The sequence below is a fragment of the Nannospalax galili genome, unplaced genomic scaffold (genome assembly GCF_000622305.1).
Source record: "Nannospalax galili isolate Female #2095 unplaced genomic scaffold, S.galili_v1.0 scaffold835, whole genome shotgun sequence".
Lineage (NCBI taxonomy): Eukaryota > Metazoa > Chordata > Mammalia > Rodentia > Spalacidae > Nannospalax > Nannospalax galili.
Window position 1 is genome coordinate 250,034 of NW_008336306.1, and position 115,998 is coordinate 366,031.

Sequence of the window (115,998 nt, forward strand, 5' to 3'; positions counted from 1 at the left end):
CATGTCATGCAATGCCCACAGAGGACAGAAGAGGACATCGGATACCCTGGAATTGGAGTTATGGACAGTTGTTAGCTGCTATGTGGGCGCTGGGATACAAACCCAGGTCTTCTGCAAGAACAGTCAGTGTTCTTAACTGCTGAGCCATCTCTCCAGCCCAACATTTTATTCTTTAAAGGATGCCTAGTGGTAGAGGTCCAGAGTCTAGTGTGGGATATGGCAGGGGTGGGACAGACAGGATCAGGATCACTCCACTGGATGCTGGATCTTCCTACAACTGCACCCCTAGGACAAGAATGCTCCAAAGAACGGGGCTAACCAACAGAAGTGTCCAAGATTGAGACAGCATGCCACCCTCTTGGAGGCCACAGGGTGGAGAGAATGAGGCTTCCTCATCACTGTCCTGACTTTCAGATGTTGAAGGGTAGACCAGATGCCCCTTAAATGTAGCTCTTCCCAGTTTGGCCCTTTGACCCATCCACCTCACACACCTACCTCGACAGTAACAGTTGTCTTTGTTGAACAGGGTAAAATGCATCACAACAGGTCCTGTTTCCCCTTCCAGGATGTAGCAGCTGGCAGGGGCTTGGGCCCATTCCTTCAGCTGTTTCTCTTCCACTTGGGGGAAGGGGATTTCATGGAGGCGGCAATAGTCGCCTGTGGCCCTGATGGTCTGAGAAGGGGAGATGGGGGCTGTCTCAAGGACTGTGCCTGGAAGCCCACTGGAACCTCAGCAAAGGGTCCAGGTACACAGTAGAACAAGGTATAATCTCAAATGCTGGGATTACATGTGTGTGTGGTGGCAAGGTATAACCTCGAATGCTGAGAATGCATGTGTGGGCCACCACACCCACACTGTTTACATGTTTTATCATCATCTCATGAGCATCATCGCTGAACAAAAGCTGTGGATCAGCCCCATGAGGAGTCTCTCTGTGGATTTTTATGAGGGAGATAATGCTATACTCATTTAGAGGATGAGAAAACAGATGCCCAGGGGTAGTGTCTAGAGCTCAGAGTTGCACAACTAAGACTCACTAGAAAGTGACTCTCAAGATTCTGATCTTCCCACCTTTATCACATTGCCTGTTCTGGGGAGGAATTTTTACCTCCCCAGAAATCTTAGAACCAGAACTTTGAGCATTCCAGGGCCAAAGACTCAGGAAATGGAGGACAGGCAGATTTTAGCCAATAAAAATAAGGGTGGATACCTCTGACCAAAGTGTGGCAATGTCAGTGGAATACATGTGAATGCAACCTACATTACACATAAATGTAAGACATATGTTTGATTATGACTGATATACCTACTATTATATACTGTGTGTATTTCATAATAGATACAATTGGATATTATACATGCCTGTGTCTTTTTAAGGAAAAAATAAATCCAATGCTAAGTGCATTTATTTATTTTGTATGTGTATGTATGCACGTGCATGCCACAGTGTGCATGTGGGGTCCGAGGACAAACAACAAACATCAGTTCTCTTAACTGAGGCCATCAGGCTTAGCATAAGCACCTTTACTCTCTGAGCCATCTCACTGGCCCACAGTATTTTAAAAATTATTTGTTTATTATCACTGTGTGTGCATGATGTGTGTGTCGGGCACACACACGTGTGAAGGTCAGAGAACAACTAAGAGGAGGTGGTTCTCTGTCCTCCTTGACATGAGTTCCAGGTCTCAAACTCAGCTTATCAGGCTCATACGCTTGCATGGCAAGTGCCTTTAGCCACTGAGCTCTCTTGCCAGCCCATGCTGCAAGTACTAACAAACACAGTTACATAGCACATCGTATGGTTTTGGTGCACAGTAGGCCACATAGACAAAACTGAGTCCCTAAAATCACAATGCAGTTGCAAAATTTCTACTGCTCAGTGACACTATTGTGATCATCATGTACCACAGCATGTGTGTGGTAATGCTGTTGTGAACAAACATACCTCTTTGCCAGTCATGTAGAACAGTAGTGCCTACCCACATGCTCTCTCAAATGTAGAATCTAGGTTGAAATATGTATGTGTATGCATGTGTGCATGCATATGCTTCTGTGCATGTGTTCATATGTATGTATGTATATGCATGTGTGTACACGTGTATGCATGTGTGTATGCATGCAGTGTATATATGTGCATGTGTGCATGTATGCATTTATGTATGTGCATGTGTGTATGTGTGTGCATGCATGAACCTGTGTTTGTGTGTATATATGTATGAACTGTATACATGTATGTGTGTGCATGTGCATGTATGTGCATGTGTGCATGTGTATATATGTGCATGTGTGTATGTGCAGGTGTGCCTGTGTGTAAATATGTGAATATGTGTGTCTGTACCTGTGTATTTATGCATATGCATGCATATGTGTATGTGCATTTGTGCTTGTGTGTAGGTATGTGAATATGTATGCAAGTGCATGCATGTGCACATCTGTGTCTGTACAGGTGTGTGCATGTGTGTATGTGTGTGCATATGTGTGCACATGCTGGTCATGAAAGTAGAAAAGAGAGCATGAAAGGGAAGGAGGCATGCTAGGGAGCAGAAAGGGTGATGGAGCACAGGGGACATGAAAACAGAAGGAAGACCATTTAGAGGGAGGAAAGGGACCAGAAAGAGTGGCAAAGGAGATCAGGGAGGACCTTTGAGGGAGATGATGAATAAGAACATTATGAAAATGCCATAGTGAAATTTACTGCTTTGCATACTGACCTTAAAAATCAACAAAAGGACTAGTGAGAGGCCTTGGCGGGTAAAGACACATGCCAACCAGCTGAAAAGTCAACCTCCACACAATGCACTGATTGCCACATGTACCATGGCACACTCACCTCCACCAAAAATTAAATGTAATAAAAAATTAGTGAAAAAAGAATACGGGGCTGGAGAGACGGCTTGATGGTCAAGAGCATCGGCTGCTCTTGCAGAGGACCTGAGTTTGGTTCCCAGCAGCACATGGTGGCTAACAACTGCCCATCACTCCAGTTCCAGAGGATCTGACACCCTATTCTGGCCAGTGAGGGCACTGCATTCACATGCACTTTGCACAGGCAGCTACACCACACATACATCCCATTAAAAAATCATACAAAATAGCCAGGCATGGTGGCCCATGCCTTTAATCCCAGCACTTGGGAGGCAGAGGCAGGCAGATCTTTGTGAGTTCGAGGCCACCTGGTCTACATAGTGAGTTCCAGGACAGCTGGGGCTACAAGGAGACCCTGTCTCAAAAAGACAAAAAAAATATTTTAAAAGAATAGCTCATATAGCTATGTTGGAGCTAATGACAGAAAGTAAATATAGTCACTGTTTATGATTTGCTATGTACAGTTTCCATCATTATTCTGAAGAGTAATCCTAGTCAGAGAATATTTACTGTAAAGCACTCTGCTGCATGGGTCCCTAGTAGTCTCATACTTCTTGTATTCACCAATCTCTTCACTGCCTAGGAGCCTAGGCACAGGGACTGATTTCTGCCATCCAGGTCCTTCGTGTTGGCTCAGTGATGAAACTGCCTAATGATAATTATGCATTTCTCAGATGTATCCTGTTCAGCGAAGCAGGATTATAGTTATACATTACATATGCATATATATACACATATATGTATCTGTTCATACACACATCTTTATATATATACACACATCTCTCTATGTGTCTCTATATACACATCTATGTGTCTATATACATATATCTTTATATGTGCATATATATACACACATCTTTCTCTATGTATATATGCATCTATATGTGTGATACATACACACACACACACACACACACATATATATATATGGAGAGTTGAACTTGCTATGTTGCTGAACATGACCTTGAAATCCTGATCCTCCTACCCCCACCTCTCAGGTGTTGCTACTGCAGGCTGGCACCGCCACACCTTGCTTATGCAGTGCTGGGGATCAAACCCAGGGCCTTGTGTATACTAGGCAAGCACTCTACCAACTGAGCAATAATCCCAGCTCTCTACCTTAAATTGAAAAAAAAAAAAAAAAAAAAAGCAGTTGAACTGCCACAGGTCAAACTGCTCTGGGTGGGGAGGTGGGACCCAGAACGTAGCAGAAATGCCTGTCAGAAAGGGGGTACAAGAAGGTCTAGGCTAGACTCAGAATGCCAGAGGTCTGCTGGCTACTGATAGACTGTGAACACTCCAGGACTGGGGTGGTGAGTGCATTTGCCTTCTGGAGTCCCCAGACAGCACCTGCCCTGTCCTGCTTCCCAATTGGATCCTGCGTGCCTTCCTGTAGAGCTCTGCCTGCATGCAGGACCATCTCCCTCCTCCCATATATGTAAGTTACTTTTCATTTACCTCTAAAGGATCCCCGGCACTGAAGTCAAAGGAGAGGATGAGGTGAACTTTCCGTGTAGGAGGCAGAACCAGCGGGTAGGGTGTGTTGATGGCTAAACCAGCGTCTATCAGGTGGAGAAACTCCCGGCTTTGCATGGCCTCATCTGCAAGGTTGCCTAAACCCAGGAAGAGAGCCAGTTGGTTCTGAACTGGTCTAGTCTAAGGCCAGAATGTACATATAGGAACAGTATTATATATAGACAGAGCTGTGTCCCCTTGCCCTGCACAGAACTCCATGGTGGCGGGGGGGGGGGCATGTTCAGCTCGGTTTCACCTCTGCTGTGGTCTGGACGTGGTTTGAGTGTGTTCCCCAGAGATTCATGCACTGGAAGCTTGGTCAGCAGTGTGAGGGTGATGAAGTGGTGGAAACTTTAAGAGGAGGGGCTTAGTGGAAGGTGGAGATACCACCCTTAGAAAGGATTCATGTTGGTCACAGGGAGTGGATGAGTACTTGAGAGAGAAAAGTACTTATGTGGTGGGGCCACTCCATGATGGAATCCCTTATCTACATGGCCCTACCATGTTATGATGCAACCAGAAACACCCTCACCAGAGGCTGAATAGATGGGGTCACCTAATACTGGACTTTCAGCTTCCAATGTTATGAGTTACATACGCTCTTTTTTTATAAAGTATCTAGCCTAGGATATTTTGTTATAGTCACAGAAAACAGACCAATACAACTACTCAAACCATGCAAAATGTTGAATAAGCTGGGCACATTGTGGAACTCACCTTCCTGGGGAAGCACATCTATTCGGGAACTGAAAAAAGCAATCAATCATAAAAAATGTCCATGTGAAATGGAGATCTTTTTTAAAGGTTAAAAACTCATACAATTTTATGTCTTAAAGGGCTTATACTGAGTTCAATATTGTATAACTGTATTAATTCAACTGTGAATCTAGAAACTTACAGCCACTTGTGAAAGAGATGTACTCTTGCTCTGGAGTGTGTTACTGAATATGTTAAAGCTGTAATGAAATGCTTCTCCTAATCATGTAGTTATTAAAATTTTTTTAAAATGTCCGTGGTAGTCTTATTACAAAGGAATGGTGGAACTTTCAAATGCACAGGGATGGGCATGGTCTTGGGAGGGGGCACTCATGCACGAAGAAGACAGAAGTTTGTGCAGGTTATAAAGTGGCCTTAGAGTTAATTCTGTCTGAATGTTCAAAGTAAGATCTTTTTAGATGCAGAGGAAACCATCAGCTTTTCAGGGACTGGACCTCACCCTGCCTGCCACTGACGTCAACAAGGCTCCAACATTCAGCCCAGAAGGTGCCATGCTGCCTCCACCCCACACTTCTGAGAAAAGGATGAGCTGAGGTTGCTTTTTGTCCCTCATTCTTCATACCCCACCGGGACCCAGGAGGATCAGGGAGGTGGAAGGAAGAGCTTTCTCACCGTGTTTATACAGGAAGTTGTGAACAGTTCCCCACTCCCACTTCCAATAGCAACTTCCAGTTTTATTCAGAAAAGTAAAAATGTCCCAGAGTTTATCTAGAGAGGAAAATGGAAAGGCACAAGGTGAGTACCATGGGATGGTGTTTGTTACTAATCCCAAAGTCCTATGGTGGATCTCTAACCTGCAGGATGGCTTGAGGTAGACAGGGTCTTTATGGAGGAACACTGAGACTAAATGCAGTCATCATGGGGGCTGGGCTAGTCCAAGAGGACTGGCCCTTATATTGGTGAGGGGTCTAACAAGGAGGCGCACCCAGAGGAAAGGTCATATGAGGGTGCAGAGTGTGATGGTTAGTTTTAATTGTCAACTTGACACAGTCTAGAATCACTTGGGAAGACAGCCTCCATTCCATTGAGGCCAGGTGCTGGCTCTGCCATTTCTCTCTGCAGCCCGTCTGTCCCCCTCCACTGCAGGCCTGTGTTGTGCTGTTATCTCAGGACATCCAGGATAGAAGAATGCAGCTAGGGCCAGTGGTCATATCCAACAGCTAGCTCCTGCAGGGTGGCTACAGGGTGGTATCACAGCTAATCTCCATTGTCAACTCAATGGAATCACCTAGAAGGCCCCTTTTGGAGCACATCTGTGAAGGCATTCCCAGAGTTTTCATTAAGGATGGAAGACCCACCTTGAGGGTAGGCAGCAGTCCCATGGGCTGGGGTGTCAGGCTGAATAAAAGGGGGAGAGTGAACTAAGCATCATCACTCATATCTCTGTTCTTTGTGGATATGATGTGACCAGCCATCTCCTGCCCCTTCAGCCGTGACAGACTATCCCCTCAAACCGTGAGCCCAAATAAGCCATTCCTTCCTTAAGCTGCTTTTGACAGGTATTTTGTCAAAGCACGAAGAAAAGTAACTAATACAGATGAGGACAAAGGAGGGGAAGAAGGAGACTGATGGCGTTGACACTCACGTCTGATCCAACTCACAGAGCTGTACTCGACAGTCTCTTCAGAGCTGTATATGGCGGTCTCTTTGGTCTTGTTTCTTGTTCTCATGAAGCAATGCACCAGGTATTCCAGGAACTGCTTCTGCTCATCAGGGGAGATCTTACTCCAGTTCTTACCCATCTCCACCAACCAGCTGTGTTCCAACTCACCAGACTCACCTGCCCCCAAGAAACCCAGGTGGTCACTCCCTTCAGGCTGGACACATGTCACCTGACAGGAGCCACTGCTTAGCCCTCTTTAGGTCATCTCCCCCGATGACCTGGCCAGTCAACCTACAACCTGTGCTGTATAGCAATTTCCTCTGAGATAAAAAGCACTCCCACTCTGCAAGGAAGCTTATTAAATCTTGGAAAGTGAACAACTTAAGGCTTCAGGAAAGTCCCTGAAACTGACCAGGCATAAGAGGTCCCACCCTCTTCAAGGTTATATAAGCAGTAAGGACTGCTGGGAGACACTCTCAAGCCAGCTGAGCTGCCTGGAACACACTCTCTAACCTGTTGAGCTGTCTGCAGGTTGTGTAGTGAGCTCCAAGGTTCCAGCTTTTGTAAGCTGCCACCCATTCTGGGGTGGGCTTTTGATGATGCAGCTGTTTGGAGTCATTTCTGCTCCTGTCAGCAACCTCAAAAATTACACTTCTTCACCAAGTTAGACTTTGGTGGTATACTTAACTTTGGTCCGTCGTTAGCTTCCTATAGGGATGAGTAGATGTTCGCTCACATCTCTCAGGGAATAGTGTCACACAACAGACTGCTACCACAGATGGTGCCTTCCCCAGGTGGCGCTCTCTCCTGTCTGTGGGTGATTCCAACACAGCCTCCATTTCTCCTACTTTACATGCTCTCCTTTTCTGTATTTTCTCCTGCTTCTCTGCCTCAAGACTCTGCATGTTGGAGTTCTCACAATTCAGATCTAAGCCCTCCATCTTCCAAGATTACCAACATTCACTAATCGGATGGTTCAGACTCTGTGACTATTCTGATCACAATTATTGAACACATAACACACATTCTATATTTAAACCTTCCTCACATTTGAGTACGAGATACCTGTACTACTCCGTTATATAGATGAAGAGTACAAGAACAGAGCGATCATCACTTGCTGGAGCTCACACAGCTGGGATGCAACCCGCTGCTCCCTCTTTTACAGACAACCTGCCTCAACTAGCAATTCCTGGGTGTAAGCCCAGTCCTAGATAGGATCATCTCATTCCATGTCCTAAAATAAGTATGAATTAGTTGTTAGAAGTTAAGAATGGAAATATTTCCCTGAAAACCTAGATGTTCTGGCTTCTAACCATTAGAGCAAAGTGCTTGGGTCTGAATGCCAGGAAGGCTGTTTAAGTACTGTGTGACCTTGCGCATTACTCAAATTCTCTGTGCTTCAGTTTCCCTGCCTGAAAAGCAGGACTTCTGCATGGACTGTGGTGATTGCTGGCTGCCTGCAGTGGGTTCGCTGGTTCGCTTCCATACCCCCTTGCCTCAGCCCCAGCTGGATTCCTTTTGAATATTGGTACTTCCTACCTGGACTCTGTAGGCCTGTGTAAGAAAGAGGAGGAAGGAGAAAAGGTCACAATTCTGCCTTCTTCCAACCCCTCAGCACCCACACAGCAGCCTGCAAGTGTGTCCTTGTGCACAAACCTCTCTCAGCATCAAGTGCCTGCTGCAGAGCCTGGAACTTCTCCTGGATGCTGGAGTCATCCTGGTCTTGAATATAAGCCATCACTAAATCTAAGAGCGCTTCATCCACCGCTGTCCCTACAGGTCCTTTATGTAGAACTCCTGCGTACGCTGCTAAGAGACAAAGCACCCACCCACAGAGAACATGTAGATCCCATCGTTGCCCCCCACCACACTCACACATATATACCAAATCCTCTGGGAACCCTTTTCCTGATGCTGTGTGTCTCCTACCCAGCTTCCATGTGCTTATGCATACAGTCTCCCACCTGTAATTCAAGGAACTAGATATTCCTCCCAGGTCCACCTAGCTGGTGATTGGCAGAGAAGCCCATCTCCCTTGCTCTAGGTGGGACAGTGGCAGGAGCCCTCAGGACCAGGCTTCTTTCTCTCCCCATTCACTCCCTTCCAGATTGCTTCTGGGGACCGTGACCTGGGAAGGTGAGGAACAGCACACACACACACACACACACACACACACACACACACACACACACACACACATACACACACACACACACACCCCACACGGCTCATTCATAGCAGTTCCCAGCCTAGCAGTTGAGGTAAGAATGGTATTTCAAAGGGGGATGGTGAGCACCAGATGAATGGCTGATTGTGACATTCCAAGGTCAGTAGCTGGTTTTCAAAGCTTCTTAGTCTATATCTTCATGAGTGACTCACAAAAATGCAGGGTGCTTACCTCCCTTGGGCTGATGTGTTGGTGTCAATTTTTCTGTTAGGCTTACTAAATAGTCTGAAAGAGAGTAGAGATACGAAAATACATGCTTAACTGTACAATGCAGCCACTGGCTATGGTGCTGAGTTGTTGTTTTTTGGTTTTTTTCTTTCTGGTTTTTCTCTCAAATTCCACCAGGCTGGCCTGGAACTCGTTATGTAGCTCAGTTTAACTTTGAAGTTCTGATCCCCTGCCTCTACATCTCAAGCGCTAGGATTACAAGCATGCAACCCTACTCCTGACTGGTTTTAAATGTTTTTAAGGCACATTTCTCTAGGACTATCCCTTTAATTGGTATAGCCACAATGGGTTGGAGCCTGCTGGCATCTACTGTCAACAGTTAATTTTGTGCCTCTCTTACAACTCTGCCTCTAGTAAAAGCTTATTGAGAACCTGAACTTGGAGGGAGAATTTACACCATAGAAATTGGTAACCACTACAAATCAACACTTCTTTTTCTAGAGCGTAAGCTTAGTATATCCACTAGAAAAATGAAATGTAGGCCCATCCTCCAACTTTAGCCACTGGAAAGCTAGAGAGAAACAGACTCTCCTTTGAAACTTGTCTTTTCTTAAAGGGCCTCAATTCCCCAGATCAGTTGAGTAACTGTCTTTATCAGGTTGTTCTGTGAACATGTGTGTGAGGGATTTTTCTTGAGTGTTAACTGATGCAGGAGGGCCAAGCCCACTGTGGGCAGCACCATGCCTAGGCAGGCGGCCGTGGGCTGTGTAAGAAAGCTAGCTGAGCCTGTGAGGGAGTCAATGAATGAGCCAGCAAGCAGCAATCCTCCATGCTTTCTGCGTCAAGTTCCTGCCCTTCCCTCCATCAATGAGGGGCTGTGACCTGGAAATGTAAGCCAAATAAACTATTTCCTCTTCTAAGTTGCTTTCAGTCAGAGTGTTCTATCACAGCAACAGAGAAGAAATTAGAGCAGCCTGGTCCACAGCATGGTCATTGTTGATATTAAATAAAGATCTAATATATAACTCCCCTTCAGAATGTCCACTTTGGCTGCATCTGAAACCTTCTCACAGAATGACATCCCCTTTTCTTTTATTTTCGTCCACAGCAGATGGATGTCTCCCAAAAAAGGCATCAACCAGGTATCCAGTACTGTGGCACTAGGTGAAGCCCACCATCTTTTTTTCTTTCTTTCTTTCTTTCTTTCTTTTTTTTTTTTTTTTTTGGTCTTTTTTGAGACAGGGTCTCCCTGTAGCCTGTAGCCCCAGATGGCCTGGAACTCACTATGTAGACCAGGCTGGCCTTGAACTCACAGAGACCTGCCTGCCTCTGCCTCCCAAGTGCTGGGATTAAAGGCATGTGGCACCATGCCTGGCTCTATTCTTATTTTTTAAAAATAATTTATTGAGAATTTCATACAAGTATATAAGCATATAAGGTGTTTTGATCAAATCCATGTCCACTCCCTCTCCTCCAACTCCTCCCATAACTCCCCATGACTTTTTTTCTGATAACTTCATGTACTCTTTCTTCTTTTTTTTTAATGGGGTTTTCTGCTACTCTAACATTCCCCCCTCTGAAGAGGTAACCCTAAAGTCTTTTAAGGATTAGATAAGAGCTCCCAAATAATTTCAACATTTTTGGCCTTTGGAACGGAGTATGTTGCTCATCATCTTTATGATACAAGTTAAATGCTCCCAGAGTTCATATGCATGCATGTATGTATGCATGGTTGTATGCATATGGGCACAGGTATGTATGTAGGTGCACATGCATGTGTGTGCATGCATGTGGAGGCTTGTGCTTGATACTGGGAATTATCCTCAACTACTCTTCTACCTTATTCATTAAGACAGGGTCTCTCAGTCAAACCCAGAGCTCATTCATACCCACAGTCTCTCTAGCTCAATTGCTCTGGAGATTCTGTCTCCACCTCCTGAGGCTGGAATTACGGGAAGGCAGCTGTGCCCATCTGGCATTTGCATGGGTTCTGGGGATCCAAACGCTGATCCTCACTCTTGCATGGTGGGCACTAAGCCACCCCTCCCCCCAGCCCTCCTTCCTAACTGAAGCATGCTCATAGGAATGTGCCCAGTCCTGAAATACCTTCCCAAAGATCCCTAACCTCCTCCTATAAAGTCCCTACACCTTTGTCTGGGGAGGGCAGCACTCTGGACCAATTCCCGAGCTCTCCTTACCTACACAGGTAATACTCTTTCTCTACTCTTTCACCTCTTGGCTTTGGTTATTTGGGTTTTTCACTCGCTGTGATGCAAACCCGTTCTATCAGGTTACATTATTACAATTTTAATATTTAGTGAGTCATTATGACTATGCGCCAGGCTCTGCTCTAAGTACCTTACACAAATTAGGTCACTTAAAACTCATGCCTAATAGATGAGACTGGAGGCACTGTTTTCTAATTTATAGGCAACCCTGGGTCACAGAGAGTTTGGTTGGTTGGTTAGTGAGGCATGTAAGGCAGATCTGAGATGTGGCTCCAGGCACAAACTTCGGCTCTAAAGCAGCACACTCCTCTGCCATTCACCTCTGAAGCTGTGCTCACTGGCCAGTAAGGGCAGGCAAGTCACTCAGCAAAATTCCTACAACTCTATGAGTCTCAGAAAAACGCAGGTGATAACTATAGCATCCACTCCTCAGGGTTCTGGAAAGAATATGGTGGAACAGATAACCACTGTTAAAACTTCCTAGTGCTTTTCTCTACTAGGCTCTGTCCTAGATGCTTTATAAGAATCAGCTCACTGAATCCTGATAACTATGGCCATCATGATGTAGCAACTGATGTATGGAGAGGTGACCCTACCATCCACAGGTCACAGAGGTCACCTATATCTAAGCAACATTGTTTCCAAGGCAACCTGAACTCTTGGCCACTCTGGAGCAGCCTAGCTGCCCCTGATGAAGTCTTGAGAGAAGTGAATAATGTTAGGAGATATAGTTGTCAGGGTAATGACATGCAATTCTCTTTTCTGCTAAGATGAATTTGTTTATACAAGGTATCGCTAGGCTTTCACTCCTGTGTTTTCCAAATACTCACCCAAAATAAATTTCTTAATTTCTTCAAAATCAGCTAGAACACTTCCCCATAAACCTGCAAAGAAAAGAGAAAGAAGACCAAGACATCCCATGGTGAAGTCACAGTGTATCTCACAATGACGTACTAGCTGAGCACGGTGCTACACTCCTGAATCCTAGCATTCGGGAGGTGGAGACAGGAGGATGAGGGGTTCAAGGCTAACCTGAGTGGGGTCACGAGCTCAAAGCCAAAGTGAGATAAAGGAGACCCAGTCTCAAACAACAACAAGGAATCATTTGCTGAACAAATGGAGATTCAACTATCCTTAAATTCCTGCTACATGCTGGGCACTGTGTTGAGTGTTTTATTTGTGGAATCTGGTATATCTTGCACATCTACATTACAGTTCTATTTATCAGGAGCTAGAGGCTTGGATTTGGGCCCCTCTATGAAATTGCCCCTCCTGAACCATTTGATAAGTTACCAGGTATCTCACAGGAAGGAAGCCCCTAAGAGATGCCGAAGGCCTGCTTCGGGAAGCCCCGAGGTCTCTTTCCTCCCAGCAATGCAGGAGCCAGGCAGCGCTAGACACTCAGGGAGAACACTTTTGTTTTGCCTCTACTTCCCAGCCCCACTGAATCCCATCTGACCCCAGTACTGACCTCTCAGGAAAGTCAGATCTCTCTCAGGCTTGGATTTAACCAGTTCTCCCTTCTCAAATCTGCTTCCAAACTCTGTGATGGGGACATAAGCCCCAAGTGCAGGGTAGCCAGCATGGTGAGGGGTGAACTCAAACCAGGACTCTGGGGAGGCAAAACAAGGGTGATCCACTAGCTCTGAGCCTTAAATGTAGCCAGTGCTCAGGAAAAAAGAATCTATTGAGTGAGGAATGCCAACCAAGAGACCATCATATTTGAGATGGGCTGGGTGGTCTCAGAAACAACTGGGAAAGCTTTTCCCAGGCCTTCGAGAGTCTATTCAACTGGAAGTGGTTTGTGACCTCCACAGAATGCTGTTTCCATACTTCTCCCAGTTTCTCCAAACTTGAGCCCTCTCACCCACCTTTTTCCTCTATCTCATCACAGTGGCAACCCCAGAATGTGGAAATTAAGAAGAGTCTAGACACGCTATTGCATGAGGATTATCTGGGAGCACTGAGGAGGGGATGGGTTATTGTAAGAAAGGGAACTCATATGACCATGCTTGTTCTAGAAAATTCCATTGGGTAGCTAGGGAAGGAGATGTTGGCAGGGAGACCAAGTAGAACTAATTGGGAGAGTCCTCCCATGAGAAGTTGATTCTTGGTCTAGGACATACTCAGGGTGGTGGAGAAGGCAATTGTTGCAATATGGAAGGCTGCCTTAGGGAGTAGTTGAGAAGGACTGAACTAGGGAAGGGGTTACCAGCCCTGAGAGGATTTTTGGAGAGAGTGCATACAGCCTTGACTGAATAATGGTCCTCCTTTATCAGAGAAGGTCATCCTCAACACAGTACATAGCTTCAGGAGGTCATATGGAGTGGTGAGGGAGGAAGGGGCCACCATTTTAACCATCAAAATCGGCCATATCTACTCTGATGATCAATGGAGTGATAGATGTTGCAGTCATATCAACTGCACCTCTAGACTGCTGGGGGAGGGCTTATGAAAACAAGGAGGTCGGTTCTACCCAATCTGGCAGAAAAGCAGTACAGGGACTGTGCTGGTTAGTTTTAACTGTCAACTTGACCCAACCTAGAATCTCCTACAAAAAGAGTCTTAATGATGTTGGCCTGTGGGCATGTCTGTGGAGGACTGTCTTGATTGATAATTGATGAGGGAAGACCCAGCCCATTGTAGGTCACACCATTCCCTAGGTAGGGAGTCCTGAAGAGTATGAGAGAGGAGAACGCTAGCTGCCTGATGGATGCTGAGAAATCAGGGCATTCATGTCAAACAGATGAATGCCTTCTATACATGGGAAGTGGGCCAGAAGGTCTTGATCCCAGGGAAGAGCCCGAGTATCAAGAGACAAACAGGGCATTAGAACAGTCACCAGCATTGGGGTAGTTAATAGAATCATGGAGAAAGGCAGATAAGTGAGGAAAGAGATCATCCCACTGTACCCTCAAGCTGGTTCCCTCAACCATAACATGTAACAACTAACTTTTGTCACCCAAAGCAAGTATGGGCCCTTTGGTGATGTCTGGGGCTCCACTTTGCTGTTCCTTGAGCTGAGCATCCTGTCCTGGCAGCCTTCTTCCATGAGCCCTTTGCTCCTGGGCTTCCCAAAGGGTCAGTCAGGAAAACATCCACACATTCCACCCAGAGCCTTTCTGGGGATGGAAACCAGGGCCCCACACACTCTAGGCAAGCACCATTCTGCCACTGAGCTCTATCTCCAGCCTTACGTCCCTCTCTACTGCCTTCTGCTTACTCTGGGTTTTTCTTTCCCTCCAGGCAGGCTGAAGATCCCCATCAATGGCTGCAAATATTGGGTAGGGCAGAGTTCCTTCTTCCACTGGCTTCTTTATGCTGGACAGATGAGAGTCCTGGAGCTTTGGAGAGAATGTGCTGAGACTGAGTCGGATGAGAGCACAGGGGTACCATGATGTCTCCCCCAACTGGGAGACCTTTGTACATGGCTCCTCCCCCAACCCCCTAGTGCTGGGGTATCATTTCCTTTCACTTCATCTTTGAAACCCATTTCAACAAGGGACTCATAGAGTGTAATATATGATCAAAAAGTGACTTCCCAACTGGGAAGTGCTAACTGTGGTCTCACCCCTGTGACTTCCTCTACCTCCTGCATCCTTTAGGAATGATGAAAGGCACAGGCTGTAGGAATGCTATATAGCAATTTCCTCCAAATTGAAACATTCCCTCCAGAAGGGAAGGGGAGGCTCATGGGACCCAGAAGGTAAACAAACTTCATGTGCCTGGAAAAGCTGAAACTTGCAAGGTTCTCCAGGGCCCTCCTCAAATTTATAGATGCAGTAAACTGCTGTTGGGGGCGGAAAGAACAGGACATGGGGGGACTCTGATCAACTAAGCTGCAGAGGGGAGATTCTCTATCTGGTTGAACTGCCTAACACTTCAGGATGCCCCAACATTTTGGACTTTCTTTAAAGTTCCCCTCCTCACTATGTAGCTGCAAGTTTGTCAAGTGCTTGATCTCCATAGCCAGCTCTAAGCAGGCATGGCCTTAAGGATTTTTTTTTCCCTTCTCCCCTCCAGGACAGCAGCTGAGATTTACAGCTTGCCTACCTTGAAGATTTTTCTTTTAAATACTAAATTGTCCTGAAGCTTCCGTCTGAGCCCATCTTTAAATCTATTTATTAATGAGTCTAAGAATCCTAAGAGGGGGATCGGGATCCTGCCACCCTCCTCCCATATCAGCAACTCTGGTGTATTTTAGTATTGAGACAAGCTCTAAGTGCCCAGATTTGGAAAAGCTAAAAAATAAGTTAGTCAAGGTCTTTGGGGTTGTTCCACCTGGGGCCCCACATCCTCTGCTGGGAGTGACTTACTTCTCTGATTTGCCTGGAAACAACCAAATAGGCCCAAAAGTCAGTCAGGGAATAATTCTCCATCCTGGCCGCCTGGATGGTTTTCTCTAGGCTCTCTTTAAGAGACCACTCACAATTCTCATATCGATGTTTCAGTTCTTCCTCCATGCCTTCCATCTTCCCATTATTGGCGTAGAACCAAGACAATGCCCTGGAGACAGCAAGAGGGGTGGGCTGAGGATAGAAAGATTGGCCCAAGAAGGCAGGGGAGAGGGAGTGTTAGGATGCTGTTAATCCGGACCCTCTCTCATGGAAGGATGACAAGCCAGAGAAATGATGATCAATGGACATAAAAGAAGTGTGGCAGATAAGGACTTGAACACATGGAGCATCCCCTGCAGTGACTTCCACTTAACAAGTAGGACGATAAGATGGAAGAAACACATCATGGTGTGAAGTCAGATTCCAGACCAGACTGCCGCTCAGACTGCCATACCTGTCGCAGCCCTCCCCTACTGTGATATCCACAGACCTACTGAGTCACTGTGAATCTCTAGCTGACAAAATGCCAGAGGCCAGGGGTTCTCACTGAGGGAAATGAGTTTACAACAATGGGGGTTATTAGTTGCCACACACCCTGCACCCCATCCCCTTTCTTGCCTTCTGCTGGGGAAATCAGAGGGTCTGGCTATAGGTTCCTGCTGAGAAGCACCCCCTTTCCTCAGGCACCTATAAATAGGGACCAACTCAACTAGGCCCCGATTCCTCTTCAGAGTCCCCCACCCCACTGTGCTGTTTGTCTCTGATGCTAGGGCATCAAAAGAGGCCCTGCCATACTGTTATCTTCCGTATGTCTGTCCATGGCATTAGTACCTATTTTAATAAACTTCTTAACCCCAACAGTTAGTGTCCGCTTGAGCCCCACATCCTAGACATTTCATATGATAGGCAAATAATATTTGGGGGGAATGAAGAATCTGACTGTTAACATCATCTTCATAACCAACCAGCAATGGGAATGGCAAGATCATCGTCAGTTTATAGACACGGAGGCACAGAGAGGCTCAGCAACTTCCTCATGGTCACACAGGCATATAAAGCAGAACTGAATTTGCTTCCAGATAATCTATCCTCACACTTTATTTTCTCTATTGTATCTTAGAGAAACAAACTGAGATCAAGCAGCCTGGGGAGAGGGGAGGCTCAAAAAAGGAACACCTTGCCAGTTCCTGTTAATGAAACTTGATACCCACTACTTCACTCAGTAAATATTTTTAAGACTTTTAAAAATTAACTCTTTTTTTTGTTGTTGTTTTGTTTTGGTCTTTTTGAGACATGGTCTCCCTATAGCCCCAGCTGGCCTGGAACTCACTAAGTAAGCCAGGCTGGCCTCGAACTCACAGAGCTCTGCCTCCCTCTGCTTCCTGAGTGCTGGGATTAATGTGTGCCACCATGCTCAGCAAGACTTTATTTTTTCATGTGTATGTCTGCGTGTCACTATGTATGTACACACATGTGTGCAAGTACTCACAGAGGCCAGAAGAGGCCATCGCAACCCCTTGGAGCTGGAGTTACAGGTGTTCGTGAGCTCCTGATATGGGAACCAAACTCCAATCCGCTGTATGAGCAGCAAGCTGTCTTAACTCTGAGCCACCTTTCTAGCCCCTCAGTAAATACTTCTGATGTTCACATTAACACTTAGTGCACAATGTCAACATCTGCACTGCGCAGTGTGATATAGCCATAGCCACACTGAGCAGTATGACACACCTTCATTCCACTGTGCAGTATAACAAACATTTGTCACATATAAGCTCTTCAGCCCTGTACATGGGTGGCAGGTGATCTTAACTGTCAACCCGACAAGATTCAGCATTACCTAGAAGATCTCTGAGCATGTCTTTGAGGACATTTTAAGAAAGATTAACTGAGGCAGTAAGACCCACCCTGAATGTGGATGTTACCATCCCAATGGGCTGGGGTCCCAGACTGAATAGAAGGGTGGGTAGGAGGAGAAGTGAGCTGAGCACCGGGATTCATCTCGCTCTGCTTCCTGACTGCAGATTCAGTATGTCCAGCCACTTTCACACCTCTGTTGCCAAGACAGACTGTACCTCAAACTGTGAGCCAAGACAAACCCATACTTTCTTACTTTTCTATAATTTCTTGGATTTTATCTCCCTCTTTCTGTCTCTGTCTCTCTGTCTCTGTCTCTCTCTCTGTCTCTCTCTGTCTCTATCTCTCTGTGTGTGTATGGAGCTGGAGTAACAGGTGTTTGTAACTCATCCCACGTGGATCCAAACCCTGGTCTTCATGACTGAGCAGCAAGTGCTCTTAACCACTGAGTCGCATCTCCAGCTTCATTTGTCAGGTAAGTTTTGTCCCAGCAATGAGGAAAGTACTTAATATATGTGATGAATGTGACTTAGAAACTAGATTCTCTAGCTTCAATTAGACCCTGCTATTCCATTCAGTTACTGCAAAGTGTTGAAACGTGTGAAACAAGTTTGGTAGCAGCGGCTCCTTTTCCAACTGCACATTCACTTTGACATGCAATGAGATGACTACTTCAAAATGGTAATGTGGTGTGGGTATAAAATGTGGTATCAGGGTTGGCAAGATAGCTTGGTCAGTAAAGCAGCTTGCTGCCAAGCCTGAGGACCTGAGTTCAATCCCCAGGTCCCATATAGTGAAAAGAGAGAACTGACTCCAACAAGTTGTCCTCTGCCTTCCATATTCATGCCATGGCACACACATGCACATATACATATACATGTGTGTAAAATAAATAAATAAATAAAATACTTAAATGTGCATCAGCTTTCAAAAACAGTTTAAGAAAAGGAACGTCAAATATTGGATTACTGACTGCTACTTTATGTGATTAAAATACTAATGTGGGAGGCTGGAGAGATGATTCAGCAGTTAAGAGCACTGACTGCTCTTGCAGGAGACCCAGGTTTGAAAACCCAGCACACACATGGTAGTTAACAACCATCTGTAACTCCAGTTCCACGGGATCCAACACCCTCTTCTGACCTCCTTGGGCACTGCATGACACAGGTGCATTTACATACATGCAGGCAATACACTCATACACATAAAATAAAACATTAAAAAATGAAAATAAAATACTAATATGTCTGACACTTAGGGGAGGGAGAGTCACTTTCCTTTGGGGGTATGGCCACTGGTAGGTTGCCCCATTTTGGAATGAATAGGTCCCACACCCATGCTTATATAAAAAGCACTAACTGGACTCAGTAGTTATAAAAGAAAAAGAACATGAAATTGGGAGAGAGCTGTGTTCAGGCAGGCTCAGAAGGAGTTGGAGGGGGAGAAGTGGGGTAGATATGATCAAATACAGTGCATATATGTTTAAAATTCTCAAATAAATACAAATGTTACTGGAAAATACACCATTAAAATTAGTGCCACTGTACTTATTTCCCCCCCCCCCCCCATAAGGCTTTTAAAAAGTCCGAAAGGGGGGGTTGGGGATTTAGCTGATAGAGCGCTTGCCTAGGAAGTAGTCCGGTCCTCAGCTCCGGGGGGGGGGGGGGGGGAGACGACAAAATAACAAAAAGCCCCAAAGGGCTGCGAGGTGGGGCGCCGGGCCAGCCTGCCAGCCTGGTCTTGCTCTGGGCCTAGGGTCCGGCCCTGCACAGGCCAGGGGGGAAGGGGACGCCCTGGGCCCGCTGGTCAGAGGGCAAGGGCGCAGCCCCGCTACAAGGGCCGGGCTGCAGGAGACCATGTTTGCCCTGCAGTCAAAGATCTATACATACGTGAGCCGGAACAAATGCTCTGGAATGCGTTCCCCCCTTCAGGAAGAGAACTCAGTGGCCCATCACGAAGTCAAATACCAGGGGAAGCTGTTAGCTGGAATCTACCGGAGGCGAGAAGAGAAAAGAAATGCTGGGAATACGATCCTAAGCACCATGACTCTGAGGAACAGATCAAAGACACCAGGAGTGGTCCCCTGGCACCTTTTCCAAACCAAAAATCAGAAGCAGCAGAACTTCCAAAGAGTCCACCCTGGTCCTGTGATTCTACCAATACAGTGGTCGCCAAGCAAGCCCTGAAAAAGCCCGGTAAGGGCAAGCAGGCTCCTCGGAAAAAAGCTCAAGGAAAAACGCAACAGAATCTCAAACTCACGGATTTCTACCTGGCCTGAAGGAGCTCCAGGAGGAGCAAAGCTGAGCTTCAGCCTGAAGAGAAGGAAAAAAAAAATAGAAGAATTGATCAAGAGCGGGAAGGAAGAAGGCGTGAAGTTTGACCTCATTGATGGCAAAGGCAGGGGTGTGATCGCCACTCAGCAGTTCTCCCGGGGAGACTTTGTGGTGGAATACCACGGGGACTTCATGGAGATCACCGATGCCAAGAAGTGGAAGGCTCTGTACGCACAGGACCTTCCACGGCTGCTACGTGTACAGTTTTCAGTATCTGAGCAAAACCTATTGCGTGGGTGCCACTCGAGAGACAAATCGCCTGGGGAGACTGATCAGTCACAGCAAGTGTGGGAACTGCCAGACCAAACTGCACGACGTGGATGGCGTCCCTCACCTCATCCTCATCGTGTCCCGAGACATCGCAGCGGGGAGCTCCGGTATGACTATGGGAACCGCAGCAAGGCCTCCATTACCCCTGGCTGAAGCATTGACCACCGCGCTGCCCCCCTTGTCAGCTCCCCTCCTTCAAAGGACAAAGTGCCCTCAAAGGGAAATGATTTTTTTTTACACACACTTAATCTTAGCAAAGTACTTAAAATGTTTTTATAAAGTATATTAAAGACGCCTTTTCACTTTAGTATTTAAATATCTGTTACAGGTTTCTAAGATGGACTTAGACTGCCTTATATTACCAAAACTTTTATATTCGAGTTGTTTTTGTACCTTTTTGCATAGAAGCTGAACGTTTGGGCTTCCCGTGCAGTCAGACTCCGCATAGGTTTTAGAGTAAGGAGCCAAGCATGAACTAGGAAGCCAGGTGAGGCTCTGCCCCAAGTTGAAAGCCAGGACTTCCCTGCACCCTACAGCCTAGGGCAGGTGGGTGTGAGGGCTCTGCTCCCCACCCCCTCCCATGCACAACTTGGACAGGAGGTCTCCAAGCTCTTGTTGTCCCTAACATCTCAACAGGCACATACACTGAAGTGTATGAATATTTTTTAAAAAAGATTTCGCAGTAAGCTAGTCTTCCCCTCTGCTTTCTCCAAAGCTTACTGAGCTCGGAGGTCCAGGCCAGAAGCAGACCTCTTCCACCGGCTTAGGGCTTTTCCAGGCACCTTGAAGCACTAGGGTACGCAATGAGATTGAGGCTGTAGGAAAAGCACTGTTGCCCTGCCCTAATGGGGCAGGTTTCCTGAAACTGCACTAATTCTTTATAGAAATGTGAACACTGAATTTATTTTTTAAAAAAATCAAAATCAAAAAACATTTTTAAAAAATCAGAAAAAGAAAGAAGAAACCACAGAAAACAACTTATATGTATAAAGGTCTTGAAGTGAGTGAAATGGCTGTGTTTTTCTTTTCTTTCAGAGTCTTTTGTTTTTCTTTTTGTTTGGTTGGTTTTTGTAGAGAAGATTTGAGATGGTACTCTATTCTAATCAAAAGCAAAGTTTTGTAGTGGAACCAGAAATCACTAAGCCCAATTATCCTCTACATTCCAATTCTACTGCGTGGAAAGTTCTGGACCTGTTATCAAGGCCTTCTGTTTGTCAGAACCCTTGGTGTCCTGGGACGATACAGCCGTGAAGTGTGAACCTGCCAGCCCAGGGTCTCAGCCACCACTGGTAGCATCAGGCATCTAATGGGTACGGCACCAGGGGTACCTGTCAGGCAGCAAGGCCAAGTAGCCAAGAAGCCAGGATGAGACTCAAGTTTTTCCCTGGAATATGAGCAGGAGTTGGTGGCTTCCTCTCTTCCTAGGAAGGGCTGGTCCTCACTGGTCACCTTCAGTCCAGGGGCTGGGGTTTAGGAGCCAAGGAAATGTGAATGGAGACCTACCCTTGTCCCCAACACCCCCACCCCACCCCCCTAGCCTCATGACGGTGCTGCCTAAGAAAGTCTTCCCCTGCACCCCTCACCAGCCTGGTCAGTTGTCTGAGACATAAAGGAGGATCCAACAGGATGGGGAACAGTGAGATGAAATGTCCTGATTGAACCTGTTTGTGGTTTAGCTTTGTATTTAAATAGCAAACAAACAAGGAAATAAACTTGAAAATTATTTGTCATCCTAAACAAAAATTAAAATATTTATTGCCAGGCAAGGCCAAGAAAAAAAAAAAAAAAGTCTGAAAGGACAAGTATGAGTATGGTGGCTCAAGTTATACTTCTACTGGACAGCTCCTGTCTGGATGCTCCTCCTGTGTTGGATCCTGTAATTCCAACAGCGGCAATGTAAGAGTAGTACTGGGTCCTCTTCAACAGCCAGAGACAGAGGTGCACTGAGGTGACATCTGGGCTTATACCAGCCCTCAAAGACATGCTGTGGGAGTTGAGCCAAAGTTGTTGGACTGGAAGGGCTGCCTCCTCAGTTACAGGCTGCAGCATTCTGCTTAAGCAACAGAAAGGAAATCTAAATCCTATTCCAGTAGCACCCCCTGGAGGTAGGATCAGGGAAGTACTGCGCAACCTTAAGCCGAGCCACTCAGATGTGAGCATAAGGATCATAGGTGGGATGGTTAATGTGTGTGTGTGTGCATGCGCGCAGGTGCATGTGTGGGGAGGAGTACACATGTACTTGTGTGCCCCTGCATGTGGAGACCAGAGGGCACTCTTTGGTGTCGTTTCTCAGGAACCATTCACCTTGTTTTTCGAGACAGTCTCTCAGTAACCTAGAGTTCACTATAAAGCTAGACTGACAGAAGAGTGAATTATAGGGATCCCCCTATCTCCGCCTCCCTGGTGCAAGGGTTGCAAGCAAGTGCCACCACACCCACCACGCCAAGCTTTTTAAAATATGGGTTCTAAAGCTGGGCGTGGTGGTACATGCCTATAGTCTGAGCACTTGGGAGGCAGAGGCAGGGGGATCTCTGTGAATTCAAGGCCAGCCTGGTCTACATAGTGAGTTCCAGGCCAGCTGGGGCTATAGGGAGACCCTGTCTCAAAAAGACTGAAAATAAATAAATAAATAAAGTTCTAGAGATCCAGCTCTGCTCCTTCTGCTTGTACTTTACCAAGTATTGAACTATTTTTCAGCTCCTGACACGTTAATTTTGATTGTCAATTTAATATGGCTTAGAATCACCTAGGAGACACATCTCTGGGTGTCTGTGAGGTCGTTTCAGAGAGCTTTAACTGAGGTAGGAAGACCCACCTAGAATATGGGAGGTACCATTCCATGGGCTGAGGTCTTGGACTGAATATAAGGATAATGTAAACTGACTACCAGAATTCCCATCTCCCTTCCTTTCCCTTCCCTTCCCTTCTTTCCCGCCCCATCTCTCTTTTTGGTTCTTTTTAAAAAACTTTTATTTTTATTTTATGTGTATAAGCGTTCTGCCTGCATGTAAGTGTACCTGTACATGCAATGCCCTCAGAGGCCAGAAAAGGTCTCAGATCAGATCCCGTGGAACTGAAGTTACAGAGTTGTTAGCCATCATGTGGGTGTTGGAAACCAAACCCAGGTCCTCTGAAAGAACAGCCAGTGCTCTTAACTGCTGAGCCATCTCTCTAGCCTCTTTTAAAAACTATTGTTTTAAGCTTTATTTTCATTTTAATCACATGCAAGCATGAGTGTCTGTGTGTGGGTATGTGTACTTGACTGCTGGTGACTGCAGATGCCTAAAAGGCAACCCCCTGGGGCTGGGGTTACAGGTGGTTGTGAACCACCTGAAATGGGTTCTGGGAACCAAACTCGGGTTCTCTTCAAGAGCAATACATGTTCTTAACCACTGAGTCATCTCTCCAGCCCCTCTGTCTTTTTTTTTTTTTCCTTTTTGAGACTCAGTCTCCCTGTGGCCCCAGCTGGCCTGGAACTCACTATGGAGACCAGGTTGACCTTGATCTCACAGAGATCCACTTGCTTCTGCCTCCCTCCTGAAGCTGGGACTAAAGGCATGTGCCACCAAGTCCAGCTCTCCCCCTGAAGATGCAGTAGACCAACTGCCTCATGTTCCTTCTGCTATGCCTACCACGATGGACTGTACCCCCACAAACCGAGTCAAAATAAACCTTTCCTGCCTTAAGTTGCTTTGGTTGGGTATTTTGTCATAGCAATGAGAAAAGTGACTCAGCATGTAGGGCAGAGCACACAGGGTTTGGTGGGGGGAGAGGGCAGAGGCATGGATGGAGGTGGGAGTCTGGATTTGAGTGGGAAATATTGTATGAAATTTAAAAAGCTCAATAAAAAAATTTTAAAAATAGGTGTGACCCTGCAGGAGCTGCCTTACCCCTAAGCTCTGCAGTTCTGCCTTCAAGCCACTATCTTCATCAACCATTGACCTCTCTCTCCACATTCAGCTAGTTCAAAAGCCTATGTGGCCTTATCTATGTAAGGAAAAGGTGCCAAGATTGATCAGGCATGTCTGTCCTGGGCTTGGAAGTATACTCACAGGCACGAGTCCTTCAGACCGGCCATAGGGGGGAGGCGGAGCTGAATTAGAGTTCTACATAGACTAAATGTAATATTCTATTATAAAACCTCAAAGATCCTAAGGGAATATACTGTATCCACCTAAAGTGGTAACACCACTCAGTATGTTAAAACACTACCAATGTGGAAGCAGGAGGGAAAAGAGGACAGGGAAAGGCATAATAGAGGGTCAGTCTGCTCAAAGCACATTATACACATTATGGAATTGTTGTAACAAAGCCCCCTCCCCAGCTTTATCGAACCTGGGTCCTCTGCAAGAGCAGCCAGTGCTCTTAACCGCTGAGCCAACTCTCCAGCCCCCTGGGGTAGATTTTTCAGTGATGCAGCTGATTTTGATTCATCCCTGTTCTTGTAAGTTAACCCTTGACAGACACTCCTGTTAGTAACTCCAGTAAAAACTCACTGGTTCAGCAAGTTGGACTTGGGTGTCCTGGTTAAACTTTGGTCTGCTGTGGGTTCCCTTTCTGGGTAGATGTATATGAGTTGCATCTCTGAAGGAAAAATCTCTCACACAACATCGTCATGTCAGAGACAACATGATGGTCCTGTCCTAGTTTGCTTTCTATTCTTTGATAAAACACTCTGACCAAAACCAACCTCAGGAGGAAAGGGTCTTTTTCACCTTAGAGCCACAGTCCATTATGGAGGGGAGCCAGGGCAGGAGCTCAAGGCAGAAACCTAGAGGCAGGAACTAAAGAAAGGACCACTGAGGAACACTGCTTACTGGTTTGCTCCTCTGGTCTGTGTAAGGTCTGCTATCTTATACAACCCAGGACCACCAGTCCAATGGCGGCTGGGCCCAGACGGAATAAAAAGGAGAGAGTTCTTGTGCTTCCCACTGTAACCTGCCATGTTATGTGCCCGCTGCCATCCCTTTAGTGCCGTGACAGACTGCCCTCACAGTGTGAGGCAAAGGAAGCCTTTCCTTCTCGAAGTTGCTTCTGTTAGGTATTTTGATACACCAACAAGAAAAGTAAAAATACAGTACACAGTGAAAGCACGTACTTAAATATCACACCATACAACATAAAATGTTCAATTATCACCTAAAAGCAGAAAGAAACCACCAGACAGCATGCATTTGGTGTCTTCAGGAACAGCTCTGATCTTGGTTTTGGAAAACATGGTGCACACTCCCATCCCCACAGGCGACACTTACCAAGTGGACCCAGAGACCCCTGCGAGGTACATAACAGCATCCAACAGGCCAAGTTCTTTCATCTCACTCAGGACCCCGAGACAGGCAATGTGGGCCCGCAGTCCCCCACCAGAGCCAAGCACAGCAACTACTGGAGCCTGGGCATCAGAGAAAGAACAATTGGAGGCTCAGAGCTGGTAGACAAGGCAGGAAATAAATGGGCATCTATGTTCCCCCTTGGCTAGGTGATACTGATCCCCTGGCACTGCTCTGGTAGGACAAGTCTCTATCTAATTTCCTCCATCCCCTGCTCTCCCTGGCTGAATCAGACCACAGACTCTGGGCATAATTGGGGAAATCCCACCAGTAGAGTCCTCTCTCTGACCTTTGCAGCCTGGATGCCAAGCTTTTGCAGGGCCCCCAACACCTTAGGGCCGCGCTGGTGCAGAGCTGCCTTCTCTTCTTCCTGGAGTCCAGGAATGATGCAAACTCCAGAGCTTCCCATGACAAAAGGAAAGACAACACGGGTCATGAATTTTGCAGTGAGAAAGAAAGCATAAAACATAAGAGGTGCAATCCAAAGGGGTACCGACCAGTTGCATGTGGATTTTTAAAAATCATTTTTAATTTTATGTGTATGAGTGTATTGCCTGCATGTATATAAGTGCACCCATGTCATGCAGTGCTGTGGAGGTCAGAAGAGGGCAGTGGATCCCCTGGAACTGGAGTTATGGACCCTTGTATATCCACCATGTGGGTGCCAGAAACTGAACCCAGGTCCTCTGCAAGAGCAGCAGGTCTGCTAAACCACTGAGCCATCTCTCCAGCCCTGCAAGTGACTTTTTAGCAAGTAAAGAGCTGTGAGTATGAGATGCATAACAGAGAGAGCCAGCTCTCACAAGTTGTCCTCTGATCTACACACATGCTCTGTGGCATGTATGTGCAAGTGCACACACACACACACACACACACACACAAATAAATAAATGGAATTTAAAATTTTTTTAGAGAGGGCTGGAACAATGGCCCAACACTTGAGAGTGCTTGCTGCTATTGAAGAGGACCCAAGTTAGGTTCCCAGCACCCATACTGGGCCGCTTACAACTGCCTGTAACTCCAGGTCCAGAGGCTCCAACACCCTCTTCTGGCCTCCTCAGGCACCTGTCCCCACACCTCTCTCTCTCTCTCTCTCTCTCTCTCTCTCTCTCTCTCTCTCTCTCTCTCCTCTCCCTCCATTTACAGGCTACTCTGAGCTTCATTAATGGTTAATTTTTGTCAATTTGACAGAAACTAGAGTCACCTGGGAAGGGGGACCCTCAACTGAGGAATGTTTCCATCAGACTGACCTGTAGCCATGTCTGTGGGGCTTTTTCTGGACTGTTACCTGATGTTGGAGGCCAAGTGCACTGTGAGCAGTGCCATCCCTGGGAAGGTGGGCCTGGGCCGTTAGGAGAAACCTAACTGAGCGAGCCAGGGGAGCAAGCCAGAAAGCAGAGTTCCTCTGTAATCTCTGCTTCAGCTCCTGCTCCAAGGATCCTGCCTTGGCTTCCTCTTCAACTTGGTTTTTGGTCAATGTTTTATCATAGCAACAGATCATTTTTGTCCTGACTTACTGAAATTACAGTTTTTGGCATATAATAAATATGAACACCCATTGGGTCCCAGGACCCAGAGGGTCTGCATGAAACACTGAGGAAGACATCGCCACTAAAGAGGTACAGATATCTTCTTGCCCCTATTCTCTAACCAACACAGTACAGCAACTTCTTCCACAGAACTGACACATACTAGGTATTAAAAATAATCTAGAGCTCATATAAAGTACCCCAGAAGATGTGTGGCTATATGCAAATACCAAGCCATTTACATATGAGACCAAAGCACCTGATGATCTGGGGATTTGCCAGAGGGCTAGCAGGGGTCCTGGAATCAATGCACATTATACTATTAAGATTGATAGCACTGTAGAAAACAGTTCGGTGGTTCTCAGAAATGTTGGGTAGAAACTGGGCATGATGGCTTATGCCTGTAATCTCCGTACTCAGGAGGCTGAGACAGGAAGATCTCCAGTTCTGAAGCCAGCCTGGGCTCCACAGTGAGGCCTTATCAAAAAGGCAAAAATAAGTAAGTAAATAAATAAATAGGGTGGGAAGATGGCTTAGTCAGTTCAGTGTTAGCTGGGCAAACATGAAGATCTGAGCTCAATCCCTATCATCCATGTAAGAAAACGTCAGGGATAGCAGTGTGCACCTGTAATCCAGCTCTGAGAAGGTGAGAAAGAAAGGGTCCCTGGGGCTCGCTGAGCTCCAGGTTCAGTGGGAGACCCTATCTCAAAAAAATAAGGTGGAGCTAGGTATGGCACACTCCTTTAATCCCAGCTCTCAGGAGGCAGATGCAAGCAGGTCTCTATGAGACCAAGGTCAACCTGGACTACATTGCAAGTTCCAGGCCAGCTAGGGCTATAGAGACCCTGTTTAAAAAAAATACAAAGGTGGAGAGCAATTTGATGCCAACCTCTGGCCTCCACACAGAAGTGTGTCCTCCCAAATATGTATACACACAGACATACACAGCAAAATAAATACATAAATAAAAAAAAATCTAACTACTTTATGACTCAGCGATTTCACTCCTAGGTATAGGATAGAAAGAATTCAAATAGGTGTTCAGACAAAACCTTGCATGCTGATCTTCCCTGCAATACTGTTCATAGTAGATAACAAGTAGAAACAAACCCAATGCCCCAAGTGACTGGCAGGTAAGCAAAATGTGGTCTACCTGAAGGATCAGTGATCTAAAGGTTCTGGTACGTGCTACAACATAAATGGACCTCACAATGGAAATACTAACTGACAGAGCCAGGAACAAAGTTGTATCTTGTATGACCACCCTTGGTAAGACACCCAGAATAGGTTACACCACAGAGGCAGGAAAGAGGTTACTAGCTGCCTGAGACTGGAGAGAGGGAGAAAATGGAGAGTTGTTATTGATAGGTAAGGGGTTTCCTTTGGGGGCCATAAGAAAATTCTGGAACTTGGTTGTGGTGGCAGTTGGCCCACATGCACTGTGGCTATGGTAAATGTCACTGAATTTGTTCAGTTCAAATGGCTAAGAGTAATTTTACATTATGTGTATTTTATACAATAAAAATAGTGAAAAAAATAAGTGGACAAAAAGTTAACTGCACCTGTTTCTTGGGACCAGCGAGATGGCTCAGTAAGTAAAGGTACTTGCCACCAAGCCTGATGACCTGAGTTGGACCCCTAGGCCCCAGCTGGAAGAAGGAGAGATCTGACTCTCAAAAGTTGTCCTCTGACTTCCACACACAGTCTGTGACCCAAGCACACACACCCAATGCACAAAATAAATAAATGTAATAAAAATATAGCCATAACATTTTAAATTAGGGTCTTGGTGAGATGGCTCAGTGGTTAAGAGCACTTCTTGCTCTTGCAGAGGACCTGGATTTGGTTCTCAGTACCCACAGAGTGGCTAACCCTCTTCTGGCCTTCATAAGCACTGCACACATGTGGCACACTTACATACATGCAAGCAAAACACTCATACACATAAAGTAAAAATAAATTGTAAAAAAAATTGAAATTAGATCTCTGACTCACCTTGTGTTTGTCCTGGACCACTGTGATTTGGGAAACTGCTCAGGGTTCATCTTCCCAGCTTCCTCAAATATTTTAAATCTTTCCTGTCCCCGTGGCACGGTCACTGCCAGTTCTGCAGTGGGTTAAACGAGTCCTGAGGTCAGTATTCGTTCTAGATATGGCTTCTGAGGGAATGAACTAGGTGAAGACTCCTTAAATCAGAATAGTTCATCGAGCCACCCTTCTTTTGCAATGGTTACTTGATAAATATAGATTGAATTCAAATATCCAGAAAAAATTGAGGTGGGGCACAAGGAGGAAGAGAGGGTAACTTCATCCCGTGGCGAGCTTGTTGAAAGTGTATTGGGGGAATTTCTGTGGTTCCCTGGCTTTGGGCCAGCTCTCATCTCCTTAATCAGTCCTCAGTCCTCAGCCCAATGGTTGTTTCCCTCAGATCCTGTGGACTGACCTTGCCCTGGCCTAATCCTGACGTTTTCCACTTGGGCAAGGTCTTGTAGTGTTATGGGAAAATTCTTCAAACAGCTACAAGACCAAGCATTCACCCAGGAGAGTCAGAAGACTCATTTATTCCTTACTCATGCATGAGGGTCCCAGAAGCAACAAAGGCTTTTTAGATTCTCTGGGGCCCCAAACCAAAGTACAGATGGGGATTATATAGTCAATTTTACATCATCATTTTATGGTTAGCACCCGGGCCTTATGTTTCTTTACATGATGGGCCATGTTATCTCAGGAAATATTTCTTTACATGATGGGCCATGCTATCTCAAGAAATTCCTTCCTGATTTCACTCGGTCAACATAGCTTACAAAGTAGGTAATTCCAGGTGTAGGTCAGGATATCTACCATCTTTTAATCTATAGCTAGGCCAGGCTAATTGGACTAGAACCCAGTCAAAAAGTCATTACAGTTTACAAAACCAGGTATTATCAGCCGAGGTTTAGATTTCTGACATATTTGATCTATACTTTTCTTGGACTAATTGGACCAGGTGTCTCATGAAACCATTTGGTGAATTTTCCATTCTTTAGTTCTACATCTTTAGCAACAGTCAGACACAGTGACTGGAAAGCATCACAGAGCTTCAAAAATTTACAGAATAACAAAACATCTCAGGGTAGGGAAAACACCACAGAGCAATAAAACATCTCTAAGCATCCCAGGGTTACATTTCAAGGTATCTACCCAGAAAGTAAAACAAAGGAAACTTCAAATGGCCTAAGCGTACAAGGACATTATATACAAACACAGTTAGTTATAAGAATATAACTTTTTCCTTATCAGTAGCTGTTTCAAGGCCTAATGGAGGTTGCTAGGCAATGGGCCCAGATGGCATGGCAGGGACCCGACAACGGGGCACCTCCAGCTTCCCCATGAGCTTCCATCCACTCTTTCCTCCTGTGGAAGAAACTGTTGAAGAGTCACATTTCGTTAGGCAAAATTAACTCTGAGAAATTTCCAGTTGCAAGTTATTACAGCGACCATGGTGGTGATGTGACACACCCAACACAAGAATTGGTTTTTGCTTCATATCCTGAGATTGCTTTTATCTTTTTATCAGTTGATCCATCCCTGTGCCTGTTTGAAATGAAAATCTTGATTTTTCTCTATCAACGTAGCTGGTAGATACTGTCCCCAGCAGGGATCTGCATCACCATCAGGGGTCAGACTGCAAACACCTTCAACGACACAAACACAGGGACCATAAGAGTACAGTTTGGTAAAAAGTTTTTGGTACTTACAGACCTTGGGGCTACCCAGCAGGCCTCCAACGCAGAGACAGAAGCAGCAGAAACTAGCGATATATACTGGGGGACTAGGATGTAGGTGGCAAGCAAAAGCCTGCATTTAAAAGAAGCCCAGCCTGTGGGAGAGGGAGGGTGTCTCTTCCGTTTTTATCTATGTTGCAGGCTGGCACCCTTGGGGTGTGGTAGAGAACTAACTGGAAATTGTATCAAAAGGAATTAAGTGGAAACCTGTTCCAAGGATTAGAGTCCAAGTTATATTAAAAATAGGTTGGAGTATAGGGACTCCTATGTTTTTAAAAAGTGAGTTTTGTAAGTCAGCTATCTTCCTGGGCACACTCTATGCCCCAGACTCCAACCCTGATTTCTCTGACTTTTCTAAACTTTACTGGAGATTCATTCATGTTTTGTTTAAAAGCTTTCCATTTTTCACACATTTTCTGACATAAAATAAAAACTTATATTTAAGGTAGAAATATGTATAGTTGTAACAGAATTGAGATTTTATTTTTTTCATTAAAAAAACTTTGTTCTTGGGCTGGCTGTAGAGATGGTTCAGCGGTTAAGAGCACTGGCTGCTCTTGCAGAGGACCCAGGTTCAATTCCCAGCATTCACATGGCAGCTAAGAACGGTCTGTAACTATAGTTCCAGGGAAATCCCACACCCTCTTCTGACCTCTGGGGGCATTGCACAACAGAGGCATACTTACATGCATGCAGGCAATATACTCATACACATAAAATAAAATAAATAATAAAAATAAAATATTTAAAATAATACTTAAAAAAAATCAAATATCAGAGGGGAAAAAAAGGTGTTCTTGGTGGGCATGACGGCATACCTCTTTAATCCCAGCACCTGGAAGGCAGAAGCAGGTGGATCTCTATGACTTTGATGCCAGCCTGGTCTACAAAGCAAGTACCAGGCCACCTGGGCTGCAGGGAGATCCTGTTTCTAAAATTCACTACCACCACCACCAACAACAACAAAACTTTGTTCTTTGGGCTGGAGAGATGGCTCAGCAATTAACCTGTGTATTTCTGTCACAGGAGCTGAGTTCAGTTCCCAGCACCTACATGGCAGCTCCCAATCATCTGTTAACTCCAGCTCCAGGGGACCCAATGCTCTCTTCCGGCCTCTAGGGACACTGACATTCACAGGCACATACCCACACTTAGATGCACAGATATACACACAATTAAAAAATGAATTGTTTTTAAAAAATCTCTGGGTGCTGGAGAGGCGGTTCAGTATTTAAGAGCTCTGGCTGCTCTTGCAGAGGACCTGGGTTCAGTTCCCAGCACCCACATGGGCGCTAACAACTGTCTCTAGTTCCAGTTCTAGGGGATCTGATGCCCTCTCTTGGCCTCTGCAGGCATTTCATGACATGGGTACATACATACAGGCAGGCAAAAATACTCATACATATAATATAAAAAATTTAAAAAAAACAAACAAACCATGCCAGGAGTGGTGGCACACCCCTTTAATCCCAGCACTTGGAAGGCAGAGGCAGGCGGATCTCTGTGACTTCAAGGCCAGCCTGGTCTACATAGTAAGTTCCAGAACAGCTGGGGCTACAGCTGTCTCAAAAAGACCAAAAAAAAAAAGCAAACCTTTGTTCTTTGATAATTTTATACATGTGTATAATATATTCTGGTCACTTTCCCCCTACACAGTCTCTCCTATTTACATCGACCAAATCAGCTCCGTTTCTTCCTTATACATCTCTTTCCCATACTTGCTAGTTTTTGCTTTGTTTACTATCAGCTCAGGAGGGCGAAGACACTGAGCCCTACCACATACGGCCAATCTACTGTCAGCTAACAGATTCTGGGAGAGGGGGAGGATGGCATCCAGTTGTATGTGCAAACTGGTGAGCCTGCCAGGCTCTAGTGGTAAGCTCCAAACTCAGGGCCAGACAGACTTACTTAAACTCGGGGGGATTCTATGTGACTTTGTTCTTCTTCCCCTCTTCTCTCTGCAGATCCCCCACTCCTCCACTATGTCTCATGCCCTCTCATTCTTTCCTTCCTCCTTCTCTATCCTTTTTGTTTTTTTAACACCTTGCTTCTCACTGACATTCTCTACGTACTCTGGCACCTGCTCTGGTCCCCCTTCCTCTCTCCAACCCCCCAGGCCTTGTCTCCTTTCCTCCCTGTTTCTCCCATCTCTATTCTGTACTCAATGGCTCCTGGAGTAAAAAGCAGGCCTGAGACTAAATTCTGGCTGCAATGACCCGTCAATGAACCAGGGAGTCCCTGCCTCTTATGGATTGCATGTAAAATGACCACAACAGGCTCATTCTTTGAACACTTGGTCCTCAGTTGATGTCCTTGTTATGGAATCTTTGAGACATGTGGAGGGTGGAGGGAGCTAGCTGAGGGATGAAGGGCCACAGGGGTGGGCCTTCCACATTTTAAGACTTCCTTGTGTCTGGGTCTAGCTTGATGTAACAGGCTGCATGGCAAGCTCCTGCTCCCTCTGATGGAGCCCAGTCCCAGGTCTCCTCCTCCATGATGGATCATATACCCTTAAGTCATGAGTCCAAATAAATTGTTTCCATCTTAAGTCGCTTCTGCTGGGCATTCTGTCACAGAAACAAGAAAAGTAACTAATATGGCCTTGAGTCCAGAGACTGTAGTGCTCCAATGGGAAATGTGGAGCCTGTCCCTGGGCACAGCAGCACAGGGACAAGAGGCCTCAGAAAATCCCTCCCCAAAGCTGATCCAATCTCTCCCATTCACTTTATTTCTCCTCTTCTCCTTGTTCTTGGCCAAATACAGCACTTGATTGGTGATTTGTAATGATTTGTGTTTGCAGGGAAAAGTACACTCTCTGTTAATTACTTTACTGGGGGGTGAAACTCAGGATCATTATCTGTAAAATGAGCGCATTACTTCCAGTTCATTTCTGCAGAAAAGTTACTTAACTGTCCGGGTCTCAGGGTTGTTGCCTGTAGAATGAGGGCAACTCCCATACCTCTTGGGTTTACATGTGACACCAGTGCAAACTACTTACGGCTTGCCTTGCACTCAGTAAGCAACATCTGCATGTTAATTAGCCTTATCAGCTACTACCAGGTCACAGAAATCCAATAGGACAAAGGGAGCCATGTGACACCTACCTCTTATCAGAAGACTCACAATTTCTCTGTTTTCAGGCAATTTGTTGTTTTTCTCACGTCCTTCCAGAATTAATATGTGCAAAAAGTTGTTGTACGGCAATTTCTCTCACCTTGGAGAGAAGCCTGCTAAGCTCAGAAAGCAAAAAATTCATTATTTTCCAGAAGACCTGAAATCACCAGGCTCAGTAAGGTTCCTCACTCCCTGGATGTACATAAGCACTAAGGACTGTTGATTCTCAGACAAGCCGAGCAGGTGACAGTCTCAAGACCAGCCTAGCTGCCCAAAAGAAGCTCAGACCAGCTGCGCAACCCCGAAAGAGACACACTCCAACCAGCGCAGCTGCTGAAGGCTGCCCAGTAGGTTGCCTGCTTTTAACAGCTGTCACCATGCTGGGGTAGGCTTTGGTGATCGGTGCAGCAGCTATCTTTGAGTCATTTCTGCTTCTGTAACCCCTCGCCCATATTCTTGTAAATAACCCCAATAAAACTCATTGGTTCACCAAGCTGAAATTGGCGGTGTCCTTACTTTTGTTTGCCATTAGTTCTCTATCTGGGGTGAGATGTTTGTTCATGTCCCCCTAGAAATAGTGTCACACAACAACAGTACATGTATATACATGTATATACAGACTATATATACACACAAGCATTATTTTCATATATGCACTATATACATAAATATGCATACTATATACATATGTACATATTATATACACATATACATATACTATATAATCACATATATGGACTATATACTTGCACTATACACATATATACTATATAGTTACATATATGTACTATATATACACAGATACACATATTTACAGATTTAAAACAGATACACATATACATGCATATATATTATATATGTGTATATACAGATATATACTATATATACAGACATACAAAAAGACATACATACACCATGTATTTATATACATATTATACATGTTATACACACACATACAGAATGTGACCCCAAGCTTATAACCAAAATCCTTGACTTGCAGCATCTGACAATTCCCACAATGTCAATATTCTCACAACAGTCAACTTCATGCTACCATCATGGTGTCACTGTATGTGGAACAAGGAAGAGCTAGTGGGGGGCGGGGAGAAGACAGGAACCAGCACGAAGAGGGGAGAGGAGAGTGGGGGAGAAGGTCAACAAAAGAATGCCCAGAAATGTCATAATAAAAGCATTATTTTGCAAGCTAACTCTCAAAACTAACTTAAAACAGAGGTAGGTAAGCAGCCCTTGACAGCTTGTATGGCTAGGTGTTAGCCCAGCACCCATGATGCACACACACCTGCAGACACAGGGTCATGCATGCAAATCCTTTAGGGTTTCTTTTAAGCCCTTTTATATGTAGCCAGGAGAAAGTGGGGGCTTAGGTTGAGAAATACTGAGGATTGTAGACATCTAGATGCTTCTCCGGTAATCCAGAATGTTACAAAACCTGCTGGCTGGTTGTCCATAGATCTGGAACACAATCACAAAGTCTTGATGGGCCTGATACCCATCAGTTATTCTTACTTTGGCACCATTAGTCATGAAGGGGAAGGAAAGAGACCAAAGGTGTCCAGGGATAACCAGTCTTGTGATGTTAGTTTCTGGTGAACAGTCTTTAAATAATCAACCACAGCTGTGAGCCAAGGGTGGCATGGGAATTTCCTAGAAATCACAGAGGCACTGCCCACAGCAAGGATGACAGAGACTGATTAACAGCTCTTGGCACAGTGGCCTCCAAAACTAGTGACCTGTAGAGTCCCTTGCATGCAAGAAACTCAACACAAGTGAAGCTACGGAGTTCATTTAGGTTGTCCCTTGGTCCTGGCATTTGAGGCTTTATTTTCACCAAGTCACTCCTGCCCCACCCCCCTCCTCCACCCCCCAACATCTCCAGCCACTCTCAAGATTACCAGCAAGAGTGGGACTCCCACATTCACCCAGTAACCAAATGATCAAAACGGGCTAAGTTCTCAGTGCTAATGTTGAGAAGCATCGTGCTGAGTACTTTATGTATTACTCGTTTAATATTCACAATCTTTTGTGGCTTTAAAAATTGATCTTTTATTAACATTTTACAGAACAGGAAACCAAGACTCAAAGAGATTAAATGACTTGTCAGAAAAAGGGAGAATCGATACAGCACGCAGCCACACAATCTACGTGGTCAACAATGGTACATGATTCACCCCGCTGAAATTTCATACTCACTTTTACTGTGGGTGCAATTATCCCCAATTTACAGGTAAGAAAACTGGGAGTTCAGTAAGATCCCAGGACTCACCCCAAACCTCTACTGGCAAATGGCAAAGTAACGTTTCATCAGAGTCAAAAGTTTCTGTCTCACCTAGTAACAAGCTTAAAACAGACTCCTGGACCAATGGAGCACAACAGATCCAGATATAAATCCCCAGCTACAGGGATGCCAAAAATATAGAGACACAGACAGCCTCTTCACACAAGGTGCTGGAAAAGTGGGTATTCATAAGTAAAAGAATGAAATTAGGTCCTTATCTTTCACCTTGTATAAAAATCTATTCCAAATGGATCAAACATCTTAATATAAGACTATGAAACTATGTTAGGGGAAAAATAAAGACTTCAAAACATAGGCTTAGGCAAAGACTTTCTGAAAAGGACCCCAATACCTCAGGAAATAATGCCAAATACTGACAAGTAGGACTGCAAAAAATTTTTTTTTTGTCTTTTTGAGACAGTCTTCCTGTAGCTCTAGCTGGCCTAGAACTCACTATGCAGACCAGGCTGGCCTTCAACTCACAGAAATCTGCCTGTTTCTACCTCCTGAGTACTGGGATTAAAGATGTGCACCACCATGCCTGGCTAGGATTGCAAAATTAAAACCTCTGCACGCCAAAGGAAACAATTGAGTGAAAAGCCAGCCTGTAAAATGAGGGAAAATCTTTACTAACTATACCTCTGACATAAGATTAATATAAATAATATATAAAGAACTCTAAAAACCCAAATACCAAGAAATCAAACAACCCAATCCATTTTATCGACTAATGAAATGAACAGTTCTTAAAAGTACAAATGGCCCAAAAATATGGAAAAAAATGTTTACCGACTCTGAGTTTCCTCCTCACCCTAGTCAGAATGGCAGTCATTAAGGAAACCTCTAACTGGTGAAGAGGCCAACACTTATTCACTGTGAGTAGGAACGTCAATTAGTCCAGTCACTACAGAAATCTGTGGAAGTTCCTAAAAAACCAAACCAAACCTAAATATAGCTCTACCACATGATCCAAGTGTACCAGTCCTGGGTATTTAGCTGAAGAGCTAACTTTGGGTGAACATCTGAGAGATACTCACATATCAATGATCACTGCAGCACTACTGACATCAGCTAAGTTATGGAACCAACCCAGATGTCTATCAACAGAGGAATGGGTAAAGAAAATGTGGTAAATGTGCACAATGGACTCTTATTCAGTCATAAAGAAGAACAGAAGTATGTCATTTACAGGAAAATGGATACAACGGCAGATTATATGAAACAAATTAATTCAGGCTCAGAAAGACAAGCATCACTTTTTTTCTCATTTGTGGATCCTGGATTTCATATAGACATAAAGCCATGTATGTATATGTGACGTGAAAGCCAAAGGGGGGGCAAAAGGGAGGGGGGAGGCAGAGAAGAGTAGGGGCATGGGGGAGATATGATCAAAGTGCACTATATAATGGTATGAAAATGTCTTTATGGGTTTCAGTACTATATACAGTGAATATATGCCAATAAACGTAAAATAAAGGGCTGGGTGTGGTGGTGTATGCCTTTAATCCCAGAAGAATTAAAAGAAGCAGAGGCAGGTGGATCTTTGGAGCTAGGGGCCGGCCTGCTCTTAGTGAGTTCCAGTCCAACTGGGGCTACAGGGAGACCTTGTTTCAAAAAGCCCCCAAAACAAGCACACAAAACACACAAACAAATAAAATAAAGGGCCAGCAAGATGGTTCAGTGGGTAGAGGTGCTTGCTGAGAATGATCCCCAGAACCACAGGGTGAAAGGAAAGAATGAATGCCTACAAATTGACCCCTGACCTTCACATGCATGCCATACTTACTTGCACACAAATAAAAAATAGGATGAAAACTTTAAAGTTCCTGCTCTCAGAGAGAAAAATAATCTAGACTTTGGCCATAATATTGAATTACTGCTTTGAAAGAACTGCTTCTAAAGCAGTCCCAACTCAGCTGAAGATGGCCTAGCAACAATGACTGTGCTTCTAAAAGCCAAAATTTGACAGTGTAGAGGCACATGCCTGACATCCTAGCACCTGGGAGGCTAAGGTGGCAGGATCAGGAGTTTGAGGCCAGCCTGGGCTACATAGCAAGGCTAACTTAAAAACCAACCAGACAATGGGTCAGCCTCATGTCAGTGATCACACACCTGAAAGTCAGTCAACTATCTAGTCACTCTAGGGAGCCCATTTCATAGCTGAACCTACCTGCACCTGACCATCAGTTCCTAACTGGTATGCTTCGCACACACAGCTACGATCATCACTGTGTTTCCTGTCTCTGGAGCTGTGTGTTCCCTTGCTAAGCACTCTGTTCTGATTTCAGGTCGTGGCTGTAAACTCTTCAGCTTCTGTACACAAATAGAGCAACTTCTGCCTTCAGAGGGCTCCTATTCCAGCCCTCAGACAGCATCTTACCTGGCTTGGGAGAAAGAGCCAGGGAAGACCTTCTAACCCACTCCACACTGGGTTTCCCTAGCAGTGACCTGAGTCACTGCCTTGATTTTGTTGCCAAAATGGCAGCGAATTTGCAGGCAAGTGGTTGGGCAGTATGCCAGGGCAGCTGCCACTTCATGATAAGCCAAGGTAAGGGACACGGGGCGGGGGGACAAGCTCCAGATAAGGAAATCGTACCTCCCCATGACTAGATTTCCAGGGAGCTGCAAACTCACTCACTTTTATCATTATCATGCTGGGAGGGGTGTGGACAAAGTACCTTAAGCTGAGCATGGAGAGAGCACTGTTCAAACCTCAGTCTACTACTGCTAGCTAGAGTTTGTAGCAAGCAACTGTATCCTGATGAAGGCAGGAGATAAGGTTTTGTTTACTGGAAAAGCACAGGTAGTAACTGTACCAATAGGACAGTTTCAAGGAGGGAGTTGAATGAGGTCATACAAGAAAATTTAAGACCATGTCTGGTTCATTTCATGTCCATATGGAAAAATGCAGGGAGCTCCATTCACAACTGGGTTGCTTGGAAACTGTACGAGACACTTCCCAGCAACCTTTGTGATGGTGTAGTCATGTGAGTGGGATTGAGTCACCGTAATTGTTTGAACTGGGAGCGCTGCTTCCAACTGTGTCTCCAGAAGCATCCCACCATGCCCTCTGGCAAATTCCTAGAACCCACAGCCTCATCTTTCCACCTATACAGGCCTGTCACAGCTTTGACAGGCTTTCACTCCCAGGGAAGACACATCATGCACTCATTCACTGCTCACCCAAGTCCAGGCTCATCTTAGTGTCCACATACTCCAGCCAGCAGCATGATACCTTCCCTTCCAGACCAGACCACAGCAGGTCCCTGCCTGAAGGTTTCACATTCTCACAGGTGCACACAAGGCTCTCATGGTGTAGGGACTGTGGACATGGAGCCTGTGGCAGACGGCCCAGAAAGATTCCGTTGTCCTGTCCATCCCCTCTTCCCACCCTCATTTCTCATATAGTAGAGCCCAGTACCTCAGTATCCCTACTTGCTAAATGTAGATCACCTCCTAGTGGGGCTCCCTGGTGAGATCACTGCACTGGCGAAACAAGGAGGGCAAAGATCCGCCAGCTCCTGTGACGATTCTGCTGGCCAGAGGCCACACTGAGGAGCCCCTCGTCTGTACCATATTTAACCCTCATACCAGGATGTCAACTGCAGCCAACAGATGAAATCTGCTTTGGTGTATATGGACATACATATTCATGTGGATATGATCACCTGTGTGCGGGTGCACGTGTGTACACACATGGATTCCAGAAGTTGATACTAGATTGCCCTCCGCTTTACTTTTTAGTACAGGGTCTCACTTGGTCTGGAGCTCAGTGATTTGACTAGACTTTCTGGCCAGCAAGCCCCAGAGATCCTGTTGTCACTACTGCGTCCCTGCATGTGTGCTGTCTCTACGGTCACACACCCCTGGGCCTGGCTTGTTCTTTTTCACTTGGGTTCTGGGGGAACTATCTTAGAACTTCATTTTTGCACAGCCAACACTTCACTCACAGCCATCGATCTCCCCAGCACAGGACAACTGCTCTGTGCTTTCACAGGGAACTCACTGTCACATGAGGCAGGCAGCAGGGTGGCTCCAGCTGTGCAGCCCCAGGCTCTCATCTGTTGTTTACCCTACTGGTCCATCCCTCCTGCAGCTGGTGTGCAGAGAGCTGTTGAAAGACCCTAGAAAGCTGTCTGGGCCGAGTTCTTTCTGGGATCATCTCAGGAAATCAGGCCTTTCTAGAAGATTCTTCCCTCATCCTAAACTTTCCATCAAGAGTACCAAAGTTCTGCAATTCTGTGTCTTCTCTAGGCTCACGTGACCGCATGGGGCCACGGACTGACTAGGGCTGTCCGTACCTGCAGTCAAGATCGGACTCCGTCCTGAAGCACATGGGAAAGGGAAGTGAATGGACACTGGGGAGGACTAGCAGTGATGCGCCTGGTCTCACTTCACAGGCCAGTGGAGGCCAATGCCGAGTCAGGACTCTGGAGCACCTACTGTGCCCTAGGCATCATGCTCAGGGCACAACCAATAGCAAACAGCCATGGTCACCACCTGATCTTGAGGAATGACAACTGGAACACTATGCTGAGGGTTCTGATGTAATGTCTGGTGACAAGATGTGGGGGTGGCATGGCACAGCTGGAAGACACAAACCTGTGACTACACTGACTCCCAACAGGATGGGGACCTTTCTAGAAGGGCCTAAGACTGTGGGCCAGGCTGCTGGCTTGGGGCTCTGGGTGCTGATGCCCCTGGTTAGGGCACTTGATAGGTTACTAACGGTTTCTGTGTCCCTGTCTGTATCTACAACACAGACCTCACAACTGTGTCAACCTGTCCAGAGTACTGGGAACTCAAAGATGTTAACACATGAAGGCTTTAGACTGCTGAATTTCAAATGGATAGCCCTGACCACATGTGAATGTTGAGATTAAAAATAATCCAAATAAATGCTGGGTATGGTGGCATACACCTTTAATCCCAACACTCAGGAGGCAGAGGCAGACAGATCTCTGTGAGATTAAGGTCAGCCTGGTCTACATAGCGAGTTCTAGTTAGGCTGGGGTTAAAACAGGAGACCCTGTCAATACAAAACAAACAAAATAATAAAGAAACAAACAAAAAACCCAAATTCAAAATAAAATTAAACAAAATGTTCCGTTCCTTAGTGGCAATGGTCATATGTTCAGTGTTCCACAGCAGATTGTGGCTGGAGGCTGCCAGGACAAGCTCTGAACAGACATAACCTGTCACCGAGGAGAAGTGGGTAGTGGGCCCGGCTCCAGTGCTATACAAGTGTGAACTCCCAGAGCTCTGCTCCCAGAGTACAGTGTGGACTTTGTCACAGAGGTGTTTGATAAGTTATTTATTGAAGGAAATAACCATATGAGTCCCAGACCCAGTATATCCCCTGCCTCCCGCCCTACACAAATACAACACCATCATGCGTACAGTATCCATGTTCCCGCTGCCCGAGGTCCAAGGGATCAGGGCTTTAGTAATCTTCAGGGTCGGAATCCGAGCCTGAGCTTTGCTGGTTCTGAATCTGACTTTGCTTCCGGTACAGGCAGGCCACCTGAGGAGAAGGGTAGGGGTATCAGCAGCTCCCCAGCTGCCCCCACCTCCAGGGCTCCAGCCCAGAGCCAATTCTGAGGTGCTAGCCAAGGCCCAGCCCTCTTCCCAGAGGCTCACCTGGGCACTGGTGGTGGCCTCCTCTGGCTTCTTGTCTTCACGGACACGAATGAACCGAGGGAAGCGAAGGGAGATCCCTTTGTCACTGTCCACCTGTGGGAGGGGTTGATAGTGCGGGCTCCAACTGCAGCGAGCCGGCTGAACAATTCCCTTTCCCTATCTAGTGTCTTCCTCCTTCCTCTACCTGGGTCTCAGTTCGATGGAGCTGAGCAATGGGCTGTGAGGACTACAGGTATCAAAATATTCAAAATCTTTGTACCTGGTACATTTAAGATGCTTAGGAAAAACCAGTGGCTATCACTGCTTTTAATGTTGTCACCATCCTGATGATGAAAGTGCTGAACAGTGTCAGGGCCCCAAGGCCAGCTGCCAGCTCTCAGGAGCCACGGGGCTGAGCCTTGACTCTCTGGGATGCTGCTATCTCCTCACCTACAAACAGGTGCTCTTGCTACCACATCCTGACATTTTTGTGAGGCTTACTTGGGTGACATGCTAGCTATTAACCTAATGTTACTTGTGTCATACTGAGTGTGGATTGAAGGCCAGATCTTTGCATGTGTGGACAGGGGCCCTGCCTCTCTATAGTATAGCAAGAGCTAGAAAGGTAAAAAGAATGAGATAAGAATGCATGCTGGAGCAGACTTGTGATCCCAGCTACTCAGGAGCATGAAGCAGAAGAATCTCGAGTCAAGGTCTGTGTGAGTTACTTAATGAGGACTTGTGTCAAAATAAGCAAGGACAAAACCCCTAAACCAAACAAGAACAAAAAGCAGAGGAAACGAGAAATAAAAAAGATGATGATAGTAGTGAATTTGCTTAGGCTCCACCAAGAGGCTGGAGGTGTGGCTAAGCCAGAGTGCCTGACAAGTGAGGGTGTGATCAGCAGGCTTGTCTAGCACCAAAACAAACAACCCAGGAGTTCCACTTTTAAAAATACAAGTCTGCTTCTAACCAGAAAGCACACACTAGCAGGGCTTCAGGATAGGCAGAAAGCTCAGAGGAAGGGCACTTGAAATCTGGACTGCACTCATCCCCCTAGTGCAGGCTGCAGGCTCTTCCCCGCCACCAACTCCCCCACCCCCTCACCATGCTGTATACTGACTGCCTCAGTGTACAGCTCAGTGATGCTGAACTGAGCTTTCATGTAAAGTCTGCCTTCTCAAGTTACTTTGGAGTGGAAGGTGAGATGACAATTAGGGAACAGTACCAATGTCTTCTTTCTACAGCTGTGCAGTTTTTGTGGTTTTTTTTAAAGAAAATAGTTTACAATCTCATTCTTTGACATCCAAATACACTGGGTTTTCGATCGTCACATAGAACGGCACGTAAGGCCCCATGGTCTACCACAAGTCTGGTCTTCCTCCCAGAGCTCCTTCGAAGTCCCTGGTACTCACCAGGCCCCGTGCAGCGGGGTAGATGGGGGACAGGGAGAGATCAGCGCACTTCACCTCCCACACAGCACTTGGGTCCAGCCAGTGGTCAGGGGCCACGGCTCCATCAATGCGCACATATGGGCGTGGGGTGGGCAGCACCAGGGCCTGCAGTGCAGAGGAAAAGGAGAGGAGCTTAAACCTCAAAGTCAGGGTCAGTGCTAAGGGGGTTACAGATGGAGGAAGGAGGGAGGGAAATGGGGGAAGAGGACAAAGAAGTAGGCAGCCCCCAAGTCAAAGAGCTGGACAAGGGGGAGCAAAGGACAGGGAGAGAAAGGAAAAGGGAGGGAGGGAGGGAGGGAGGGAAGGAAGGAAAGAAGGAAGGAAGGAAGTGGGGGGAGGAAGCCACAGGTGTGCCTTCTTCCTCCCTTCCAAGTGCTGGCTTTGCATCCTGCTCCTTCAGTCTCAAGACTGTGATGAGGTCAGCAGCTGAGCAGTACACATTTAGGAACAAAAGCACAGCCAGGGCAGGAGACTTTGCTTGTTTGGAGCTAGAAGGAAGGAAGGAAGGAAGGAAGGAAGGAAGGAAGGAAGGAAGGAAGGAAGGAAGGCAGGCCCCACGGGACTGAGACATGGTGGAAACAAGAGGGACATTAAAGACACAAAGAGGCAGAGAGCCACAGAGAAACACATGCATGCATGTGCACACACACACACGCACACATACATACACACACACACATACCACACAAACTGAAACATAGACTTGTGCAACAGCACAGATCCAAATGGGACAAAGACAGGAGCCAGACACTGAGATACCAACACAGGAAGGAGCCTCACACCCAAAATATCTGGTAACCCCTAAGAAAAGTACTCCTTTGCCAGGGGATCACAGACAGAACTTCTCAGGGGCAACTCCTAGAATCCCATGACCGTGTATGTGCTGTGCTGGGACATGAGGCCCCTTGGCCAGCATCACCAGTAAGTAGCTGGCAGACCTAGAACTTGAACCTGGATGTGCTGGGCTTCTGTGCCAAGTACCCTCTCAGTGTTGGCTGAGCACTGCATAGGAATGTAGTCAGAGGGGTGAGGCCTGGTGTCGCAGGGCTCACCTGCAGGCTCTGGTGATGTTCTTCCAGCTCCTCATCACTGAATCCAGTTCCAAGCTGCAGGGAGGATATGGCAGGTTAGACGCTCAACTGAACAGCTGGTCCCACACCTAACCTTGCTCCTGTCACATTCAGACATGTGTCCACGCATACAGACCCCAAGCCACATTATATCAATGGGTGTCCCCAGAAACCAGAAGACTAAGATGAAGTAGGGGTATGCTGACCTTTTGACCAGAGTCTCCAGAAGGGGACAGCTCCCCATGACGACTGGCTGCATTAGCCATGAACTGCCCTTTGCTATCCTTGGAAGTCTGGGCAGGTGCTCTACCACTGAGCCACGCCCCCAGCCCCTCACTGGAGATTCTAGGCAGGTGCTCTGTAGCTGAGCTATGCCCTCAGCCCCTCACTGGGAAATTCTAGGTACGCATTCTATTGCTGAGCTGCATCTCCAGCCCTTATATTTAAAAACAGGGTCTCACTAAGTTGCCCAGGCGGCATTGAGTCTGTGATCTGACTGTTTCCCAAGTCGCAGAAATTACAAGGTCATGCCATGTGTAGGTTTTGTCACTTCCAACTTAACACTGCCTAGTTTCTTGTGCCTACCAAAATGGCAAATGGTAGGAAAAAAGACTTCATACTGGCAGACATCTTTAAGCTGCTTATATAAGTTTCTAACTGGAAAGCCCTGCCTGTTTTGACCATCTTAACTACCTATCTATCCATCCATTCATCCATCCATCCACCCACCCACCCACGCATCTCCTTTTGTCCTAACAACAGTGCTTTTAAAAATCCATTCTAAATATTGTAAAATGGTGATAGAATGGTGCCCAGAGACATGGAAAATCATGAAACCAATTACCAGCCTAATCAATTTGATCATGTGGGTGAACACAGGTTACTCATTCAAACCCAGCTGGAGAGGCTACATATGTAGGACAGCACCCTGGCTCAGGAAACAGGGGCCCTTCCCCGAGTGTAGCTACACCCCCAGTTCTGTGCTCTGCACCCAGTCCCAAGACCTTGCATATGGCCTGCAGCTCCTCACTCTCCTCGTCGTAGGCGGCCAACAGGAAGCCCCCGTACCGGCCAGCCCTCTTCCCCCGGCCCAGATAGGCGCCGATTACAACAAGGTCCAGGGTGTCGCCGACACCATCAAGGTAGTCCTTCTTCAGCTGGAGGAGGGAAGTGTGGGGTGAGAGGGAGCCACGTGGGGCCTCACTACTTGGGGCTTGTCTGTGGGCTGGGGAGGGGCTGAGAACTCTAAGAGGACAAAGGATCACAGGAAGGCTGCTGGTAAATGAGTTTCTCACTTGAAGCAGAGCAGATGGGTGGAGGACTGGGGGCATGTGAGGGGAATCTTTTTGTTGTTTTTGCAAGGGGGTAAACTATGTAGCCCAGGCTGACCTGGAGCTCTGGACCCTCCTGCCTCAGCCTCCCAGGTGGTGGGATTACAGGCACACACCACCAGGCCCAGCTTGGGCATCATCTTCATACTCCTCTTTGCCTCAATCTTAAGATGGTCAAGATTAGCTTGCTTACCCTTATCCATTCAAGAAACATTTAGGAAGCACTGACTATGTGCCAGGCCAGGCACTTGAGATTATGGGTATGAGAGTGCATACCTCCTAAGACAACGAAGGTCTATACACATTCAGCTGTTTCTAAACCAGGAGAGACAGATCAGAGACCTGGGGACTGCCGAGCAGCCCAGATCCCAAACAACTCCTCCCTACCCTTTTTCCAACTGTGCCTCCATCCATCATCTTGGTCCCCCAGTGCCCATCACACTGGTCTACCCTTTACAAAGCTGCCAGAGGACCACTGCAAACTGACAGCATGACCATGTGACTTCCCATGACACCCTGCTGGCCCTGAAAGCTTTAGGAGAAAACCCAGTTTCATCTCAGAGTCCAAGGTGTTGTGAGGCCTACAGCCTGATCCTTTCCAGCCTCCCTACCCACTCTGTGCCCTACAATGCGGGGCCCACTCTACTGCAGGACTTTTGGCTCTCCTGTCCAGCACTCTGCCAATCTTCACATGACCCACCCCTTTTGGTTCTCCAGAGCTCCATGCAAATGTCACCTCCAGAAGGTTTTTCTGGACTGCCTAAGGCCTTCCCAGGCCTTCACTCCAACTACAGCAAAATGACAGCTGTCTTTGTGAACTCATCACCAACAGACCTCATCTTGTACACAACCCAGGGGACTGTCCTTTGTATACCTTGTGGAACAGTGAAGCGAGTTGCGGGGAGTGGAAACCTGGCTGGGTCTCCTAACTAACATCCCAAAGGCTTGCTGGCAGTTCAAATGGGACTGTGGAAAAGTCAGTAACCATGCTTTGTAGAGGCAGGACATCAGACTGGGGTGAGAGTGTGCAAAGAGACTCTGGGCTCAAAGGGAAAGCTGGACACTTATGTGCCCAGTGGGGACAGAGATCGACACCAGGAAGGGCAGGCCAAAGAGGGAATCACCTTGAGCCAGTTGTGTGACCTCTTGGCAATCTCGTACGTGGCGTCGACATCCAGGGTCTTCACCATCAGCCCCTCGCAGGAGTCTGTAGGAGACATGGAAGCCTGACTCAGGGAAGCCATGGCTCACCAGGCCTGAGCAGGTAGGATTCCAGGCAATTCATGGGGGACCAGGGATGGGAACAGTGATAGCAAGGTTTCAGACCCTGGGAGGGAGAGAAGAGCGGCTGCTCTCACCTTTCACTGACTGCTCCAAGAACTCAGCAATCTGCTCAGTGTCCTTGGTATCCAGGGAGGTGGCGAAGACAAACTCACCCTCTGTCTCCACAAAGTTCTCCCGGAGCAGCTGCCGGCGGCGAGACAGGGGCTGTCGGACCAGGGACTGGGGAGGAGAATGTAGATGTCACTGAGGAAGCAAAGACCGAAGCCCTGACCCGGACGGCACAGCCACACATCAAAATGTGATTACAGAAAGCCTAGGGAGGTAAGAACCCACTGTCAGCAGGACTGTAAGAACTTCCATTGCAGGGTGAGCCATCGAAGAAAGGCAGACCCCATTTAAGAGCTGTGAACTTGGAGCATCTGCTGGAGAGCCAGTACCCTGTGGGAGCTGGGATAAGACACTCTATGGAATTCTTGTCATTTTTAATTAATTAATTTATTTGTGTGTGTGTGTGTGTGTGTATGTGTGTGTGACAGAGAGTGAGAGAGAGATGTGTGGGTGTGCCATGGTACACACACATGTGGAGATTAGAGGATAACTTTATGGAGTTAGTTCCCTCTATCCATCGTTACATAGGTCTTGGGATCAAACATGTTGTCAGGTCTACACAGCAAGTGTTTACAGCTAAATCACCTCACTGGACCACTTCTTATCATTTTTAACACCAGCCCAATAAGGGCAAAGAAGCAATAAAGACTGTGAGTTCAATACACACTTCCAGGAGGATATTCCCACACCAATGCAGCAGTCCCTCAGTATCTTTGGGGATGGGTTCTGGGACTCCTGCAGTAGCAAAATCCATATATGCTAAGGACCTTTAGAAAAATTGGTGGGTAAGCTCGGCAGAGTACAGCATGCCTGAAATCTCAGTACTCGGGAGGCTGAAGCAAGACCACAAGCTTAAAGCCATCCTGCAAGACTCTATCTCAAAATATAAACACATACATACAGATACACATACACACACAATTTATATGCACTGAACAAATCTGGCCCTGAACAAGATGTCATCTCTCAATGGGAAAGCTAGCCTCTGCTCACCTCACTTCTCTAAAACAAACTCATCAGTCTCATGGAAACAGACCAGCTCTCAATGGCTCAACACCCAGGATATATAGGCTGATGATTTTCCTGATGGTCCAGGGCAGCCCTGTTTCGATCTGGATATGGTTTAAAGCCTTTTCCTTGAATGGCACCACCCAGACAGAGAACGTAAGTGAAACAAAGAAAGGTCTCTTCACTCAGCCCAGTGCCCTAATCAGAGAATGAGCTCTCCTCTCCAGACCAGAAGGCTTCCTGAAACAAGGATCCCCAGCTTCTTATCTCCAAAGTGGCCATTTTCAATCACAAAACACTTTATACTATTCTAATGTTTCCATAGGTAGTAGAGATGGATCTGGGGCCTCACAAATGCTAGGCAGGCACTCTACCACTGAGCCACACCCCAGCCCCTCACTGGGGGATTCTAGGCAGGGGCTCTACCACCGAGCCACACCCCAGCCCCTCACTGGGAGATTCTAGGTAGGGGCTCTACCACCGAGCCACACCCCAGCCCCTCACTGGGAGATTCTAGGCAGGGGCTCTACCACTGAGCCATCCTCCAGCCCCTCACTGGGGGATTCTAGGCAGGTGCTCTACCACTGAGCCACACCTCAGCCCCTCACTGGGGATTCTAGGCAGGGGCTCTACCACTGAGCCACGCCTCAGCCCCTCACTGGGGGATTCGAGGCAGGTCTTTACCACTGAGCTACACTCCCAGCCTCTGTCTGCTTTATTGTTAAGCTTACAAAGTTTTTACCTGTTTCTACCTCTTCTTAAAGTGAAAAGGGAAGTGAGGTAGTCTGACATGAGGGGCTCTACGACTGAGCCACACCCCAGCCCCTCACTGGGGGATTCTAGGCAGGGGCTCTACCACTGAGCCACACCCCAGCCCCTCACTGGGGAACTCTAGACAGGTATTTTACTGCTGAGTCACTTTTACAGATCCTTTACTTTGGCTGAACAGAGGCTAGTTTTTCATCTACATCTACAGTCACTTAGATGCAATGCTGTTCCAGTTATAGAACAGGGAGAAAGTCTGCTTCATGCAGATGTGAAACTGAATAAGACATCTCACAAACACCCATGCAAGGGGTTGGGGTGCTCTGATTTCCTGAGCCCACACTCTGAGAGCGACGGCCTGAGCACAGTATCCTAGTTCAGTGATGGAGCATAATCACCAACTGAAGCCAGGGAACCACCTCCAAGCTCACTCAACTCCCATCACCTGGTGGTCGTCTGTCAAAGTGGGAACTCACCTCTCCGTTGAGGTAGATGAGGTCGAAGGCATATAAACACACCTGCACTTGTATCTCTGATGCATCAACATCCTGGTTGGGACAGAATGGAGACCAGGAATGGGGTGAGGTGAAATGGTCCACAAGGCCCATATCATGCCTTAGGCAGATACTGACCATTCATTACTCCTCCCTAGCTAAGGCCACACAGCTGAGTAGGCAGTAATGCTGCAGGCACAGGCCCTAGATCAGAATGGCTCTCAGGAATCCTGATTGCATTCCATTCTCTGCCTCCCTTGCAGCTAATGGCAGTGAAATGCAACAATTCTAACCAATTAGACATGAAAGGAAAGCCAGCTGGAGTACTGGCTGTAGGCTTCTCCAACAGGCCTTTCACAGTGAAATGACAGAGATGCAGGAAAGGACCTTCGATCCTTCCTACATGAGATTCTGGGATGAGAACGTGATGGCTGAGTCGATGGCAACCACTTTGCAAAAGGCTAGATTACCTCATTCAGACTCATACTCTGTCCTTCGGGGAACCACAGAGGACCCAAAGTTAGGCCTCGGAGGAAAGTGACAGTGTGTGGCTGTGGCAGAGGGAGAGGGTAATGTACCTTGCGTTTGCGAGTGGTGAGCACTTGGAATGGCTGGATCTGCTTCTTCTCCCGGTCCCAGGCCACAGCTTCAGTGTCCAGGATGAAAGATGCGACTGAGGGGAGTTTGATCTGTAAAGTGAGGGGAAAAGGTCGAACAACGGATGCAGACAAAAATTCCTTTTTCCTCTTGGGGATGACCTCAGAGACACAGGAACACAGAACTGCTGAGGCACCACCAAGCAGCACCAGTTTTCCTGATGATTCGTCATTTGGTTACACAGGCCAGACACACAGCAGCCCCTGTCACTTCCCTTCCTCTGAACCACACTCCACTTGCCATGAACCCAGGACGTCCCCCTCTGAGGTCTCTGAATGAGTCTGTACACTGTCACCACCTCACCACACCCTGCCTCAGCCACCTAAGCTGCTGGTCTCCCCCAAACAGTAGCCAAGGGTGACTGGGGTAAACCCTAAATACAACTGCTGCACACACCTGATAAAAACCATCTGCCACGTCCCAGAACCGTGGGAACTCTTCATCAGCTCCTGGTCCTCTCTCTCCTTGCCTGATTTCATCTCTTCACCTTAGCACATCAGCTACTCTGTACGTCTAATAGCTAGGTATCTTGCACCACCAGGCCTTTGCAGATACTGTTCCCTATGTAATGCTTGCCTTCCTCAACCCCCTTTCCTGTTGTCTGCCTCCCCTGGGAAGCCTTCTTTTCCCTCAGTGGAACACTGGTGCAATGCCAGGTGCTGCCTTTCATGCTGCATTCCAGAGCTGTAGGGTTTCAGAGCCCTGTTTCCCTGACACCAACGTTCAAATAAAATCTGCAGCTTCATCTCCTCTTCCTTGGTGCTAGAGGTTGAACCAAGCAAGGGTCCTGTGCACTCTGCGCTAGTGCACTAGAATCCCCCGCTGGTGGATTCTATTAGGTAAGGAGAGCTCTCCCACTGAACCACATCCCCAGCCCCTCTAGTAGGTGCTCTACCACTGAGCCACAGCCCCAGCCCCTCACTGGGAGAGTCTAGGCAGGTGCTCCACTGCTGTCCTGGTGGAATCTAGCCAAGCATTCTACTGATGAACACACCCCAGGTCTGTTTCACATACAGGGTCACAGATCCTGGTCCTTTTCTTCAGAACTCTAACCTCCAAGTCTGGCCGAACCCACAGTGCTACTCCCTAATAAAGGTTTACTTCCTGGTAGACGGACAGCCAGAGACAACAGGGCACTTAGCAGACCTGGCTATGCTACAGCCCAGGCTCCAGCACAGAGCAGATGCCCAACACTTGCTGAAAGGAGTGCAGAAGTCAGATACAGACAATGATGCCCTGCATGATGCCACTTTCAAGAAACAGTAAAACCAGAGGTTGCCTCTGACAGACAGATGGAGGAGGGGCTGGCTGGCATGGCTGGCGGTGAAGGTGGGGGACAAGCCAACATTTTGGGTGATGAGATTAAGGACAGGCTTTATATGCTGATTGGGATGTTTGGTCACGTGTCTGTCTAAACTAGTTGGCAGTCATCAAACTGCAGACTGGATACTTAAAACCTTTCATGACAATACTATGTTAGTAAAACTGAGAAAGAAAATTGTGGTTCACATTGAACAACTCCATGACGCTGGCTGTACTATTATCATCGTCCTCACTGCCTCTTAACAGGCAGGGCTCAGAACACTGCGCTTCCTGCTCAAAGAAGGAACCTGTATCCTAACAGATCAGTGGCAGGAAATCAGAAGCAACCTTCGGGGTGGGGAGTGGGGGGTTCTAAAAGAGGCCCTGGCCCACCCTGGGTACAAAAAATCCCTAGGTCAAGTCCCAGCCGTGTTCTGCATCTGAGCTGCTGTTTCCGAGGCTCCAGCTGTACTGGATAGGCTCTAGCTCCACTTAGGCTCCTATTAAGAATGTTCAGGGGACTCTGCTTAGAACTTCCTTTCCCTTAGTTTCTGTCTGAAAGTATAACAGCCCTACTGGAGGTGGGGGAGTATTGAAAAGCTAGTCAGCCAGTCAGCCGAGGATAGTGGCATCAGAAACAGGATGCCAGTGCCGAGGCCAGCCTCTGATCACCTGCCTTCAGACTGGAGAGACAGGTCTAACTTCTGTTCAGGCCACAGCTGTTACCGACACCTCACTGTGCCAGGCTGGTCCGGAGAAACACATACAACAGTAAAGGCAGATGCTCACCTTAGGGATGCGACTGATGATGTCGGGGTACTTTCCTGTGTTGTCCTCCTGGTTCCTGCTGAAGATCTTTACCTCTCCACCTTCTAGAACATGGATCTGTCATCATGGGGGAAGGAAATTAGTCATGTGTGGTGTCCGCCATCTTTTTAAAAAATATGTGTTTATTTATCTAATGCGCATGAGACCATACATACATGTGCATGTATGCTATGGTGTGCATGGGGGGAAGTCAGAGGACAACCTGAGGGAATTGGTTCTCTCTCTCCACCATGCAGGTTCTGGGGATTAACTTCAGGTCATCAGGCCCAGGCAATCACCTTCACCCACTGCCTCTGGTGCTTGCCATCTTTGTCTTTATCTTCCCATTTCCCCACCTCTATGTTTCTGCAAGTTCGTGCACCTTGCTGAGTGAGACACAGATCCGTCTGAATGTGCTGTGTTGCAAGGACCATTCTGGTTTCTACTGTTGGCTTATTCATCTGAATACTGTCTGGTCATAGGACTTGAGCAGTGCCACATGTATGCCACCTTACATGCATGTTATTATGACATGTATTCTTTTTTTGTTTAATTTTATTATTTTTATGTGTATTAATGTATTTCCTGCATGTATGTGAGTGCACCTGTGTCGTGCAATGCCACGGAGGTCAGGGAAGAGGGCTTCGGATTCCCATGGAACTGGAGTTAAGGACGATTCATAGCTGCCATGTGGGTGCTGGGAATCGAACCTGGGTCCTCTGCAAGAGCAATCAGTGCTCTTAACCGCTGAGCCATCTCTCCAGCCCTGACATGTATTCTTATTATGACTTTTTTTTCTGTTTGAGACAGGGTCTCCCTGTAGTCCCAGCGGGCCTGGAACTAACTACATACACCAGGCTGGCCTTGAACTCACAGAGATCCACCTGCCTCTGCCTCCTGAGTGCTGGGATTAAAGGTATTATTAATAGTACAAAAGTATTTTTATAATAGTTTTATAATTTTGTTCTCAGTATTGTTCTGAAGACTTATCTATGAGGTTATACGTGTGAAATACATTGCTGTGGTTACCTCAAAGCCCCAGATACCACCCACCTTGTGCATTCACCCCTCCACATGTGAAGAACACCAATCTAGTCCCAAATTCCACTGAGACAGAAGAGCCACAACACACTTCTATGCACATTCCAGGACAGGGATGTCCTGGCACGTGGCTGCCACCGCAGTAAGAGTCACACAAGCACCTCCCAGAATGGCCATCTCAATGCACAGTGAACTTAACAAGCATCAGGGAAGGCAGTAGTCTCTCCCGATGACCCTACTGCAGGCCAGGGCTTCTGGCAACCCCATGTTGCCATAAGCTGGAGGTAAGAATTATTACTGCACCCACAGAACAGAAGGAAGACTATGGCCAGAGAGACAAGCACGTTACTCAGGCTGGAGGTGGCAGAGGCGGGCTCTCGGGCCTGGCCCTGTGAGATGAGCACTTCCCTGTAGAAGAGCTGTGCCTTGCCCACACCTGTGCCCGCTGTCCGTCGTATTTGTACTCGCAGGTGAAATCTGCCTCCTCAAAGCGTTTCAGGACCTCACCAACACCACGAGTGGGATGGGCCAGCATCGGTTTCAGAGGGACCCCTGGGAGGGAGAAAGCAAATTGGTGGGGGCTTACTCTCTTCTCCTGCCATCATGTAGGAGAGTAGACCATCCACTTTTCACAAGAACCACTTGAGAACACAATCCAGCCTCCCTGGCAGCTGAGAAAGGCCCTGAACAAACACAGAAATGACACAAGCAAGGTGCAGCCACACTCTTATAAGGAACATGATTGCCTCTCCTCTTTCCCTGAGCACAAGCATCAGAGTGACAACTTTGGGATGGTAGAGGGACAAGACAAGCAATCCAGGTCCCTGGGTGAACCATGGAAGCAATTGTGTGCCTTCCATGGCTGCCTGCCTTATTCTGGACACATGTTCATGACAGAGATTCTCTGTCTCTAGTCAACCTACTGCCTTCTGGGAAATCTTTGCTGCACCAGCCCATATCCTGTTCAGTTTTAAGGGAAAGCTCATGGAGAAAGGAAGGAGTCTTTATCTTAGCAAGGAACAGGAGTCTTGTGGAACAGATTCCCAGAGGCTGGCTGGGTGCAGTCACTCACACCAGCTTCATGAAGGAAAGCTGCCCCAACTTCAAGGGCACAGGGAACTGTACCTGGGCTTAGCTTGCAGTGCTCTGGCAGATGTTCCAGGCCATGTTCCAACAACACAGGGACAATTCGATCCAGATCGGGCACCTCACTAGGTAGGGGATTGGGGAGAAGGTGAGAGCAAGATAACAGAGCCATTCTTTCCCAGTGCTGGGGCTTTGGGCACACAAAGCAAATGTTCCACACATCAAGCCCCTCACTGGTAGATTCTAGGTGGATTCTAGATGAGTACTCTACTGCTGGGCCATATATACATACCTTCAGCTGAGATCAGGATGGATCTAGGCAAGCACTGATGGATTCTAGGAGGTAGACTATAGGCAAGTACTTTATCACTGAGTCACAACCTCAGTCCCTCAGTAGTACCTTCTAACCAAGCATTCAATTGCTGAGTCACATCCTCAGTCCTTGATTTTCCAAGACAGAGTCTTGCTACATACACCAAGTTGGCCTGGAACTTGAGGTACTCCTGCCTCTGACTCCCAAATATCGAGATGACAAGTGTGTACCACAATGCTCAGCCCAGTACTCTTATAACTTGAAAACTCTACAGTCTGACAATAAATGCAACTAGAGATATCCCTCAGCCCATGAACAGATCTGCTGACACCTTTGCTCATCTCTGTGACCATGCCCCCATCCTCTTTCAGTCATTACATTATGCTGACTCTGCCCCCCTCATCCTGGGTCCTCCATCACCCCCCCTCTCATGTTCCCCATGAGACCACTGATTCTCCATAGCTACAGATGCCCACTTAAGGCTTTGGCCAAACATTCATTTTTTAGGGCTAGGCTCCACCCACAATGACTTATTTAGCTGTCTGGGCACAGTACAGTGGGCTAGGCAGAGCTCCGTAGTCTCTAGAGGCAGAGCTGAACTGCTGCCCTGGCCGATAAACTGTGGGAGGGACTCTTCACTGCTGTGCACCCAGCATGAGGGCAGTCAGGGTCAGAGCAGGTGCCCTGTGAACATTTGTAACTGCTCACTGGCCCTCTTGCCTCTGGCATGGTCACTGTGACAGGTCTGGGGTTAGCCATGGGTGAAGGCCCCTCCAACTGAAAAGCCCTCATCATCACTCAAGAAAGTCCTCTCTGTGACTGTAACATCTCTCTTGAGACAGTCACCAGCCCCCTTTCTGGGTCCTGCAGAGCCTTGGCTACAACTCCAGAGCTCCTAAGCCGCTGTCCGAGTATCTGCCTCTGACAGATAGCTGCCACCTTCCTGATCTGCCACTGTCCTTGTATCCAGCATCATCCCTGTCTAAATCAGAGTCCCTTGCTCTGTCAAAAGCCCCGTGAAAGTCACTCACATGTTGGCTCCCACCCACCACTCTGCCCAACCCTGCATCTCACCAGAAGGTCTGCTTCAAGATCATGCCTTGTTCCTCCAACCATGTCTTTCTGGCCTCTGCTGTCTTGCCCTTTCCAACATCCACCACAGGTGGGGGAAATTCTAAAGAAAGACCACCAGGGGCTTAGTGATAAGCATGACCCCTCAGCCATTCCAGCGTCGAGGGTCATAGTGGGTAGTATGAGGCAGGGAAAGGCTGGAGGTAGGTACCTCAACAGCAGACTCGAGGGAGAGGAATCTGGGACAGGAGGAAGAGGGAAGCCCCGGGACTCACAGTGATGGGCCAGAGCTGCTCACCTTGACCAGGGGGTGTAAGGCTCACAGCCTGGGCAAGGGCGGCCAGTACCGACTGTTCAGCCAACCCAAGGCGTAGCTTTCCACTTAGGGACCTGGGGAGAGAGCAGCAGGGTGGGCTGGCTGGCCCCTTCCAGTCTTGCGGTCCACACTTTGCTCCTGCCTGCTGCAGTCTCCCCAGCCTCCATCCTTTGAAGTACTCTTCAATAGCCAGAACAGTCTTCAGAGCCTTGAAGGGACCCAAGAGATCATATGATCCCTTTTGATTCATTTAATGTGTATTTTGCCTGCATGTATGTAAGTGCACCCAGTCATGCAGTGCACATAGAGGCCAAAAGTTGGTGTCAGATCTCCTGGAACTGGAGTTATGGGCTGTTGTTAGCCACCACATAGGTGCTGAAAATCGAACCAGGTCCTCTGCAAGAGCAGCCAGTGCACTTAACTGCTGAGCCATCTCTCCAGGCCAAATGATCCCTTTTAAGGATAAGGAAACTGAGGCTGGCCACAAGCAGTCATGTCCATGGTTTAATCCTGAGAGACAGAAGCAAGCACTTTGCAGAGGAGGAGGGTATTTGGGGAGGGTGAGACACAGGCAAAAGTTGGAGCAGAACATGACTTTCTGTGATAGTCAAGACCTGACCCAGAACAGTTTTTGCTCTAAGCTAGTGGCTGCAGGCAGTTGAACTACCCACACTTCTCTCTGTTCTATCAGCTGAAGTAAGGATGGCCATGTCTACCACAGAGCAATTGGGAGAACTGCTGGCATGAATAGCTGGAACAGGCCAGAGCACCTAAAACACTGCTTCAAGATATACTTCAAGAGAGGTCAAGGACTTTCCTTCCATTGTCATGACAAGCACACTAATTTGTGCTATACCCAGGCCAGGGCAGATATCATTAATCAATCATAGCATAACTGACCCTTGCGCTCTAAGACCCTTCCCTAGGCAGCACCACCAGTGGTAGGGAGTTGGCCCATGAAAGGAAGCTATTGTGGTTTAGATCTGGAATGTTACCCATGAGCTCATGTTTTAAACATTTGTCTGCAGCTGAGGTGCCTATTTTGGGAGGCTGTGGAGCCTTTAGGAAACGGGGCCAAGCTGGTGAAGCAGGTCACTGAGCAGAAGATTACATCTGCCCTGGTTTTGGCTTTATTTTCTGCTTCCTGCTAGTGTAGTTGAGAAACTACCACAAACTCCCACAGCCATGAATCCCACCATGCTGGGCCCAAATCCTCTTAACCGTGACTATAATATTCATTTCCCCCATATCAGGTAGTCTGGTTATGGTAATGCCAAAGTAACATAGAGAATCCCTACATCCACCTGCTAGACCTGTAGGCCTCCCCAGCCTCATGCTGACACACTCACCTGGCAATGAACCGGGCTTCTGAGTGGCGGCAGGCGACAAACAGGCCCTTGATGATGTCCATCTTCTTGGCCATGGACTGCAAGAGGAAGGGGAGGGCAGGCAGTGCACTCAGGGGAGGGACCAGTTTTCTGCTGTGGAAAAGCTGCCCTCCTCCCCTACCATCCCCACCCTCCTGCTCTCAAGAAAAGACCAGCCAGCTCTCCTTGCTCCTCTCCCTTTGTCCTACAAGCATGCATGAGTCCTGACCCCAGGAGCAGGACATCAGGTGTGAGAACAGGAAAGAACTCTGTGTGCTCCACCAACAAATGAACAGACCAACCCAACTGTCAAGGCACAATCCCACCACATGCACATCTGGGTGTTGGGTGAGCCACCATGCTCTACTCACAGCACTACCAGTGAGCCTGGCGATGTCTCGGAATTTGGAGAAGACCCCCGAGGTGGTGAGCGGGGGTGGGGGCAGCATGAGTCTCTGGGTACTGCGGCTGTTCTCTGCCACCAGCCCCACGTCGCCCTTCTCAGCTGCCTCAGCTCGGACTGACTCCAGCTGCCGACCTTGGCAGGGGAGACAGGGAGTAGTGAGGGGGACAACTGGCTGCCTGCCTCCCTTCACTGGCCAGGTATATTTTCTCCAGCTATCTAGTTTGTGAGACTTTCTCTTTCCTCTAGAGCACTTATTTGGTCAGAAGGGCTCAAGAGTATCTGCTCCCTTCAGCTCTGGGTAAGAACCCTTCCCTCAGGCTAAGAAGGGAGTCATTCAGGTAAGCAGTTGGGTAAATACACCCAGACTCAGGGGGACATGTGTAGATGAGACTGAAAACCACAGGGTAGGATGATGCCACAGGGTGGGATGATGCCAATGGGAGAAGCAGACCAAGCGGAGAGGACTACCGACCCTATGCTCGGTGGTCTCTTAACATTCCCCAGTCCTCTGTTAACTCTACTTTTGAAGTCACCAATTAAATAAGGGGTGTGCCTTGACTTCACTTATAGTCCAGAAAAGGGTCCCACTAAAAGCACACCAAGGTAAGAGCAGAGGCTGTCGAGATGGACAAGCAGGTAGTCATGAAAACCTTCCAGTTCAGTCGTGCCCCAGTCATTCCTTCTCCCTCCTATCCATCTCATAGCTCCTACCCCAACACAGGCTGGTCCTCCCTCCCTGTGCTGCCCCACTGTGTTCCTCCCCTAGCCCCTGCAAATCTAGCCCTGTCAGGCACCCTTTCCCATTGGCTAATTCCTCTACCTTTACCCATCTTCAACTCTCTCCCAAGCTCTAAGTACCCCGTCCTGTTGGTCCCTCCACAGTAGCCCCTCCTACCTGTGGCCTGGGCCACTGCCTTGAGGAGGACACCATCACCAACGCCCAGTTCCAGTCCCTGCTGGGGTGGCCCGAGGCGGTTGAGAGTGAGGTAGAGGACAGGGAGCAGGTCTGGAGGCGACAGGGCCACCACGGAACGCAGCAGGTTGCTCAGGGTCTCCACCATCCTGAGCCTGGAGGAAAGGGCAGGGGTGTCACAACAGCCTTGTTCCTCAAGGTCAAAGTGGGATGTGGGCATTAGGAAGAAAAGGAGAGCTCAACTAGTCCTGGGGGTGGGACTTGGAGCCACAGGCACAGCGGTAGTTTGCTGGTTGCTGGTGGGAAAGTGATTTGGTGTGGAGATGACGAAGAACAGGGAAAGTAGCAGCTACTGCCCAGAGCTCTGAACCTTGCATGTTTTAACTGAGTCCTCACACTGAGGACAGCAGTGTGATGTTGTTAATGGGATCCCCACTGGAATGCCTCTCAATTCTGGTCTATGACACATTCCCTCAGTTACTTTCAAGTGATGCTTTCTCACAGCCTGTGATGGCTCCAGGGAGGAAGTGGGAAAGTATCAAAATGCAAACGCAGGTGGGGCGGCTTTGTCACTAACAGCCTCCTGCGGTTATCTTGGTCCTGATCATTTGTTTTCTAAAAGTCTAAGACGGTTTCAAAAGAGCTTTAAGAATCTGAAAACCCTCCACTCAATGCCTTTGGATGACACAGTCAGGACAAGGCATCTGAAGTTCTCTTCCAGTAGATGACTTCTGAAATTCTAGAAAAGCTAAGCCCTGCTCGGTGTTGCTAATTTCACTCTCCAAGGCAGAGCTGAGATGCACTTTCCCTCTACTCAGGGAGAAGCTGAGGCTCAGAGGGGGTAGCCAAGCCTTCCCAAGGCACAGCAAAAGCAGCGGAGCAGAGCTGTCTCCTCAGCCAGATCTCACTCGGCTCCGCTACAAGCCACTCTGAGCCACAGATCCTGGTACTCAAGGTCCTTCCCATGTCTTCCATCACCTCACTGTGGAGTTTGCAGCCCAGAGGAGGCTCTTAAACATGCACAAGGAAACATTTATTAAAAAACAAAGCATTGGGGCAGCGTGAAATGATGTATGAAAATGAAGGGACACCACTGAAACGTTTAAATAACTAGGATCACTTACACCAATGTGGTGAGCCAGGGAAACAAGGTGAGAAGATAGGAAGGAAGCAGAATGAGGTGAAGCCCATACCACTTATATGAACTAGACACTAAGGAGGAAGCCCTGGGGCTGGGGAGACCAAGAAGGGAAGAGAATCTGGCAGAGGAAGAAAGGGGCCAGGTAGGGATCACCTATGTGGAAATACTGCTAACAAGGAGCAGGCTCCAGGCAGCCCTGGCGCTGAGACCCATGCACAGCACCATTAGAAGAGGCTGTGCAGGGGGACATCCAGGCCATCCTTGCTGTAACCAATTCTGGGCTTCCATTAACTAGCACTGAGATGTGGGAGCAAGACTGAAGTCACTAAATTGACTCCTGTAGCTCTTGAATCCGGTCCTAACCCTGCAGATCTGGGCTAGTCCTTGTGTCTTACACAGGCATGTTCAACCTTTTGACACAGACAAGGTAATCTGCAAAGTTCATGGAGTGCAATCAAGTTGAAAAACAATTCCCATGATGTATAAAGTTTAGGATTTCGTGTCAGGCTGCATTCCTGGCTATCCTGGACTGTCAGTGGCCTTTGGGCCTCAGGTTGGATCTGTCTGGATGAAGAGAACATTTGAAATGAAGTATTAGAAATGATGCTGGGGGTCTTCTGAGGTTGTGCCTGAGGAAGACTCAATCATCTTGTGAAGGGACAGTGACCATGATGTGAGGTTGTGCCTGAGGAAGACTCAATCATCTTGTGAAGGGACAGTGACCATGATGGGAAGAAGTAAGGACTGCACAGCAGGACGCAGCACAGGCCACCAAACTCAGGGCAGAGACACAGAGTACCTAGGCCCAAGTATTTATTACCGAGCAGAAACCTCCTCAATCTTCTCAAATGTCCGGGCCACAGCGAGAAAAGGGACCCTAGGAAGGAAAACAAATGTGAGACCATCTGGATAGGACTCACAACCAACCGCTCCACCCACACTGCCTCTTCACACTGTCCCCCTGGGGACAACCTAGCCAACACCCAAATGCATAAAGGCAGCTCTCCTCTGCCCCTTCCCAGGCTGCCTAGTCCTCAAAACAGGGGCTAGGGAAATGGTGACAGCTCCCCTGATGCAGGCCCAGGTGACAGCTTCCACAGACACCGGGATAAGAGTAGGGCAGTGTGGAGGAATAACGCCTCACTTCTGGCCGACTTTCCAGCAAGCATCTTCGATGGGATGATAGTTGTTCTTGGCAGGATTGTAGCCTGTTGGGTTGAGGGCTCTGTGGAGGCAACAGACACACCAACTGAGTGACAGAGAAGTCATTCCTTCAAGGAAAGCTTCCTGAGCACCTACTAAGTGCCAGGACTGATTCAGGCCCATGGGCAGTGATCCTGTGCCCTGCTGTCCACCCTCTGACCACTCCCCCTTTGCTTATTTTCCACCAGACTCACCCCTTGGTCTCCTCCTTCCTTGGAGTACTCGACTCCTCTTGTTTCACTTCAGACTTGGCTGCTGGTTTCCGGGGGACTAGAAAGGAGACAGGGGGTGGTGGTCCTCATTCCTCAAAGGCCCCACCCCCATCCTTTGTCTACCCAGCATGTCTGGAGAGAGCCTGGCTATCGGCTGCCTGTGCAACCCACAGGGACGAGGAGGGTGAAGTGCTCACTAAAGAAGCTGTTAAGCGTCCGAGCCCCTCTGGCAGGAGGCTTGCTCTGCTCCTCTTCCTGAGGCTCCTGTTTCCCGCTGGCCTTGGATACTGGAACCTTTTCTTTCTTTGCCAGGGTCACTGCTTCTGTAGTAAGAGGGGGAGGTCATTGTGCTGGACAGCTTTAGTGTCAATGTGACACACCTGGGTTCAGGGAGCTTCAGTTGGGGAATTGCCTCTATTGGACTGGTCTGTGGCCATGTCTGAGGGGCATCTTCTTGATGAGTGATGTGGGAGGGCCCAGCCCACTGTGGGTGGTACTACCCCTGGGCAGGTGGGCCTGTGTTGTATAAAAAAGCAGGCTGAGTAGGGGCCGGGGAGCAAGTCAGTAAGCAGAGTTCCTTCATGGCCTGTGCTCCAGCTCCTACCTCCCCAAGTTGGTTGTGGTCAGAGTGTTTTGTCACAGCAATGGAGAGACAAACTAGGACAGTCATGCAAACTGTTTCTACTTCTAGACTAAAACCCCAAGGTCACTGTGTCATATAAATGGGAAGTCTACCCAAATTTGACCATTTCCCTCCTGTAATATAAATGTGGAGCCTCTCTAGCCTGATGTTCACTCATCAGTGCTAATGAATGCACTTTTGGCACCAGGCCTAAGACTGGAGATTTAAAATAGTGGTCAGAAAAAACCCCAGAAGTGTACATGGGTAGAATCAGCTTGAAATCCCAGCTACTCAGAAGACTGAGGCAGGAAGGCTGCAAAAATATAAGTCCAGCCTAGACTACATAGTGAGATCTTGGAACAAACACAAACAAAAGCATCAGACCTGGGGGTGCGGCTCAGTGGTAGAGCACCTGCCTAGAATCCCCCAGCAAGGGGCTGGGGTTTGGCTCAGTGGTACAGCACCTGCCTAGAATCCCCCAGTGACAGACTGGGGGTGTGGCTCAGTGGTAGAGCACCTGCCTAGAATCCCCCAGCAAGGGGCTGGGGTTTGGCTCAGTGGTACAGCACCTGCCTAGAATCCCCCAGTGACAGACTGGGGTGTGGCTCAGTGGTAGAGCACCTGCCTAGAATCCCCCAGAGAGGGACAGGGGTGGAGCCTCAGTGGCAGAGTATTTGCCAAGAATTCCCCAGTGAGGGGCTAAGGGCATGGCTCAGTGTTAAACACTTGCCTAGCAGGTGCCACCCTGGGTTCCACTGCCAGCCTCACGAAAAGATAACTGAAGTCTCAGTATGATTAGTGCAAAGCATCCCAACTTTTCCTGCAGTTGCAGAAAAGCATATATAACTACATGCCTATAGCTGTCCTTGTTAACGTCATCTCTGACACAAGGGTCTCAGGGACACCAGGGCACAGAGGGTACATCCTGACCTGCTAGGACGACTCCCACGTCTTAATCTAGTAACTGAGCTTGGATGTCCCACTTAATGAACAACTCTTCAGTTAAGAGTGTTCAACTGGCACCTACAATACCTAAGAGCACTTTACTGGAGAAATCTGCTCTTTTCTCACATACACCGGGTAAAACAAACAATAAACCCAACAGTAACAACAAAGCTTGATTACCCTAGAGCTCACATTTAACCCAAGTTAGAGAATCTGTGTCTTAATTAAATGAACCACCCTCTGTAGATAACTGATGCCTAAGAGTCATGGGGCTGGGGGAGGGAGTAGGGTAGGGGGTGTGATGGTTGGAATGAAAATGTCCCCCACAGGCTCCAAGTATTTGGACATTTTGTCCCCATATGGTAGTGCTGTTTTGGGAGGTTTTAGAAGGTATGGCTATCCTGGAGGAAGCAGGTCACTAGGGGGTGGACTTAGAAGTTCTTAAACCATGCCGTGCCAGATCTCCAGTTGTTCTCTTGCTTCCTGTGCCTGCATGATGATGTGAGAGCTTAGCTTCTGCTGCTCCTGGTCCAGCCACCTCCAGCCACCATGTCTCCCTGCCATGACAGACTGTAATTCCCCTGGAACCGTAAGCTCAAATAAACTCTTCCTTCTATAAGTTGCTTGGGTCAGTGTTTCTATCACAGCAACAGAAAAGTGACTAATACAGTAATTGGTACCAGAGAGTGGGCTGTTGGCTGTGAAGAACTTGACCATGTGGGGTTTTGGAGGAATGTGGAAGACTTTGGAAGACTGGGCTAGAAAAGTGGTTGATTGCTTTAAGCAGAGTTTAACAGGCCAGTAGTAGGGGCCTGGAAGAAAGTAGTGCTGAGAACAATATAGTTCCAGAGGGAAATAAGGACTTAAGCAGCAATTGGGATATTTTGGCAAAGAGTCTGGCTGGAGTCTGCCCACAACCAAAAAGCTTGCCTGAGGCTAAGCTGAAAAGCCGTGGACTGATTTCTCTGGTGGAAGAAGTTTTCAAGACAGCTGAAGGGCCCAAGTGGTGCTGACCCGGTTCTCACAAAACTGCCTTTTCCCAGTCACAAGCCCCTAGTCTTAGAAACTGTAAACTTCCCTTGCCCCAAACTGAAGGTAAGGACTAGGCAAGCCCGGACATGCCCAGGCAGGTAGTAATCTTCAGTCACCACTCCCATCCTAAGAAGCTATAGATCAAACAAGCCTGGACATATAGCAGCCTTATAAGGTAAAAACAGAAACTCCTGGCCTCACAGATAATGGTCAGCACATTCCAATGCCCTGAAGACAGCCCCTACCAATGAGAAACTTCCCCAAACCCAGAGCATGAAGCCATCCAATCATTTTGAAAGATGCTTGGCGCATGCGGGCTTCTGTGAAACCCCCCTATAAAAGGCATACCCAACCCAGACTTGGGGCTCTCTCGGTCTCAACTGACTCTGGGAGCCCGTGCTCGAGCATGACACAAGGCAGGTTCCATTTTGGCTGGTTGGAGTCTGCACCCGACTAGATGCTATATTAATTGGATTTTTTTTTAATAAATACTACTAACTATTCCTGAGCCCTCAAACCCCAACAAGCCTAATGTAGAAATGGTGGTGTGGCTATTAGTGGTGAATATTATGCAGATCTACAGTGAAAGAGCACAAATGGGGCAGAAAGAAATACAGTTTGGATTGAAAAAGCACTAGAAAGATAAATGTTGGAGCCCTGGCATGTGATGGAGAGGATCCCATTGATAAGGAGATTAAAGTGATTAAGGAGGAGCCTAGAGATTCAAACTCAAACAATGGAGAGAGTGCCTCCAGGGCAAGACCACACCCAGCTAAGCCTCCAACTTGTGAAAGAAAAATGCTGCAGAGGACACTGAAGAGAAAAGCTTCTAAACTGGATAAAGCAGGGGAGTCCACCCCAAACTGGCAGTCAAACTTGGCAGTGTCCTTCACCTGGTGCTGGCTTTAGAAGCATGAAAGATGGAAGAGTGAAGGGTCATCAGTTCTTCCTCCAGAGTTTCAGAGAGCCTCAGAGGCCAGGCAGCGTGAAGCAGGAGTGCCCCTGCCTAGAGAAGGCCCTGAGAGGCCACTGCCTGAAGCTGTGAAGCTGAAGCCTGGTTGGCAATGGAGACCCCAAAACGTTCGGGATGCCAGAGCTGTGAGGCATCTGCCAAGAAGACCTGCATACAGGGAGTAGTACCAGCCTAAGAGAGAGATGTGTGTTGCACACAGCAAAGCTGGAGAGGCTGAGTCATCTAAGCCCTTTGGAAATAAAGTCCCAGGACTTGGACATGGAGCTACTGGATTTGGTGTTTGCCCTGCTGGTTTTCGGTCTTGTTTTGGTCCAGTATTTCCTTACTATTCCTCCAGTCCTCCATTTTGGAATGGTAATGTGTATTCAGTTCCACTCTATGTTGGGAGTATGTCATTTGTCTTTTCATTTTATAGAGGCTTACAGTTCAGATATTTATGTGAGTCTCAGAATAGACTTTGGACTGTGGACTTGAATAGTATTGAGGCTGATAATGACTATGGGGACTTTTAAAGTTGGACTAAATGCATTTTGCATTTTATATGGTCAGGAGCCTATTGGGGGCCAGAGGGTGGAATGTGATGGTTTGAATGAAAATGTCCCCCACAGGCTCCAAGTATTTGGACATTTTGTCCCCACATGGTGGTGCTGTTTTGGGAGGTTTTAGAAGGTGTGGTCATCCTGGAGGAAGCACATCACTGGGGGTGGACTTAGAGAGTTCTTAAACCTTGCCAGATCTCCAGTTGCTCTCTTGCTTCCTGTGCCTGCATGATGATGTGAGAGCTTAGCTTCTGCTGCTTCTGGTCCAGCCACCTCCAGCCACCATGTCTCCCTGCCATGATGGACTGTAATTCCCCTGGAACCGTAAGGTCAAATAAACTCTTCCTTCTATAAGTTGCTTGGGTCAGTGTTTCTATCACAGCAACAGAAAAGTGACTAATACGGAGGGGGGGGATGTCAGAAACTCACTGGGGGTCTTTAGGGTCTCGGGTGGTGTCGTGGGCTTGTCCCCCTCCTCTTCTTCCTTCTGTTTTGCCTCTTTGGTCTCTGTAAGGCTTGGAATCTCTGCTTCTGATAACAGACAGGAAAATTAGACAACAGTGAAGCGTTGTGGCACTCCCACTTACTAGGGAGGCTGAGGCAGGGGCACCGTGTTTCAAAGCCTGAATAACTTTACGATACCCGTTAAAACCAAAACACTGAAGATGTAGCTCAATGGCTGAGGATGTGCCTAGCTTGTGCAGGGCCCTGAGTTCAGTGTTGAGAACCATAGTTAAAACTCTCTAGGTCACAGTGAAATTTGTTACTGACTATAAACTGTCAATAGGAAATCAAGACTCCACCAAATTCAAACCTGCCGTGGGAACCTGAGGCCAATGAAGACTTTCCTTATCAAGTAACTAAGAACCTGGCTGTGGCAAAGGTTGCCACTGGCAGAATGGCAGACAGGCCCCGATGATCCATGGGTCCATCTTTATGGCTGTCTGCCTGCATGCACTGCACCAACATGAAGGGAATCCTTTCAGCAGCTGGAAGAAGGCATTTTGCATTATCTAAGGAGCATGGCGTCATCTGCTGAACAATACATGAACTACGAGCTGAGGAAATTAGTTTCCAGTTGTCCCAGAGTATTAGGGAATTCCATCCACATCCTTGGATTAACTTACCACCAATGAAAAATGTTTGTGAACCACTGAGCATGGTGAATACCTGCAATCCAGCATGTAGGAGGCTGAGGCAGGAGGACTGAGTTTAGAGACCAGCTTGGGCTACAGAGCAAGACCTTGTCTCAAAAAACGTGAGGGCAGCCGGGCAGGGTGGTGCATGCCTTTAAGCCCAGTACTGGGGAGGTAAAAGCTGATGGATCTCTGTGAGACCCTGTCCCAAAAGGGCACAACACAACAAAACAACAACAAAAACAGCATCACCTCATCTTCTGAATCAGCACCATGTAACAACATAAAATGTGTACTACATTAGGTATTACAACTTATCTAGAGATGAGTGAAAATTTAAGAGGCCATGTGAACACTGTCTACAAAGATGATGTGATTTTATGTAAGGGACTTGAGCACCTGCACATCTGGGTGCCTGGGGGAGGAAGCTCTGGAATGGGTCCCCAAGTGATCCTCAAGGACAACTGTGCTCACAATGACCCCATCTTTACTGTCTGTGGTCAGAAAAAGATTCACAAATCAGTGTGGCACAGGAAATAAAGGGGCCAGCTTCTTGCTGCAGTCCGTGGTCTGAGATGTTGTGAGTTAGTTACTTAAGGTGTACCCCATTAGTAATCATGGTTAAGAATAAAATTAGAAATGTAATTTTTTTTTTCCTTTTAAAGTATGTGTATCATTTAACAGTTGTTTAAACACAATGACTTAATAAATGGAATTCTCAATCTATTGGTTTTGGGGTACAATGAAACAGGCACTGTGGACCAAGAAAGTTTGAGGATCTCTGCTTTGGTAAACTTCATAAAGAAAAATAAAAACAGGAAACTCTGTATGATTAATACTGAATTAGAATGGAGCTCTGGTCATGAATGCTTTTTATAATGTATTTGTTTATTGAGATAGGGTCTTGCTATGCAAACCAAGCTGGCCTCAGACTGGCAGTGATCCTGCTGCCTCATCCTCCTGACTGCTGTGATTGATTATGGGCATAAACTACCATGTTGGCTCCTGAGTGTGAAATTTCAACTTACAAGTTTAAAAATCAGATCTGTAGTCTAAAGGTCTCATATTCCTCCAATACCCTTCCAGGTCCCCACTGGGCATCACACATACACACACACACACACACACACACACACACACACACACACACACACACACACACACGCGCGCGCACACCCCTCTCTCCTCCCACTCGCTCACCTTCCTTCTTCCTTTTCTTGGTTCCTCTGTCCTTTTCCTCTTTCTGCTCTTCCAGAACATCCCGATTCATCCGTTTCAGGAGCTGCTTCCGAACTGGGAAGGCAAAGGGCTGAATAGGGCTGACCTCTGGTCTGTGTTCTCCTGTCCCCATGAGCTCAGACATACAGCAGGCGGTCAGACTCAGTGTTAACATTTACCTAGCAGGTGCCACCCTGGGTTCCACTGCCAGCCTCAAAGAAAGATAACTACAGTCTCAGTACAATTAGTGCAAAGCATCCCAACTTTTTCTGCAGTTGCAGAAAAGCATATATAACTATACGTCCTTGTTAATCTCATCTCTGACACAGGGTCTCAGGGACACCAAGGCACAGAGGGGCAACTCCCACCTCTGAATCTACTAACTGAGCTTCGATGTCCCACTTAATGAACAACTCTTCAGTTAAGAGTGTTTGACTGGCACCTATAATGTCTAAAAGCACTTTGCTAGAGGACTCTCTCTTCTTTTCCAACAAGCATGGGGAGGTAGTTAGGGATGTAGTTCAGTAGTTGAGCACAACAAATCCAATAACAACAACCCATGATTACCCTGGAGCTCTCATTTAAACCGAGTTGGAGAATCTGTCTCTTGTTTAAATGAACCACCTTCCATAAATAACTGATGCTCAAATCAGGGACATAATCGTGGGGGCTGAGGTGGGGCATCAGGAAGACTCACTGGGGGTCTTTGGGGTCTTAGGTGGTGTTGTAGGCTCAGAGCCTGGTGTGGCTTGGTCGCCCTCATCGTCCTTCTGTTTTACCTCTTTGGCCTCTGTGAGGTTTTCCCTTGGGGTCTCTGTTTCTGATGACAGAGAGAAAAGTCAGACAGCAGTGAGGGGTGATGGCGCAGGCCTGTAATTCCAGCTACTCTGGAGGATGAAGCAGGAGGATCCCAAATTCAAAGCCTGCCTGTGCTACAGCATAAGTTCAAGTGTCAGCCTGGGCAGCTTCATGAGACCGTCTCAAAATAAAAAGTTAAAAAACAAAGTTGAGGATGTAGCTCAGTAATTGAGCACTTGCCTATCTCTGCAAGGCCCTGGGTTCAACCTCTAGTACCTAAATTTTTTGTTTTTAATTTACAAAACATACTGAAAGCAGAGAGTCCCAAGGTTTCTTGGTTCACAGTGCCTGTTTCATTATAACCCAAAGCCAACCAGAGTAACCATAAAAGTACAAACACTAACTTGGGAAAAAAACTGCCTTAGTAGAAAGATATTCTTTTCACCTCTTCCAATTCTAGATACTTAGTGGTTAAAATTGTCCAGTTCACAGTGAAATTTGTTACTGACTACAAATTGTCAATAGGAAACCACATCTCCACCAAGTTTAAACCTGCTAGGGGAAACCGAGCCTAATAAAGACTTATCAAATAGATAAGAACCTGGCTGAGGCTTATCCTGTGGCTACAACCTGTGCAACTGCAGATAGGCCCCAGTGATCAACGGTTCCATCTGCACCAAGATGAAGGGACCTCTCTCAGCAGCTGGAGGTATTTTACATTCACTAAGGAAACATGGTGCTATCTGCTGGACAAAACATGAACTACTAGCTGAGGAAATTACTTTCCAATTTTTGTCCCAGAGTACTAAGGAGTTCCATCCACATCCCTGGCAAAATGTCTGACAACTTTCAGGTGTGGTGGCAAACACCTGCAATACCAGCCTTTGGGAGGCTGAGGCAGGAGAACTGAGCGTTACGAGACCAGCCTTGGGCTATACAGCAAGACCGTGTGACAAAAACTAAAGGTGGGGCTAGAGAGATAGCATGTACTGCTCATGCAGGGTACCACGGTTCAGGTCCCAACAGCCATACCAGGTGATTCATATGGCCTATAATTCCAGTTCCAGGGGATCTGATGCCCTTTTCAGGCCTCCATGAGCACTGCATGCACCTGGTGCACATACATATATTTGGGCACACACACATACATACAATGAACAAATTCAAAACAACTGGGCCGGGCGTGGTAGCGCACACCTTTAATCCCAGCACTTGGGAGGCAGAGACAGACGGATCTCTGTGAGTTCATGGCCAGCCTGGTCTACATAGTGAGTTCCAGGACAGCTGGGGCTACAGGGAGACTCTGTCTCAAAAAGACCAAAAAAAAAAAAAAAAAACTGGGCTGAAGAGATGGCTCAGTGGTTAAGAGCACTGACTGCTCCTGCAGAGGACCCGGTTCAATTCCCAGTACCCACATGGCAGCTACCAACTGTTCCTAACTCCAGTTCCAGGAGAATCTGAAGCCCTCTTCTGACCTCTGCGTCACTGAACAACATGGGTGCACTCACATACATGCAGGCAATACACAAATATACATAAAATAAAATAAAATATTTTTTTAAAAAAAAAACCTTGAGAAAAAAACTAGTCTTTACTGAACACATATAGACTTTTTTCTTATTGTCATTTCACAGAATTTGCATTTCATTAGGTATTGTAAGTTATCTGGAAATGAGTGAAAAAAAAATAAGGCATGCATACATTGTCTGCAAAATGTGTAAGGGGGACTTACACATCTGCAGATTTTGTTATCAGGGAGGAATCTGGAACAGATCACCTCAGATCCTCAGGGATTGTTCCATACATTCCTCCCAATGAGTCGCATCTTCACTGTCTGTCATAAAAATCAGGTAGAGTGCACAAATCCACGGGAAACAGGAAATAAAGGGGGCAGCTTCTTGTGGGACTCCAGTCTGAGATATTGTTAATTAGTTACAGCCCATTAGTAATTGTGGTTAACAATAAAATTAGAAATATTTTTTCTTTCAAAATATGTATATCATTTAATGCTTCTTTAAACACAGTAACTTAATAAATGGAAATCTATTGATTTAGGGGTATAATGAAACAATTTACTAAAACATCAATGGTACTTTGAACCAAGAGAATTTGGGAACTTCTGTTTTGTGATAAAATTTATAAGGAAAAGTAAATCATCTAAAGGAAAATATTTTCCATTAAATAAATACAAGCTTAAAAACAGGAAACTATATATGACTAATATTGAATTTAGAAGGACAAATGTGTTTCAAAAGGCTTTCCTCTCCAGAGCTCCTCCATATTCAGACACAGAATACTTACTGATTGATTGACTGACTGACTGACTGACTGACTGACTGACTGAGACAGAGTCTCACTATATAATATAGGCCAGGCTGGCCTCAAACTGGTAGTGATCCTCTTGCCTCAGCCCCCTGACTGTTGTGATTAAGGCATAAACTACCATGCTTGAGCTTGAGTGAGGAATTCAGACTAACATGTTTAGAGATCAGATCTTGTAGTCCTCCTGTCTCCTTCCAAGTCCCCACTCCGGCAGATACATATACAGACACACAGACACACACACAGGCCTCCCGCCCTTGTCCCTCACCTTCCGTCTTCCTCTTCTTGGCTTCTCTGTCTTTGTCCTCTTTCTGATCTTTCAAAACATCCTGATTTGTCCGTTTTGACAGCTGCTTCCGAGCTGGAAAGGCAAAGGGCTCACTCAGTGTGGCTGTCCTGTAGTCTGTCTGCTCCTCCCCGACCCAATTCCCACCCAACCCCACAAGGTCAGACCCATGGGGAGAGGGGTGTTACTAAGAAGGTTCTGGATCCCCCTCCTCTTCTGTACCTGCTTGTGGTTCCTACCCTGGTGTAGACATCATTCTTCAAGCCCTGGCAGTAGGACCTCGAGAAACTTAATCTCTTTGTACCTCCCTCTCCTGGGTTTTGAGAATGGAAATCATCCCAAGTAAACACTGAAAAATGTGTTGGGCATGCTCAGTCCGGTTCGTAAGGCCCTTGAGGATTCTGCCCCACCTCCCCTCTCTAGCCCAAGCATTACCACACACCTCCGCAAGCTCTCTCTCTGCCCCTCAAACCACAGTAAGTTAAGGAACACTGAAGTATCTGAGAATGTCCACACATGCTATCCACCTCAGGGGCTTTGCACATGTGGCTCCTATCTGGGACACTCTCCATCTGCCTTCTCTCCAGACAGCCAGGCCTACCCTATCAACCATGGATGGCCAGCTTCTGAGCTCTGTGAGTACCCCATGAGCCACAAAAGCCTCCACATATATAATCTTAAACTTTAAGAAAAAAGCAAAACGGGTGACTCTAGCTTTAGGTTCATACATTTTTCCTAAACTCAATACATCTAGGTTATGATCCTGACATGTTTCCAATATTAAATTGTCAACATTCTTTTTGATGCTTAGTCATCCTATTGTCAACTTGACTAGCTTTGGAACTGCCTCAGAGACACACCTCTATGCCTGTGAAGGCATTTCTGGTGAGTTTTAATTGAAGGAAGATTTACACTGAACTAGGGTCTGGGGATGAATAAACATAAAAACAGGAGAAAGCCAGCTGAGCACCAGCATCCATCTCTCTGCTTCCTGACTGTGGTTATAATGTGACCGGCCACTTCACACTCCTGGCCAGGCCTTCCCTACCATGATGGCCTACACTATCAGACTGTGAGCCAAAAGAAACCCTACTTCAAGCTGCTGTTGGCAGGCATTTTATCACAGTAATGAGGAAGATTTTTTAAAAAAAGAAGAAACTAATGCACAAAGTCTTCAAATCTGACATGCTGAGTGTACATGTCAATTCAGACAAGTTTTTAATCAGAAATACCTGATCTGTGCTTAGGTTTTATAAAGCAGACAGTTAGAAAGTAGATTCCATATATAAGCTATGCACAGAAAAGTTTTCCCTTGCTGAATTCAGTTCTGATGGAGCACCCCTTGTATCAAATGCTTGGATCCAGAGATATTTCAGTTTGGCTTTCAATTTTAGAGTATCTGCAGAGCCTTCACTGGCTGAACTGATAGAGTTTTTCAGATCTAGGATTTTGGATCAGGGATGCTGACCATGCACTGGTTTCCCTATGTCAATCGGATTAAAATAGGCAACATTACAAATCCATTTCAGTCTCAGCTACCACAATGCGGTCTGAGCAGGCTCACTGCTGCCAAGGTCACAGAAGGGTCTCTCACCTGGCCCTTTCCTTTAGCAAATCTTCTGCCTCCCCGTGGACATCCCGTCTCATCAGGCTGCCTTTCTAGGACCTTCTCCAGCCTCTTCACTGGGTGTCCCAACCCCTATGCTCTCTGTGCCAGGACTCCAAACCAGATGTTCCCACCTCATTCATCCCACTGCCTGGAACTCTCTTCCTTCCTCCTTTCCCACCTGGCTCTTCTTTGTCCCTTAGGGGTCAGCTTGGTTAGCTTCTCTTCTAGAAGTCTCCATGCCTACACCCTTGTATTTCTACCCTAACTTATGGAGCCACCATCATCCCACATAGCAATCACAATCAACAACATGTGCTGAGCGCTGACTGTGGGCAAAGTCAGGCCTAAGTACATCACATGAATCAACTTTACCAGCCTGGCACTGTTATTAGGACCAACTAGGTCAAGTAACCACACCTCTGAAAACATTAAGTCCTTCCTTGGTCTCAGGTCACACGATGATGGACAGTGCAACCATGTTCACCACCACGCTATAATCAGGAAGGCCACCATGGGGAGAAGGCAGATGCAGACGCAAGGGCAGGGGCTGGGATGTCCTTACCTGTGCGACGCTTCGGGAACCCTGATGGGGACACATCCATGGGAGGACTGCTGGCAAGGAAAGGGCTGTTCTCAGGACATGTGTCAGGGCTGGGGGAAGAGTCTGAAAGAAGTTTCTGGAAAGAGGCAGAAAGAACAGGTCAAGCATGCATCACCTGGAAATCACAGATCCTACACACTGCAGAACAGATGCTGAGCCTCTCTGTGTCTGCCTTCATTTCTGGTTCCTCAGTCTCTTCCCCATCATCCATGCTGTCTTCTCTTACTGAGGTGATCACTCCATCTGCTAACACACTTGCAGTGTCCCACATTCAACTCCACTGCTGACCCCAATATTAACTATTCTTTAAAGTAACAGTCTTCCATTTTCAGCGACACATGTAGTGGATCAACTAAAGGCTATCTCTCTTAATCTTCCTCGTAGCAAGCAGTTACGGGCCTGAGAACCACATTCACCAGAATTCTTTGCAGTTGTGTGGTCACAGGCTAAAGGACTGTATTTCACAGCTGCCCCTGCAGTCTGTGCCGTCATGGGACCAAGGAGTGCATTTTTCAGCCTCCCTTGCAGCTCAGCTTTCACAGGGTGGAACAAGAAAATGAACTCCTGCAAACTGCACTGTGACCTCCATGTGTGCATACACACACACACACACACACACACACACACACACACACACACAAAACGCACGTGCATAATCAGTAAGCATAAAAAAAATTGAGTAGAAAAGAGAGGATAGTCACAGGAAATGTGACCACAGAAAGCACAGAGGCCATAAGTATGGCTCAGCAGATGGAGAAACAGGGGCTTCTAGAAGCTGCAAACAACATTGTCCCTAGAGCCTCTAGAAACAAATGGCCCTGCTCACACCCTGAGATAACCCATGCCAGATGCCTGACCTGCAGAACTATAGGATGATGGGAAACAAACACCCATGGTCAGGGAAGCGTCACTAAGAAGAGACATCAGCCCTGAAGCAAGGCAGGGATAAGGCTGTGTGTGCATGACAAATAGGCGGGGATTTTTTTCCTGAGACAAGGCCTCATTACGTAGCCCAGGCTAGCCTCAAACTCACAGTATTCTTCCTACTTCAGCCTTTCAAGTGCTGGGATTACAGGCATGTACCATACCTGGTTGCAAAGAGTCCCTGGCACTGAGAAGAGGCAGCAGCCAGGAGATGGAGCCCACTGGGGGCAGGGTGAGAAACTGGCTGGCAGAGAGCTGCAGAGGCATGGAAGGTGGAGACGCAGCAGGAGGTGGAAATCAGAAAGATCACAAGTCTGGGGGTCTCTACTAGGACTGGCTTTGGGCTGAGTTGGCAACCCTGGGGGATCTGAACAGGGACCCTGGAGGATCTGTCAGGAGCTGAACTTCTCACTGGAGTCTGATAGGCCTGTTCTTTCAGACAATGTCCACAGGACACCCCACCAGAGTGACCCAATGTATTTGTGTTTTGTTTTTGTTTTTGAGACAGTCTCACATGCTGGCCTGGAATTTGCTATGTAAATGAAGCTGGCCTCAAATTCACAGCCCTGCCTCTGTCTCCTGGATAAGTGCTGGGATTTTAGGAGTGCACAACTATGCCCAGCTGACTCAATGTATTTGGAGAAGAAAAATCTTATGACCACAGGACACTGGGCATTTTCACAAGCATGCATACTGACCAGGCAGAACTCTCAGATCTATAGTACTGACTCACTTCATCTTACGAGACACTTTGTTCGGTATTCAGTACCAGGAGGGATGTTATCAGTGAGGCACCTGAAGCATAAGGACATCAAGGTACCAGATGAGCCGGCATCCCAGAACAGAGGCACAGCTGGGAACCTGTACGCCAGCCCTCCTGCTTCAGGGCACAGCCACGGAGCTTGTTACTACAAGCCCGCTGTGTGGCTGAGTAGGAGCCTATTTCCTCTGATGAAAACTGGAGGCTAGTGGCTGGCAAGATGGCTCGGTGTGTAAAGGTGATTGTAGCAATAGCCTGGTGACCCCAGTTCAAGTCCCAGAGCCCAGGTAAAAGAAGGAGAAGAAAACCACCTCCACACCCGCACCATGGCATATGTCATCACACATTCACAGTAACAATTAAATAACATTTTAATATAAGCAGACTAGTGGGGACTTACCTGGCCTTTGGGGGTGGCAAGGGCTTCATCTTCTTCCTCCCCTTCGCTGCTGAGGACCTGGGCCACCTTCCTCCCTGGCCTCTTCACTGGAGAGTCACTCTCAGGTACCACTCCATTCCTCTCCTTCAGTGCCACCCTGGAAGGAGGGAGATGTGAGGCTCAGGACAAGTGGGATGGGAACACCACCCCAAACACTCAACACTTCATTCCTTTCTTTTGTCTTTCAATGAAAAATTTCTAATGCTTTTTATTTAATTTGGTTTTTTTGGAGACAGTCTTATGTAGCTAAGGCTGGTCTGAAACTGAGCAAATCTGAGAGACTGGCCTTGAACTCCTGATCCCCCTGCCTCCGCTCCACAAGTACTGGGATTACAGTGTGTCCACCACGTTTGGCTTTGATATGAGCACTTAAGCCTCCCTTCCTTCCTCCCTCCATCCCATGTCTGAGGTCTCCCAAATAACACTCTGTGACATGTCATGAAGAGTAGGTAGATTCCCTGGCAGGAACCAGACAGGGCTGGACACTAACATCCATGTGGAGACCTCTCTTAGACACAGGAGTTTCAGCAAGGTACAGTCCTCCAGGCAGACTGCACTCCCGAGCCTCCCTTGCAGGGAGCTCTGATCCACAGAATATGGGCAGCACAATGGATGCATGTAACTTGCCCCCAAGTCCCAGTTCTCCACACTGTCAGACTCCTGGAACTGATGCAAAAATTCACTCTAACAATGCAGCTAAGGCCAGCACACAGTATTACTCCAGGAAAACTTGGTGGTAGAGCCACAGCCTCCCTGAACTGCCTCGAGAGCCCAACAGTCTAGAGTCTTACACAAGGAAAGGGAGACTTCTATTGTAAGTCGGTGTAAAAGCAGCACAACTCCTCCTTGGATGCCAGTTGTGACTCTGCAGCTTATAGGGACACAGGCAGGGCAACATGCATGCTGATAGTCACTCAGTGGCTGAGTTCGGCTAATGCCTACAGGATCCTGCCCTCGGCAAGCTCATGATCTGTTAACAGAGGCCAGCATGAACACCAGCAACCCCCTACTTCCTGGTGACAGACACTGATCCTATGGAACTTTTTTACAAAGAGGAAAAAAATCTTAGTGTGCAGCACCATAGAAAGTTCCGTGGCCTTTTTGGAGAGGAGAGGAATGGCTGTCTACACGATTCACCTCAAAACCCAGAGGGTCTAGAACAGTGTCTGGCACACAGAAGATACTGCCAGCTGTTTCTGAGTAGATGTGCATATATAATCCCTTGAAAGTTTTTTTTTTTTTTTTAAATCTGTATATACAAGCAATTTGCATATAGAAGTTTTGCTTTAGTTATTTCTTTTTTTTCAATTTTTACAAAAACTTTATTGAGAATTTCATACATGCATATAAGGTGTTTTGATCAAATCCATGTCCACTCCCTCCCCTCCAACATTCCCCCCTCTGAAGAGGTAACACTAAAATCTTTTAAGGATTAGATACAAGCTCCCAAATACTTTTGACATTTTTGGCCTTGGAACAGAGTATGCTGCTAACAGTCCCAAGGACATTTTGACTTTTAGCCAAGACTGCTTTAGTTATTTCAAAGTAAGTTAAAGATGTTTGTCATTATCAATGTCAGGCATCATGCCAGCCACTTGAGATTTAGTAGTGACCAAGCAGGCAGGCCCTGTTGTATACCATGAGATTCTTATTCATCCATCAGGTGTTTACTGAACATCTATCATGCTGGTAAACATGTTTGTTGTGTGCACCTCAAACTGGAGACCTATTTCCTCTGGGAAGGAAATATGTATTTATTAAGTATTTATTTAGGTTTATTTTTACCATTTATGTCTCCTAAGCCAGAAGTATTGGATCCCCCTGGAGCTGGAGTTACAGGCAACTGAGAGCTGCCAGACAAAGGTGCAGGGAACTGAACTCAGGTCCTCTGGGTCCACTTCGAGAGCAGTATGCACTCTTAACCACTGAGCCATCATCCCAGCTCTGAGGTCAAATTTTTACCTTCTTTCTCTATTTTTTTTTAAACAATTAACATGTATAGTATCACATATGGAGATCTGTGTTAGACAAACAACATCTGCATACATGGCCAAAGACATAATATACACTAGCATGGGACTGTTAGATCCACAAAGTGGAAACAGCCTCCATATTCACCAAAAGGGGAATGCTAACTTCTGTAGTATATTTGAAGAATGGAATACAGCATGGAAGGTAAAAGAACCAGACCCCAGAGCTGCACAGTAGGAAAAAATCTCCAAGTCACAATTTTAACAGAAGCAACAAATTGAAGAGCAAATGCACTTAATATATGTGACATGACTTAACTTTTTAAATTAAGTAAATCATAGGAAATAAAACATCACATGCATCTGCATAGACCACTGCACATGATAGTGACTGATCGCAAAATTGAAAGTGTTGGGGGAAAAAAATATGACTTGATTCCTACGTGTGCAGAGTGCCTTTTCTGAAGGAGTGGGATACCCACGGTCCATCTGCTTACTCACTGACCCATGCAGGATGTCTTATGGATATTAGGTCCATTGTTACCCGTGAGGAAGCTGGGACACAGGAAGTGAGGACTCTTGTTCAACACCCTAATTCAGGGATATGAACTAAATGTGTTCACATCCTCACTCTGGCCCAAGAGTGATCATGATACACAAGCAAGGTCACACAATTTCTCCCCGAGATGTGTGAAGTCAAGACATGACCAGCTTCTCTACCTCCTGGACAGAGTCTGGTTTAGAATGAATCCAAGGCATGTGAAAACAGCCCTGACAGCTCTGAGTTCTGGATCCAGCTATGCCTGAAGCTGAGCTTTCAACTATCCAAATTTTAAAAACTCCTAGTATTAGGTTTGTCACACAATGCAATCCAGAATTGCTGAAGGCATACGCCGTGCCCTGGCCCCCTTACATACTTTGGAGGGGGCTCCTTCTCTCTGGTGTTCTTGGGGGTCTCCTTTTCCAGCTTCTTTGCTTTACCCTCTTTTGAAGGTTGAAAAAATGACCTGGAGGAGCACAAGTGGGTAAGAGACATGAATAGCATGAAAGCCCCTCCCTCCCATGCCACACCTGCAGCTGACACCCTTTCCCAGCCCTACAGGCTGCTCTACCTTTTTATAACCTTAAGAAGGCCAGGGATATGGCTTAGTGCTACAGAGCTTGCCTAGCATGAGCAAAGGCCCTGGGTCCCAACCCAGCCACTGCAAATAAAAGGGGAAAAGGACAAGAAAAGAGAGAAAGAAGAGAACAGAAGGTGGCCGAAGGGACGTACTGCCATTAGGTAGAGACCACACCCGGCTTCTACTCACATGAAGGCAACCTGGGATCAGTTTATCTCAGGTTTCTAGGGTGGATGTCCAGGTCTGGGTCTGCCTAGCATCCACCCCCTCCTTCCTCTAATGCCCCCAACCCATTTCCTCTTCAGATGCCTCTTCCCCCAGAATTCTCAGTACCCATATCTTGAGTGGCCTGTACTCATGCTATGACTATGCATGGACACATGACCCAGGCCTGGCCAATCAGTGCACTGCACTGCACACTAGTGGCCACCATGACTAGCTTGGGGACAAGCATGTAGCCTAAGCTGAAGCCTTAGACTATATCTCTGGGACAAGAAGGGCAGAGGCACCCTCTCTGCTGGTAGTGCTAATCTTGAGGAAGTCGGCCTGAGAGTAACATCATCAAAGGCAACAGAGCTGACCAAGGAGAGACAGAGACCACAACGTTTTTGGAGCTGGGACCGCCTAAGCCTCAAGTTCCCCGAGGGAACAATGGAAGCCAGGTGCTCCCCTTTCTTTTTTTTAAGACCACCTCGCATTGGTATGGGGTTTCTGTGCTGACACTGAGGCTGGACTTTTCTCTATTGTGGCCCGTGAAGGAGGGTCCTGTGCACTGAGGCAGCATCCTAACTTTTGTCCAGTAGGTATCAAGAGCAGATCCAATGCCCCTAAACCGTCAGAACCAAAAATGTCTCTGGACACTGCCAGATGCTCCTAGGAAGAAAAAATACTGACTGAGAACCAGTGTGTTAGATATCTATACCCTGCAGCCTAAACAACAAAACACAAAAAATTAATTCATGGCCCATCTCCCATCTCCCACTTTCCAGACTACTAAACTCTTGGAAATTCCAACTTGAAGTCTAGCTTAAGTTCTTCTAAGAAAAGGCAATGCTATGATGCAAACAGCATGGACTTAGAGAACATAGGATGTCGAGATCTTCAAATCCAAGCATCCCATCCTGGAGGGAAAGAGGCTTATAAGAATCAGGAAGCTAAAGAAACAAGGTTCTGGGAGCTCAAGAAGTGATTCAGCTGCCCCCAAGTCACCACGTTCCTGTACGTGACCCCAGTAAACTCACTGGCTCACTAAGCTAGACATGGGTACAACTGTTTCTTTGGCCAATCATCACTGGTGCCTTATATGTGGTGAATGGAGGTCTGCTCCCATTTCCCCAGAAAAAGTCACACAGCAGAGTGTCTGGGAGGTAGGGGGAGGTGCTTACATGATACTACGCTGCATGATGGTGGATGGTGGTAATACAAGTCTCCACCTTCTTCTCTAGTTCTTTTTTCTTGTTGGTTTACCTGAAAAAGACATCCAGAGACCTGATAAGGATACTGGCTGTGCAGAGGCCAAAACTGGAGGAAAAAACAAACAAAAGCAGACCTCTTCAAGGAAATAAAAGAACAAACACAGGAGCTAAGGAGGCGGCTGAGTGGGCAAGAGCACTTGCTGTGCAAGCAAGAGGATGCCAGTCTGAGTCCCCAGCACCCATGTTAAAAACAAAACAATAGCCAGGCAGGGCTGTACATGCCTGTAACACCAGCGCTGCCAGGTAGAGACAGGCAGGTCCTAGAAGCTCACTGGCCTGGCAGCTTAAGAGCAGCAAACTTCAGCTTCAACGAGAGATCCGTCTTAGGACAGCAAGGCAGAGAGCAGCATGTGCATGTATGGGCCTGCTGGCCCCCACACTCGGGTGCATGTACCATGTATAATTAACACACACACACTCTCCAAAGCATAATAATGCAATCATAACCATGTACTTCCTCTTCAAGAAGAAACCCCCAACTTTATAAAGCAACATGGAACTGCTAAGATTCACTAGCAAGGCATACAAATACCAAAGTTGGCAAAAAAGAGAAGATGCCTTGCCTACATGGAGCCTGCTTTCCATCTCATATGAAGATATGTAGATTTTTCAGGATTTTTAATTTACTTTTTTTTTCTTATTTATCATGTAATTAAGATTTAGATTGGCCAGGTGTGGTAGTGCAGGCCTATACTCCCAGCTACTTCGGAGGCTGAAGAGAGGGACCGCAAGTTCAGTACCTGCCTAGTTAACTTAACAAGACTGTCTCAAAATTGAAAGTCCAAAGAGGACTGGGGATGTAGGCCAGTGGTTAGAACACTCACTTGGCATGTGACACAACCTATGTATCATTAAATAGACTAATTAATTAATTACTTAATTAATAAGATTGGGGACTGGAGAGATGATTCAGCCATTAAGAGTACTGGCTGCTCTTACAGAAGACCTGGGTTTCATTCCTAGCAGCCACACGGCAGCTAACAACTGTCCGTAACTCCAGTTCCAGGGGAATCTGATGCCTTCTTCTGACCTCCACAGGCACTGCATGACATGGGTGCATTTACACACATGCAGGCAATACACTCATACACATAAATAAAAATAAACAAAAAATATAAAAATAAATAAGATTAGTAAAATTATTTTAGGTGTTTATGTAAGTCTTTAAATGACTGCATAACAGAGTAGCTGATAAAATTGATTGTACTGGTCTACAAACACCAGCTGTTGGGCATTTGTCTTTTGTTTCTTCATGGGGTGCTCCTGACTCAGGGTGCATGCTCCTTCCTCCCCTACAATCCTATCCTATCAAGTTTGGCCTCTCATTCCAAGGAACTGGTGGCAAAATACGCTGGCAGGACCTTGCAGGGCCTCCTGACACTTCATGGGAATGGCAACCCCAATTCTTGAAATGCAGCCTACAGACCTCATGCATGGGCCAAGCAATGTGAGCCCAATTTCCCATCATTGTTTGTCATGACAAAAGCCTGGACACAAGTTAATTATCTCTTCATGCCAGCTGATGGCTCAGCAGGTAAAGGCAATTACAGCCAAGCCCGACAACCTGAGTTCCACCCAGGACACACATGGGGAAGGAGAGAACCATCCGCAAGTTATCCACTGATCCCTACCAGCACACTGTGCCACATTCCGCACCCCTACACAAATACAAATACGTGTAATAGATAGGTATCAACAAGGAGCTGGCTCTCAAAACACCGGCAAGACCACACAGCAGGATACCATGCAGTGTTAAAAGGAAACGAACGATAGCCAAAGGGTACAGGAGTTCTTCAGGGCTGCTGCAGCTGTTTTAGAATTGACTGCGGTAATGACCATGTAGCTCACTAAACATCCTACAAACAACTCTACTTGAAATGGACAAACTGCATGGTATGTTAATTATACCCCTTCTAGAATAGGAAGAACAGTTTATAACGACACTACAAGAGGCTGGACAATAGCCAGAGCACCACCTGAAGCTGTGAACTGTTCCTTAATAAGGCTGAGACCAAACAAGTCAATAAATGATGACAAGGGCAACATCCACTGAGGATGGATAACCGGGCAAGAAGAACAGAGCAGTGCCTGTGTCTGCAGCAGCTTGAGTGCTGAGTGACAAATGTCATAAAGGCCACACGCTGTAGGATTCCAAATGACAGAATGAGAGCAAACAAGCTGGGCATGGTGTGCAGCATGCAGCTTCAAATCCCAGCGCTGGGGAGGTGGGGGCAGGAGCAGCAATTCAAGACCATCTTGGCTGCATAGCAAGAGAGACCAGATTATGGCTATGAGGAGAAAAATGAAGCTTGAGGAGTTCCATTCTCTAAGCCAAGTGTGTCGGTTGCTACAGAAATCTATGCAAGGGGTTAAATTAGACAGACAGACACACACACACATACACACACACACACACATACACACACACACACACATACTCATATATATCAGTTGCTTTTCTGCTGCTGTGACAAAACACCATGACCAAAGTCACTTATAGAAGGAAGAGTTTATTTGGCTTACTGGTCCAGCCAGATAAGTCCATCGTGGGGGAGGCACAGCAGCACAGGCGGTTGAAGCAGAAAGCTGAGGACTCCCATCTTCAAGCAAGCACAAGCAGGAGAGACTAACTGGAAGATGGGCAATGCTATCTACTCTCAAAGTCCAGTCTCGGTGATGTGCATGGCCACACCTCCCTCTCCAAACAGTGCCACCAACTTGGGACCAAGTATTCAAATATTTGGAGCCCATGGGGAACATTCTCATTCAAACCAGCAGCACACCACCACCACCACATCACCACCACCATGCATGTGCGCACGCACCCCACCATGAGAACTGAAAAAGGTCTGTAGTAAGTTAACTATATTCCACTGATGCCAATCTCCTGGGTTTGACAGCACACTACAGTTCCATAAGATGTCTCCACTGGAGGAGACTGGATGCCTAGTTTTACAGCTTCCTGTGAGTTTAACAATATTTCAAAATAAAAACAATAATCAACCATAACAAGGACTGTGGATGCACCTCAGTTGGTAGCGTGCTTGCCCAGTACATAAAAAGCCCTGGGATTCAGTTCCCAGCACCATATAAACCAAGTGTGGTAGTGCCTACCTGTAATCCCAGTACTTGGGAGGCAGAGGCTGGAGGATGAGGAATTTTATGTCATCTCCTGGGATATGTGAGACCTGGCCTTAAATAAACAAACAAACAAACAAATAAATAAATAAATAAATAAATAAATAAATAAATAAATAAAAGTTTTAAAAATAAAACAGAGTCCCCTATGACCTAGCATAGATATATTAAGTAAAAAACATTTAACTAGCACACAATGTGGCAGTGGATCAGAAGGTGGAGAAACTACCTGTATTTGCAAACACAAACCCTAGAATGCCCAAGAAAACCACAACAATGGGGAGGGACAGGCAGGAGCGTGGTTGACTAGGATGGAGGTATATGCTAGTTTTATTTGTGAACCACAGGAATACATGCTTTGCTCAATGTTTTACTTGTATTACACCAGCTTCCTCCAGCCTCTTCCCTCTGGGTGCACCTTGCCCCAGCCTCTGTGGTCTTTCTCTGAGGGCCAGACTGGATCACCATTGCTATTCTGGAAACTTCCCTGAGTACTTGCTATAAGATATGCTTGCTTTTGTTCGGGATGAGTGGGAGTTATGTTGTTTTGAGACAAAGTCTCACTGTACAGAAAGCTTCAAACTCTTGGGCCTCCTGCCTCAGTCCCCCAGGTGTGGGGATTACAGGTAAGCACCACCACACCAGCTCAAGATACTTGCAGCTCTGACTCCTGTGTGGTTAATTGGTACTCCTCTCCTCACAGATCTTATAGTGACCCGGTACCCCAATGGTAATGGGTCTATCCTCAGTGTAAATGGAGCTCTGAAGAGGCAGAGCTGTGCCTGATTCCCACCATCCCCTGTGAGAACTGTTTTCCCAACATCAGACATTCTTCATACCACCTGAGGAATTTCTGTATCACTATGTGTAAGATAATACATTTTCACTCTTTTCTGTAAATGATTCAATTTTTTATTAAAGGTTGTTAGGTTGTTTACCAAATAATACTATGCTGAGTGCTTTTAATCCTATTGTGATTTATTATAGCTTTTACAAATAAGGAAACAGGTACAGAAAGGTTGGGTAATTTGTTAAAGTCATACAGCTTCATGGGCTGCAGAATCAGTCACTGAAGCCAGGTGTCTAGATCCAACCATACAGAGGATGAGGGAGGTAAGGGTCCTTTGTATGTACTGGGATACAGATGGTACACAGAAAACTTAGGGTTGCTGAGATTCTGTAATAAGGAATAATAACCTGGCCTCCCAATAGCTTGAGGAGGATATTCTCAATTTTATCCTATTTTACTGACAAGGAAACAAATACTTTAGAAAGAACAGACAACAATGCCAGGCACGGTGACACAGGCCTGTAACTCTAGCACTCAGGAGGAAGAGGTAGGAGGATGAGGCGTTTCAGACCAGCCTAGGCTACATGGGAAAAGGAAGAAAGGGGAGAGGAAGAAAGAAGAAAGGAAGGGAGGAGGGAAGGAGGGAGGCAGGTAGGCAGAGAGGGAAGGAGGCAGGTATGCCTGCCCTAAATCACAGAAACTGTAAGTGGTATAGGGGGATTCAATCCAGGTAGTTTGGCTCCAGACTCCAAAGACCTGCACTAAACAAAGAAAATTTCTTTCATATCTCCTCCACCCAGGAAATGGAAACAGCACTCAGCACAAATAAAACACACTGATAAAAACAAACACAAGAAACAGAACCAGATCACTAAGGTCTAGTTAGAGAGTGTGTGCTGTGGAGGGCTCTGAGACCAGGCCTGCTGCTGTGTGCTTACTCTAAGTGTCAATTAACCAAGAGTCAGAGGGTGCAGAGGATACCATTGAACCAATGGAGTCTTTTCCTCTAAAGAAACTAACTTGCAAAGTATATGAAGGGACTGTCTTTCTGACTGAGTCAATGTTATTTAAGGTCATCTCCACAAACCACCTAAAATGACCTTAAAGGACTTTTAATTCTGTTAGGTGTAAAGCTGGTATCATGGCTACATAAGATGATGCATTTTTTTTTTTTTTTTTTTTTTTTTTCTTTTTGAGACATCATCTCCCTGTAGCCCCAGGTGTCCTGGAACTCACTGTGTAGACCAGGCTGGCCTTGAATTCACAGAGATATGCCTGCTTCTGCCTCCCGAGTGCTGGGATTAAAGGAGTGTGCTACCTCGCCTGGCAGTTTCCATGTATTTTATTGACAATTTTTCATCTGTGTTCTTTACAGAGATTGGCCTATAAATTCTTTTTTTGTTGTTGACAAAATGGAGTGGTGCCTGTTAACTACTTATTTCTGCAAATACCTCAAGCCTGCTTTAAAATAATTCAGGGCCTTTCTGTTTCATAGGGAAGACTGGTATAGATAAAATAATCACAGATACATTTTAATAATTACTAGGCCTGGTCAATGAGGTTCAATAGACTGCTCTAATTTTCTTCCATGGTTGAAATGTTCCATAATAAAAATTATTTGAAACAAAAACATATAGGCTGGGGATACAGTTCAGCCACAGAGTGCTTGCATAGCACATGCAAAGCCCTAGGTTCAATCCCTAGCACCATAAACACATATGATACAAACAGCAAGGTGTGAACAAATTGCAAAATCAAAGTAAGAGACGGTTTGCCACCCCAGATGCTCTGTGCTTCTGTATATTTGAACATAAGCACTATCATTGGGTACATAGGCTTGTATGAACTGCTTTGCATCACTGTCACACAACTTAAGGGAAGGTTTATTTCAACTTTCACAGGGTTTTGTTCATTATGCCGAGGAAAGCAGGTGTGCACAGCAGTGGGAGCATGTAGCAAACGCCTATTTCCATGTAGCAAATGCCTGTTGACATTGGTGGAAAGGACCCAGTGCCCAACCATGAACTAGATGTAGCATAACCTTCCAAAAAACCCCACCCCTAGTGCTCTACTTCCACCAGCCACACCCCACTTTGCACATGCATCACAACCTTCAAAACAGTGCCAAAAGCTGAGGGCCAGAAGCTCAAAGTATGCACAGAAGTACATATTGGAACTATAACAGGTTTAAAGCTCAGAATTCAGGAAAACCCAGAAGTAATTTAAAGAGTGGTCGAGTTCCAAAAAATTCAAGTATTCTATTGGTTAAGAGTCCCTCACTTTAAAACATTCTGATTTATCCTGTACATGAAGTCTGAAAAAGAAAAAGAAAAAAAAGGCAAAAAGGCACAGTCCACAAAAGACCATGTTTGGTTCACCTCTATACACAAAACACAGCTGAACAAAGAATTCTTGTCTCCCAAGATTTCTAGTTTGCAGGGTCTACCTCCCAATCAGATTCCCTTGGCTTTCTTTCTCTCTTTAAGGTACTGAGGATGGAATTCAGGCAGGGCTCTATCCTTTATCATCAAGCTACATCCCCACCCTCCTTGGATAACAGATGCCACATTCCCTTTCTAAATGTCCTTCACCTTAACAACTGTCCTACCTACCCACGACCCTGGAGATTTCCTTCTATTTTCCTGTCCAAGCTCTTCTGCTCCCCTTCCCACCCTTCCCTTCAAAGCAACAAGATGCCCGATGCTACCCTAAGGGCTCCCAGATCTCACCAACAAACCTGCTCCCTGGCCTCCATCTGTGCCTGGGGCCTTGGTCCCTTTCCTGCTGTCCAGCTCACCGTTTCCCTGGCTCTTTCCACTTTTCTCCACCCAAGAAGAACTCGGAACCTGACCACTGACATTCATCCCCTCGCCCCCATTACCTCGGTCCAACAGACCTTACATCCTCAAAGGGATAATATTAGCACCATCAAGGAACCCGCCCCCGGCCTTCCGGAAATCCCCGCCTCTCCCGGCTCTTCCAATTCCGAAGGCCCAGCCCTCTCCCCTGGCCCCGCCCCTCTGCCTTCCAGGCCTCTCCCCCTTCCAGGCAGCCCGACCTCGACCTCTCCAGGCCTCTCCCAAGACACAGATGCTTGCAGCCCTCGGAGCCGTGATTCAGCCCTCAGCTGGCTCCTCGGCCGTCACCCGGCACCTCCTCTTCCTCCACCCAGCTCCTGGGACCGCGCGCTGCCTTCAGCCCCCAGCGGCCGCCTTCGCCAGCTGGGACCCGCAATGCCCACAGGCTTGGAGTGCTCGGCACGCTCGCCGCCCCCTGCCCCGCGCCCCGCACACACGACCCCACTTACCTCTCAGGCCGCGGCGTGTAGCCGAACTCGCTTGCTCCGCGACTGCTCCCGAAAGCTCCGGGTTCGCGCCACACGGATTTCGCGCGCAGACTTTGGCGGGAGGGGGCAGGGGCGGGGACGTCTGGAGGCGGGCCCGGGCGCCGCCATTAACCCTAGAGAATACTGGGAGTTGTAGTCTGTCCAGCGTGAGGCGGCCAGGCTTAGGAGGCGGAGTGAGGGCTTGGGGGTGGGTAAAAATGAGCCGACCCGCACAGCATGCTGGGAGACGGCCCCGAGTCTGCGTTCCCCGTGGATGAGCGGGTGAGGTTACGGGGTCGCAAGGGTGATAACTAGGGAGAGAAAAAGGGTTGATGGAAGCTGCCTTGCGAGGCACGGCGGGAAGAGAGGCGGGAGGCCGCGCGGGGCATCCCGGGAGCAAGGGCCGGGCCGGGCTTGGGCGCGGGGCATTGTGGGAGGTGGCCGCCGCTCGGGGTTGGGTAGGTGAGTTGGGGGGAGGGGGCAGAAGGGTGCACAGCTGGGGAGTGGAGTGGCACAGCTGGGTGGGATGGTCGGGCTGGGAGGGGCTGTGGCAAGTGGGACCCGGAGGGTTTGGGATGGTGGGGACCGGCTAGAAGGGGCTGCGGGACGGCGGGCAGGCTCCACTGGACGTGGGGGGAGCGTCGAGGGTGAAGAAACCCATCGGAGGACAAGGGGGCCATGTCCAGAAGGAAGACACACATTGAGGATGGTGGCTATTTCAGGGAAGAGGGGGCCATAACTTGACCTGGGAGGAGAGTCAGTCGCAGGAGCGTGGACGACGGATGAATATTGGTGACACTTCTGAGTTGAATTGGCCACAAGTGGGCCACACCCCTATAGACGAAGGATCCAGGACTGGACGTGGGGACGCATCAGGAGATAAGAGCATCTCTAGGAAGTAGGACACAGATCAATGTGGTGATTCATGACGGTCAAAACTGAGTGAGGGGCAACAGCTCCCAATCTGACACGTGTGGGAGGAGGAAGCCAAGGTGTGTGAAGAATAAGCCTGGATGTGAGGGGACAGGTTAGGAGCTTCGGTCAAATAGAGACTCATGGAAAAGGAAGTTCAGATGAATGGGGCCATTTAGTGGTTATCATCAGAGACAGGAGGCACATCTGGAGTGGGAGAAAGATCTTAGCTGGAAGTTAGGAATGTATGTAAGGATGTGTCCATAGCTGGGCTGAAGGGACACATTTGGAGAAACTGACCCCACCTGTACCTAGAGGGCACATCTAGCCCTCTAGGGTGATAAGAACCAGAATTGAAATTCACTTAAGTGCCAGCCAAACCTAGGGAAACAACAGGTGGATCACAAAAATGGGATGGAGATTTCTGTCTGATAAAAACTTGAACAAGCAAAATCCCACTTCCATCTGCCCAAGACCCACCTGAATAGAGGCACAGACAGCTAATAAGACAGGCTGAGAATCGAGAAAATGAGATAATCCAGGTGGGGATGGGTTTAATATACAGCTGTTTTACCCCCTTCTGCTCAGGGCCCCAAGATGGAGCTGACGGAGCCTCCACCAGGCACGGCGGTGCAGAAGGAGGAGCAGGAACTTTTGGACAGAGCCTTTTTCTCTTGGGCTGAGTTCAGCTGCTTCTTCGACAAGTGGTGCCAGCAGCGGCTGGTGGTCTTCTCGGTCAAGAGCTCCACACATGTGGCTCGCAGCCCCTGGGCCAGCACGCCCCCGCTCTACAGGCTCATCCACGTGCTCAAGTACAGCTACGTGCTCCTGGTGTGCAAGGATGTGCGCATGCCCAACCAGCCCCCAGAGTGGTGCGTGAACCTGAGCAGTGACCCTACAGGGGAGGGGAGCTAGGGGTGAGCCAAGCAGCAGGTTCCCACCCACAGTTAGGAGGGAGCGAAGCCCCTGGAGACTGCCAAGCCCAGAGAGGCCAGGCAGGGTGGATTCATGGAGGGATACTTACTGAACAAGGGGACAGAGCCAGGGCACAAAGGTACTCACTGTGAAACAACCCAGGCTCAATATACAGCATTTAATAGAAGCTCTTAGAATGAGAGACACAAAGAAACAGAAAAAGAAATAAAAATTCAGTGAGAGTTGGAGGTACCAGAGGGAGCTAGGGAAGTAGAGCCAGGCTTTGCACATATTCAAAGACCAGCTTGGAAGACTGAACTGCAGGGAAAGCCACAAGACAAAAAGATCTCTTCAGTATAGGGCCAGGGCCTGTGCTGGGAGCTGGGAATGTTTTAGTGTTGTGGGGACCAAAAGACAAAACTCTGTGCCCTTTTGGAACTTTCTGACTGGACAGTAGGACTGCTATTAATAGAACAAGCTTGCAGGTGGTTCCCTGTGACAGTATAGTGCCACACAGAGGTCAGGTGACAGTCCATGAGAACCAGGTATCACACTTGGGGCCAAGGATGTTCTCACTGGTCCTAGTTTTAAACATCACTGTGCCATGGGCCCCTAGCTTTCTGTGAATAGGGAACAAGACAAATCCATGCTTCATGTAGCAAATGGGCACCTAGTCAGGTGAGGATTTAGAGTTCTCATTTGTTCCGAGCTGTCACTTCTTCTGCATGTCTGGCACCTGTGTATATGGGGGGTTTGGACCATTGGTTGGGGGCCATAGATAAGAGCAGAATGCTTAATGCAGCCTGTGGTTTTGGGTTGCTTGATTCTAGCTCCACTGCTTGCTGAAAAGGCAGTGGACCTCACACCTCCAAGCCTCAGTGTTCATGTCTCTGAAATGGAGCTGTCACATGCAAACCTGCCTCCCAGGGCCATTGTGAGGATGTATGGTCATGGACATGGAGGGCATTTACCCCATGCCTGGAACCCAGGGCCAACTGATTAAGGGATAGTTGTTAGAAGAGTCAGGGGCATAGACTCTGGCCTTTACCTTTCTGGGCATCAGTTTGTTCACTGGGAAAATAAGGGACATAAAAGTATCTGTCTTACAGGTTCTGTGAGGAATGCATGAGCTGATATATGTTACTTGTTCAGAAGAGCACCCCACAGCTGTTCTCACCCACAGTTATTTCAACAGTCTAGAAAAGACAGGCCTAATCCAGAATCCGTCCTTGCCAGCAGGGCCCAATTTAATCTCATAAATAATTGCTGAGCACCTACCGTGTGCATATTCTTCACTGCGTTTTATTTATTTTTTTTTTTAGATCAGAACTGATCTCAGCTCTTGAACCTAATGGGAGACAAAGACCAAAGGAAAGAAAAATGGAGGGAGGAGGGAGGGAGGGAAGGAGAGAGAGGAAAAGACAGAAAGCTGCAGATAACACTAGTGAGAGTCAAGGTGAGGGTAGAGGTGGGAGGCAGGTGAACAAAAAGGAAAGTGCCCATTGTACTTGAAATCTTTTTGTATTTCTATTTCTTTACTCTCGTTTCTTTTGTAGGTGCAGGGAGCGTGCCATGGTGCATGAGTGGAAGTTAGAGGCTAACTTGCTGGAGTTGATTCGCTCCTTCCACCCTGTGTCTAGGGATCCCTGTCAAGGCTTGACTTGGTGGCAAGCACCTTTACTTACTGAGCCATCTGGTCTCCTTATACCAGAAATCTTAAGGATGGTTCTAGATGTTTTTCTAGAAGAGGTGACCAGTAAGATCCTTGGAAAGTTTTATTCATATATATGTGAAGGTTTTGACTTAACACAGGGTACTTAATATTTTCAGATTCTGTCCCGTGTTTTCTACAAATACCAGAAAGTGCCATTGGACAGGAGGGACAAGGCTGTGGAGGGAGATTAGTGCCTGGAACTTGGGCCTGGTGACACAGGGAACAGTGAACTGGTTCCCAGATGGGGACTTCCACGGGGGCGCGGGGGTGGTTGGTGGCTGGTTTGGGGACAGTGGCTTGAGCTTTTCATTCTGAGCTCTTGCATTTGCCTTCCCTAGTTGCTCAGATCAGGGCCTTTCCAGTGTCACAGCTCAGGGACAGGCCATGGGTTGAAGACTGAGGCAGAAATGTGAAGTAGGGACCTGGCAGAGCTTAGTCCAGGGACTGGAACTTCACACTGGGGAGCCCCAAAAGACTGTGAGCAGGGTCAGCACTGATTTAGAAAAGATCCCTGGCCTATGTGGTAGAGGAGTTGGGAGGCCGTGGAGGAGGCTGAGGCTGGGAAGTGTAGGTAAATGGGTTCTTCCCAGCTACTCCCTTTCCAGAGGTTCCATGACCTCCAAGTCACCCTGCTTGCACCCTGGCTCTCCAGCACCTGCCTCATTCCCCCTAACACTTGTCTCTAGATAAGACTGATCTACTTTTCCCAGTATGCCCCATCCTTTGAGAACACAAGTCTACAACATCAAGAATAAATATGTTGGGCCAGCAAGATAGCTCAGTGTGTAAAGATACTTGCTGTTAAGCCTGATGACCTGAGTTTGATCCCAGGACCCACATTTTGGAGGGAGAGAAATGATTCCCAAAAGTTGCCATCTGACCTACACACTCCTGGCTCCTGACACAAAAGAAAATTAAAAATTTATGGGGAATACCAAACCAGTGAAAACTGTCTTTTTAGAAGAAAAAATAATATATTTTGGAAATAGCAACTGCCGTTTGTTAAATGTTTACTCTTACTAACCACCGTACATCTATTCCTCTCAATGGGTCCGTGAGGATGGCATTATTTCAGCCTCAGTTTCCGGAGAGGAAACCAGAGCACAGTGTAGAGGACTTTCCCACAATAACCCAGCTATTGAGGAAAAACCAGGATTTGGACCCCACAGTCCAACTTCAAGCTCCTGTTTCTAGTGTCCACCCTGTCTTCCCTTACCCATCTGCGTTTCAGCTGTGGGTTGACAGTTTGTGAGTTGAATGTGCCAGTGCCCTGATGGTTTTGTTTCTGCACAACTGCCTGTGTGTCCAGTTATTGAAGAGAGTTCTGAGCACCTCGTGTGTGTTGCATGTGTCCAAGCCGCAGTGGGAGGGAGCATAGGATTCAGACAGGCATCATTCAAATCATCACCCCAATATGTGTTGGAATCTGTTCCTGTCTAGGGTTGGTTAGGGAGGGCTTCCTGGAGGAGGTGGTGCTGGTGGTACGTTCTGAAGGATGAGCAAGTTGAATAGGTAAAAAGATGGGAAAAGAATGTTTCATGACAGGAAAGAACTCAGGCTAGATTGATGATAGTGACAGTGGAAAACCACAGATAGTCTGGAGAGGTTTCAACATGATGATGGATGGTTTTGATGAAATGGGCACAGTGAGTGTGCCAGGTGTCAATGATTCACTCAGCACATAGCCGTTCTTTAGTATCTGGATTCGTTCCAGAACACCAGAATCAAATCTCTTCCATGAAATCGTGTAGCATTTGTGTATAATCCGTGCACATCCTCCCACAAACTTGAAATCACCTCTAGATGACTGGTAATGCTGACTGCATACACAAGCTACGTGTGTAGTTCTGTTGCACTGGTGAGGGATTATGACAAGAAAAGTGTGTACGTACTCAGTATAGATGGATTTTTTTTCCAAATAGCTTGCTTTTTTTATTATTATTAATGGCTGTGGATATGGAACCAGGGGATATGGAGGAGTAACTATATATTTACTGAGCTTCTTTAGGGCCCAGGTGCTGCTCTGGGTGACAGGGATAAGACAGACAAAAATTATCCACATAGAATTTGCATTTAGGGGCACTAGCCTTACCTACTCCTGTTTGTGGAAGCTGAGATTTCTGTAGGTGGTTCTGTGAGATGCTGAGACTGCATAGAGGACACGTGTTAATCTCTGGCAAGATGGATGGCTTCAGAGAGGGGTGGCCTCCCTTGAGTGAGGACCTGACGTAGGGGTAGAAACACTGTTCCTCAAAATGGTCAGACCAGAATTTCACATTCCACAGTGAACTATCCTTGGAAAATGTGCTAGGTGGGATCTCAAGATCCCACCTTTTTGGTAGATCAAAAATGGCTGCATGTGACTTTCCTCTAGTACCACTGCTGGTTTCATGTTTGTATTTTGTTATGATTTCTATACTTAAGAATTTTCTCTCATTATGGCACTGAGGCAGTGAGTTCGAGGCCAACCTGGGTTACTGGGCTGCTGACTCTCAAAAATAAATGTTTGCTAAAATCACATTACTTTTATTGCTTTAAGTAGAAGGAAAAAGTCTCATTATTCCTGGGTGTGCATGTAGGAGAAAAGAGGTATGTTGAGGTAATTTTTAGTATGTTTTTTATCCTGAGGTGAATCACCTATCTCAGGTGCCATTTGGAAAAATTGTGAGCACATTTTGGGGGATCTGTTACTGACATTTACTAGATACCAAAGAACCATGACTTCATGCCAGACTCTCGTGTTACAAGAGTCATCAAGCTGGGAAAGTCTTGGGCCTCATCCACCCTGCAGCCCATTTTTAGAAATAAAGTTTTATTGGCATACAGCCACACCCATTCACCTCCATATATTTGTATATATCTGATTGCAGTAGAACACCAGAATATATCTACTGTTTGACCCTTGAATAAAATGTTTGCCAGCCACTATTCTGTACCTAAAACCTCCTAGCAGGAAAATGCTAATCTTACACCACCCCATACAGAAATACTGCTGAATCCCCTTTCAGGGAGAAGATGACAACTTAAATATTGGTGTTTTTAAATATTTATAAGTATGTATGCTTGCCTGAGTGAGTTTATGAGCACTACATGTGTGCTGGTGCTGGTTGAGGCCAGAAGGCATTAGATTCCCTGAACTGGAGTTACAGGCAGCTGTGAGCCACCCGATGTGGGTGCTGGGAATCAAACCCGGGTCCTCTGCAAGAGCAGTATGTTCTTTTTACCGCTGAGCCATATCTCCAGGGCCTTTATATATTGCAAAAATACTATTTTTTATATTTTATTATTTTCATTTTATGTGTATGAGTGTATTGCCTGCATGTATGTGAGTACACCTGTGTTGTGCAATGCCGTGGAGGTCAGAAGAGGGCATCAGATTCCCCTGGAAGTGGAGTTAAGGACGGTTCGTAGCCACCATGTGGGTGCTGGGAATTGAACCCCGGTCCTCTGTAAGAGCAGCCAGTGCTCTTAACCCCTGAGCCACCTCTCCAGCCCCCCCCTTTTTTGATTGCTGAGGATCAAATCTAAACACTGGTATGTTTTTCCCTTTTCCATTTTTCATTCTTTACAAAGTGTGCACTAACGCCCTAAATTGATTTTGTGCTATAGGCTATGCTCTGCAGTTTGAGAATCATTGTCCCAGACAGATGCACTCACAGACATGTCCAAGAGTGTCTGCTGAGGTGTTAGTGACCAGGAAATCTCTTGACTGTCAGGGTTTTGAAGTGGAGCACAGCAAAGTCTGCAGGACCCAATGTGGCTCCATGTGCAGCTTATGCAGTACTGGGAATGGAACCCAGGACTTCATACATACTAGGCAGTCCACTAAGCAAGCCACATCCCAGTCCCAAACAATAACTTATCTTGGGCTCTGTGGGTTGGAAGGCCAGCATGGGTCTTGCTAAGTTAAAGCTCTGCTGTCTCTAGGCCTGCTTTCCTTCTAGAGGCTCTGGGACAACCAGATCTTTGACCGGCCAGCTTCTGGAGCCCACTCAGGTTCTTTTGACCCCTCCCCCACCTTTATTTCCACAGCCAGCAGCACAGCAACTTATGGTCTTTTTATGTCTTTGATCCCTTTTCTTCCCTCCTAAGGGCATCTTTGTGCTGACATTGTTGCCCTTACTCCCACTGTCATCCAGAATCTTCCCATCTGAAGACCTTTAATTTAATCACACCTGCAAAGTGCCTTGTGCTGTGTAAGGTGACACAGCGTTCCAGTGACTAGGATAGGGACATTTTTGAGGCGCTATTGTCTCACTACAGTACTCCAAATATTTTTCCAGAATATAACACAGGAAAATGCGCCCATCATGCATGTACAACATGATGAGTTTTCTCAAAATGGATCTGTAACCATTCAGAACAAAACCCAGAGCATGGCCAGTTCTTCCAAAGTCCCCCATCTTTCCTCCTAGGATTAGCCACTCAAAGGTAACTGCTGTCTAGTGTAACAGTAGAGGTAACGTTGCTCTGCCACTGACCTTAACGTAGGTGGGTATACCATCATGGACTGCCTTCATTCCTGGCTTTGTTGAGGCTCATCCATGTTGGAGGTCATAATGGTTTGTCGGCTCTTAGTGTTGGTTGGCATTAAAGTGTTCAAAATGTAGCAAAGCCTGTTTTCTTGACCTATGGTTTTTTATCTGGGTTTCAGGAATTTGACCGATATGCATAGTCCTGTCATTGAACGTACCAGTGCATTTCTTTTGGTGCCCATATGTAGGCAGTTCCCTTGAGTGGCATCATGAGGTGTGGTACTCCATTGGTAGGTACCACCACATGGTTTTCCAGAGCATGTTTGATACATCAGTGCTGGGTGAGCCCCAGCTGCAGCCTATCATGATGCACATTTGCTCCTATCATCCCTCTCTATTTTGAAATAATTTTATTTCCATTTTCTCATTTGACTTTTAAGAAGGGGTCTGACTGTATTAGCCAGTTAAAACTAAACTCCTGGGCTCAACTGACCATCCTGTCTTGGCCTGAACAGCTGGATATACAAAGTTTGAAAGCAGAAGCATACCATCCATTGTTTGTGGTTATGAAAACACGGAAAGGTGAAATACATAATTTCAGGTAGTGGTAGCCTGTATGGACAAGGGAAGGACATACTTGTTCAAGCCTCTGGAGAGGGTATTGTTTTATTTTTAAATATATCTTTTTAATTCTTTAAAAATTATTTTTATTATTTTTATTTTATGTGTATGTGTGTGTTGCCTGCATGTAGGTAAGTGCACCCATGTCGTGCAATGCCGGCAGAGGTCAGAAGAGGCTGTCGTATCCCTTGGAACTGGCGTTACAGACAGTTGTTAGTTGCCATGTGGGTGCTGGGATTCGAACCTGGGTCTTCTGAAAGAACACTGTGTTCTTAACCACTGAGCCATCTCTCCAGCCCCTATTTTAAAATATTTTTATTTTGTGTGTGAGTGAATTGCTTGCATGTAGGTAGGTGTACCCATGTCATGCAATGCCCGCAGAGATAAGAAGAGGGCGTTGGATCCCCTGGAACTGGAGTTTCGGACAGTTGTTAGCTGCCATGTGGGTGCTGGGAATCCATCGGGGGTCCTCTGCAAGAACAATGTTCTTAACTGCTGAGTCATCTCTTCAGCCCCTAGAGAGGGTATTATTAAACAGAAGCAGATATTAAGACCATCTGAAGTGTTCTTAATATGATTTTTATTACATGTATTTACTTATTGTGTGTCTATGTGTGTGTGTGCAGGTGTGAAGTCAAGAGGACAGCTTGTGAAGTTGGCTCTCTCCATCCACCATGTGGGTCCTGGGGATTAACTCGTATCTGAGGCTTGGAAGCAAGTGCTTGCTGAGTGGTCTTACTAGCCCCTTACATTTTATTGCTAAAATTTTCTATAAAAATTCTGTGTATTCTAAAAATTTATTATAGCAGGGTGTTCTTGGACTTTGAGCAGAGCTGAGTGTGCGGTGCGAGATCGCCAACCTCTAGCATGGTGTTTCAGCGGCAATTTCAGACAGTCTTTTAAGGGTTTTACACTATCGATTCTTTCCATCCTCACAAAGGTCCTATGAGCAAGGTCTGTAATCATTTCCCTTTAACACAGGGAAACTGAGGTACGGAGACTTACCCAAATTTAGAGCATATTCTTAAGCCCTTCTACTTTTCTCTATCGTTGAAATGGCGGTGAGGAGAGGGGGGATGAGAACGATAGAAGTTAAAAAACAAGAACAAAACAGGCGTGACCTGTGACCAAGGCAGTGGTGGTTCCTTCTGCAGGCCCCCCCAACCCAGCTGCCCTGCGTTCATCACCATCAAGCTGAGCCCTTTGCGGGATCGACTCGTGGTTTCTGAATGCCAGCTGACCCACTCGCACCCCGCCTGCCCAAGAGAGTTTGCCTACCACTTCCGCCCAGGCCACCTGCTGGCTAATGCCTGCCTGCCAGTCCGTGTCACCAACCAGATCTCCAAGCAGTTCGTGGCTCCCGCTGATGTGCGCCGCCTGCTGTCCCACTGCAAGGGCCCAGATCACGGGGTCCTGGATGCCCTGCAAGTGCTCGAGGGACTCTTCCGCACCGACCCAGAGGCCAAGGTATGGCCTCACAGGAGGCAACACTGGGCGAGGGGAGCCACATTGACTGATTTCATGGGTCTGTCATTCTCTACCCACATATCTCTTCATTCATCCATTCAATTCAGCAAGCACCTGCTGGGTACTGGAGGTGCAGCCACAGGGCTCTCTAGTGCAGGCCTCCTAGCAGCACCTTCTGTCTTGTGGAGACGCTCTGTGATTCTGCACTGCATTAAGTGGGAACCCAAGCCTTTTATGACTGACGAGCACTTGAAATGCAACCAGTACCCTAAGTATCTGAATTCATTTTAATTAAATTTAAATAGGCATGCATGGCTGTTGGCTACCTTGCAGAAGTTCCAGTGGCAGAAACAAAAACACCCAGATAGGATGTCAGTTAAGTTGGTTAGTAAGAAGAGGAGGAGCCAAGTGATGGAAGGTACCATCTATTTTTTTTTTCCAGCTTGCACTAGACAAATGGAAAGTGCATAAATGGTAAATATATAGTTTAATGAATGTTCCCAAGATGAAAACACCTGTAAATTCACCAGCCAGGAAATGATATTATGTAATATGGTGGACTGGAGGGTATTAGAAAGCAGAAGGTAAGGATGTGCAGAGGGACAATTGTAAGGTGCTATTTACTATTTTATTTCTTTATTTAGGCTGTGCTAGGGATAGAACTCAGGGCCTAATGCATGCCAGTCAAGTGCTCTGCCACTGAACCATGCCCCAGCACCTCACTGGGGTGTTTTAGGCAGATACCCTACCACTGAGCCACACCCCCAACCTCTCACTGGTGGATTCTAGGCAGATGCTCCACCACTGAGCCACACCCCCAGCCCCTCACTGGGGGATTCCAAGCAGGTGCTGTACCACTGAGCCACACCCCCAGCCCCTCACTGGGGGATTCTAGGCAGGTGCTCTACCACTGAGCCACACCCTAGCCCCTCACTGGAGGATTCCAAGCAGGTGCTGTACCACTGAGCCACACTCCTGCCCCTCACTGGGGGATTTTAGGAAAGTAGTCTACCACTGAACCATGTCACCAACCCCTTACTGAGGAATTCTAGGCAGAGGCTCTACCACTAAGCCACATCTCCAGCTCCTCGTTGGCATATTTTAGGTAGGTGCTCTTCTACTCAGCCCCAGCCCCAGCTCCTCACTGGTAGATTTGGGGCAAGCACTCTACCACTGAGCTACATCCCCAAGCTTCATTTTCTGTACTGATAGCAGTCTTATCTTCGTTGCCCAGTACAGTAGCCACTGGCCTCATGGGGTTTCCCAAATACCCCACTCAGCAATGCAGTCTGTTGTGCACATGAATTTGCATCTTGCTTTTCTGTTCTGTTGAGACAAGGTCTCATGTAGCCTAAGCTGGCCCCAAACTAGCTGTATAGCTAATGATGACCTTAAACTCCTCGTCTTCCAGCCTCTACTTACTGAGTGCTGGGGTAACAGTTGTGATTCACCCACCTAGCACACACACGGTTTGAATCTGAGTCTGGCAACCATGTGGGAAAGAGGTTGGAGCTGGCATTCAGTCAGTATGACACTAGCCAACCCCACGTGGAGCTTGGAGTCCCCCTCCCTTGTTGTCAGGTGGGCCTGATGACCCCAAAGCCCACACCCTTTTATATTTGTCCTGTTCGTGTAACAGACCTCCAGTCACTTGAAGAGTGAGAGCCCAGAGCAAGAGGAGAAATATGGGGTTTTCTGGTCTAAGTGCTTCTCCCACAGCCCTCACCTGGTCTCTATGGGACATCCCCTCCCTGTCCATGTTCCTGGGTCCTGCTGGGGACTCTGCTGTTGGTTCCTAGTACTTTCCATCTGCCAACTTAGGGTTCATAGTTTGTGTGAGGTGGGTGGAATGGCAATCAGTGTTTTCACCTGCTTTCCAGCTTCCACGGTAAGTTTGCACCCACCATCTTTTCTCTCTTCCCCGTCTTTAGATGTTGAAGAGAGCAGCATTTGAGAAAAGTGCTCAGTCCGTGCCCTTTACCTAGTTTCAACTGGCTTCTTTTGCTTATAAATTCTTTTAAAGAGTTCTATATCATAAAGCATATCAACAATATGATGAAAGTTATTTGTCATCTGAAGAGAAGCCAGGCAACAATCACATTCACCTAGCAGCACTTTTCAAAGACGGTTGCATCAGCTTTGCATTGCTGTACTGCAGTGTCTGCAGCCATTGACTTATAAAGAGACTCGTTGAGCTCACAGTTCTGGGTGTACTAGTAGAGGACTGGCAGCCTCATCACTTTGGGTCTCTGGCACGGGTGGCATATCATTGTGGGATCAGGTGGCAGAGTAAACTCGTCACCTGTGAGGCAGGAAGCAGAGACCTGTAAGGACAGGTGAGGTGACAGTCTTTCAAGTGGATACCCATACAGCTTCACTCCCTCCATGAGGCTGAGCCATAACATATGCCTCTGAGGGACACCACTGACACTTAAACCATAACAGAGATTGCTTTGGAAAGCTCAGTGCCCAGCACTTCTCTGATTTCATTAGCCAGAGCAAGTCATGTGACACTGCCCCTGCAAAGGCTATGAAGAGGTACAAAGTTACCAAGTGTACAGGCTGAAGAGAACTGCAGTCACTTGTGGGGGAATGTGAGATGTTCCTTATCCGCCCATGTGTTTGAACACTTGGTCTCCAGCTTATGGTACTGTTGTGGAAGTTTGTGGAACCTTTAGGAGCTAGAGCCTGGCTGGACGAACCATGAGGTGTTAGAGCTTGGCTCAGCATCCTGTCAGTTCTCTGCTTCCTGGCTGTAATCACAAAGTGACCAGCCACTTCATGTTGCTGCTGCCATGTGTTCCCATTAGGAAGGACTGCTCACCCCCAAAATAAACTCTCCTTCCCTTAAGTTGCTACTGATCTGGTATTCAGTCACGGCAGTAAGAAAAATGCCTAATACACTTTGCAAAGGACAGGGGCCATGTCATCTCCCTGTCCTGTGGACACAGTCCCCTGCAGGTAGGATTCACTGTGTCTCTATGGCACTCTGTGTTGGTATTCTCTATGCCATATAGCCTGTGTTTCCATTACATCTATCATCCTTGTGGGAATTTATCCAAAGCTGGTAACTTGATTTTTACTGATACCGATACTGTCCTAGTTAACCTTCTACTGCTGTGATAAAACACTCTGACTAAAACTAACTTGAGGAAGAAAGGGTTTATTTGGCTTAAATATCCCAATCACAGCCCATCATTGAGAGACACCAGGACAAGAACTCAAGGCAGGAACCTGGAGGCAGGAACTGAAGCAGAGACCATGGAGGAATGTTGCTTACTGGCTTGTTTCCTTGGCCTGTGCTCAGCCTGCTTTCTTAGATAACTCAGGATCGCCTGCCCATGATTGGCACCACCCAAGGTGGACTGGACCCTTCTTGCATCACTCCACAATCAAGAAAATACCTCACAGACATGCCTACAGGCCAGTCTGATAGAGAAAATTCGCAAATTGAGGTTCCCTGTTCCCAGGTGTGTCAAGTTAACTAAAGCTATCCATAACAGATATATTCTAACACCTTTACTTACATGGGCTATGCACTGGCTGTGGTTCAGTGAGCATGCTATAAGCAAGGAATTTAGTTTTTTGGATATTGTCTGTTCATCTGCAAATTAAGCAGGGGTAATGTCACTGAGAGTCAGGGACCACGTGTGCTAGGTGCTGTTGCATGTGCTTTTGTGATATTCCTGTGGAGGCATGAACATACATCTACTCACTCCAGACAGGAAGCCAACAACAGGCCAAATTAACAATACTACCAAAGTCCAACTTGGTGAATCAATGAGTTTACTGGGACTATTTCAGGAGTATGGCTGAGGGGTTACTTGCAGGAGCAGAGATGACCCAAAGGCAGCTGCATCACCCAAAGCCCACCCCATCGTGGAAACTGGAAAGCTGGAGCTTTCTGCATGACTTGAAGGCAGCTCAGCAGGTCAGCCTGCTCTCCTCAGCAGGCTTTACCACTTACATAGCTCTGGGGAGGGAGCAGCCTTGTGAATCTGGTAAGTTCAGGGCCTTCCTGAGACTTGTGAGTTGCTTACTTCCTGAGTCTTAAGGAGCCTTCCTTTATAATTTCCTGAGTCTGTTTCCCTCCAGAATGGAATGTGTCCATTTGGAGGAAATTGTTACACAGTGTTTTATTCACATGGTTTAACCCACTGATTCCCCATAGGACCATACAGGGTAGATGCCGTGAAGCTCCACACCTCTATAAATGGTACCAATTGAGGCTCAGATAAATTTAATCATACACCCAAGCCACACAGCTGACATCTAAATTTTTGCAGCTGAGTTTGGATTCCTGCTGCTTTCTGGCTCCATGTCTAGGAACACTTAACTCTCTGGTTCTTGTGCCTTCCAGCTAAGAGCCATGCTAATTGTCCACCTCGTCATGGACACCTGGCTTGACTTGGTCCTGGCTTCATATTTTTCTCTCCTTAAGGCCTGCTGAAGTATGAGGCACTCAGTAGGTGCTCAAAGTCTAATCCACAATGGGTATGCAAGAAAAGCTTATATGCCCTTTAGGAAGAAAACTTAAGACCAAGAATCTGAGTTTTGGGGCCTGAAGAGACAGCTCAGCATTTAAGAGCACTGGCTGCTCCTGCAGAGGACCCAGGTTCAGCTCTGAGCATCCACATGGCAGCTTACAGCCATCTGTAACTCCAGTTCCAGGGGATCCAAGGCCCTTTTCTGGTCTCTGTGAGCATTGCGTGACACGGTTGCACACACACAGGCAAAACATGCACATTAAATGAATAAATAAATAAATAAATTTAAAAGAATCCAGGTTTTCCCTTTAAAAGTAGAAGTTGGCTTCTAATTCATAAACTGCTTGCCAGGTCTGGAGAAAGTCTCGAGGTTCTTATATTTTGATGTCTATTATTCCTGAGTCCCATAAAGAAAAAAAGATATGGACTTCCTTAGTTCTATAAAAATGTATACTTCTTAATCCATTATGGTTTTTAAATTTAAGATCGTTTCTGGATCAACACTGTCCAGTAGAACTTTCTGTGATGATGGAAGTCCTCCAGAATCAGCTCCCCACAGCTGTTAAACCTTTAAAATATGGTTAATGTGGCTGAGGGACTGAACTGATACACGTTTTAAATTTCTAATTGAAATCTAAACAGTTCCATGTGGCTACCATATTGGACAGAGCAGGTCTGGATTGGACATCTTTTATGTAAATTCAAATAATAGTGTAAAAATAATGATGGTTGAAAATATTGTAGTGGAACTATAACTGATTCAATCAAAACTTGCTTGACTTTTCTTAAAGTATGTTGAATGCCAGTACTCTTTGGGATGCTAGAAGATGATTTCAGGGTTAGGAAAGCAATGCCCTTCCTTTCTTTGGACTCATCCATACCTGTTATTTAAGAGGTGTGCGTGTGCGTGTGTGTGTGTGTGTGTGTGTGTGTGTGGTGTGGTTCATGCTCATGAGCCTGAGCTGGCCACTGGTGTCTTCCTCTATCACTGTGCCATATTGCCTTGAGACAAGATTCCTCCCTAAACTGGAATTTTGCTGTTTTCAGCTAGGCTGGGTAGCCAGTAAGTTCTCATGATCTGCCTGTCTCTATCCCCCAATGTTGGGGTTACAGTCTCATCCATGCCCTACATTTTATATGGGTGCTAGAAATTTGAACTCGGATCCTCATACTTACAGGGCAAGCACTGGGTTATCTAACCAGTCTTTATATTATTAATATGTTTTTGGAGTCTTGCAGATGAGATTGGATTATGGCAGAATGCTGATGGAGAGATCTATGATTAAATCACATTCAAATTCATTTTTTACAGCTGTGAGTCAGCTTGTTCAAAAACTGTTATAGGGAGCCCCAGCCACTGCTCCAGTACCTACAAAAGAGGAGGTCTGGGACTGGTGATACAGATGTTGGTAAAGTGCTTGCCTAGCATGTGTGAAGCCCTGGGTTCCATCATCCACATGACAAAAACTGGTTGTGGTGTCACAGACCTGGAATCCCAGTACTTGGTAGGTGGAAGCATTAGGATCAAAAGTTCAGGGCCATCCTCAGATACATAGAGAGTTTAAGGTTAGCCTGGGCTACATGACACTCTGTCTTAACAAAAAGAGGAGGAGGTCTTTGAGCAGAGGTAGTTCGGTCACAATGGACTTGAATTCTTAGAGAGTACACACTACATCTTGACCTAGTAATGGTGATGTTACTTGTGCCAGTCAATGTACAAGACTCATTAATGCATTTCATCTAACCACAGAAGGATGCTTGCCATCATCACTTTAGAGATGAGATGGAGGTGATGGCAAGCTGCCAGAAGCCACTCAGCCAGAAAGAAGGGGGCTGTGGGATCTTAGACCAGGCAATCTGATCTGGGAAGCTTTGCTTGTTAACTGCTGCCCTATCTCGGTGCTGGGAGGAATGAATATTAAATTGCTAGAAGGGGAAATCAGCAGGCATGGTTAAAGAGGAAACAGAGGCACAAAGAGGTAAAATCAAGCAGTTAAGAGATGGTGGGCAGGAAGGTTCAAATCAAGATCCATCTGCCTCCACAATCTGTACTTTACCAGCAGTGTTCACACTAAAGCCACTGTGGATCTCCTGTGGGGATTGTCAGAGTGTGGAGGGAGTCCAAGCTTGTTTCTCAGCCACTGTTGGTGGTCGTCGTGATGGTCTAAGGCCTACATTTGGGCTGCCTCTCTGTGCTTGAAGGAACTAATACCTGACCTCCAGCAGGAGCAATCAAGCCCAGAGAGGCAAACAGTATCTTGTATGCAAATAGCACAGTATTGTCAGGTCCTGGTGCAGGGCCCTCACCTCAAACCCTGGCAAACTGGGTTCCAGATTCCCTGATCATTTCCCTGAACTGCCTCCTGCTGGCCAAGGTTAAAAGATTGCAGACACATGAATGAATGGACTCTCTTTCACCAGAGGAAGCTTGTGCCTTGGGAACTGAGCAGGGCAATCCCCAAGTCTCCTGACTTTTTTCCTTGCTTCCCCGCCGGCTTCCTGCAGGTAAAGCTGGTGTTCGTGGAGGACCAAGCCATGGTAGAGACTGTGTTCTTCCTGACGTCACGTACTAGGGCGCTGCTGCGGCGCTTCCCGCGCATCCTCCTGGTGGACCGGCTGCAGGGGCTTCAGGGCGCGCTGGACCTGATGGCTGTGCTGTGCGTGGACAGCGCTGGACGCGCGCGCCAGGCCGCCTGTTGTGTATCTCGCCCCGGCACGCCCAGCCTACTGCGGTTCGTGCTGGTCTCCCTGCTGCAAAGCGCTCCTGATGTCAAAGGCAGGGTACGCTGCCTCACTGCTGGACCAGAGGTGGCTGGGCAGCTGCGGGCTGTACGCCAGCTGTTGCCATGTGCGCGCGTTCAGATCTGTCGTGCGCAGGGTCTAGAGACACTCTTCAGCAAAGCACAGGAACTGGGCGGCGCCAGCCAAGAGGACCAGGACCTGTGGCCACTCCTGTGCCGCCTGGCAGATGCAAAATCCTATACAGCCTACAGCGAAGCACTGGCTGAGTTGCGTTCCCAGGCTCCGTCTGCCTTCATCAGATACTTCGAGCACAACTGGGCGCCCCGCCATGACATGTGGGTACGTTTCCGTGCCTATGAGGCATCCCGAGATCTGGATGCCTGCGCTCTGGTACACGGCCATCGCCGGCGACTGCTGCGTCGCCTCAGCCCTTCACACAGTGTTGCTCAGTGCCTTCGAGACCTAGTGGCCATGCAGTGGGCTGATGCCACTGGAGAGGCGGCGTCGGAGGGTGCCAGTAGTGACCGAGTGTGGCTGGGGAGTGAGCCCAGAAGTGGAGCACAGATGGAGAAAGAGAGGGTGAGGGGCTTGGAGACCAAGGACTGTGGAGGGCCTCAGCGAGACAACGAGAAGGGGAAGGGAGTGCAGTTAACAGATTGTGGAGGAGTCCGGCTGGAGAATCAAATGGGGAGGGGGCCTGAAGGGACAGGAGCCCAGCAGGAGAAAGAGCACTTGAAAGGGCCCGAGGTTAGAGACTGGAGGGGAACTCAGGTGGAAGATGGAAAGGTTAGAGTCCTGGGGACCACAGACTGGAAGGGAACCCAAGTTGAATCTGAGAGGGCCAGGAGTCATGAAGGGGGTTCCTGGAGGGAAGTCCAGCTGCAAGAGGAAAGGGCAGGGAGACTGCAACCTGGAGACTGCACGGGGTCTCAGTTCAACATGGAGAAGGGACTGGAGGTCAGAACATGGAGGGGCATCCAAATGGAGAAGCCCTTAGAGGTGGCCTCAGAGAATGGAGAACAAAGGGGACCCCAGTGGGGAAGCGAGGGGCAGAGAGGGCTAGAGATTGCAGAGGAGAGAGGAGACAGGTTGAGGGGCAAAAGGAGCCGGGGCTTGGAAGACATAGTTGTCGTGCATTTGGAGGATGCAAGGGTTACAGGCTTAGCCAATGGAGATGGTGTGGGGACTCGGTCTCTGGGCCCCAAGAGTGGGGCAGGACAACGGATGGAGTTGGGAGACCCAGGAGGGAGGCTTTCAGGGCTGGGGACAGGGCTGGGGAATGGAGTGCCCAGTACCACCCCTGTGCAGACTGTGTTGGAAGGCAATCCAGAATGGGCAGTGATGAGGAATGAGTCCCTGATCACAGGGGAAATGGCGCAGCCGGCAAGTAGAAGGGAAGGCCCCAGGGAACCAAAGAGACTTTGCCAATCCTCCAGAGAGGAGGAAGTGGACTGGGAGCCATTGGCCAAATTCCGAGCAGCCTGTGGGCCAGAGCTGGCAGACCTGGTGGCCGAGGAGCTGGCCTTTGCCAGGCAGCACGGTACCCGCGGTTTCCACTGGACTGGAGCTGGCTTTGCTCTTAAAGATGGCACCTCAGACTTCTTCCTGGATGGGGCCCTGACACATTGCAGCTGCTCGATCCACGCTGCCAGACGCCTGCCCTGCAGACACCTCTTTGCTGCACGTCTCCTTACAGGGGCAGCTTTGTTCCACATGGACTTGCTCAGGGATTGCTGGGGGAGAGCCCAGGAGCCCTGACCTTGTGCACTCCTGCCTGCCACCCTCCATGTGGAATGCAGGAACATATTTGATCCCAAAGATAACAGGGCTGAGGTTGGAGAGACCACCCCAGTCCTTCTAGTCACCTCCTGGGTCATCCAGGCACCTCATCTTGGCACTTTTCCTCTCTACATCCTAGGGGATGCTGGCCATGATCTCTGAGATCCTGGATCCACACCTGCAGGAAGTGCTGATGGCCAGGGCACATTGAGAGGACATCACTTGGGAGAAGACGTGCATGAGAAAAGGTGTAGACAGGGTGAGCCAAGACAGAACAAGAGGAAGGGGCAGAGGGAGGTAGAGCAGAGGTCAGGGGAGGGTGCCAGGGGATAAGACTGACAGGAATGGGAGCTGTAGGGAGTATAGGGGTTGAGCAGGAGAAGCCAGTGAGAAAAAAAGACTGGAGAAGAAGGGGAGAAAAGATAGGAGGGGTAGACAATGGAAGAGGGAGAACAAGAGCAGAGACAGACAGAAGTGAAGCACAGAAGGGCATAGGACAGGGAGGAGAGGGAATTTCCAAAGGAAGTGATGAGATATGGGACATGGGAAGAGGACAGGAGGACCTGGGGATTGGCCTCCCCTTCCAGCTGACTATTCTTTGGGGTGGGGCAGTGGAGAGGGCACTGAAGGTCTGGTGGGATGAACTGGAGTCTCTTCCATAGGGGAAGGGGAACTGTTTGAATAACTGTGTTTTAAGATTGAATAAAACAGCATTATTTTGGTTTCCAGGCTGAGTTCATGGCTTCTGGGGGAGGGTGGGAGACACCAATCCAGAAGAAAGTTGAAATGGCCCAGCATCCCTTTGTGCTGTCAGTGGGGTCTTCTCAGGCTAGATGAATGGAGGGTCCACAATTAGTTCATCTCTAGGGCAGCTGGTCCCTCATCTTCCCTCTCCTGGACCACTTCATAGCAGTGACAGTTTCCAGAAAGCTGACCACGTCAGTCCTTTCTCAGTGATTGGTTGGAGATTGAGCTTTTGACTCGGTCCTGGCCAATGGAGTCTGCTCAGGTGGAGGCGGGACTTCTAGTAAAGATTGACTTACTCTTAAGATGTTCCAGAATGAGATAGTCCTAGGCCTGCTCTCCTCAACCTCAGACCAGTGTGAGGATGATCCCCACACTGAGGACCAGAGACAAGAGATGAAGAACACCTGTGGACAAAAACTGGCTTACCAGGTAGAAAGGATTGCCACACAAACCTGACAACAGGAGTTCAGTCCCCAGAACTGATGGTGGAAGGAGAGAACACCCAAAGGTTGTCCTCTTCTACCCCACCACACACAAAGAGAAGACATTTAAAAAACAATCAGGATCTTGGCTGGTATTTTTCGATCTGAGTCCTGGGCTTTGCTTTACAATGGTGCTTCTGAAGTAAAAGAGCTTAGTGATGAAGAGGAGTTTGAGCTGGATTTCTATGACCACAACTGATAAGAAGGAGCTCAGTTGATAGTAGGTTATGAAATCCAGGTTGAGGTGCTCAGACTTCCATGGTGGACCTGAAAGAGGCACCTTGCTGAGGTACAGAGTTGGAGTCACCAGGTCTGAGTGGGGCCTGAATTTGTAGATTGTTTTGTTTTGTTCTCATTGTTGATGGATCCCTGAGGCACACTTACAATAGCAAAATAATTTTAAGGTAAACGACAGCTCAGTGGTTCAAATCACAAAACGTCAAGGGATTTAACCACTGCTGAGTGTGTGTAGGGTTCAGTGACAAGTTTTTCCTCTTTTGTCCTGTTCTTTGTATGATGGATTCCCCGCCCCTAAAGACCTGTTGGCTGGAAAAGAACCTGCTTGAAGCCCCAGTATTACATACTCATATCTTGATCCCAAGAGACCTTTGTGCTTGTATCCATAAATCTCTAGGTTGACTGGACTTACTGAATACCATTAGTTGTCTACAATCATGCTGTGACAACCCAAAATACATAATCAGTATACAGCAATAGACATTTATTGCTTATCTGTCTTGGATCACCCAAGAGGATTAACTACACCCTTTATTCCCATGACCCACAGAACATTTATATAGGAGGTTGCTAGAAACAGAGTGGGGGCTGGGGGTGGAGCTATGACTTACAAATTGAGAGCACTTGCTGCCTCCTGGAGGGCCTGAGTTCAGTTCCCAGTACCCACATCACATGGCACATAACTGCCCTTAACTCTAGCTCCAGTGGATCTAACGACCTCTTCTGACCTTCATGGGCACCTGCACTGATGTGCACACACACATTAATAAAAAAAGTAAAAGAACTAGGGCATTGAAGAGATTTAGTCAATAAAGCTGGTAAGTGCAGATCGTTCTCAGTACTTCATCTTAAAAGACATGCTTGCCAGGAAAGAGAATGAAGTGTATTCTTGGCATAGGGAACACCATGTATAACAGAATTTTGCCTTTTGGGAAGGCATGAAGAAAACTCGAGATTAATGACCCTAGACTGTACTCAGGTGCCCAGCTCATGAATAAAATCAGTCCTTTCAGGCCAGTGCTCAATCTCATCTCCCGAAGCCCATTCCTGAGCACTTTCTCCAGAGTTGCCTCACCCTCTTTGTTCTTCATGGCACACAACACCCTCTGGAAGTCTACCACCTGCTTATTCACCTGTTTAACACCGGTTAAGCTTTGCAAGCATAAAGACAGATGGCCTGGCCTTACATCCACAGCTCCACCTACGTGGCCTTCATTTGGCTAACCTCATTAAGTTATTTTTTACATTTATTTATTTATTTATTTTACTTATATGTGTGTATATGTGGGTATGTGTCACTGCACACATGTGAAGGTCAGAGGACAACTTGCAGGAGTCATTGGATTCATTTGGGTCCCAGGATCACACTCAGGTCCTCAGCATTGTTGCAAGTGCCCTCAACAGGCTGAGCCAGCTCACCCGCCCCTTTCTGTAACATTTCAGGAATAGTAATAATATCTACCTTAGAGGGTTGTGTGGGGTTAAAAATGTTGAGTACCAAGGCTCTTACTTGTATTTCTTTCCTAAAAGCGTTCCATTAACATACTGTTTTCTCCATTGACCTGTGTTTGCCATTATCAACAGCTGAAGATCAACCCTTACCACCCCAACTACAACAAAAACTAATTTAACATTGAATCCCTAATTTCTGGTGCAAAGTACTCTTTGAATTAAAGAGGAAAATGAAAATGGCCGGCTGCCTAAGAGGGCTGGCTCTACGTCATTCCTGTGGCGACAATAGCGCTTATAAGATTCTCAGCTTCAGAAACCTTGTTCCTGTTCCAGTCCAGCTCTTCCATTGGCCACCTGCTGGCACACGCGGGAAACTACAACTACCATCAGGCAAAGCGCAGATCAAGTCTTCCTTGCCCATGTTCTTTGTGCTAAGAGAGAGCGCCTGCGCAGTGCCCAAGACCGGTTGCTATACCCGAGTGCCAGGGCTCTAACATCCAGCTGGCTGCTCGGGACTCAAGATGCACGAGTTGTGGAGCGATTAGTGGAGGAGAGTACTGGAGAGCGAGAATGATTCTTTACTTGCTGAGCAATATGGGGGCCCTTGACTCTCAGACCCTTGAGAGCAACTGGGCTCGAGTCCTGTCTCCTGATTGGTGGCGTCTGGTTTCTATGGTAACAGGCGGGTTTCCGCTGTGACCTGGAAATTCTAAGATTGTTATTGTCATAGTGATCCTGGTGGACGAGTAGGTGAGGTGCTTGGAGGAGATTACAGCTGTCAGGAGAGGAATTAGAGAGTCCAAAGGCCACTGGTCATCATGGAGGACCGGAATGTGATGGAAGAATCGATTTGAAGGGAAGTTGAGCTAATTTTAAGGAAACTGGGAGATTTCAAAGGAGTGGGAATGTTGTGGTGAATACATGTGTGATGAGGTTTAGGGAGGTCAGAGGGGAATCAGTATGTGAGTAGGTAAGAGGGATTCTGAGGAAACAGAAGCGCAGTAGGGGAAATCCCTAGTCACTCTGCAGGGCTCCTGGTATGATGCGCAGGTGATGGCTAATATTGAAAATATGCTGGTGAGCAGGGCCGATGTGATTACAGGCAGAACTCGTTTTAATTCTTGGTGTTACAGGAATAAGGCGCATCTATCTCCTGTGGGAGTGATGTGGGGCTGCCTGACTGTATGAACAAGGGCACTTTGAGAACCAGGGACTCAGGTCAGGAAGACAGCTACCACCCCCCTACCCCTGTCGTTTTGAGACAGGGTCTCCCTGTAGCCCCTGGAACTCATTATGTAGACCAGGCTGGCCTTGAACTCACAGAGATCCACCTGCCTCTGCCTCCTGAGTGCTGGGATTAAAGGCGTGTGCCACCAGCTAACTTTAATGTTGTTGGTGAAATATGGGGGTTCTTGTCTTGGTGCCTTGGTTTGTAGACTTCTTAATAAAAGAATTTGAAAATGGAGGACAACCTTATTGAAATTTGAGAAAAAAAAATAACCAAAAGAAAAAAGAAAAAACCAGGTAGGCAGACAAACTAAATGTCAGCTACTGCTGAGTGGAGGGAGATGGACTAAATGGTCAAGCTTTCTTGAGCTAGGGCCCAGGAAAGCCTGCACGTTCACCAATGGAGGTCTGCAATCACGCTGAGTCATGAAGCACCCAGAGGAGGCGAGAGGTGTGAGAAGTGTGTGAGTAGTTTAGAAAGAGGAAAAATGTCCAGACTGTCGTGGAAAGAGATCGTTGAAGACAGGGAAAAACACTACCAAGACTAGGCGTAGGTCAGTGACCTCCAAAAGAGCCAGCCAGCCGTGAGGCTCATGACCTCTACATTTGTATAGTACCCCTCCTCCGTTTGCACAGCAAGGGCTTTTCTCTTTTCTCTCAGGTGTTCTGTTCCTTAGAGGAAACGCTAGTGGAGGACTTTAGTTCTCCTTTAGGAACATACCTGAATATGCTCCCTTTGTTCAGTGAAATCCGGGTGGGTAAGAGCTTCCGGTCTTTTTTCCTACTGGCTACTGCCATATGTTCTTCTTGATTGGGCCGTCTGCAGCCCCTACATTAATTAAAATATCCAAATAAAGAAGAGACCAACTCAAGAAAATAGTTAACTCCAGATGCCCAGATTTGAACTCCTTTGTTATTTGCTGTGTGTTCTTGGGCAAGTAATTGACCCTCTCTGCTTAATAGTTTGACAGCTGGATATAATCTAAAATCACCTGGGAAGAGAGTCACAGACAGTGATTATCTAGATCAGTTTGCCTGGGAGAGTGTCTGTGGAAATGAAATGAGGACACTGGGCTTCAGTCTCCTCATCTGTAAAATGGGAATAATAACAGCAGCCAGCTCATAAATTTGCTGGAGGATTAACTGTGATGCCATGTGAAAGATGACTTGATAGCTTCATAAAGATCACTGATGTTGGGCGCAGTAGCTGTGTACAAGGCCCTGCCTCCTCATCTACTTCCCTGTTTTCACTCACTGCACCTGGGAAGAACCCTTCACTTCTGCAAAATGGTTTACAGCCCACTCTGCTGAAGGAGTTGAACTCTCGCTGCCTGGCAACACCTGGCCTGTGCTCTTTGTGGTAGTGGTCTGTGTGAGATGTGTAGGAACGGCTTTTGTCTGTGTTGATAGTGCAGAACTCTTTGTTCAGTTCTCCACCTGGCCTTCTTCACCCAGAAAAGTCCCCTGCATGCACTGTCCCAACAGTTGTTTCCAATTACAACAGACCAGGTATTTACCCACAAGGGCAACTCATCCTGGAAGGTGAGCATGGTACCCATTTTCTAGCTGGAGAAACTAAATCAGAGCAGTTCAGTGATTCAGACAAGAACACACAGCAGAGGAGAGTCATCTGTCTGCTGCCAAGTCCTTCATACCTGCTGTGTCAGTTGCTTTCATTTTAGCAGGAAGAGTGCTTAATGGAGTTAGAGGCTACTGTTTCCCAGTACATTTCAGTCACTTGCTGAAGCTCTTTCACTCTGGGACTGTTTTTTAATGTAGAAAGTAAACTTCCAAGTTTGTTTTGAGAGTTGAAAATAATGCCCTTGTACTGTCTAGTATGCATGCAAACCCCGTAATAATCAGTTACTGTTCTATATACTCTTCATTTCCCCTTTGCTAGGTCTGAGCTGTATGGTGACATCTGAGAATTTTGCAGTGCAGCACGAAGGGGGCTTCCTGTGGTTTGCTAGATGGAATCAGCTCTGTAAATAGCAGCCCCTATAACAATACACCACACACCCACATTCAAGTAGCTTTCACTGCTGCTGTGTGGAATCCTCCATGGATGGTGAGTTCTGTGACCTGGAAGACTTCCTGCACTTAAAGGTTCAGATTTCCAGTTTCCTCCTGCCTTTAGGGTATTTAATGTTCAGTAGGGTTTTGAAGCAGTGAGACCAGCCCTCCTGTACAGATCTTGGGGCTCCTACTTGCTTCCCCCACTCTCCAGAGCCTTCAGAGATGACCCTTGGCTCAGGTATTAGATACCTAAGCTTTTAAAAAAAAGGAAAGTCTCAGGGGGTGAAACAGAACCTTCCTGTCTCATAGACCACAAAGCCCAATGGTTCCTGCTATGACACGGAAAGCCGTGATAGTGCACCTGAGCTCTGGAGCATCACCCTTGGTGGATCCTGGCTCAGCAGCCCCTTAAACTGTGCAAAGAACAAGAGATCCCAACTTCAACTGACCATGCCTAAACCTGGCCAACAATAGTATTAGAGGATCCAGAAAGAAGCCACTCTAATATTTTATCATCTTGTCTATTTTTGTGCCAGTTCCATGCTGTTTTTATGACTATAGCCTTGTAGTATACTTTGAGATCTGATACAGTTATCCCCCCAGCGTTGCTCTTTGTGCTCAGGGTTTCTTTGGCTATCTGGAGTCTTTTGTGCTTCCATACGAATTTAAGGATATTTTTTCTAATTCTGTGAAGTATGTTATGGGGATTTTGATTGGGATTGCATTTAATCTATCTATTGCTTTTTCCAGGATGGTCATTTTCACAATATTAATTCTTCCAATCCATGAGCATGGGAGGTCCTTTCTTCTCCTGGTGTCTTTTCAGTCTCTTTATTTAATGATTTAAAATTTTCATTTTAGAGATGTTTGGTGTCTTTGTTCAGATTTATTCCAACATATTTTATTTTATTTTTTGCAGCAATTGTGAATGTGAGCATTTCCCTGTACTCTTTCTCCAATTGCTTGTTTTTGGTATATAGAAAGGCTACTGATTGTTGTAGATTGCTTTTATAATGTGCCACTATACTGAAAGTGTTGATCAGTTCTAGGAGTTTTCTGGTGGAACTTCTGGGATCTCTTAGGTATAGTATCATATCATCTGTAAAAAGTGATAGTTTGGCCTCTTCTTTTCCAATTAGTACTGCTTGACTTTTCTTCTCCTGTCTTATTGCTCTAGCAAGAGTTTCAAGCACTATGTTGAAACGGAGTGGAGCTAGTGGAGATCCTTGTGTCATTCCTGATTTTAATGCAAATGCTTCCAGTTTTTCTCCATTTAGAATGATGTTGACTGTGGGTTTGTTGTTTATAGCTTTAATTATGTTGAGGTATGTTCCCTCCAGTTCAGTTCCCTCTAGGACTTTGAACATAAATGCATGCTGAATTTTGTCAAAAGCCTTTTCTGCATCTATTGAGATGCCAATGTGGTTTTTTTCTTTGAGTCCATTTATATGATTATGTTTATTGACTTGCGTATATTGAACTAGCTCTGTCTGTATGCAGTTTGCAAGTATTTTGTTGAGAATTTTTGTATGAATGTTCACTAAGGATATGGGTCTATAGTTTTCTTTATTTGGCTGTGTCTTTACCTGGTTTGGTTATTGGAGTGATGCTGGCTTCATATCATTTTGTATAATTTAAGCAGTATTGGTTGGAGGTCTTTTTTAAATGTCTGGTAAAATTCTGTTGTAAGTCCATCTGAGCCTGGGCTTTTTTTCATTTGGAGGCTTTGTATTACTGTTTTGATTTCCTTATATGTTAGGAGTCTATTTAAACTGTTGATCTCTTCTTGGTTTCACTTTGGTGATTCCCATGATTTTAGATATCCATCCATTTCCTTTAGATTTTCAGATTTAGTAGCATATAGAGTTTTAAAAATATTCCCTTATAATGGTCTATATCTTTTTGGTGATGTTTCCCCTTCTATCCCTGATTTTGTTGATTTGGATTTGCTCTTTCTTTCTTTTGGTTAACTGGATTTTTAAGGGTCTGTCTATCTTCTTACCTTTTCAAAGAACCAGCTCTTAATTTATTGATTCTTTGTAATAATTTCTTTGATTCTATTTTATTAATTTTGGCTCTGATTTTTGTTATTTCTTCTCTTCCATGGGTTTGGGTTTCATTTGTTCTTGCCTTTCCAGCATTTTGAGTTTCAGTGTTAGGTCGTTTATTTGGGCCCTTTTAAATTTTTTAACCTAGGTACTTAGAGCTATTAACTTCCCTCTTAGGACTGCTTTTAAAGTGTCCCAGAGGTTGTGTTGTGTTGTATTTTCCTTTCTGTTGAATTCCAGGAATTCAATTTTTATTTCTTCTTAATTTCTCCTTTGACCCACTCATAGTTTAGGAATGTGTTGTTTAATCACTATGAGTTCATGTAGTGACTAGGGCTTTGTCCAGTGTTGATTTTGAGCTTTATTGAATTGTGGTCTGATAGAATGCATGGAATTATTTCAAATTTTTGGTATTTGTTGAGTTTTGTTTTGTGGCCCAATATGTTTCAATTTTTGAAAAAGTTCCATGGGGTGCTGAATAGAAATTGTATTCTTTGGTGCTTGGATGGAATATCCAAAAGATGTCTGTTAGGTCCATTTGATGTATGGTATTGTTGCAATCGTCAGGTTCCCCGTACGGGCCACCATTTGTCGCGAGCATCAGGGTCCCGTACGGGCCACCACTTGTCGCGAGCCAGGACTCTGTCCAGCAGAGTCCCGGAAAAACGACACAGACACCAAGGTGAGGTTCAAGCTTCTGTTTCTTTTGCATCCTTTATTCTCTCTCTTTCATTATCTCATACACTATGATGCTGCTTTTGTTCTGTTCTATTCTATTATATCTCTCACTTCATTCTCTCTCACTATGATGCTGTTCGTAGGTCCTTCTATTACACACCTCAGTTCTTTATATAGCGTTTCCAACAGTCCTCCCCCCAGCCGGTACCAATCAGGGCTCACACACGTGCAGCGGCCAGGCAGAGTGTAGCCCATAGGCACGTAGCAAGATCATCAGGCTGGCAGCACCTGTTTTGGGGCTCACCATACTTCAGAGTTGGGGTAAACAAGCGGGATTCACGAGCCTTGGCAATCAGCCAAGAGTTGAAGTAAACAGCACGAGGTTTGGCAGCCAGCCAGGGCTCCATCTTTGGCTGGCTCAGCTGTGCTCGCTTCCTACATCTCCCCCTTTTTGTTTTAATAAACCAAGGGAGGCCAAGGGACCGTGCCTGGCTTAGGTTGCCCTCTTTCACTTGGCATCCTTACCCGTCATCAACTCGGCAACATCATGGTTGTCGGTCTGCCTTAGGTTGGTATGCAAATGAGAGGGTCGTACCCGTCATTGACTACCGGTCCAGCACAATAGCCAAAAGCGGAGGTGACTTGCCCTTCTCTAAGGCAGCCATAGCCTGTGCAAGCTCTTGCTGTTGGCGAGCTGTTTGCTGCCGCATCTCTCACACACACACACCATACAGACACAAACAGCAACCGGCAGGAATTCCCAAAAGCCATGGCCCCCTATTCTTAAGGCTAAAGGT

General features: G+C 47.0%; 3 protein-coding genes across 11 annotated transcripts in view; 1 reads left to right on the top strand and 2 right to left on the bottom strand.

Moving 5' to 3' along the window:
- Pla2g4c (phospholipase A2 group IVC) overlaps positions 1 to 25,917 on the bottom strand; it is a 29,570-nt gene extending 3,653 nt beyond the window's left edge. The window contains exons 1-11 of the mRNA XM_008831007.1: positions 25,798 to 25,917; positions 25,434 to 25,570; positions 15,704 to 15,893; positions 14,611 to 14,731; positions 12,859 to 12,999; positions 12,218 to 12,271; positions 8,421 to 8,573; positions 6,744 to 6,938; positions 5,771 to 5,866; positions 4,325 to 4,479; positions 502 to 673 (exon numbers count right to left, since the gene is read on the bottom strand). Of these exons, the coding sequence (XP_008829229.1) occupies positions 502 to 673; positions 4,325 to 4,479; positions 5,771 to 5,866; positions 6,744 to 6,938; positions 8,421 to 8,573; positions 12,218 to 12,271; positions 12,859 to 12,999; positions 14,611 to 14,731; positions 15,704 to 15,893; positions 25,434 to 25,570; positions 25,798 to 25,917 (1,534 nt within the window). The remainder of the gene's footprint in view (positions 1 to 501; positions 674 to 4,324; positions 4,480 to 5,770; positions 5,867 to 6,743; positions 6,939 to 8,420; positions 8,574 to 12,217; positions 12,272 to 12,858; positions 13,000 to 14,610; positions 14,732 to 15,703; positions 15,894 to 25,433; positions 25,571 to 25,797) is intronic.
- Positions 25,918 to 41,510: 15,593 nt separating this feature from the next.
- Positions 41,511 to 87,314, bottom strand: Lig1 (DNA ligase 1). Of its 5 annotated transcripts, none has more exons than XM_008830999.3 (30): positions 87,185 to 87,314; positions 79,860 to 79,941; positions 78,271 to 78,360; positions 75,345 to 75,480; positions 73,222 to 73,336; positions 71,033 to 71,125; positions 68,342 to 68,464; positions 67,627 to 67,719; positions 65,720 to 65,821; positions 61,377 to 61,499; positions 61,162 to 61,237; positions 60,909 to 60,989; positions 60,585 to 60,641; positions 58,606 to 58,778; positions 57,676 to 57,842; positions 57,287 to 57,363; positions 55,920 to 56,011; positions 55,625 to 55,724; positions 54,277 to 54,362; positions 53,588 to 53,703; positions 52,093 to 52,188; positions 49,923 to 50,033; positions 49,327 to 49,398; positions 47,044 to 47,188; positions 46,810 to 46,892; positions 45,359 to 45,511; positions 44,337 to 44,390; positions 43,246 to 43,389; positions 41,852 to 41,944; positions 41,511 to 41,735 (listed from the first exon to the last, which is right to left on the bottom strand). In XM_008830999.3, exons 2-30 carry the CDS (start codon positions 79,874 to 79,876, stop codon positions 41,655 to 41,657), a joined length of 2,949 nt encoding a protein of 982 aa, XP_008829221.1. In that variant the 5' UTR covers positions 79,877 to 79,941; positions 87,185 to 87,314; the 3' UTR covers positions 41,511 to 41,654. The 5 variants fall into 5 exon arrangements, with proteins under 5 accessions (XP_008829221.1, XP_008829215.1, XP_008829216.1 ...); XM_008830993.3 differs by having other exon boundaries at positions 61,377 to 61,502; XM_008830994.2 differs by lacking the exon at positions 87,185 to 87,314 and adding an exon at positions 86,759 to 86,804 and having other exon boundaries at positions 61,377 to 61,502.
- Positions 87,315 to 87,373: 59 nt separating this feature from the next.
- On the top strand, positions 87,374 to 107,020 carry Zswim9 (zinc finger SWIM-type containing 9). Of its 5 annotated transcripts, none has more exons than XM_008830990.2 (4): positions 87,374 to 87,484; positions 88,703 to 88,986; positions 96,994 to 97,306; positions 104,299 to 107,020. In XM_008830990.2, exons 1-4 carry the CDS (start codon positions 87,440 to 87,442, stop codon positions 106,291 to 106,293), a joined length of 2,637 nt encoding a protein of 878 aa, XP_008829212.1. In that variant the 5' UTR covers positions 87,374 to 87,439; the 3' UTR covers positions 106,294 to 107,020. The 5 variants fall into 5 exon arrangements, with proteins under 5 accessions (XP_008829212.1, XP_008829214.1, XP_029418340.1 ...); XM_008830992.2 differs by lacking the exon at positions 87,374 to 87,484 and adding an exon at positions 87,614 to 87,660; XM_029562480.1 differs by lacking the exon at positions 87,374 to 87,484 and adding an exon at positions 87,630 to 87,664.
- Positions 107,021 to 115,998: the final 8,978 nt, after the last annotated feature.

Bases quoted from the DNA above. Each gene is read 5' to 3' on its own strand.
- Lig1 (XM_008830993.3), bottom strand. The intron at 60,990-61,161 runs GTGAGTCTGGTG...TTGCCTCCACAG, and splicing joins AGGAAGGAGGAGACCAAGGG to AGCCCTCAACCCAACAGGCT. The intron at 56,012-57,286 runs GTGAGTGTGTCA...CTCTCTCCCCAG, and splicing joins GAAGCCCGGTTCATTGCCAG to GTCCCTAAGTGGAAAGCTAC.
- Zswim9 (XM_008830990.2), top strand. From the start codon at position 87,440: ATGCTGGGAGACGGCCCCGAGTCTGCGTTCCCCGTGGATGAGCGG. The intron at 87,485-88,702 runs GTGAGGTTACGG...CCTTCTGCTCAG, and splicing joins CGTTCCCCGTGGATGAGCGG to GGCCCCAAGATGGAGCTGAC. The intron at 88,987-96,993 runs GTGCGTGAACCT...TTCCTTCTGCAG, and splicing joins CCCAACCAGCCCCCAGAGTG to GCCCCCCCAACCCAGCTGCC.